This window comes from Cebidichthys violaceus, unplaced genomic scaffold (genome assembly GCF_023349555.1).
Source record: "Cebidichthys violaceus isolate CVI_PGR_0920_01 unplaced genomic scaffold, fCebVio1.0.p SCAF_6, whole genome shotgun sequence".
Classification (NCBI taxonomy): Eukaryota; Metazoa; Chordata; class Actinopteri; order Perciformes; family Stichaeidae; genus Cebidichthys; species Cebidichthys violaceus.
In genome coordinates this window covers 7282786-7424821 of record NW_027176816.1, presented here as the reverse complement: position 1 = coordinate 7424821, position 142036 = coordinate 7282786, and the positions used below count along the sequence as shown (strand labels likewise).

General features: G+C 40.9%; 11 protein-coding genes and 1 long non-coding RNA gene across 26 annotated transcripts in view; 7 read left to right on the top strand and 5 right to left on the bottom strand.

Annotated features, from left to right (window-relative positions):
• The window catches only part of gnai3 (guanine nucleotide binding protein (G protein), alpha inhibiting activity polypeptide 3), a 12400-nt gene extending 5226 nt beyond the window's left edge, over window positions 1–7174 (bottom strand). Inside the window, exons 1-4 of the mRNA XM_068732792.1 lie at window positions 6622–7174; window positions 1368–1410; window positions 727–868; window positions 471–628 (exon numbers count right to left, since the gene is read on the bottom strand). Coding sequence (XP_068588893.1) covers window positions 471–628; window positions 727–868; window positions 1368–1410; window positions 6622–6739 — 461 coding nt within the window. The 5' untranslated portion in view covers window positions 6740–7174. The remainder of the gene's footprint in view (window positions 1–470; window positions 629–726; window positions 869–1367; window positions 1411–6621) is intronic.
• Window positions 7175–7595: 421 nt separating this feature from the next.
• Window positions 7596–22661, top strand: LOC137889550 (uncharacterized). 2 transcript variants are annotated; one of them, XR_011105227.1, is made up of 5 exons: window positions 7596–7659; window positions 8738–8797; window positions 9671–9811; window positions 20196–20336; window positions 21538–22661. It is a non-coding gene; the product is annotated as an uncharacterized lncRNA (long non-coding RNA). The 2 variants fall into 2 exon arrangements; XR_011105228.1 differs by lacking the exon at window positions 20196–20336.
• On the bottom strand, window positions 9891–16188 carry gpr61 (G protein-coupled receptor 61). Its single transcript, XM_068733855.1, has 2 exons — window positions 15956–16188; window positions 9891–13849 (listed from the first exon to the last, which is right to left on the bottom strand). Exon 2 carries the CDS (start codon window positions 13599–13601, stop codon window positions 12183–12185), a length of 1419 nt encoding a protein of 472 aa, XP_068589956.1. The 5' UTR covers window positions 13602–13849; window positions 15956–16188; the 3' UTR covers window positions 9891–12182.
• A 10706-nt stretch (window positions 22662–33367) lies between the features above and the next one.
• amigo1 (adhesion molecule with Ig-like domain 1) lies at window positions 33368–40774 on the top strand. The gene is made up of 2 exons (XM_068733596.1): window positions 33368–33917; window positions 35205–40774. The coding sequence occupies exon 2, from the start codon at window positions 35309–35311 to the stop codon at window positions 36851–36853; it is 1545 nt and encodes a 514-aa protein (XP_068589697.1). The 5' UTR covers window positions 33368–33917; window positions 35205–35308; the 3' UTR covers window positions 36854–40774.
• A 1396-nt stretch (window positions 40775–42170) lies between these two features.
• On the bottom strand, window positions 42171–48597 carry atxn7l2b (ataxin 7-like 2b). Of its 3 annotated transcripts, none has more exons than XM_068733140.1 (10): window positions 48486–48597; window positions 47776–47847; window positions 47376–47691; window positions 46697–46944; window positions 46328–46410; window positions 45909–46111; window positions 44216–44396; window positions 43849–43970; window positions 42594–43205; window positions 42171–42401 (listed from the first exon to the last, which is right to left on the bottom strand). In XM_068733140.1, exons 1-10 carry the CDS (start codon window positions 48580–48582, stop codon window positions 42395–42397), a joined length of 1941 nt encoding a protein of 646 aa, XP_068589241.1. In that variant the 5' UTR covers window positions 48583–48597; the 3' UTR covers window positions 42171–42394. The 3 variants fall into 3 exon arrangements, with proteins under 3 accessions (XP_068589241.1, XP_068589239.1, XP_068589240.1); XM_068733138.1 differs by having other exon boundaries at window positions 44216–44393; window positions 48486–48582; XM_068733139.1 differs by lacking the exon at window positions 48486–48597 and adding an exon at window positions 48064–48197.
• Window positions 48598–49520: 923 nt separating this feature from the next.
• Window positions 49521–53415, bottom strand: sypl2b (synaptophysin-like 2b). Its single transcript, XM_068733357.1, has 6 exons — window positions 53241–53415; window positions 53032–53109; window positions 52217–52335; window positions 51857–52064; window positions 51185–51376; window positions 49521–51100 (listed from the first exon to the last, which is right to left on the bottom strand). The coding sequence occupies exons 1-6, from the start codon at window positions 53256–53258 to the stop codon at window positions 50978–50980; spliced, it is 738 nt and encodes a 245-aa protein (XP_068589458.1). The 5' UTR covers window positions 53259–53415; the 3' UTR covers window positions 49521–50977.
• Window positions 53416–58920: 5505 nt separating this feature from the next.
• On the top strand, window positions 58921–72241 carry sort1b (sortilin 1b). Its single transcript, XM_068733781.1, has 20 exons — window positions 58921–59512; window positions 61078–61137; window positions 61373–61446; window positions 61534–61630; window positions 61742–61903; window positions 62240–62313; window positions 63300–63349; window positions 63639–63766; window positions 64335–64479; window positions 64644–64799; window positions 65443–65549; window positions 65707–65809; window positions 65919–66090; window positions 66283–66473; window positions 66599–66788; window positions 67483–67599; window positions 68258–68366; window positions 68496–68608; window positions 68765–68894; window positions 69943–72241. Exons 1-20 carry the CDS (start codon window positions 59243–59245, stop codon window positions 69955–69957), a joined length of 2463 nt encoding a protein of 820 aa, XP_068589882.1. The 5' UTR covers window positions 58921–59242; the 3' UTR covers window positions 69958–72241.
• Window positions 72174–74313, bottom strand: ngrn (neugrin, neurite outgrowth associated). Its single transcript, XM_068733793.1, has 3 exons — window positions 73389–74313; window positions 73180–73290; window positions 72174–73094 (listed from the first exon to the last, which is right to left on the bottom strand). The coding sequence occupies exons 1-3, from the start codon at window positions 73604–73606 to the stop codon at window positions 72509–72511; spliced, it is 915 nt and encodes a 304-aa protein (XP_068589894.1). The 5' UTR covers window positions 73607–74313; the 3' UTR covers window positions 72174–72508.
• Window positions 74174–80726, top strand: nfyal (nuclear transcription factor Y, alpha, like). Of its 10 annotated transcripts, none has more exons than XM_068733784.1 (10): window positions 74174–74261; window positions 75033–75137; window positions 75328–75411; window positions 76368–76514; window positions 76711–76842; window positions 76940–77042; window positions 77159–77328; window positions 78003–78176; window positions 78474–78587; window positions 79718–80726. In XM_068733784.1, exons 2-10 carry the CDS (start codon window positions 75057–75059, stop codon window positions 79781–79783), a joined length of 1071 nt encoding a protein of 356 aa, XP_068589885.1. In that variant the 5' UTR covers window positions 74174–74261; window positions 75033–75056; the 3' UTR covers window positions 79784–80726. The 10 variants fall into 10 exon arrangements, with proteins under 10 accessions (XP_068589885.1, XP_068589888.1, XP_068589887.1 ...); XM_068733787.1 differs by having other exon boundaries at window positions 75328–75414; window positions 77159–77310; window positions 78477–78587; XM_068733786.1 differs by having other exon boundaries at window positions 75328–75414; window positions 77159–77310.
• Window positions 80727–81435: 709 nt separating this feature from the next.
• ahcyl1 (adenosylhomocysteinase-like 1) lies at window positions 81436–98889 on the top strand. 3 transcript variants are annotated; one of them, XM_068733059.1, is made up of 17 exons: window positions 81436–82140; window positions 89519–89633; window positions 90151–90294; window positions 91013–91113; window positions 91223–91325; window positions 91743–91837; window positions 91973–92079; window positions 93108–93224; window positions 93334–93397; window positions 93535–93623; window positions 93797–93867; window positions 94138–94232; window positions 96380–96478; window positions 96856–96924; window positions 97098–97176; window positions 97586–97706; window positions 97820–98889. In XM_068733059.1, the coding sequence occupies exons 1-17, from the start codon at window positions 81949–81951 to the stop codon at window positions 97824–97826; spliced, it is 1668 nt and encodes a 555-aa protein (XP_068589160.1). In that variant the 5' UTR covers window positions 81436–81948; the 3' UTR covers window positions 97827–98889. The 3 variants fall into 3 exon arrangements, with proteins under 3 accessions (XP_068589160.1, XP_068589161.1, XP_068589162.1); XM_068733061.1 differs by lacking the exon at window positions 81436–82140 and adding an exon at window positions 86622–86711; XM_068733060.1 differs by lacking the exon at window positions 97820–98889 and having other exon boundaries at window positions 97586–97710.
• Window positions 98890–99504: 615 nt separating this feature from the next.
• Window positions 99505–102862, top strand: hspa1b (heat shock protein family A (Hsp70) member 1B). The gene is made up of 2 exons (XM_068733225.1): window positions 99505–99613; window positions 100229–102862. Exon 2 carries the CDS (start codon window positions 100253–100255, stop codon window positions 102161–102163), a length of 1911 nt encoding a protein of 636 aa, XP_068589326.1. The 5' UTR covers window positions 99505–99613; window positions 100229–100252; the 3' UTR covers window positions 102164–102862.
• Window positions 102863–105819: 2957 nt separating this feature from the next.
• On the top strand, window positions 105820–130963 carry kcnc4 (potassium voltage-gated channel, Shaw-related subfamily, member 4). The gene is made up of 4 exons (XM_068733497.1): window positions 105820–107133; window positions 118199–119135; window positions 119902–120078; window positions 128922–130963. Exons 1-4 carry the CDS (start codon window positions 106525–106527, stop codon window positions 128987–128989), a joined length of 1791 nt encoding a protein of 596 aa, XP_068589598.1. The 5' UTR covers window positions 105820–106524; the 3' UTR covers window positions 128990–130963.
• The last annotated feature ends 11073 nt before the right edge of the window (window positions 130964–142036 follow it).

Here is a 142036-nt window from a genome sequence, read left to right as displayed (position 1 = left end):
GAACAAGACGCATCTTGCCCCCATTTTTGCTTCAGTAGAAATGTTACGAGCATGAAAACTACTCTGACTCAAACGTGTCCACCTTCTAGTGAAGAGGCAAACAAGATCACAAGACCTGTTTTTTGCCAGTATAATAGTAGGAAGATGGATGATGCAATTTCAAACTTCCCTATAAATCGTTGAAGCAGTTTCATTTCCATCTGGAATTTTCAGCAATTCTCAATAAGTTGAGTAATATCTAGAAAATGAAAATGAGCCAATCCTCACAACAGACAAGATGTTGATTTTTTTTCTGTCGATTGACTGACTGATTAATCAATAAATCGTTTGTTAAGCTATTTTTTAGCAGAATGTTTTCCTTGAATCCCCGTGAATTAATTTGTGAGTTGAGTCGTTTAATATGCTTGCAGTTGGCACTCGGTGAGTCAGTGTTGTGAATCTGTATATAGAGAAGTGAATAGAGTCCTCACTATGCAGCAGAGTCGTTGAGCTGGTACTCTCGTGATCGATCAAAGCACGCCTGAACTCCGGTATCGCTCCACAGCCTCTGAATCACGCCCGTCAGCTCTGCCGCCATCACCCCTTCCTCCGCCGAGCTTGCCAGGACAAACAGCTGGCGGGCATCGTCCTGGCAAGGAAGACAATATTTGCTGTCATTGTCATGAATGAGGATGTGGCATTTTTTTTAAAGTCATTTTTAACGCAGACTGGATTCAGTTAACTTACCGCTCGCGCAGCATCTCCAAAATCTATCTTTAACCGGCCCATCGCCCTGATGATGGCCATGATGGACTGGATGGTGTTGCTGTACACCACCACTTTGTACTGCTTGCACTCCTCTTCTGAGTAGCCATCTTCATGAATGATTCTGACACAGAAACAAATCCAAAGAGGTTTCGAGAGTCCAGATATATATTTGACGGTGTGAACAATGGCTTTAATAAATGTGGGACGAATGACAGATTTAAAAAAAAAATCTCATGCAACACTGTCATTAGTGCAGGAATTTGAGCTTCGGTGAGCATGCAGCGTGCCTAATGTGGGAACTGGGGGAGTCTATTCAGGACCTGCCAGGCTGCAGCGGGCCACTGTGGCCATTGTTTAACATGTTATTCAAAAGGTTGCTTCCTACACTGCCTACACCGAGTGAAATGATGGTCCCACTTTACAGTATTTCCACAAAGATGAGTCCCGTTTGTAACCACAGCTCTCCCCATGTTATTAAACTCTGACAACAAGGCTGCAGCTGAAAGGAGGAGTGAGAAACTGTCTCTCCTCAACGTAGTAGAATAGCGTCAACGTTTCTTACAGGACGAAGGAGTTTGCCATAATGTGATGTGCAGTGTTATCAGGAAGCTGTAACTTACTTCATCTGCTTTACTATTGTGCTTTTCCCAGATTCCCCAGCACCTGAAAAAGAGGCACAGTAGTTAGACGAGAGCAGCCAAAACACCACCACATAATACCTGACAGATTCAGACCCCTCTCACATGGACGTCGGATCAAACCAGCTTTTCATAAGGGTTGAACTTAATCTGATCTAATTTAATCATGCATCACACAGTGTGCAGTATGTTTGTCAAAACACCCGAGAAAAAGCAGCCTTGTGATGAATTTTAATGGCAGGGATTTAAGTGGGGCCTGAGGAAATGTACAGTATATGGTTGTGAGGTGTCACATGGAGGAATCAGATGCTCACTGCTCACCATAAAATGTATACACCACAGCCTGGAGTTTAAGAGGTGCAGAAACACAGCAAGGATGATGGGAAATAATGAGTAGTGTGAGGAGCTGGGGCGCCTCTTTGGGAAGTGAGAGCTTTCACAATATTGTCAATCTGTGAACCGATCACTGGCCCAGTTGATATCATTGTTCACACAAGGAACCTTTACAGTATTTCTACAACAATCGGCCAAGCAGGAAACAGTTAACATGCTTCTGGCTGAGCCAGTGTTTTTCCACTAGAGAGACAATCCCAGATATCATGCTGTTCTGGGCGTTAGAGAGCAGAGGGGCCATAAGAACACCACATATGATTAAAAGTCTGTTTGCAATCTAAAAAAAACATCATCACAACATGCAGTGTTGACAACCAGCACAGGATGTTTCTTTATTGATAAGAAAGATTCTTCTTTTTGTGATCCCCTTTAATTGAACGTCTTTAATGATGATAGACCTAATCAATCTGATTCCTAATCATGATGTTGGAAGCCACATAGTTCACACTATTCTAGTCCTTCTGTGAAGACGGCTACAATGTCTATTAGGAGTCACTACAACATCAACATTGATGAGATCTCTGTGTTTGTTGGAATCATACAGGAACCATTATTTTTATAACCAAAATTGCTCCCGTAGCTGTGCCTACGGTAGATAGATACTGAATTGTAAGTCGCTTTGGATAAAAGCATCTGCTAAATGACTGTAATGTAATGTAACCAATTAATCTGCATATTATTTCATGTGTGTTTCATAAAGCTCAAGATGACTTCTTTAAATTGTTTGGTCCAAAACCTCAAAAAAGGAAAAGCACTAAAGCCACCAGAAAGTGTCCGTACCAGCATGTAACCCTGTAAAATCCCAAAGTGTTGTTTTTACACTTTTGCTTTTGTATAAATTCAACAAAGCAGATATGAAGTGTTAATTAGTTGCTACTCGGCAGATTTTGTTACCTTTGCCAGGCTAGCTGTTTCCCCTTGTTTCTAGTGGCTATGCTAAGCTAAGCTTCTGGCTCCAGTATCATATTCACTGCTGCAGAATCATAGTTGGCCTCTGGGAAAATCTGTCAGCGTGATTCATTGGCTTCGCCACATATGTATAGCCCTCCAAACAGACGATGGTAAAAATACACAACCCAGTCAAGCTAAGATTTGAACCCAGGTGTCTGTGGAGGCGACCCGGTGCTTTGCCTCTGTGCCAGTCGTTGACTCACTCAAGAATCAGCTATTTTTCTTAAATGAAGTTTAATTAAAGAGGCATGACAACATGTGCGCACATGAAACATTAAACGTCAAACTCACGCAACCAGTGGGATATTATTTCCATAAACATCTGGGGTGAGTTTACACTGGTGGCAGAGCCACCTTTTGCTTTTTATAACCACAATAATTATCATCAACCGCAGGAAGAAGAAGTGTTCAGGCACTGGAATTTATAATATATGGATCCCTGCTTCTTTTTTAAAGCAGCCAGGGACAAGTCTGAATGTGTGACATTTTCAAAATAAGAATACATTGTCTTAATACTGTTGTTCCCCTAAAAGGTGGTAAGACACGTTCCCACTGCCAGTTAAGAATCCTGAGCAGATTCATTTTGTCAAGGAGGCTTACATGTTCTGAATATGTTCAGATGGCCGGCCAACAAGAATTAAATCCACAAATTCTTTGGTTAAGCTGTCACTGGCAAAGAGATTTACGCCCGCTCATACAGACTGGGAGAGGAGGACAGATTGTGTTGGTCCCTTTCCTCAGTTTTGTCAGTCACCAATTTTCTCATTCATGGCATTTTTTGGCTGATCATAAACCGTGGCTTCCTGGCAGTTCAAAAACCAACTTCACACAGACATTCACTGAGTTGTCTGGCCTCATTTAACAAGAATCTGAAATGTAGATTTCTTTTTTATGAATTACTTTTCATGGTCCAATGGGAGACCATTTTAATCGGAAGAGTGCGTTGGCTCTCCAGCTTTGTGGTTTGGTACAAAGAGCAGCAGCCGAACTCCTCTGTTTTTTTTCCTAATACTCTCTCGTTCCAGCACAGACAGGGAGTGGAGGGCACAGCCTGGAAAAATAGCTTCCCCCTCAACTCTGTGGTCAGAACTTAAATGTGTCCATACAACAAGATTTTATCCTGCATTGTAATGTTGAACCACCAAACGTATTGGCCTAAAGATAAATATGTTAAATAAGTTAGCTGCTGCTGGGATTCATCTGTATCCTCGACAAACCCATCCAACAACCACATCTATGTGACCTCAGGTTTTACTTCTGTTATTACGCTCGGGGTTCGACTACCTAAAATAGCTCTGCGCATCAAAAACAATGCAATCAGGCTTCAATCTATCAACAAAATAGTGGAAACACTTTGATAAAAATCATCTCACAGTTGTGGCTCTGAATTGGTAGGAAGCAGATTATTCAGCATGGTTTTGTTCCGCCATATCTTAGATCAAGGTGCAAGAAAAATCCCTGCAAACATTAATGGATAACTCTATTTCTTTGTGAGAATAATGCCACTATCAGGAACACAAACAATCAGGAAAAAGGCAAGAAAACATGCACCTATGCACACATAAATTCATCATGTCTGGAGATTTGCAAGGCATGAAAATTGTGTTGGTTTTGAACTGTCAAAGTTCACAAACTGTAATGAATGACACAAATCAGTTAAGTGGGATTTTTTTTTGGAGGACTAATTTCAAACCTTAATAAGATTTACAACATGGCACTTTCCTGATTTTCTGAATTTCCTGATCAATTAAATGCTGCAACTTGTTGAGATGCAGCACTCTGATTGCTTCATATGTAGTGTAGTTCATTTCTATGACTAATGTAAAAGCTGCATCTGTGCTCAGAATCATCCATTTAATCAAAAACTTGTCACTTTTACTTGGTCCATTTCTTCTGGTAACATGTTAACGTGAGATCAAGTCACAGGAAAAATTAAAACACCTAAGTGAGGACTCTATGTATTCTGGTTAGTCACCCATCTCTTATAACTACAGCATTTCAATAGCACAGAGTTTTCTTCATCATATCATTCTTTTGACATGAACTGTTCACTAGCTTTCACAACATTTCATGAGAAAAAAAGCAATGTCTCAACCAAAAGCTCAGAAGCGTTGCATCATAATTGCATCAGTACAATCAGCTCGTAGTGCACAGTTAGTGCAAAACATTGTGGATGCAACATGTAGCTGATGCTGTATGTTCAAACTATTTTATCCTTTTATTACTTCAGTGTAGTTTCATCTGATATGTGGGTAAGAAGTCACTATCTATATTTAGATTTTATAATAAACCATTCCCCTTAAGTGCTCAGAGATTGTTACTGTGTCTGAAAACAGAATGTGAGGACCCTGCAGAGAAATAAAAGGTTTTTTTCTGCCTTTTGACCCTGAAAGGCTTGTAGTGTTGAACTTGCAGAGAATTGTCACCAAACTTTGCAGTTCCCCTCAGCTCTTAAGAGTGTTTTTGTATATTTCAGCTCTGTTTTGGTTTTACCACCAACAAATTTACTGTTTAGGTTCACTTGTTCTCATTAGTGTCATTCTAGCTGCAGCAGGCCATTGTTTTCACTGAAAAACCCAGCAGTACACTTCCACTGGACAAAGTTAGCAACTATAGCTGAAGAACATATTGGAGCATTTTGCTGCTGGAGAGCCAGATAGCTCCCCGTGGAGAACAAAACAGAGCTATAAGAGAGTGAATATTGGACTTACATTCATCAGTTTGCCAGAAACATAATTCCAAATACAGGTTCTATTCTTTGTTGGTAACATTAGTTGTGTAAATACACACCGTTTAACAGTTGTGTGTGTCAGCATGCCAAAGTCTTTACATTATAACTTATAATAAGTGCTGTGGTGGCTTAAAAGGTGTAACAGAATAGTTGCCTGACACACAAAGATAACACCGCTGTCTCTCAAAAAGCAGTTCCTCCGATGGGGTGGGATGATGTGTACCGGAAATGTTTCGTCACATATACACAAAAAATGCTGCCCACACTGAGGTCAAAACCTGTGACGGGAGGTTGAGTGCTGCTGGACTGGGGGCATTTAATCCCTCTGGCACATCAGTGCAGTCCACACCCACAGTGTCAGTACCACCAAAGTTTGTGACGGCAGCAAATACCAGCAGGTAGTGCAGTTACAATAGTACCTGGTCAGTACAGGCAAGAATTGTTGCAGTGAGACGACCTGAAGTTAGCTGTAACAGTCCAGGGATTTAACTACTGGCAAACTATTTCTAAAGGCCGTTAAATTACTACAGATAGAGCTATATTGATCAATCCATTATGATCAATAGAACATTAATTTGCACTGATTTATATATCTCAGTTAATAATTTAAGTCATTTTTCTAGCAAAATGTCAAATCTTATCCAGTTCCAGCTTCTTTATTGTGAGGATTTGATCCTTCTCCTTTTCCTATATGATGGTAACTAAATGAATCACAGCATATTTAGACTGACCAGGTCCAATACAGATTCAAGCCTTTACTTCTCAAAACGTAGTGCGTATAGGTCTCACCAGGGTCAGCATGTCCATGCAGCTGTAACGTTTTGTTTGTACTCTAAAGTTAAACAGGCCTGCGTGAGTTACAACGTGCTTTGTGACAAGTGACAACACGTAGTCAACAAACAGCGTCCTCTGAGCACCTTTCAACAATTCATAGCCGATAGAAAAGCTCGGAGGCAGCACAGGACGTGTTCTTTCCCTTTTACCACTAACATCTGGATTAGTAAATTCTGTCAGAGGAGACATGATGCGCCACAGCTGCATTAAATCAACTTAAGGAGGAGTGTTTGAAGTCATAAACAAAACACTGCAGTGTAAAAAGAAAAAACAAAACATTCTGATTTCTGATAAACTGATTTCACGGATCAAATACGCAGTTCATACCGAGCAGAAGCAGTTTCACTTCTCTGGAGGACTTCTCCCTGTCGTCCCGCAGGTTTTTGTCAATCATTTTACTCCTCTCCACCGCGGCTTTGTCCTCGGCGCTAATCGTGCAGCCCATTTTAACACTCTCACACTACTTCTTTAGTGTCGGATTGTGTGGTTTCAGCAGCTCATGAGTTGAAGGGGACCGCCGTCAAAACGAGCCCTGTGCAGTTGAAGTTTCCCAGCCGAGAGAGAGAGAGAGAGAGAGAGAGAGAGAGAGAGAGGGGGGGGGGGGGGGGGGGGGGGGAAGGCGTTGGCACCGGAGGCTCGTCGGTCCGACTGAAGCCACAGTCTGATGCTGAGTTTACTCTGTTTCTGTCCACACTCTGTACTGTCTGTACAGGTGATCAACTGCAGGATTTTAAGCAAAAAAAACCTCCCCAAAGAGATTTAATAAAAAAAAAAAAATTCTATCCAAATCATCCGAAGTTTATAGCCTGCTCTCACAAGAACGTACACGCGGGAAAATAACTAATCAAAAATACTTTAAGTAAAAACTTGTATGAACAATCACGCGCAGGTCTACAGTCCACCGTGTTTAAAGAAAAACTAGCAATAACAATCACCAGATTTTTTTCCCCTCAAAGACTGTTGCTTCTGCGCAGTCGCGCGTTCATCCAGCTGATCCAGCTGCAAACCAAGAAAAGGGCACTGAAAAATGAAAATCGATGCGCCCCACGCGGCTGATGGGAAATGTAGTCGCTTTTAAATTGCCGGATACGTGGATTCTGCTTGTGTAGCCTAAATAATACTCAGAGTCGGACACAATTCGATATGGTCTCCACAAGCTTTCTTTAATACACTTTTCATGTAGTTTAAATCAGGCCAATAACACACGTGTGCAGGATTTTTCTGCAGTCTACACCGGTTTACAGTCAGAAGTGGAGCAGGAGTTTTGTGTGGTGTACGAGCGCCCCCAGTGGATTTACAGATGAACTGCAGGTGTAGACTTTACTGCTCAAACGGACTCAAACGATACACTTCTTCGGGCAAGAGGTCAGGTTCATTTTCGATATTTTGTTTTAATTTTAAACCTCTTTTGATCCTGGTCATCTTATTACAAACTAGACCTGCTGTTGGGTCCCGTAGCAACCTAGAGTCTATCGTCTTAATGCAAACATGCAGCTACGTGAGCTAGACATCAGTGGATTTCATGTTGTGTCCCACACTACTCTGAACTTACCTCGCAGTATTTCTGTCAGACCGTGAACTCGTCTGCAGGTTTAAAGGTTTGTAACACACATTTCATGTTGCTGTTGCAAGCGCCTTTCACAACAGGGGATTATATTGTTTTGTTCTTTCCACACTGGCCTTAATGTCATTGTATTTTCACTATATGCATGGTTTTTATCCTACACATCAATCATGTTTACATATTGTAGTCGTTGTACAGTTGATGCAGCTTACTGGTGGACCATGCAGCCATGAATCATACTGGAACCACTCCCTAATAAGGTGTCCTTTATACCGGTTTTATACATTGTAACTATCGGCTAACTATAGTGAATGAATCATTTACTAATGCTTCATCGATCATTTAAAATCCATATAATACGAACACATTTTGGACTAACAAAAATCCTATTCACTGACTGGACCAGATAACCACTTATCCTCTGGATTCAAATCTATTCATCAACAATTTATTTATTAAATTAATTACCAACATTTCTGAATACATTATCTAAAAATTGGATGGATTGAAAGCAACAGAAGTAATTTTTCACCATGTAATTACTTATAAAGCATTTCATGACATGATTTATGTATCATTATTAAAGCCGTTAGTTACAAAGTATAAACTCTTTTTTAGAAAGTGCTTTGTTTATACGGTAAATGTAAATCATTTATTGTTTGAGGTGTAGATTTAGAAATTTGAGTCCAAGAAAGTTACGAATGTTATTTAAAGGTTGCTATGCTACTAGTGACTGGCTCATTAATTCATACAGTCACTCACTTTACTGAGACCCACTAAACAGTAAATCTTTATTTATTACTTTATGTCTTTATGTGTAACAATAATCTCTGTCTTTGCTTCTGTCTCTTGTCTCCTCCTGACGAATGAATCCATCAGCGCTGTCATCAGCACCAGGTTACCAAGGCAACAGCTGATTTGAGAGGAGTCAGGATTTAAGTAAGTAAGAAATTCATGTGTTTGAGTTCATCTGGGATCCAGTGAGGGATCGTTCTCTCACAGACGGACAGCTTTTCTTGCTCTGGGAGCCTCAAACCCGTCTCAGATGATCGCAGCTCTCTGTTTAAGCGTTTAGTTGATCAGAAACACACCCGACTCATCCGCTGAATGACTCTGTGCTGCACCCGGTGGCCCCCCAGGGTGACATGATGGTGGCATCTGTCCTTGAGCCCTTTTACTGGGCGTGTTGTAGCCCTTTACAAAGGTCAGGCTGTTTGAACTATTTCTCTGCGCTGCGAGAGGCACCCTCCATGGCTCAACATGAAAGCCATGAGTCACTCTGTCCGATTGGGAGCAGCACAGGAGCGGGTATAAAGTGGGATAATCAGAAAATAGAGGAGGAGCCTGGATGCTGCTGAGAGGATGGTGGAATCTGGGATTTTTCTGGTGATAAACAACTGAAGCTATATATGCCAAAGCTGAACATTTATCATAACCTGGATATTAAATAAACTAAATATTTAGATTATCTTTGTGGCCAAAATTTGCACAATCCATATCTAAATAATCTTGCATTCCTTCCTATTTCTATTATTATCACTAGATTTAAGATTTATATTTGAAATTATTAGGGGATAATGGCTTTGATTCATCCATCAGTGCACTTAATGAAAAGAGTGAACGTCCCCAGTGTTTTTTGTTTGCATTAAGCATTTTAGTTGGAGTGTAATTACATTATGTGGGGCCTGAAGTTGTGCTCTAAGGTGGTCAGTGTTTTGGGGTGTTAATCATTGAGAATTACTGTGACGTCCATTACACCCCTGACAAGCTTCAGCATCCTCCAAAGTCTCTCCTCTTTCATCCTGTTCTTAGTTCTTCATTTCACCTCTGTGACGCTGCACCACCTGCCTGCAAGCACACACTCTCACACATGCAGCTAGAGGGCAGGAGAGAAAGAGATGATTGACGGGATTGATCATGTTATAGATGCTGCTATTGATCGGAAAATGTCTGGTAAGTAAATATGACAACACCCACAACACTCAAGTTAATGTTCTTGCTGTGTCTTTAATCATGTCAAGTGATAGGTATCTAATACACATCCTAACAAGAAAAACAAACTTTAATAATGAAGAATCCAAACAGCCAACTCAGGTACAAAAAAAGAGAGGAAAGGGAAAATTAAATAAAAAATGACATTTTTTACATTTTGACTGTATTGATGATTTACAATGAACATAACTGAAGCTGACAGGGTCCATGAATATTCCCGAAGCTGGGAATATTATCTGCCATTCACCTTCAGAACAGCTTACTTCTCCATCCGCATAATCAACAGATGGTGCAGAAATAGAGCTTAAAGCATTTAATCAGATTGGTCGGGGCAATTTTGCTGCTACGGTAACGGAAATCCAGCTGATTGAATGGTGGATTCATTCAACATAAGGGGCTTTGTAATGACCCCGGACTGTGTGAAATATCACAGAATGTATTACAACATGATGATCAATAATGCTCAATGAGGAAGATCTCAGATTATCTAAAGAGATTAAACTACCCTTGTTCCTGCACGCTGGTGGGTATTTTGTTGCATAAAATTGAATATTATTAATTCTTATACTAAAGTATTTTTTTTTTTAATTACCAACAAAAATAAAAAAATGCATATATACAGATCAGTAAGGATTATGGAAGGGATTGCTTCATGTGCTCACTGTTGTAGTTGATTAAATTTGGGCCTCACAATACTGCACCATCATTGTGACACAACATTTTGAAAACAAGATGACACGACGACCCCATTTGAAAAACAGTCAGCAACAAAGTCATATCACAAGAAAATTAAGAGCCCCATGTCTCCTACTTACAAAGGGGCCTTTTTTTATTCTGACTCCCAGCAAAATATGAGCCTTCCCTGTACGCCTTGTGTTGGGTGTCTTGTGATCATGCCAACACTCCAGTATGAGGCAGTCCAAAATAGATGAACACAGCAAGAAAGAGCAAGTATAAAAAGAGACAAAAAACATGTTTAGTAGGAGATTTGTGCCTTGTAATTTTCTTTGGAACATTTGTCACTGCTCGTGTGACTTGTGCAAACTGTTTGTATTCCACCTGAGATCAGAGAGAGTATCACCAGAGTCTTCCATTTGTTGCTTAATGAGGCCAAAGGCAAAGCTTGCCATGTGTAAGCATTGTCTCACCTGTGTGCCGCTGTGTAGCCACAACAATCCTGGTTGTTTAAAGCACAAACACAAGCACACCCATACTGCTCCCGTGTTTACCTGTAAACAGCACAGACATTACGGGTTGACGGGGACTGGTCACGATGTCCGAATCTGTCCACATTCAGCTTTGTGTCAACAAACTGACAGTTTGTGCTGTTAGCCGGTGTTTTTACAAAGCTTATTTAAATCCTTAACACCACAACTGGCATACAAATCAAACCAGTCACAATGTTTTTCTTTGAGTGGAAGGAGTGAAATCACGAGTATACCAATGTGAGATGATTTTGGTGAGGAGGTGATAATCACAAGACTGAGAGCAGATAAACATGATAATGATGCTCATGGAAAATGCTTAAAAATATGCTGGTGTGTCAGCCTGTTTATTATAAATACCATCAGCAGCACCAGCTGTGAAATGATCCATTTTAACACAATGAATATTTCAAGACGATTTAAAAAATGGCTCTGAATAATCACTCCTTTCTACTGGGAAAACAGCCACATGTTTGCATTAATTCCTTGGTGTCATGAGGAGAAAGTTGAATAAATAGAGAACCTGCTGAATCATTGAGTCAATTGGACTGATTGTCTAGGGGCTTCTTCAAGTCTTAAAACACAAAACACATTTTGTATAGTAGAAACCAAAACATTGGAAATACAGTATTTTTCATGTAATTGCAGTGATGTATTATGACTAATTTCATAATGAGGAATTAATGAAGAAATGCATATCAAAACTAACAGTTCACTGAGCATTTGTCTCAAAACTTTCTTTTAATGGCTCTTGTAGTTTTCCATAAACTGTGAAAACTGAGTTCCCCTTGAAGTTTTGCTTTCCCAGAGTTTCAGCACTTCTTTATGTCAACGTGATGTTTGTCACTTCACTGACCCATGATTAACAATGGTTTAGTGTCCATCTGCTAACACCACACAGAAAACAGCCCGACACTGTGTGGCTCTAAAAACATGTAACGCTCCATGGCTGTTGGGGATACGAGGGAGGTGATTTGTCTTTCTCTGAAAAGCTACACAACTTAATTCAAAGAAAACACCATGTTTTGCAGATAGTTAGTTAATTTAACACATTATAGAAAATATGAATGGAACTAAGTACATTTATTGGATTATAGATGGCAATATTAACGGTACATGAGAGGCAGCTACAGCTCTGGTACAGTTTTGCAGCAGTTCTCTGATACATGCAGGTCATTGTTCAGCTGTTGCCGCTGTATGAACTCTGAGGTTTCCTCAACGATCTGCCCTGGGATGTGGAAGTCAGCTGGCGTGTTCTGCTGAACAGCTGATTCCTGATGGCCTTCAGTCTCTGGCTCCTCTGGGCTGGCTCGGCTGTGAGAGTTGCAGGGCTCCAGATTGCATCCAGTGCCCTGAAGGAACTGCAAAAAGTTCTCCTCAATAGAGGCCTCATGGCTGGGCAGCTGCTCTCCTTCGCTGGGCCCAGCCCGCTTGAAGAGGCAAGCCAGGTGGCGGCCCAGCTGCTCGCGAATTTGCCGGTTCAGGCAGCCGTAGAAGAAAGGGTTGGAGGTGAAGCAGAAATAGCCAATCCATGTGACCACATCCTCCAGCTGGGCCAGCGAGGCGGGAGAGGTAGACCTCACAGCCGAGTAGAGATGGAAGGAGAAATATGGCAGCCAGCAGCAGAGGAACTGGCCTCCCACTGCCACCAGCACTACTGCAGCCTTCCCGCCGCTGAAGGTCCTCTGAGGGGTGGTGCGGGCACCAGTCCCACCGAGGCTTGCCGCCATGGTGGAGTGGCTGCTGTTGGACTCGGACCGTTGTCGCGGCGTATCCATCCAAGTGGGAAGGTGCCCATGCTGCATGGCTGCAACTCGCGCCACCTTGAACATGTTGCAGTAGACCACCAGAATGATCAGCATGGGGCACAGAAAATAGATTAACGTAAAGAAGACCATGAAAAGCAGCCGTGTGATCTTGCCTCCCGTCCAGTGGAGGGAGCAGTGTCTCTGACCGGGAATGAGAACTGAAGGAGTCCCCACAGCCTGGTTTGCCTGGAGCAGCCATCCCAGGAGAGGCAGCACTGACATGACGACGGCTTTAATCCAGATTCCCACCAGAACCATCACCACCACCCCCACCGTCATCTTCACCTCGTGACGCATGGGATGGACGATGTAGTAGTAGCGCTCCACGTTGATGGCACAGATGGTGAGGATGGCAGCACTCACTAGACACACACTCAAGCAGAGGTAGCTCCGACACAACGCCTCGTCCACCAGGATTCGGTCTGAGAGCATCCCGAGAGGCATCAACACCAGTGCTGCCAGCAGGTCCACCAGACACAGGTGAAATACGAAGGCAAACTTGCGCAGCTGCGGCGTTTTGGTGATGACAATCATCACGGCCAAGTTCCCCACAACTGCTAGCACATCAATGATGAGCATAGCGCACAGCGCCAATGTCTGGTTCAGATCGACCCCACCTCGGATGCTTGCGACCGACGAGGTCACGTTAGAGATATTCGGGTGCAATGAGGCTGAAGATATGGGGAGGTCGAAGAGAGAAGTGTTCCAGGAGGGGCTCGGTGTAACAGGACGCTCCATGAGAGGATGGGATAAGGAGGAGAGAGTCCGCTGAATTTCACGGGCCCATCACCCATCCTCCCCTGTCATAGGGTGTCACTGAGAAGCTCAGGCGGGGGTGTCTGTCATGGCAGTTGGAGCTGTGCAGGCCCGGAACCCCGAGAGACTTTAGCCTGGAGCTCTGCAGACAATCACAGGAATTTTCACTCAATTCCTTGCAACTTTTAGTGAAGCCGTCCTTCTCCAATGTGACCTTCAGATGGAAATATCTGAAACAAAAGAGAAAGTCCTGTTTAGAAGTATGCACAAGTGAAGGTTGTGAGTTAGTTTGCTCAACATGCTCATGATGCGTTTCAGTGTATTTCGTGAAATGTAAAACTAACTAATAAGATTGTCAAATACTAGTTTGAAAGTATAGGTCCAAAAGATGAAAAACAACGTTCTAAATTGGATATTTACAAGGATATTATATGACCAAATATTGATGAAATATAGGATAGCAGGTTGCAATCTGGAAATACGATAATTTGATTGATTTGTCATCCCAAAAAACACCTAAATCCTTCTTTGTTCAGACCAGAAATACATTATAGAAACGGTAAAAAACAAACCTAAAAACCATCAATCTAATCTACAGTCAATGCAAGAAATCCAATATTGGTCACGTATACTAAATTAAATGAAAATGGCTTTCAGTGTAGTCCTTTGTAAAACATTATTTATATTGCTGTGATCCTGTGAGTCTCACTGTGAAACCCACTTGTAGTCTGGGTCATAATTTACTTCATATTTGACATCTGCATCCTCAGATGTGTGTTTTCAGGGCAGCAGCCGGTGCCTCAGGGAGAAGCTAAAAGCGCAGAGTGGACCATATGTCCCCTTTAACAGAGTCAAGAAGCAAAATGGATGAGTGAATAAAATGCGAAACTCAGCATTACAGAGCTCCCTGCTGTCTGAAGTGATGGGAGGAGAAGATCGATAAACACTTCTCGTATCATTACAATCATGACGTGAAGAACATAACATTTTAAACTTCCTATGGTTGTCTCATTTATGGGAAAATACATTTTGAAAGACTGAATACTCTTCTGAATCAATCTTTTGTAGCTTTGTTAAATTATAATCTAAAAATCATGGAAATGGTGGCTGAGCCCCTTCAGCAGTGAGTGCAAGTGTTTTTTGTGGCCAGTGGAGTAGTCGAGAGGCCCTGCGCTGTGTTTACTGTCATAACCTCACCTGGAAACAACCCCACACACTGTAAAAGCCGTGGCACGAGTGCTAAGGCTTTGGTACATTTCCATATGCTGCACACCTGCATGTGCAAGTTTTCCATTTCACCAGTGTGACAGGCTTCATCCCTGCAAGGCGCCTGTTGTTATTCCTGCCCACGTACGCACATTTGAGCAAGACAGTCACCTGAAAGACGTAGGCGTACGTAGGTGGCCTTTGCTGATTAGGTCAAAGGGTTACAGTCACCTTCAGCCCAATAAACTAACCAATAAACAACATCTCAGCTGTGACGTAGCAGCAACTGAGGAGCAGCCCTCTTGAGATTCTTAGTTTAATCAGCATTGATTGTTTTACTGCTCTCTGGTGTCCGGGGGTCACTTAAGTGCTCTAAGGACCACCAAAATTAAAATTCTTGCTGCAAAGAACCTTATCACCACAAATGTTCCAGTCTCTTAAAGTGCCTTTTATTACACAAAAATCCCATTAAAAAGCATCTAAAATGGAGAAATGTGCCTGTCACCCGTTTTAAAGTTGTTGTTTTAAAGTTGATTTTATCAAGTCGAAACCACACAAAGAGAACTATTTAAAAATAAAAGGGTGAAAAAAAAGGGACTAAGTGGTTGTAATGCAGCACATCCTCCTATTAAATATAATCAAATCAATGAGATTAGTCAAATTTAGAGTCAAACTCTGAAGCTCCAAACAAAGTCACACAAAACTAGAATTTAAGGTTGCAGCAGAATCTCTCAAGCTGCCGACTGGAAACCATATGACCCAATAATATGCACATGACATGGTGTTTACTGCGAGGAGAAAACTAGCCTGTTGTTCAAGTGTCCCTTCCAGTACAAAGCACTTTCACTCCTCAGCAGCAACATGCAAGTGACAATCAGGAGTTTAAATGAACAAACGTGAAATCTCTTTCCAGAAATGTTGTCCTTTTACACACAAAGAGGATGTGATATGATGAAATAATAAAACACCGTCTCTAGTATTGCCCCCTGGAGTCAGATGTGACTCTTTCTTGCATCCTAACTTCCATACATTGAAACACACATACATGCACACACACACATCTCTCCTCACACCCTGCTAACAGGGCAGGTATGTGTGGAGATGTGTGTGAAGATACATTGGTGACATACCTCAGTCTGGAGAGGGCTGCTTCCTCCTGTGCAGGTTCAGTCTACTGAAGGAGTGCCGACCTGTTTCGCTTTCTCTCCTCCACACACACACAGCAAACCCACACTGACACACACCACACACACACACACACACACACACACACCACGTCACAGAGAGAGAGAGAGAGAGAGAGAGAGAGAGAGAGAGAGAGAGGCGCTCCTGTGTCTCCTCCTCACCTGGCCCCTTTCATCTCGTCATCACCTCCCACCCAACCAAGCTGACCGGCCCCCTCCCCATCCCTTCAAACACACGCCCCCCTCCCATCAGCTCTCTTCTAGCCAGGTCTTCGATTCAGGTGGGAGAGCACGAGCAGAACGGAGAGATGGTACCAAAAAAAAAAGAGGAGAGGGCTCTCTGTATTCCAGCCTGTGATGCAAAAGATTGGACATACACATACACACTTTCATACACACATGTGCTGTCTCCAGCACGCGCCCAGGGTAACTGCAGAGCCGTGCAGAGCAGACAGGCAGGCGGCGGGTGGGCAGGCTGGCAGCACCAAGCCTCCCTGCACTCCACTGGGTCTTAGTGCCTTACCGGCTTTGGGCTCTTCTTGGAGGGATGGCTTTGCTTTTCAACCTTTTCAACTAATCTCACCGCAGGTCACACCAGGTCCCACCAGGTCCCACCAGGTCCCAATAATATGAGCAGAAGTTGTTAACAATAAGGACAGAAAATCCCTGTTATACTCTGGATCAACATTTCCCTGATTCTCTGTCTCCGTATGCTCAGCTCGCCGAGCTCTCCCTCCATGCACAATCCAGCAAAAGCCCTCTCACGAGGCTGGATTATTGATTCACAGAGAGGAAAAGAATCCCAGTGGTTAATGTTAATGAGCTGAGATTAACATTTACAAAACCCCAGCACACACAACATACGTAGTACACTTTCTGAACTATGTACTGCCCTGAGGAACGACTTAGTTTTCTCACTGGACTGTGAGATGTAGGATTCAGGGGATTGAGCAATTCAGATGTTAAACTCAACAATATCTGGACTCTGCTATATACATTTTAAAAAAGAAATATAGACACATATTAGTATTCAGTTTGTTATAATTTAATCAGGTAGACTCATTGAGATCAAGAGAACAAACACACTTGACAGTCAGACAACCAGCACACAGGAAATAACAAATGTAATGTCAGACAACCAACAGAAAAGCCTAAAAACAATGACAAGAGAGCTGAAACAATTAGTCGATTAACTGATTGAATGATAGACTGAAACTTGATCAGAATCGTTAGAGTTTTTTAATCAAGTGAAAGTAGCAACATATTATTTTGCATTGAACATATTTGAGTTTTAGCCTGTTGATTGAATAAAACAAGAAGGAACGTGTCTTTGGTCTTAAAGAACTTGGTTTTTGGAAAGATAATTGATCTATGATAGAAATAAGTGTTGAAGTTGGAGCCTGTGATAGCAGTCATAAAAACATAACTGCAGACAGGTTGGCCCATTGTTGCTGCCTCTGGCTCATGTTCTCTGTAGTTTTCTCTGTGAATCATACTTTTAGTAATTGTGCCAAATGAGATGATTTAATAACAATGTGCTTTGGACACAAGAAGTAACCTTTTGATGTATGGAGGTGGCTGTTGTATCTGTCAACTCTACTGTATTTTACTGTATATCCCCTTTTGTTATCCAACCTCGAGTGTATGGGCTTTATTTTTAGGTTTTCTTGTCTCAATTGAAGCCATGAAAATTGCCATTTCCTCCCTCAGGATTTGCATGAATGGACTGTCCCACACAACATCAGTATGTGACATCTCTCTTTCATGCAGTGTATTTCCTGAGGGATTCATTCATCAGTGGAAAGCTGCACAAACGTTGATTTGTTTATTTGAGTCATATTGCTTTTCGTTACTGATAAATCAATTGGTAAATTGAACACAATTTCAGTTATTGATCCAAGTGCTGAGTTTCTGTTCAACAAAGGTTATCTGCCATGAACCTGCTGCTGTTTTTGGGTGGATCGTTTGAAGATCACACTTTGTGCTGCTGCTGAGATGCTGCGGTCGCTCATATGATCTGTAGGACAAATTAGATATCAATTTTCCACTAAAATGTGTTTTAGCATTGAACTGTGTTAAGGCGACTGAAGATAAATAAAACCCTAAGAGTGTTTATGTGTAAATGATCAGGGATGTGATGATACCACTGAGGCGTTTGAAGAAGGAAATTGAGTATAGAGGAGTCTTTGTTTGTGTTTGTTAATGTTCCACTCTTCAAGTTCTATGTATCCTGTGTTTGTGTGTGTTTGTGTGTGTGTGTGTGTGTGTGTGTGTGTGTGTGTGTGTGTGAGTGTGTGTGAGTGTGTGTGTGTGTGTCCTGTGACTGCGCTCGTGTCTGAGGTGTTGAATAATGACAAAAATAGCAGATACTTGCTCATGCCAGGAGCACCAATCAGGGGAGGGAAATACAATGGTTTCCATGGTAACCCCCCCCCCCCTCTTTCTCTTCCCCCCTCCAATCCAACAACAGCAGATACGAAAGAAAGAATAGTGTATCAACCTCACAGCACAAATACACACTCTGTCATACACACTGGATGCATTACCAGCCATTAGGAGGAGAGTTCTGTCTTTTGCCACCATGTTGGATCGCTAATTATTCTATGCCTCCTTTTTCCCTATTTAACTGAACACAGGTGGGCTGATTCATGCTCAATTACAGCTGCTGATCTAATATTGTTGTCCATTGTGATCTCAGATCTCATCAGTAGGGGGAGCTCTCACATTTAACAAGTAACTGCAACACCTGAAATCCCAGAAAATATTGCTTTTATAGGGCACGTCAACACTTAAGAAACTGACTAATGCTCACAGAGCAAGACTTTGAATAACATTTACTTATTTATATGGTTGCATCATCATCATCATGGCCATTGAATGTATGTTTCACACTAAAATGTTTGGCCTCATTCGAGCTCACACTGCAAACAAAAGCTGTGGAACAGTTCATCAGTTTTACAAACTCACTGTTCGTGCAAGAGGAGATCATGTTTGGGCTGATATCAAACCCCCAATGGATAACTTGAGCTATAAAAATAATTTTGCATTATTTCATTTGAATTGCTTCACTCAGGGCTTCATTTCCCCCATGACCTACATACCAGCAACTGAGAGTGCACATTATTTTAAAAGCAGTAGTGCTACCTATTTTGAATGTCTACATTATCTATTTGTATATGTATATATACATTGTACATCGTCCTCTGTGAAGACCAGTAGTTAATACATTTATAAAACATGCAGGAAGCCAGTATCTGACCAGAGTTAAATCATCTTTGTTCAAGTTTCATCCTCCCACGGTACCCAAGAGAACAACATCCACCTGGAGGGTCACGTCGGACCCTGATTACTAACACCCCATCATGCACCGCAGCAAATGAGGGAGGGCGCTCACACTTGCGTATCTGAGCTGAAAAAATCCTCAAAGCAACATTGTGTATCCTCACATATTTCAGCTAAACTGCTAATCACAAGTAATGCTAAAATGTAAACTGGAGCTGCAAGGAAAAAGCAGTGATCCAAAATAGATCTCAGGGTTTGTTTAGTCTGTTTAAATCTACAGAGATGGAGAGAAAGAGTGTCACCAAATGATGATCTACATGCTAGACTAACTCCTTTATTAGAGCATATAGATCTTAAAATATTTCATCCTGCCTGGTTTTAAACATAATTCTACATTATTAAGGAAACAACACCATTTCAGACACATTAAATACCCAATAACATTTTATTTAATGAAATACATATTTCACAGCAAAGATTTAAGTTTGATGAATACACTGCATGACTGAAATCTCACTTTAACCATTAGGATCATAGGAATATTTTGGGATAGCTTGCTGGGAGTCCTGGGACAGACAGAGAAAACACTAACCAGTGACGGTAACCGATTTGTGCCGTTAGATTTCCCACACTACTGCATTGGAGTCCAAACAGACACAATTAGCTCTCTCTGTTGGCTCCAGGTTGGCACTGTCGTCCTCTGCACACGCTGAGTCACTGATGAGTGTCGACGCTCCAGGCCGCTCTGTCTGTCTGGGGACGCATAAGAACACTGAACCTCAAAAAATGAGCCAAGACTGTTTTAAAAATTAAATAAAACTGAGGATGATATGGCATCTTGCAGGCATTTAAATTTCACCTGCTGATTACCATTTTCTTATCATCGTGTTTTTTTCTTTTTCAGCATGCTTCAGACTTGTGATTCAAGTAAACTTCATAACTTTATTACAGGCTGGAAAAATACAACGCACTGCCACAAGCCCACAGATGCTCAATGACTCTTTTCAGTGTCACACTTTTTATTGTGAGAACATCATGACTCATCGTGAGTTACTTTTTTTTATTCACTTACCAAATGTGACTAGTTTTGTGTCATTGGACGTATTCATTTGTTAGTTTCTGTTTATTGCAAAAATGTGTCTTTCCCGTGAAAATATATACTATAAGGCTTTTTTTTTTTTACATTTTGATAATTTGGCTCTATGAATAAGAACATTCAGTTGCATGTTTAGCATCAAGCTGGTGGTCGGTGAGGTGAGATGTCCTTGGTTGATTCACAAATGGCCTTCAGGGGCTTTTCTGCTTTACACTGCGGCAAGACATGATCTTCATCTGTCAGAAGGACACACACGTGGATTTTGTCTTCCTGCTAAGCTAAGCTAATTGTATCTATCAGCCTTCTCATCAAACTCGTAGCAAGAAAGGGAATAAGAGTATTTCTAAAATATTGAACAATTCCTTTATAGTCGCATCACACTCTCTCAGTCCTGAGCAGCACATTAACTTAAATTTATAATTGTTACTGTTAATTCTTCTCGCAGTAACAAAACCTCTGTGTTTACTTCTGTAAAAACCTCTCGTGAGAGCAACTCTCACATATGGCTCGAAATTCAAACAGCAAACTCAAAGGATGTCCCACAACCTGTAGTGTAATTTTCATAGAAACCAATCGGTGCAGTAAGACTGAGATTAATGGCTGTATCATCAAGTAGAACCAAGCCCGAGGCCTTCACACCCCCTCCCCTCTTAGAGTTACCCACCATACATCACAGGTCTCTTCTCCACTGATAATGACGGCTTTTTTGCATTTATATTCTGGACCCTCTTTCACTTCCTCACTCACATCAGGAACAGTGTGCATTTACTGTCAGTGAGCATCTGCACAGTTGAGGCCAGGTGTATCGTCACTTAGCCCACCTTTCAGTTTTTGCTTTATCCATTTTGACATTATGGGAATGGGTGTAATCTCTAACTTTTTATTTTTCATAAGAGGATTATGTTCGCTTTCTCTCTTCAGAGAAAATGTGTAGTTATATAACAAATGAGATCATTCTTTAAAAAAAAAGTCCCTTTATTTATAAGATTATTTTATCATGTGTACTGTAAACTGTTACACGTAAATCCAACATTATTTATCACTGTGATGGTCCAAAAAAATCCATTTCAGTTTGCCAACTCATGAAACAATTTTTTATGTGAATACAGAATACGTACAGACTCATAGTTGAACTTGTCTCTCCCCGCAGGTAAACATCAAGATGCAGAGATTGAGGAGTGACAAACATGGGGGTCTTAGCCTCAGAGTCTACAGGTGGATGCAGGGATGGAGGACTGATTATTATAACATTAGCAGTGAAACAAGAGTATGAGTCTACATCCATGCTGGCAGCTCTGTGAGGCTGTACTTGGGAACAGCGGTTCTTTGATCTGAACACTAATGTCTGATATTAGCATTTAGCTCAAATGTTTAGCAGGTAGCACATAATGTTTATGTTTGCCAACTTACTTTAGCATGTTAGCATGCTAACATTTGCTGATTAGCACAAAAAAGTGCTTTACAAAGAGAAGGCAAAAGGCAATCAAAGTGCAAATAGTGAAAAATGTAGATGTCATTAGTTTTGCTAGTATTTCTTTCTTTTTTTAACCAAAAACCAAAGTTTTAAACAAATAAAAAATGTGACCTGATGAATGCAGTAGATAAAAAGGGAGAGCATCACCAAAGTGAAAATCATCCTGAGGGGACCAAAGTCTGTTCAAGTTCATGTCTTTCCATCCAATAGTGGTTGAGATATTTCAACCTGGACCAATGAGGTGGACTGACCGACCAATTCCATCCCTAAAGCAACACTGCTAACAAAAAAGAGAAAAATTATGCAAAACGTTTTCATTACGCTTCCTTTCATACATCTGTGAGACAACAACAAAAAATACACTATTTCACTCTCAGTGTCACATTTTTACTTGTTTTGAAGAAAAGTAAACCGTGACTGATGAGGCTTAAAGGAATACTTCACCCTTGAGTTACTTACCCTGTTTTACCTTGAATTCTTGAAGAAAACGTTCCGCATTTAACAACAGTAAAACTATATCAAAACATCTGTTTACAAACTGTCACATAACGCATGCAGTATAATCCAAGTCTCATTTATCCAGTCGAATGCTCACTATCGGCCTATTTACCAAGCACATGCATTTTCAGGCAGACAGTCTTACGTTTTCATATGCAGAAGTGTTTTTTCTGTTGTTAAACGTGGCCCCCATTTACTTCAATTAATCAAGTCTTTTCTACATTTTTTGGATTCCTTGTTCACTGTGGAGGCATACGAGAAAAACTAAGATGGTGAAACATTCCTTTGATGATATGTTTAAATAAAATTTTATTTGGCAATATATTTTCATGTGAGGCAGTTAAATGACTTCAGTTTTATAATCACTTAAATGCCAAAGAGTGATGAGAGAACTAAAGAGTGATTGTGTGTTAATATCACACTGGCACAACCTATTCTCTCTGGTTTGACGGGTGAAGAAACAGCATTACTCACTCTAACTGTCCAAATACACATTAGGTGACAGAAATAGTCATGACATACATATTTATGAGAACATTACAAATGCCACAGGTCTGCAAAAGTGAAACATTGACGCAACAACTTGCCATGTCTTTATCACAGTTTGTGAGATTTTCACTCAGTGGTGCTGCTGATGTTGTTTTGTTTTTATTGTAGCTTTTTTACTCTCAGCCCTCATCTTTTCTCTCCACTGCCATCTTGCTTACGTCTTCTGTGCTCATTAGAGCCAGAGAGCTGAGTCCTGCAGGCGGGATGTTGTGAAATCCAGACAGATGCTGCACAGTTAATAATCCAAGCCAGCTGTCAGCCTTCATGAAGGGTGAGAAACTGGAAATCAGCCAACCAGCCTTCAGGCTTGTCCAGCACTCAGACAGAGTGGCTCAACAAACTAAAACACATTTTGACTCCTGCCACAGCAGCACATGCACAACTCTACATAGCCTACTGTTTTTCTTTTACCTGCCCACTGCAAAATATATACAAAAACCCAGAAAAAAGCTATCGCTCCACATTTTTTTATTGCAGCAATCATCATGCACAGCATCCACATCATGTTTGCAAGAGCTGCAGCAACAATCCACACGAGTCGTAGTCCTCAGTTGCTCTTTTATTCTACACAGTCCTGATTATGTTTTTGACACAAATGCTCCTCAGGAAAAAAAAAGTCTGCTCTCTTTTTGCCGCTTTTTTTTGTTTATTGCACATGATCAATTACATTATGTCTCCTCTGTCAAATGACTGTCCTTTGATATACAGTATGACAATATGTTTTTTATGTGGGATCTATTATTAATGCTGTAATATTTTAAAAACTAATAATTTATCTTCATCTAAATAAAAATGATATATAAATAGCTACTGTATTATACTCAATATTTTTTCAAAATAACGAGCCTTTCAAATGTGATTCAAGCTTAAGCACAAATCACAAAATAATAATACAATATTACAGTATTCAGGGACCCGAAAATAAACATTGTGCATGTGCAGATTTGTGTCTTCATTAAAAGGCAGATTAGAGAAAAGGACAAATCTTTTAAAATGCAGGATTTCTATTTTTGACATCATAAACCATTTTCCTTTCTGTGTTTACAGTCGAATCAGATGAAATAAGTGGAAATCCATTAACAATGTTACAAAGAGGATATTTGAGTGCTCAAGGGCACCATATCCTTTAAGAATCACTATGCTTTGTCTGTGTGTTTGTGTAAGAGGGAGAGTTTTATTGGTACTCACAGTACAAATAAAAGCTCACAGTTCGGTGGTAATGACACCAGAAACAGGATGGAATTGTTATAATGACCCTGCATTAAACCTCTATTTCCCAGAAACGGCCCTCACACCACAGAGAGCAGAGGGCTGTGATTAATAGAGGCAACAGCAAGAGAAGTAGAGCCTTTTAAATCCCTTCAAGCTCGCCACAGGGCTGTTCTGAAGATTATTACAGGCTGACACTGTCATGAAACAAATCTGTTTAATTTACAGTAGCATGCTCTCTCTCTCTCTCTCTCTCTCTCTCTCTCTCTCTCTCTCTCTCTCTCTCTGTCTCTGTCTCTCTCTCGTGATCCCAGAACAGCGGGCCTTTTCTCTTGATTGTAGTTTTGGTTGCAAGGACACCCCTGGACCCAGGATAGCCATTACCATGACACAGATGTCAGACACCAAATCTGATGTTACCAGGTTTCTAGTAGCAATGTAGCTTGTGAGTCAACCAATGCCTCTAAAGGCCAAAAGAAAAGAAGGTATTTAGAGAAGTGAAACTGGCAATAACACACTGTAAAAATATTCTGAAAAAAGTCCTGTATTCAAATAAGAGTTAAAACTGCTATAATCAATATTTTAAAACTAATTATGGATCTCATGACTACATGTAATGTGAAGGTGTCGCTCGTATGGGCAAACCCAAAGATGATTTGCAGGGTGTAATTCTTGTCTCATTTGTGGTCTGATAAACATTAAATCCATCAAATGCAGTGCCCCATGCCATATCTCTATTTTCCAAGCTACTGTATGTTTGTTGATGCTGCATCGAGGCTTTTGTCTATCGTGATCTCACAGAATTACATGAAATGACCACGACCTATTAACCTTTCAGTACCACGGAAACAATTAACATTAGGTTTGGGCAACTAAATTAACGTAAGGAAAAACATCACGAATGTATCCTCACAATACTCCACAACATTTTGGGACACAACCTTTGTCTCAAACACCGGTCTAGTGGCTGAAAGTCCTGTGGTTGTTTGACCCTCCCATCATAAATAGTATTTCCCACTATTCATACTCTGTCACTAGCTCTGACTGATGCAGATTCACATGCGTTTAACTTGTGTGTCCAACAAAAGGATCCTAATTGACTTCCATTAGCAATTGTTTCTATGGTACCAACATGTAATTTAAACGCATTACGTACCACTGCCACGTAATACACTGTTATGAGGTTGTGGTCATTTCATGTATTTTTTTTTAGATCACGATGCAGCGTCAACAAACATAACAGATACAGTAGCTTGGAAAATAGCAATATGGCAGGTATAGCAGGTTGTTTTTGTCATACCGAAGTGGTTGTGGCGTCTACTCTCAGCCCCTAACCCAGCGAGTGTGACTACTGACAGTGGCAAGCATGTGTGTGGCTAGTCTGTGGCAAGGGTCAGTTAAGTATCAGGACTGTGGCAAGCGAGCGGCACTCGTTCGGCACCCGTCAAGAAGTTGCCGAGCTGAGCGGGCGGAGCCACATTTCCTGAGAACACCCATTGTTGTTACAATAGGATTTTCTGCACACACAAAAATGACTTTGATTAAACTATATTACGAACTGTATTGCATCAAACAATCTACAGATTAATTGAAAACTTGATTCTTGCTGTGTACATGGATAAATGAATATTAAATCGCATGTAGTCAACTATTGTTGCTGACATACTCCCATCGGCCCACATTTATTTATTTATATTCATTTATTTTTCTTCTAATGTTACCCTGGTATGTGCTTGCATTTACTTCCGGACTACCTGTCTTGCTTTGCGTCACTCTTCAAAAGAAAAAACAAATAAACCATAAAACAGACTATCAAAATGTACACGGACCAGGGGGGCATACTCCTCTGACTACTGGTGGCACTCCTGTGACTAGTGGTGGCACTCCTCTGACTACTACTGTCACTCCTCTGACTACTGGTGGCACTCCTGTGACTAGTGGTGGTACTCCTCTGACTACTAGTGTCACTCCTCTGACTACTGGTGGCACTCCTGTGACTAGTGGTGGCACTCCTCTGACTACTGGTGGCACTCCTGTGACTAGTGGTGGCACTCCTCTGACTACTAGTGGCACTCCTCTGACTACTGGTGGCACTCTTGTGACAACTGTTGGCACTGGTAGCTCGTGGCATCTACTGACATCTACATATAAGAAGAGGAAGAGTGAATATATTTTCAGACGTGTATTTTTGGATTGGACTTTTTATGGGTTTTCATTTTAAAACGTTTTTATATATATACTAAATGATAATAAATCAGATGATTTATTTTCATTATTTTAGACGATTGTTGAAAATGACTAAAAGTAATTATTTGGAAAGAGTGTATTATGTTCCCTTTTGTTTCAAAACCAGAAAAATCATACTTAATTTCAAATTAATGAGAATCAAAAAAGTACAATGTGGTTACTCTAAGGATGTATACAGAGAACGGGTGGCTTAGGTGACTCGACTAAAATCCATACTATGATGATAAAACTGATTTATGGCAGCTGGCCCGCTCAGCTCGGCAGCTTTTTGACGGGTGCCTAACGAGTGCCGCTCCTTTGCCACAGTCCTGACACCTGACTGACGCTTGCCACAGACTAGCCACTGCGGGCACCACCACGAGGAGGATCTCGGCCTTGCTGCACTTTTTTGCATTTTTTATTAAAATTCTGCAGTGGGTGGACTTAGGCTCCATTCCATTTCACTGCTTCAGTCTCAGGATCCTGGTATTGTGCAACAATTCCAGCCTGTTGAAACTGAACTGCGCACCGCTGGGGGAGTGCTGCACTGCCACAGTGAGCTCTTTCATCCCTGATGCTCGTTCGCAGGCTGTTTCTCTGGACCTGCTGAGTGAGTGTCAGTGTCTTGGCTGGAAGATTGGCACATGTGAGAGCACCCAAGGGCGAAACTGAATAATAGATGCATCCTTCAGCACCAAAGTAACTCACTCATTCACTCCCTCATCATACAGTGTCATCAGCATCAGCAGTCATTATATAACAACTGCAAAGGCCAGTTTCCGCTTAACAGGGTCCGTCTGTCAGTCTGTCGGGTGCTGCTGCTGAATTGGCTTTTTGGGCCAACTTCCCACTAGTGCATCATGGGATTGGACAAACCACATGCCGGAAGGATAGAGTTATGAATGAGGTTATATTAGATATGGGAAAGTTTAAAACATAAAATCCTCTTACTCGCAATTGAGTCACTGCTGTGCATTCATGCCTGAGGGGCGTGTCTTATGCAATCAGGGCAGTCAGGTTTTGTTTTGGCTGGTGCAGTGAAGGCCAGAGTTCAAGGGCAATGAGAGGAAGTATCAGATAACAGTCAACCAGCTAATGATGGGAATCGAGAAGGTGGGCGCCTGAACATTTTGACAATGATGACTAAATTTAGAATTAGCAAAGAGCATCGACGTGTCTATTAATCGAGGAAGTACACAAGTGAGTTGTCTGGTAAGCGGACACACACACACACATACACACGGGGAATTGAGGAACCTCCTCAGAGCGTGCTCCATTATTCACAGCCCAGAGCTGAATAAATAAAGGCACACAGTAAACACCCCTGATCTAATGATGCAACAGGACACTTGTTTTATAAAAGCCAGAGGACATTGTGTCCAACACGTTCTTGCTCTGCCACCCTCCCTTCTTCTCCTATCGACCATCTCCCCTTTCAGCCCTGGGTCTCCTCTCCTGCTCCATCAAGGCCTCCACAACGCCTCCCTCTATCCTGCTCGTGATCCAGCCACTAGCTTAGTGGTTTGGAGGACATTTCTTCAGCATTTCATGCGAAGGTGTAGCCGATTAATGTTTTCAGGCTTCTTCATCTCTTATGGGTTATGACTTCAGAGCCACTTAGCCTCTCAATTACAGCCCCTTCCTGTATTGTATAGCACTCACCCCATTATAATGCATCTTCCATATTTAGCTCGCTGATATTTTGGAGAAAATTATCCGCCATTAAGTTTGATTTCCTTCACACACATTATGAAAAAGCATCTTGATTCCCTTCTGATACAGTACAGACAGTTCCTTGCATGCTTTCCTCTCAGGCTCATTACAGCACTCCACTCCAAAACACAGATTCAATTTTCTGCCTGCCCTGGAGCACAATCATTGCCGTTTGACTGGAGAGCTGTAGAGAAGACCTCTTTGCCCAGGCTTGATGTGCCACGAGTGGCCACAGGCACTGGCACCAGCACTGAGAAGGGAAAAGTGAGGGGGAAAATGAAAGTCAAATGCTCAATAAACAAGGACTGGAGGTCAGCGTTTTAACCTGCCCACTCTGGCTTGATGGACTCTTAGCAAAGACAACGAGAGGGACTCCGGGGCGTGCACAGTCTCAGTCATTGGGAGGGATGGGAAGTCCTCTTTGCCAGGTAATGGGCTCTGTGTTGACTGCTGCTGCGTCGCTTGCTACACCTCTCTGACACGCTCCCAAAATGGCTCCAGAGCAGGGAGTAATAAGAGACGAGTCTAAGAGCCTAGTTGTTAGAGACACTGAATGAACATTTTCAAATGAGGCGAAAACTCCGAAGAAATGTGTAAGGCTGAGTGTTAAATACAGGATGAACTCCAGGTGGAAACCAGCAGCACATACTGTACATACTTACATACATACAAGATCAAGAAGCCATTTTTTAATTCTTGTGTCTGACACACGGAGCTAAACATTTTCAAGGCAGTGAGTCACTGACTATTTAGAGTCTTTTCCTGCCTTCTCCTGGGGACCTCATCTTATTGGCCGAGTGCAGGGGGCACGGCTCTTATTGCAAAGACAGAGGATCAACGTTGTTTTCCCACATAGTTTAATTAGTAGAGAATCATCCGTTTCCTTTGGGAACAGCTAGGCATGCATCAACTCCTTTATCTTTCCCCAGAGGAACGGATTAACAGGTATTAGAGATACAGACTGGGCAATGCCTCGTCTTCCAATAACTCTCTCTCCATTCAGAATATCAACAGAGCTCAATTATATCCTCTGTTCTGTTCTTTCTCTACAGTACACCTGATTGCAGATTTAATATTTCCCCAGCTTTAAATATATCTGTAAGGGGTCCTTTCACATGAAAGAAGTAATTATGCCCAGTTATTACAGCAAAGCTTGTAACTGCATTAGTGACAGCTTTAATTAGTGAGTGAAAACAATGTGTGCCCTGCCTCTTGATTATACCCATTGTTCATGCTCACAGTGTAGGCTGACACCTGCAGTCCTTCATCCATGATTTAGAGTAGTGGTCTCCGCTGTCTAAAGTACGGCCTGTTGCTAAGCAATGGGAGAATAGGACGTGCCAAGATTACAAACAGCTTTGCTTTTATTGAAGCATGTGCCGTCCATGTGGGCTTTTTCTCTGAGATATGATTGTTGAGTGACCTTGTTTCATCCCTGCACTTCTGATCAAACATAAAACTGAAAGTGTTGCCATGGAAACCAAAAGCAGTTCAGCTGTAGGCTAAACAAAGATCACGGTTACCTTCTTCTTTCCTCTCGAGATCATTCCTGCATGTCTCAGATCTTCTTCTTTTTTAGCCAGAGGGAAGCTACTGACCCCTGATGAGCTAAACACTTCACTTATTTACCTGCGTCAGACACACTACAGTTTGACTGATTTATTTAGAACTTACACATGATTAACAATGTTTTTGGTGAAAGCTCTCCTAGTGTTTACCTGCATGATTAAACCAGATGCAAAAGAATTACAGAAAGTTAATACAATCAAGTGAGGAAATGAACGATAAATTAATCTGGCGGCAGTTTTTATGTGTAGCATCATTGTTAATTACTTAGTAAAGACCCACTGAACACAGTGTGAGGCAAAGTTCACCCGTATTCATTATCTTCAGCAGGATTAAGCTGAGTTAAGAGAGTTGGGGGGACGATTGAGATTCAACTCTTCTTTGTTTGGTGAGCAGGAGGGAGTCACACCAGGAGATCTGCACTCTACTGAGTGCTATGGGTCGCAAGTAATTAGCTCCACAAGGCATTGTTGGATTCTAGGTGATGTGATACTGACCATTACTGAAAAACATAATTTTCAGTCAGAAAATAAATACTTTTTGCAAATGAGGACAAACTTTGCCTGGAAACTTTGTCGTTATTTGCAAAAAAAAAACGTGGAGGATTGAGGCGATCATTGTTGTTTCTCAGATCCTTACTGTGTATGGCCTTTGTATCCAAGATTGCATTTGCAAACATAAACAAAGTGCTGCATGGCACAAAATTACTTACATTGTTTGAAAGTGTTTAAGGTTTGTTTTGTACACGTTTGCAAACAAGCAGGCTACCTGCTACCTTGCAAGCATTCACAGGTCGACCCCAACTAGCGAAAAGAGAGCAAAAACAGAGCTATTAGAAGAATGAATATTGACCTTATATTCGACAGGTGGCCGTAAATACGACTCCAAATAAATGATAATTTTGCTTTGTATCTGCCCGACTCCCCACCTCTACTGTTTGCTAACAAATTTATCATATCAACTTAAAAAGTGTTTATGTGCAAATACTGTTTTTATTGCATGTTTAAAAACATATGTTCACAAATGCACTGGGACAACAACAGCGATCATAACTGTGGGCAAAAATAAACCGTTCTCTGTTTCGTGCCATGTCGTGGACGCAGCTGCAGGTTTAATGTGCACGGCCAGCACGGAGTCTAGTTGCATCCAGTTGTGTAGGTGATGTTGCTGTCGGCTCAGAGACAAGAGTGTGTTTACCATGTCAGCAGGTGGAGCGCAGAAAGAGCCGGCTGTATGTAAACATCATTCCCATCAGTGTGATCAGGAGATTGTGCTAATAATCCTCTCAGGCCTAGAATGAGCCAAGAGCTTTCAGAATGCAAAATATCTCGTAACACCTCGTGTTATCATTTGTGAAATATGATCGGGCCATCTCAGATGCTAAAGTCACTTAACAATGTTGCCACCCCTTAATGATTAATGATGGAGCCACAGTCAGGGATTTCTGTCTGACTGACAGCTATGCAGAGAAAGACAGGTGTTCTGTCACATCTTTAAATATTTCAATATATGCTCATGAATTATGGAATAGAGAGTAAAATTGGTAGCAGATGTTTGTCCCTGTGCTCATGGAGAGGTACTGCGTTCTTTTTATTTTTGCAAAGATCTAGACATCGATCTGTGCTAGAAACCCCATCTGAGCAGGTACACAGAGATAAACAAGAGAAGGAAAGCCACCTCAGATTTGCCACGGAGCCAAAACAGTTAACGAAAGGCCGCAGACAGTTGCCAGGCAACACTATCCCTATCGCAGCAGGAAGTGGAGTCGAACATGAATCACTTCCAGCTACATCTCACAAGAGTCACAGTGCTATAGTGCTCCGGTCAGATAGGGGTTTCTCACTATGTTTAGTCGGCTCACACCTGTATTCCCTGGCATTTAACTGGAGGTCTATTGAGAAAGAATCAAGATGTCTCCAGCAAGTATATTGACATAATTTCTGAGAATTAATATCATATCAGTCCATTTTTGGCCCACTTCACTTTTCAAGTTATGTCAGAGTCCAACATATGAGAAAGGTAACCATCTGAACAGTGTTTGTTTTCAGAGGGAAACAAGTTCAAATCTGTTTCAAAGGATTTATCTTGCAGAGAATTTATTTGGCACTCAATTTCCTTAAAACAAATCATGCGGGAAGTCAGCCTGCATTTCAGTCTGCTTCAAATCTGTTTGTTTCACCTGTCAAAGCACATTGTTTCAAGGCAACTCCAGCTCCAATAGAGTTTCTGAAATGATATCCACTCTGCTATGCTTGTTTGTCTCACAAGGATGGGGTCCAGCCTTGCACCAAGCAATATCAGTCAGCATCTGACTGATATTGAGACAATTCCAGCAGGCCACAGTTCTCATTATAGGGTGCTCTATCCTGCTACATCTCTATCTACTTCATCAGAAGAGGGTCTCACACATTCATATGTCTTATAATGAGGTAATAATTCATATGACATTAGAATTACCCTGTGTCCCCTCTTGCTTTAATATTCATTTATTAAATAATTTCTGGTGGCATTTTGAGTAGGAGGCTACATTGGAGTAGCAGCTTATTGGCAATGCACTGGTTCTCACGGCTTTGCCTAAACCAGGCTCGCTGCAGCAGATCTGTGAATTGAGGAAAACCCGAAAAAATCTCAAAAGGCAGTATGTGGGCGGATTCACTTGAGTTAAAAAAAAAAAAAAGACAAGGTTTTCCCCGCTTAGTCGGCACTCATAAACAAACCCAATCAAATACATAAATAGAGTCTGCACACTGAGCGAGAACAGAACAGGGAATGTGTGAATATTATTGTTGGAAAGCTGGACAGCCCGATGGCTGCCTGCCTAATATCATAAATGAATGTTCTGATGTAAGTAGTAAAACCAGTATATGTTACCTGGGCTAATCAACAACTAAATAACCAAATAAATAGTACAATTAAATGAGTGTCTCTTCTGTTATAAAGGCCCTCAAAGACTCGTCCAGTCAAGTTGGCTGCTTTTTGTGTAAATTTCAATTACTATATACAGATATACGGAAATACAGAATGATTTAGCTGCAGCTGAATCACAAATTTATCAATCACATCTGACCACAATTCTACATGTATTACTCATTCTGAGTTCTGGGATAATTAACAAACCAAAGTCCAGTCTATGAAAGTCTATGTATGACAAAATAAAAATAATGGCAGTAGTCAGAACATGTAGTGATTGCTAACATAATTAGCTGTCAGATGGTAGTGTGAAGATGGACTGTGATGAGGAGAAAACAAATGTGTCACTGCTTAGCATGGCCACATTCAGCCACATGTTGGTGAAATCTATGTCTAATTTTATCTGATAGGTATACAAGAACATACAGCCACCTGGGTGTTTGTCTCACCTGGTCATGCCACGAATATATATGACAGATTAACAGAAATCGTTTTAGTTGCATCACTTTTCGCTGACAATGACACTGCAGTGAAGTCTTAATTAATATCAGACCAACAAGGAGAAGGTTAACAGGACGGTACTAAGAGGGGAAAGATGATTTAGTTCTCTTTAATTAGGTTGTTGTATTGAATCAATAACATCTGCTCCATGGCAGAGTTGATCAGCACAGACTTATAATGAGTGTGATGTGAGCATATATCACCCTAAAGCTATACAGCCATTATAATGGACAATGAATAACATGTTCATGGCCGGTTTGACTTTTCCATTTCGGCCCTCTCGTGGGTTTTCAGTAGTGCGTCCTCCACGGCGCGTCTTCGGTGCGGCCACTTTCCGTAAACAGCGCCTTCTGGGTTTGAGCGCACTACCTCGATAACACGTCAATTCCTGCAGCACTGCACGAAGACAGCAGCAGGCCTGCGAGGAGCCACGGGGAAGCTTGCCAGCTACAGACTGCTCATTCTTAATTATCTTCATGGCTGCTGATGAGACCAGACAGGAGCCGGATCTGCTCGAAATGCGCCAATTATCCGCAGAGGACGGGTGTGCGTTCGTGTGCGTGCAGGGCAACATGCTCAGTTGAGAGCAGAGACAGTTGCTTGTCGGTGGTTGTCAGCACTTAAAAGGACGGCGTTATATCTGCTCTTTACGTAATCCATTTTTTGCGTAATTTTGCACCGGGTATCGGATGCCGCGTGGACCAGGATTATTTTGGCGAGGATATCTCTAGGGCTCTCCCCGCCTCCCTTCATCCGTTGTTGTCCTCAACAGCAGACGCACAGACTCATTCAGACGGGGACTATTTGTCTGGAGCAATATCGTAATTGTAAACAGACGAGGAGCTGTTTTAATGAAATCCAACATCGCAGCATCCCGGTTGAAGGTAGGTGGCCTCTCTCGGTTTCCTTCTCCATCTCTCGTCTCACGTTTCCATGTTGTGCTCGTTTGTTTTCGAGCAGAATGGTGCAATGCAACGTTTGCACAGCTCTTCCACAAATGGATAAGGACATTTCAGAATGCGGCATAACGTAAATTTGCATGATTTCACATTTGTATGCATTTGTTCTTTATGTTTTAGTGTAGGCTATCACATTTTTTCAGCATCTTAGAGAGATAAATAGAGCGAGGGGGGGAGAGAGAGAGAGAGAGACAGAGAGGGGCAAATGTGAAAAGGAAGAAAAATCAATTCATGTCTTCTAGGAGTGTGAATGCACATGGGTTAGTGCGAGTACACTGGGTGTCTGCGTGTGTATTTGTTTTAAAGGAAGACGCGCATTGTGCAAAGCAGCAGGGTAAAGTTAGTATTGCACACAATACATGCGTGAGGAGCCTAGAGAGACCGAGGCTACTTAAGGTGTTTTACTGCATGTCCATGGGTGCATAGGTTGTAAGTAGACATGTATTCAAGTACTGCGCAGTATGCACAACACAGCTACTTAACTTAAGTATTTTCCTTTTGGGTGACTTGGCATTTACGAGGGAGATAATGCAGTCAGTCCATGCTGTGTATCCATTCAGGCTGGGCTGCACTCCTTTATTTGCAAAACAATGAATACTCTCATAAAATATGATGCATTTTTTTAAGCACTCAAAAACTATACAAAGCAGTTATACCAAGTGCCACAACATTAAAATACTGGTTTATTAAAGGGACCATTCTTCTCAATAAATACAAATACTTTAAACACTTAAAATAACAGCTAATGTTTGTTACGTTTTGTTTATTCATGACCTTCATACATGCTATATATTTAGTAGAATGATGCATTAGTTGATGCAAAACTATGCATTTATGTTTGTCTCAAGGCATCGTAATTGAACATAGGTATGTTTTATACTTAGTCAGTACTGAAGTAAACAAACATAACAGCATCTAAAGTCCCTGTATTAAAAGACTTGTACATGTGGGAGTGACAGCAAGTTCATGTGTTCACTGTTTACATATGTGTCACAGATTTCCATTGTGGTACTTTTGGGATTTGAATACCTCTGTGGCATAAATGTACATAAGTGTGTCTACATGTTTGCTTGTATTAAGCATGACATTCCCTTCTATCTATCTATCTATCTATCTATCTATCTATCTATCTATCTATCTATACAAAGTACAATCTGTATTTCTGTCTAATAATTACATCTGTTTATCATCTCTGTTTCTGCTTTTTTTCAGCCTTCAATTAGCAATGCCTGGGGAATTCTCCAGCTGCTCTTCCATGCTTTTCTCTGAGAATGGGATCATAGAAAACCTTTCTGGGATTTAGATCAACAGCCAGCATGTTGCAGCCTTCTACCAGAACAGGTAACAGCCTGCTGAAAACATTACCTCATTGGAGTAAGCGTCCGGGATGGGTCCTCTTCCTCACCCTCTGCATGGCTCTCCTCTGGCTTCCAGGGGCAGCGGCATCTACCCTAAACTGTCATAAGACATGCATCTGCGCCTCAAACATAGTGAGCTGCTCCAAGATGAATCTGACCACCATCCCAACAAGTCTGCCGCTCTACACTGCTGTGCTGGATCTCAGCTACAATGAGATAGAGCGTCTGCGATCTGAGTGGACCCCGATCAAGCTCCTGAAGCTGCATAACCTCCTCCTCAGCCATAACGGGCTCCACTTCCTGTCTTCAGAGGCGTTCCAACACGTGAAGCACCTGCGTTACTTGGACTTGTCCTCCAACAACTTGCAACTGCTGGATGAGTTCATCTTTGAGCCTTTGGTCAACCTGGAGGTCCTCTTGCTGTACAATAACCAAGTTTCCCAGATTGACCGCTCAGCCTTTCTCAGCACGATCAACCTTCAGAAGCTCTATCTAAGCCAGAACCAAATCTCCCGCTTCCCTGTGGAGCTGGTCAAGGAAAAGTCCCGCCTGGAGAAACTTAGTCTCCTGGATGTGTCCTCCAACAAGATCAAGATGTTACCCATTGATGAGCTCCAGGTGCTGCCTGCCTGGTTAAAAAACGGCCTCTACTTCCACAATAATCCTCTGCTGTGTCACTGTGATCTTTACACACTCCTTGCCCATTGGTACATTCGAAAGCTCAACTCTGCTGTGGACTTCAAAGACGACTACACCTGTATTCTGCCTGGCCCGCAAAAAAACCAAGTCGCCGTTTTTGATCTCAGTGGTGACATTATGAACTGCAGCACATTCAAGGAGGCAGGCGAAGAGGCTTTTTTGGACCAGAGGCTGATCCTTGGCTGTGACACCAAACGCAGGGGGATGTTAAAAACCTGGATGATGCCTGGTAATGTGGTAGTGACAGCTGGAAGCAACCAGACAGCCAAAGTCTTGAAAGATGGAAATCTGCAGATTAATCCGGTGAGGACTGAGGACTCCGGGACCTACACTTGCTTTGCCATGAGCGAGTCCTTCAATGAGACGATCTATGTGGTGCTGAAGGTTCACAACTTCACCATGCACGGGGGCAGCGAGACCCTGAACACAGCCTATACCACCTTGGTGGGCTGTCTGGCCAGTGTGGTGCTTGTGCTCATGTATCTCTACTTGACGCCATGTCGCTGCTGCTGCTGCCCCAATAAAGGTAAGGCTCGGGGTGATGACAGCATCCACTCATCCATGCTCAGCGTGACGCCGACTCACGAGGACCCGACGCTCAAGACCGAGCTGAACAGGCACGTGGCGTTCATAGACTCCAAGGACTTGCAGGGCCAGAACGGCAAGCTGAACCCCAATGGGGATGAGGATGATGATGATGATGATCTGGATGCAGAGGCTGGTTCTCTTATGAAGGGGAAGAGGAAGAAGTCAGTAGCAGAGTCCATCAGCTCCGTCTTCTCAGACACACCCATGGTGGTCTGAGAAAAGACCGGCAAAGACTGGACGTATATGGTACAACGAGAGCCATGTTTTAGTTGACGTAAACTGTGACTGTGACTTTGTTGCAGGAAACTGAGGAAGGAAGTTCATCTATAGCTGTCGGCAAGTGGAAATATGGATCTTAAAGGGAGTAAAAAAAAACAACTGTTTTGTTGCCCACACGGACAATAAGCAGGACTTTTCCAGCATTTTAATCTGTAGCACTTAATATTAATACTGTGAAGGAATGGCAGTGTACATGAACAATGGGAACTACTGAAATCTTATGAGAGTAAAACATAGACAATATTTTGTTGCTATCAGCACTCAGGAAGTGATCCATTAAACTGCTGAAGTGTGGGAAATACATATGATACAATTCACAGGTTGAAATTAGATTTGAAAAACGTTGTTTATATTTAAACCATGGCTGGCTCATAATTATATTTATTACACGGACTAGGATAGATTAATCTTACCTAAACATTAGAGCATAGATACACAGAAACAGAGACTTAGATAGACAGGCCGCCGTCACCAGGCCATGAATACATCTGTCGTTAACCTTGAGTCATCTGTAGAGAAACAGCAAGCCATAAACCCTCATTATATGAGGTCTCAGGCGGATCTGTAGGATAAAGAAAATGTGCACATTGAGAAAGCAGTAGCACAAACATTATATTAAGAGGCCATCGCAGGTCATTTCCACTCTACTACACTCAGATATAGTTCATCCGTCCGATCTTTATTTATAGTCATAGCGATATAGGAGAAATCGGTAATGGAAAAATAGGGATCAATTTACATAGAGGTATGGTATAAAATAGTTAACCAGTTCGAGGCAGATAATAGCTTATGAATGAACTATAAATGAAAATAATTGCCTCTTAATTATTGCACATCTACAGTATAACCCAAAAAGAAGCCTTACACAATTAAAAACATGGCACACAGCCAGCAGATACACATTAGACATTAGCAGGGAATTATTTTGTCTTGAATGATTATCAACATATTGTCTTAGTTCTGTATACAGACTGGTACCATGGTTCTTACAAGGACTAACAGACTTGAGGTGCCACTTGCTGAGGAGGAGCTTGACTTCGGCCAAGTTATAGCATTTGTTTCTCTCAGTCACACTAGCAGGAAGTTAAAGACCAAGCTAAAAGCTGCCAGCTTGAGTTTATTTTATTCATGCACCTTACACAGAACATAAACCTTGGTGTATTTATATGTCATAAATTATGTAGTAGATTTAAGTATTTTGCTCGGATGGACAATTTCAAGTGTCGCACTGTTTTGTCCTGTGGTAGTAGTTACGCTGCATTAGCAGGTAAACAGAGTCTGCCAAATAATAAAACCTACAGGGTTCCTCCAGAAGATTATGAGTAATGTTGATGAGGCTGTACATTATTTGACAGGACAGAGCTGATTTTAGAATCTGTAGCTACTGTCAGAAAACCTCTTGTAAAACTGAAGACTTCAGAAGATAAGTTGAATTATTTTCCTTGCGAAACACCACGTATGCTGTGCATATTTTCATTAACAAGGTTTAAAACAGGCATGGACAAGAAAGAGGGATTTTATTAAATGGTGCGGAGTTATTGTCGTAATACATCAAGGCTACCCCGGCGTAAATGCTAATTGCATCTATTGATGGGATGCAGCTTCCCTCTGCTTTCCATGTCTTTGTCTCTCTGAGGACCAGGGGATAGGTGTGTTATCATGAGTCACAGCAACACAAAGCCTTTCTCTCTGGCTCGCTGTACACTGACAGCCTCAATTCAGCCCAGATGTGTTTGCTTTTTTTGTGTACCTCATCATTACGGGGCTGACCTCATTTTAGTTCAAAAGCAATCACTCAACCAGGCAATGAATGTGATGCCCTTTAAGTAGTCTTTAATATGTTTATGAGGGAAACGCCTGGAGCTTTCATTCAACATTTGCTCTCCCACTGAGTCTTATGATTTCAAAGTATAATACAAGAACTTGGAAAGAATTTATTGCTCAATGCTTCTTAGTTTTCCACTTCACCACAACACTACATAGAAGAACAGATAGGTACGTAAAATCCCATACATCTAGAAATGAAATGTCAGTGTAGCTCTCAAATGCTAGGATGTACACTTTTCTGAGTGCAATAGGTTTTTACGCAAAATTTAGGTTATATTCACAGTTGCAGTGTGCAACGCAGCATCTTCTGTGTGTGGGTGAGAAGAGGAAGTCACACTTATCAGAGAGGTGGTGTGTGAATCATTCCACTCTCGCACACACATAGGAATACCAGGTGGAAAAATGTAAAGCCACATTTAGCACTACTGCTGACTGGCTGCACTTGGCAGAAAATCAATCCCGTTTTAGGGCTCCAGCCTTTAAGTGTTGCCCTCTAGAATTTTAATATATGTGCTGTTCCCTGTTGTCACATCATGGGATCAATCCAAAACCTTTCGGATTTCAAGCCCTGGTCCCTCAAGGCAGCATGAGAGGCTACTAAATGGCAGTTACAGAATCTAAACTCATACACAGATATAATGGCTGTTGCATTGCGCACATTGATCTGGAAGACTATCAAGTAATAGCATGTGCTTGCCCCGCAGTAAGTGTCAATAGAGTTAAATCGGCCCTGGCTAATGATTGGTCTTCTCCTCTGGGTTGTCACTCAAAATATAAGTTGCAGTTCTGTACAGAGAAAAACTAAGTGCTATACTGAAGGTCCCAGCATAGAGGAGAAGAGCGGCTTTGTTGTCTCCAAAGCAAATCTGCCTTCCTATATATATATATCTATATATATACAGTATATATATGTATTAAGACTCACTTTTCTGTGTTCAGTATTGATTAGTTGTGTACTGCTTTGTTCTACCAGTGTATTGACTGTATTCTTGTATAATCTGATGTCATTTTGCATTACGTCTGCCGCTGTGCTACTGTTAGTCGTTTCAACATTCAAGTCTTGACCATAAATGTTTATTTTTTAAGCGGGGTGGGGTTTAGTTTTTTATTGACATAGGATGTATTTTACACTTGACTCTGCTGAACAATAGGGTTAAATTGAAAATATTTATTGAACATGGATGAAAAACTGCACAGGAGGAGTGCCAGTTTTGAAATCATCGATACATCCTAATGGGCAGTGAGTATGTAGCCACCAGTTATTCTCAGTCAGTATCATAAAGCCATAAGGAATTCAAGGATAAAATGAAGGAGTGCTTCATTAGATTGGTGTCTATGTCAAGTGATGTATGGAGTTGTAGGCGAGTTCTCAAATGGATACCTTACAACCATTAAAGCAACAACTTTTCTGTCTATAATAAAAGTCAAAGAATATTTTTATAAAAGCCGGAGAGGAAAATCAAGAGACCTCACCGCCAATGAATTCCTGAAACACAATAGGTTCTGAATGGATTTGAAGACAGACAGTTAATACATCTTCTCAGGACTATGTCATTTTTAAGTTCTAATTTAATACGATGCACAAATGTTTTCACATTTGCAGCATAAAATAAAACAAAATCTTTGGTTTGAGATCTGTGCAGTTCACAGGCCTTTTGCTATTTGCAGTAATGGTACATTTACTGTTCCCTTAATGATTAGGGAAGGGAGTGGTCTCTGCCCGACATACATCTATCTCCATTCATCTGACTATGTAGTAGCAATTACGGAAACATCCTTGAGGTGGTGGGGCTAAAAGCTCTCTGCTTTAACAGTGTCCACAGGACAATAATGGAGCTTTTAACTGAATTAAAAGCACAGAGTGTATTGATCACTGCCTCAAAGATGAGCTGGTTGGTCACTGCCATAAAATCTGAAAGGTCTTGCGGCTAAAGTGGAATGGCTTTGCATGGTTCGCTTAAGAGCTTCTCTGACTGCAGGATAGGTGCAACCTAGTAGGCATTAAAGTTAAAGAAAATGTAATTTGACTTAATAAAAAAGATCAAGATTTTCACTTTGTGCCGACTCCGTTTTTACTGTTGTCTCTTACTATTTCCAGAAATCATCTGTGACATGTTACTGAATTTGTTTGTTTAAATCTTTGTGGCTGCTATTTCATGGAGTAGTTTAAGGTCAAACCTGTGACATTTTGCCAACGTTACTATGACTAATGTAGAGGTGCTAACACAGTAAATATAGCATAGCCATTGGGGGATACTTGAGACACACCACCAACTATTTCCCTGATTAGTAGCTGACTGTATGGCAAATCTGATATACATAGATGTGTATAAACTCCATGCAAAATATGAATGTTCATCTTGAAGTGATTAAATAATTTTACCTGTAATATAACAGAATGAGTAGGTTTATATAAAGTGTGTGCTTACATAACTTGCTGGAAAAGGCTAAAGGTTCATCATGCTGTTTGTTTTTCAGAAAAGCAACAGTGATGGCTTCACAACATCTAGTGGTAAACTTAGGTAGTGCACTACTGAATGTAAACACTGCATTTACTGGCCACATCTACACCATTTGACAAATTTAAACAAAATACTGCCCTGTTTTGTATAACTGTACTTTGAGTAGCAAATAAAAATTAGAATAACGTTAAAGTAAATGTTTTAAAAAATGTCCACATGAAACTACTTTTGATTTTTATTGACTTTCTAATCTATGTTTCAGTCCACACAACATCAGCGCTATACAAAATAATGTATAATATATATATGTGTGTGTGTGTGTGTATGTATATATATATATTTTATATATAATATATATTATATATATATAAAATATATATATATATATATATATATATATATATATATATATACATACACACACACACACACACACACACACACACACACACACACACTCATATATACACATAGACATATTATATATATATATATATATATATATATATATATATATATATATTATATATATATATAGCTGTCGTAATCCTTGTTGGAGTTACTTCACATTTATAAGTATGTTTTAGTTTCATAGTGTCTACCTGGTTAAACTGGAACAAAACAATGCTGTCTGCTCATCTACTCGACTGATTTTTCCAAATACCAGATAGCAGCATATGGTGTTAGAAAATCTCAAAATTATCAAAGCAGCACTTGGGACAATTAAGAGAAAAACCTTCAAATACACCTGTCAATTTTCATAATTTGAGTGAATGATGAACGAGTAAACTAAACTCACCAAAATTGCATTTTGACCATTTTAATACTCTATTGGTACAGAACCGCAGTATAAAACAGAAGACACGGAAAGATAAGGATCAAAGAATTTGTAATTGTTTTGCCATGATATCACTTTTCATTTTAGCAGCATGACGAGTAGATTGAGGTATTTTTACATTCTTACACAAGTAACAAACTGAGACATTTAGTCACGTAGAAAAATAGACTGTTTGCAAAAATACATACATACGGTAACATGCAGACAAATATTTATTCCTGATGTCTGTGCATAACAAAGTGAAGACCTAAACATTTGTGAACAGAAATGTACAGACACACACATACCATGCAGGCTGCAGCTGCAGCAGCAGACTTCTTCTCCAAGTGTGTTTTTTTAAGGCTGGCCTCTTTATTGGCTGTGAAGATAAGAGGTAAACAACAACTGTCACCTAAAAATGTATTGATTGTTGGTAAAACATACAATCAAGTTCAAGTCAAGAACATGTTCAGTGCCACTGCCATTCATGTCATTTTAGGGTTTAACGTCAAAAATCATTGATGGTTTGCGACCTGCAGTATTGCATGCCACAGCTAGCTGGTCTACTCACTCTTCAGGAGTTGGATCTTTTCTCCAGGCCCAAAGCATGCGCGTGCCCGTTATTCTTTCCATTCTCTCTCCTCTCTGGGAAGGGGAGGACAAGCGTTGACACTTGGTTCTGGGTAGTGAGGAGCTGAGGGGCTGAGACTCATTGCTGCCTTTGCGCTTTTGGGCAGGACCTCTGTGGTCGTAGCCCACCACCTTCTCCTGAATCCCTGGGGGCCTCCTACTGCTGCGGGGGGAGGGGTTGAGGGGAGGGAATGGCTTGTTTTTGTGTGATAAGGTGCCATTTACCATTCCTTGATTGGAGGGGACGTGTGGCTGGCTCTTTTCATTGAGGAGGGGATCCCTGATGTATTTGGAGGATTTGTCCTCACCGCTGTGAGCAGCTTTCTGTGCTGCACTTGCATCCTGCACAAGTCTCGCAGATGTGGTGGAAGATGGCGGTTTCACACCGTGAGAGTTGTGCTGACTGGTTTTGGTTTCCAGTGGTCCCAGTGAGGTAGACTCAAGGCTGAGGGAGATAGTGGATTTGGTGGGTCTGGCAGTCCTGACGGGTGATCCTACAGTTGGAGGTGTGACATTACAGGACCTTAGACCTGACGATACTTGAGGCATTTTCCTGCAAGTTAAAGGAAAAACATGGAGCAGATTACAATTCCTGTTTCTCATGTATATGAAAAACAAATTGTGTCTTGCTAAAGGTCAAATTAGAGCTCAGAAAACACATGATTCAATAAGCCATTCAGATTTCTTTTTTTTAATGTTTTAGGAGTCTTGGATGAATAGCCCACTTGTGCTAAAAGATCCAAATGAAAAACAAAACAGGATATTATCACTTACCCTAATGTGGTTCTGGTGGTTGAGCGGCAGTCTCATTTCGTTATGAGAATATCTAGAGGCTGATCCTCCCAAATGTAAGCTAACATCTCTGCGATTGAGTCTGCACAACAGCCAGCTAAAGTTCTGACATCTGGCTCCATTAATACACTTCAAGCGGGCAAATACAACTTAAGTTTCCGTTGATGACGTGAAAACATGTCAATCAATCCTTTTCATCCTCTTCAGATTTTATTATTTTAAGAGTATCAGATGAATGTCTTTCCTTTTTCGCATCAGATAATTCAATTCTATTTAAATGGGAATGCACTATTCTGTTTTTCCTACTGGATCCTGGCTAGGTGTCTCCCGACTCACTGAGCAGCTCTTTTCTTCACCGTGTCATGTTGAAATAGGTGACATCTCTATAGAGTAGTGATACTCACTTCCACAAGTGTGTGCTGACATGATGCTCCAACATGGCACTGAGGGCAAACCGCAGGTGGTGCCAACGCCGGTTGAAGGTGAAGATGCTGCAACCCAATGTTCGGCATCCAAAAGTGCATAGCTACAGAACAGAAACAGGCTTAAATCATACAGACACACTTATGTGTGTTAAACAGTGTTTAAGAATAATTCAGTCAAAAGCATTGAGACCCACCCTTTTCTTTTTAATTGAGAAAAGGAAACTAAATTAGCATAGTGCTTTTCACTCTCTAATTTCCGACATCCCAGCTGCTTAAACCAACTTTGTCCCTCTTAAAACAATCATACTAAACTACTTCTGCATTGTAATACTATTTCTGCACTCACCCCGAGAGGTTTGGGGTGCCAGGGCGTAGCAGGCAGGTCTAAGGCTTCCTCCTGCTCATTGTCTTCACTCTCCTCGCCTGGAAACAGGCTCTTGTTGATGGGAATTTGAGGCTGTGCCTCCACTTCCACAGCGCTGCCACCTTCCTCCTCTGGAATGCTTTCTGATGGGACTCTGGACCTGCTTTGAAGGCAAAAAATCTTACAACCAGCTGCATTGTGAAGGGAATTGATCGTATACTTCCTATGTGTAATGCTTGTTACTGGAGGAATCCACTAGAGGGCACACCAGAGGACTCGGCCCATATAGAATACGGTTATTATGACAAGCATATTTGCCAGTGTGTCAGTAATTGCAGACTTGGGCTGCGGTTGAAAAGTAAAAAAATTATCTCATAGCGGCAATTCCTAACCACTTTTCCTTGACCTCTATGTAAAACGTCATGGGGTCATGGGAAGATGTGAAGAATTCATGAGGAGTTAGGAAAAGACGGCCGTGGTGTTTAGAGAATCCGACTCAACGTTTACTAAGCTACGTAATTATGATGCAACGGCAGATGTCACTGACTCACTAAGACATGACACCATGAAATGTATTCCTCTGTGGCATGCAGGCTTTATAAAGAGCTTCTTTTGTGAGAGACTGCTTCACTCGTGATGTGTGAAGGAGAGAAACCGGAGCTCCTTCCTTCCTGCTGCTGTCACTTAACAATCACCACTGCTTCAGTAAAAACAATTAACTCATGTGCAATATCAATGAAACTGTTCAACATCAATATTTCCTTTGTGCAATAATGTAGATTCAACAGATTCAAGTTATATTTTGCTTTTTAACAGTTTAATAATCTGTCATAGGCCTAGCTTGTTGGTTTTTTACTGATGCTTCTTGTTATTGAGAATGAAAATGTGTTTATTGACAGTTTGCTATATTTACTGTTCATTTGATTTTGCATTATTTTTTTTAAAACTTATTTATTACATGTTCAAAGTAAATAGATATAAAATGAAACGTAAGGATTGTCACTGTCTGTTTATATTCATCAACATGAATCCCATTAGTTTATGACTGTATGAAAATAATTGTTAAACATGTGCAAGATAAGCATATTGTTTGTTTTCATGGACGGCTGAATGGTGAGTCACTTTAAATGATGCCACCACAAGGAATTGTGGGGCGGCATTATCTTCTTTCCTTTCTTAAAGGAAGGTCCAGTGTTTCCTTTGCTGAAGGAGCTAATAAAGGAAGCATTGAATCACCTTTCCTTAGCATCCTTAGAATTCGAACAGCTCTTATCATGGCTGCCACTTAGATACTTCCGGGTCATTTCACTCAGTTGGGAACCTTCCAAAGCAAAAAAGGACTATTCGACTATCCACCCTGGTTTATTCGCTTATTTTCAGAGTTTTTCTGATATTTTCCTGCCGACTGACCCCTGACCCTGTCACATCACCATACTGCCCCTACTGTTCATGTGTGTGCACAACCGACACTCCAAACAGACGCAGGATACGCAAAGCAACCATCCTGCACACAAGCTAGTATATCTCTGGCTTAAGTATGTAATTATGTTGTTTAGCTTTTATGTCATTGTGCCATTGTTTATCTCAACCAGCGATTTAGAGAAATACTTCATCTCCAGAAACAATTTGTTTGAGTTAAATTAAATGTATTTATATGAAAAAACACATTTCATACCTGACAATATGACAGTTGCTGTTAGAAGTTGTGATCTGCAGTATTATTTTCTCTTGTTGTTGATGATGTTGCTCTTTGTCTTTTGATTTGACAGGAAGCTGTTCCATATCTCGACCTGCAGAGGCTCTTTTCTGCTCCTCTGTCAATTGATCAAAGGTCTTAGTCCTTCCCAAAGCTTTCTGCTGCTGTTGGATAGAATCGGTCTGTGTAGAGAGAACAGCACAGAGGAGGAAATAAGAGGCTTTACATCCCATCCCGAACTTTGATAATCAGATAAAAAAAATATTCTATGTGCCTGTATCAAGTGACAAATGCAACCTCTATGACAAAAGACTGATATCTCTGTTAATAACAAACACCAATAAAGACACTGGTAACGATATTGGACAAAAGGCCATGACAAGACATCGAGAGTTTACATTGCATATAAGCTCCTGGCTGCACAGCTTCTTCCTCTCTGGTTCCAGAACCCCACACTGTTTGTTCAGGTCACATTCTTTCTCTATGGGAAAGAAAGCAAACACAGTAGTCAGTGAGCAACACAGACGGTCAACATGATCCACTGCTGGTGGAGATCACAGACCACCATATAGTCATATTTCAAAAACAAACTAAGAGGCAACTATTATGCACACAATCTAATTATACTAGCATGGAAATACTGCTGTGTACAACATATCATACCCAGGCTAATACGCTAAATGTTTACTGCTCCTTGACAGTTAAGAGACATTGTAGAAAGGCAGTCGACGAAGAAACAAGAGACGTTGTATAAACAGCAGACTTACTATTGATGTTTTTGTGAGTCCGGCTGTAGGTTCTCGTTCCCCGCAGAGGGCTATGAGACTCACTGGACTGCCCAGCTGTGGGCTTCTGCACTGAGGGTAACTCTGACAGAGAAGTGGAGGAGGAACAGTGGCCAGGGGGCAGGAGGGATCCTGAGTGCCATGGAGGGACCCTGGGGCGAAGCGTGGAGGAGGACGAGTGGTGTGGGAGGGGAGACTTCTCCTGAGGGAATTTCTCCACTGAACGAACACTGCAGAGGTAGTTAGAGAAGAAAAAAACTCAAAATTGACTTAAAGGGATTTATGCAATATATGCTTGACATTTAGATACAAAAATAGACTGAGTTCAGATCTAGGCAGGTTCCAAATGACATAAAAACTAAGACAGTTAAGTGGGAGCATATTACAAAGCCTTTTGTATGTTTAACGTAATACTTTGTTGACATGAGTTTGACATATTGAAGAGTTACTACATTCAATTCAACATGTTTTTTGAGAAATACAAATGTCTTGCTGCTGTTCCACCCACATCTGTCTTCTTACAGCTTTAGTTACATTCAACATAGCAGCAATTTAAAAAAAAAGGGATGTAACTGGGCCACATTTTTCAGTTAAGCATCTTCTAAATCAGAATTATTCACATTCCGCACGTGGCTATGAAACAAACAATCGTAAACAGTACCTCACGGCCTCCTGCTGAGCCTTGCTAGGCCTGTGCTGGTGTACCGGTGATGCTGCGGAGGAGGGAGCACTGGCTTCATGACATCTGTCATCTTTCTGCCTCGCTCTAGAGGAGGAATGATTCGCAAGAGGGCGTGCGGGGCGAAGTCGCTGCTGTGGAGCCAAAGAAGAAGACTGTCCACACGTCTTGGTGAGAGGACCATGCCGCCTCTCACAGTGCTTCTCAAAGGCTTGAGGCTTCACCAGCTGGCCACAGTGGCTGCACACCACCAGGTAGATCTCATCGTGTGCTGGGCAATGGCCAAATGTGTGCATATCTATGGAAGTGAATAGAAAAGATAAAGTGGTATCCATGACTTGAGGCACTACTGAATGCATTGAGTGTGAGCTTCATGTGTCACCTTCTTTCTTGAGGGTCATGGTCTCAGGGTGGTTTCTCACATGCTTGCTGCTGTCGTCAACATGAGACCCAGCTGCATGAAAGGCAAAAACAATCAGCATGGAAAATTGTGAGGGGACATTTCTGTAGCATCTTCCAAGAGGCAGGTTTCACCAACACATGGATAGCTTTGCTGAGTAAAACCCGGAACAGGTCGCTCAAATCACTTCCAGATTTAAGCGGGTTTTGAGCGGATATTACTCATAAATGTAAAAGTTATCCAGAGGAAATTCCCTTCTCGAACCCTCACCTATCAAACATCGACTGCCTGCAACTCCCCTGTTGTGTGGTCCAGTCGCAGCTGTGGGCTGCTCAGTTTTGCTATTAGCAAACTGGACCAATCCTCCTTAAGTAGTGTTCTTGTTTAGTGTGACAGTAGCTTACAGGCTAACGCTAACGGTAAGTGTACCTGTCCACAGGTAAGGTGTTCACGTTGTATTTATAGCGTTTTATCGCTACAACACCAAACGCATAAGATATTATTATTTTAATTAGTTTCTTTGTTTGTTGCCAGTTAACATTCCTAGCAAACTGACCCTGCACTAGGACCCAGCGGGTCTTTTGTTTGGGTCGCCCTTTATGCCGCTATGTGTATGTAACAACAGATAAATCACAGGACATGGGCACTGTGACGTGATGAAGACTAGGTCCGGGGCAGGGAGTGCGACTCACCGTCAAATGGTAAAATATTCACTCTTTCTACCCAACAACTCCAGTTTAATCCGACAAAATCGTCGAGATTAGGATTTCGCCGATCCAAAGCGGCCATTGCTGCTCTTGCGCGTTCGCGAGGTGATGGCGTCAGTTCGCGCGCATCGCAACCGCGTCACTAAAGCTCGCGACCGCGACTTTGAGGTCGCGTAAGTAAGGCCAAAATAACGTCCTTAATACATCTACATTCACAGCGACAGTCACCATATTTATTAAACTCTTTGTTTTATAACTAGCAGAATAAAGCTAGAATAAATGCATCACAACAACCACTAATACTTAAGACATTTCTGATTAAAGAAATAATGTGGATAGAGATTGTACACACAAGCAGAAAGAGGTAATTAGCACTTAACTAATAACACCGTGTACCCAATACCTGCATGCTGCTGTTTTCTCAGTTGAATGACATTATTTATATTTTAGATATAATTTTCAGGACTGCAATTAATGTTTATTTTCTCTATATATAAATACACACACACATATATATACATATATATATATATATATATATATACATATATATATATATAAATATATATATATATATAAATACATATATATATAAAAATATGTTCCGATTGATTGATTAGTCTATTGAATGTTATAAGATCAGTTTAAAAATACCCATCACAATTTCAATGTCAGGCATTCACATCTGATTCACTGACAGACTGATCACTTGACTGGACCGATGAGGGTCAGGAGGTTAATTTGAAGTCTTGTGTGTGTGTGAGAGGATGCTTATGGTATCAGCTGATGATGACGATACCTGATAGAAGTAGCTTGTCTGCCACCTAGTGAGTGTCAAACTGTATCGCATGCTGCCTGGCCTTTCATGTTGAATGCCTAATCAGCACAAATTAATAAAACTGTAATAAACAGGAAGTGTGTGAGAGGTGTAAGATCTTATTCACCTGTCTGATAAAAACATTATGTACAGTATGTGTGTGTGCTCCCACAAGTTACAACAATCAGACACGTAACAACAAGTCCAGTTCATCCTTTTAATGATGCACACCATTTCATGCACACTTCTTCCTGAAATGAACTCCAGTCTCCTCTATGTGACACTTATACAAACACAGTTGCGGATCAAGCTAGAAACTGTGAATCAAGCAAGGCTATATCAAAGCAGGAAATTATTATGATGGCAGCAATAGAGTAAACAGGCTCATCTTATTATCTTACAATAAGGTGGAAGCCAGGTAATAGCAAGAAAAACTGTTAATTAGTAACTGGTTAGCGATCAGTAAATTGTTAAAACACTAGCTAAGGCTATAGAATACATAGAACATTAGCTTTGAAACACTGTAGGACCTTGCTGGGGTATTTAAAAAAAACATTATAAACATCCAGGGAAAAGATAAAAAAGTCTGCGTAATAAATGTAATAGTAAATGTAAAAAAATCATAATGAGCAAAAATGCTGTTAGTCAAAAATAATTAATTAACGCAACATTACACAAAAAGATGCAATTAAAAATGCTTTCACCCATTAAAAATAATCTCATAATGGCAACTGGATTAATGTTCCAAAGAACAACCATAGCAATAACCATAGCCCCTATCTCTCCAATATTAAGACTGGAGAGGGAGGATGACTTGAAGAACAGATCATGCGAAAATTGTGTCTGTAATGTAAAAAAAAGTGGCTTCAATAGCGATTTAGAAATGGGGTACGGTTGTCTGTGCAAGACTTTTTTTAAGTACGTTTTAACATTGGGGTCTATGGAGGAGAAAGTTGGTTTTCCTCTCAAGTAAAGGCTTTTGAGCCAAATGTGTAAATCTGTGGGATTCCAAAGATTAGCTACGTTTCCATCCAAAAATTATGCATGTAGAGTGAAAATTGAGGAGTCAGTCGCAAAAGACAAATATTTTTTTCACAGGAATATCAAGCTCCTCTTCACTCTAGCGGTGACATCACGCACTCTAAGCTGCACAATACACACCCATTATAAATGCAGAAAAGGACTGAAAAACACATAAAAGCAAAAATGCTACTATTCAAAAAGTGTAAAAGATATCAAAATGATTATAACATACAATCATTGATCAGGGTTTTCTCAACATTTGAAAGTTTAAATGGTGTCTGTAGCTGAAAGTATGAGGAAGTAGAAGGATCTGAAAGTTGAACAAGTTTAAGAGGATTTAAAAATATTCTCCAGACATCCCATTCAAAAAATAGCTTGCAAAAAGCTTAATAATTCAAAAAGTTGAAAGATTAGAAATATTATGAGAAATAGCACCCCTCCCCTGAAAAAGCTGAACATTTTCATATTTGAACGGTTTCTGTAGCTGAAAAAATGTGGAAGTTATTAAGTGCCAAAATACGTATGGAAGAAATAGTTGAATAAAGATTCGAAGAACAATACTTGAAATGCTGAGTCAGCATTCCAACAATTAGTACCAAAATGACTCATTCAATTTTGTGATGAGGAAGCTGCACGGTTACGATGGCCCGACTCCCTCCTGCACATCTGCTGGAGAGTTGGCTGACTTGTGAAAAGGTGTTTCCTTGTAAATGAACCAGCAGTTGCCGCCCCACAGGATGAGGTTGAGAAAACCAAAAATCTGCCAAAGAATAAGGCATAAGTCAAATATCCCAGGCTGCTGTGCACATGATGTCTGAAAAAGATAAAGTTCCATACAACTTACCACAGAGGCATTTAGTCGGCCCATGTGAGGCACAGCACCTGCGGTGCACGTGTTGCCTTTAACCCCGCACACTGTAACATAAGTTATAATGTTTGCAGGACTGGTGGCCCACTTCACATCGGTCAAGCCTTTAGCCCAAGCAGAGGATGATGCCAACCACAAGAAGGCCAAGGCGGCAGTCACCAACAGGTCCTTAGAGAAGAAAAATTATCAGTTTAAAACCATTAAACCGACCACAGGGGTAGCTTCACTCAAGCAGCTTTCTTGGACGTAGACCACCTAGTGCAGTATGTCCCTTAGTTGCTTGGGAACCACAGCCCTTCCCTCTGTTTCATTTACACGACTCTGTTAAATGCTCTTTCTCTGAACTCCAGTTAGATTCCAGGATGAAGAGGACTTATTGAAATCCAGCAGCTGACGTCAGATACAAAATTGTACACACAAACCAATATATATACACATATTACCTGCAAAGATAAAACTACATTCATCTAGTTAGGTCAGTGGTTTCACTGCTGAATTTGCACAACAGCTCATAGGAAATGCATGCAAAACTCTCTTGCTTCAAATACAAGCTATTGTAAATCCCCTGTGTAATTTCATACACAGAGACTTGGCTAACCACAAACATTCACCAAAACGGCAAAATATGGAAAATTCAGACAACCATACCACAGCGGGGCCACGACTAGATTCTCTATATATGTGCTGGTAGCCCAAGTAGAGGACTAGAGTGGCAGTGGTGTAGAGAAAGGCCAACACTCCAATGCAGACGTAAAACTGTGCAGAGGATGTATGGTCTCCAATCAGGAAGTATGCAGTGGTAATGACAGTTTGGTTGATTTTGCAATCGGGAACATTATAGGGATGCTGCATCAACCTGTGTGAAACACAGATATGAATTGAAAATTATGAAAATCCTAAGAGTAAACACAAACACTTTTCAGTAAGCTGGTTCTTCACTGTAAAGGAGTGTGAGACTGTTTGCTCTCTCTCACACACACACACACACAAACACAGAGACACACACACCTGAATGGGTAGTTAAAGTCTGCCTTTATTTCTTGACTGGGCCTCTCATGGCACTGGACGTTGATGCTGGTGGTGCCGCTGTAACCTCCAGTCGTGGCAAAGGCAAATATGGAGAACACCTGCAGCCGCAGACACAAGATAAGAGGAGACACGTTGGCATGTTGAGCGCTGATCAAACTGTCTCTCTCTCACTCACGCACACACACACACACGCACACACACACACTTCCCTTTTCATTTTATGCAACACACTTTTGACAGGAAAGCGTCTTAATCACCGGATGCCATCACTGTGACTGGTGTTCACAGTTCACAGCAGAATGTCCGTACTTTAAAAAGCATCGCTAAAATTAGTAATGTCAGCAACGCACTGGGATCTTTTATCTGGAAAGTGAAAGCACACATACCAATACTCATCTGCTAGCAAAAGTCACATTTTGAATTAATTAGGCAAGAAATATTGTCAACCTTAAGAGTTAGTCACCACATGAAGTCTTTTCCTACCGTATACATCATTAGCTACAGGTGCTACATTGAACACATAGTTTGTGGTTTAGACATTTTGTTGAAGCTTAACGGTACTGCGTAACGTTATCTGGATACTGGATACACGGACGCCCCCTGAACTAGCGTTATTAGAAACGGTGTTAACAGCTCAAAGGATGAGTGTCACAGCCTCACCAGGCACGCAGTGGGTCACAAGACAAACAACATAATCAATCTGCATGGAATTTCAGCAACCAGGGATGGACAGCTCATGATGAAGACACCCCGCCATAGGCCGTAATGGTGCAAAAGATTTGGGATAAACTTACCCATTCTAGCAAGCGGATGAATGCCAACGGTTCTTTCAGAGGTCCAAAGTCAAGAGTGAACCGCGCAGACATCACTTTCTAATAAGAAACAAACATGCAATGTGAAGAAGAAGCTGTTACACTGCAGACACACACAAATAGGTGTGTTTGCGTAAAAAAAAAAAGTATGCGCCATTAAGCGTGTGCAAGCTTCCTGTCAGCGCTATTACCTGGGCGATAGATTCCATAGTGTGTCAGGAGATCAATAACCTTTTGGTATCGTTAATGTGTCTCCTTTCCTCCTCGATCTTTAGCAGCTCTCTCTTTCTCTCTCTTTCTCCCGAAGAGCTAAAGGCTTGTCAAAGTTTTCTCCAACTTCAGCGAATCGTTGTCGATAACACGTGATCACTGACGATCACGCGTCGACAGGGGCGCTGCTGGCACACGGTGGTCACACTGGTGAGGAAGTTGTGTTATAAATGTGGTTATTATTTTAGTAGATATTTACATGTGTGAGTCTTGTTAACCGTTCATGGCATGTAACGCCAAATAGTTTGCAAAACAATGTAAACCCAATTAAAAGTCGTGTATTGCAATTTGACCAATGTACAGAGAGGTATTAACAGAGCATGTAATACATCAGAATAAGAGGAAATGTGTAAGCAGTAGGACAATTGTGCAATGGTGCAGAGTGCAAGGGATGCAGGAATAAGGGAATTGATCTATAAGTGAATACATACTTATAATAAATACTTAATGTCATGTATCAAAGGTAAAGGTTCTCATAATGCAGAATGGCCCCTGTCAGTATAACTTAATGGATACATTCATTTCATTATTATCAGTGTTGGTATGTAACTAAGTAGGCTACAAATTTAAAGTAATTTGGAGTCATTTTATGTCATGCTACTTTATATTTCTACTCCACTACAAGGCAAATCATCTACTTTTGACTTCACTACATTTCTTTGACAACTTCTGCACTTTGCAGATTTGGATTATTAACACAAAATATACATTAAATTGTATAAGGATATTAATTAATTATGATACACTATTAAGCTACCCAACAGTATATAAAGTAATGTACATTTTCCTCATCTTAGCGACTGCTACATTTAAGTGAAGTACACATTTATGCATCAATAATTTTAACCCAGGAATATAACATATATTATTCTGAAATGGGCTATTCTGCAAAATGAGCCCTCTTGGTATTTTAAGTTGATGCTAATAGTTTTGTACTTTTAGGCCTAAGACTCTACATTTACTCACCATATATAACTTATTTGTAACTAATTAACTTATAAAATAAATTGGTTCTGAAATATTATCGAGGGGAACTTAGTTATTTTCGTTTATATTGTTTTCACATCGTCATAATTGAGTTTTGCTCTATCAAATTACCATAAACTGACACAGGGTCACTTCAGGAGTACTGGTTGGTCTCTGGGTATAATCAAACCATGTGTTGTCTTCAGTGTGAACTGTACAACAAGGTACATACACAATGCACAGATGGCAGGAGATGTTAGGGGCTCTATCGGGTCCCAGCAACAATCTTTTACCCTAGGGCCTCAGGTTAATCTGTCCTCCTCATATCATATAGTTTCCCAAGACATGATGATGGTTGTAGGAGCCAGGTATGGCCTGTGTCTTTTTGTATACCCTTTTTTGTCACTTCCGGTAATCGAGTCACGTGGTGTTGGGGATGGCCACAATGGGGTTATCAGCGGTTCAGTGATATTGGTCTGGTTGAATGAATGGAAGGAGAGGGAGTGAGAGAGGGAGCATTATTTTTTGTTGACCGCTTTATACACGCTATTTGTACACGCTACAAACAGTACTATTGTCATTGTTGGACTTATGACTGTATGCTATCCACAATCAAGTTGTTTGTTGTCCCCCAATAAACACTCAGCCACTGGATCGGCGTGAATCATTTACAAGCAGCGCGTCCGCAGGTTGGTTTCCCCTGCTTAGCCTCTCGGTGACTAAGTTGAAGTTGCTGATAGTCACCTACAATGGTAACAGCTGAAAAGAAACAAACTCTTCATGCATACTTCCAAAATGCTGAAGTGCAACCTTTCGATTCCAAATTGCAAACTGTCAGTTCTTGAAAATATTCGGGAGCTAAACTTTTTTTGTCTTAAGAAAAAAAATTGTGGTGAATATGTATATCATTGATGACAATCTAATTTTATAAAAACTATATATTGTATGTTTATAACCACCTTGAATTAGAGTTTGCAGGGTGTTCAAAATGCTCAGGAGTACATCGTAAATGCACTGTAATGGTAATTACTTTTCACTAGAAGTCGCCATTTCCACAGACACTACCTAAACATTACTAAAATAACCCTTTTTACAAAGCCATGTGTTTGCCATGACTCTCTTGAGTGTAGGCTGAACTCATTGACACACAGACCGTCCATGTAATTCCCTCCGTTTCGGTTAATTAAAAGAAATGCTTGGTAACAGGGAAAGGCACTTTGTTCCATCCTTCAGTTTTCCCACCGTCTCTCAATACACTGTGCAACCAAAAAGGAAAATCTGCAGGAAGACACCGCTCTCATCCTAACAGAGTACATCTCAAAGGCATAAGAGTGGCTTTGTTCTCCACCTTTTAATAGTTGACTGAGCGGCCATGGGGGAGGGGCTGCAACTCCATTGTACAGTCTTTTTGTGGAGGAATGCTTCTCCCCAGATCAGATTGTTTGGCTTTCTGAGTAAATCTGGGAATCAAGAAATACACAAGCAAGACTTGAACCATACAAAGAGTATTCTCGATGATCCAAGGCACATATGTGTGTAGTTAAGCTGTGGGTTCAACTTTAAGGTGTCAGGTTTTATTCAGGTTTTTGAAACTTGTTCAACAGCCTTTTATTTTCGGCTGTGAAGAGATGACACCCATTTGTTATGTGGACAGGCCTGCAGGCTTGTCGAACAGGTTATGCCACTAAAGGTCAAACATGAGGATAATCAAATAATCATCATGACTGTCGGAGCAGATCCTCCCACCTAACAGAGAGTTAGTTTCAGTAACCCCGCTGGTATGACTATAGGCAATAAAATCCCATCCTGTCCAACTGCAAGTATCCAGAAGAGATTACCTGGCACACTACAATGGAAACTTAAAACTGCATATTGTTATGTTAGAATTACAGTTTGTGGTCTGTATGAATCTGTTCAGTCTGGCCCATGGCAGCAATGGGTACAGGATATTTTTCCCCTGCATCATATGACCAGTCGTCATGGGTTTGTTATGACCCGCTGTCCCATCACATGCACCAATGTAATCAAGAACATATTTGGACTCACGCATAACCACAAGGTTGTCTGTTCAATTACCGGGTTCTACTGTCTGTATGTTGGAGTGTCCTTGCGTAAACATTGAACCCCAAGTTGCTCCCCAGACCCTTTACAGTAGCCCACTGATCCTAAATTCTTAAAATGGATTAAATGCAGAGGTTAAATATCATGTACAGTTGTGGTCAAAAGTTTACATACACTTATAAAGAACATAATGTCATGGCTCTCTTGAGTTTCCCCGTTATTTCTACAACTCTGATTTTTCTCTGATAGAGTGATTGGAACAGATACTTCTTTGTCACAAAAAACATTCATGAAGTTTGGTTCTTTCATGACTTTATTATGGGTTAACAGAAAAAGTGATCAAATCTGCTGGGTCAAAAATATACATACAGCAGTGCTAATATTTGGTTACATGTCCCTTGGCCATTTTCACTTCAATTAGGCGCTTTTGGTAGCCATCCACAAGCTTCTGGCAAGCTTCTCGTTGAATCTTTGACCACTCCTCTTGACAGAATTGGTGCAGTTCAGTTAAATTTGATGGCTTTCTGACATGGACTTGTTTCTTCAGCATTGTCCACATGTTCTCAATGGGATTTTAAGTCAGGACTTTGGGAAGGCCATTCTAAAACCCTAATTCTAGCCTGATTTAGCCATTCCATTACCACTTTTGATGTGTGTTTGGGGTCATTGTCCTGTCGGAACACCCAACTGCGCCCAAGACCCAACCTTCGGGCTGATGATTTTAGGTTATCTTGAAGAATTTGAAGGTAATCCTCCTTCTTCATTATCCCATTTACTCTCTGTAAAGCACCAGTTCCATTGGCAGCAAAACAGCCCCACAGCATAATATTACCACCACCGTGCTTGATGGTAGGCATGGTGTTCTTGGGGTTAAAGGCCTCACCTTTTCTCCTCCAAACATATTGCTGGGCATTGTGGCCAAACAGCTCAATTTTTGTTTCGTCTGACCACAGAACTTTCCTCCAGAAGGTCTTATCTTTGTCCACGTGATCAGCAGCAAACTTCAGTCGAGCCTTAAGGTGCCGCTTTTGGAGCAAGGGCTTCCTTCTTGCACGGCAGCCTCTCAGTCCATGGAGATGCAAAACACGCTTGACTGTGGACACTGACACCTGTGTTCCAGCAGCTTCTAATTCTTGGCAGATCTGCTTTTTGGTGGTTCTCGGTTGACTCTTCACCCTCCTGACCAATTTTCTCTCAGCAGCAGGTGATAGCTTGCGTTTTCTTCCTGATCGTGGCAGTGACAAAACAGTGCCATGCACTTTATACTTACAAACAATTGTTTGCACTGTTGCTCTTGGGACCTGCAGCTGCTTTGAAATGGCTCCAAGTGACTTTCCTGACTTGTTCAAGTCAATGATTCGCTTTTTCAGATCCATGCTGAGCTCCTTTGACTTTCCCATTGTAGCGTTTGTGGGCGTTTGTATCCAATGAGCCCTATTTAAATGGCCTCAGAGAAGTCACCAGTTGTAGTCACTCATAATCACTCACAAGAAGTTAAGAGGCCATGCTATGAAGCTCATTTCATTGACACAACTTTCTAAGTCACCAAAATTGCTAATTCATGTTGCTGTATGTATATTTTTGACCCAGCAGATTTTGTCACTTTTTCTGTTAACCCATAATAAAGTCATGAAAGAACCAAACTTCATGAATGTTTTTTGTGACAAAGAAGTATCTGTTCCAATCACTCTATCAGAGAAAAATCAGAGTTGTAGAAATAACTGGAAACTCAAGAGAGCCATGACATTATGTTCTTTACAAGTGTATGTAAACTTTTGACCACAACTGTATGTACTTGTATGTGACAAGTGAAACTGAAATAAAGTTTTAGAACAGGGACTTAAATGAATTACAGTATTCAAGAAAATGTGTTTGTGTTAATGTCAATTAATTACGTTTTTTTTCACTACAAAATATCTGCCATCAAAAATGCACCACTAATTATTAGTTACAACTAATTTTCTCCAGTTGTTTTTGGAATGCAGTCTCTTCTTCTCCTCGCAACATCACACCAGACCAAAATGTTTAATTCCTGACAAAGTGAACTGTGGCACAAGTGTGAAAAAATGCATTTAATTCATGGCACATATTACACATGTTATTGTTATATTTAGGTATTTTTGATATTTTCAAAAAACTATATGGCTGGTGGACACATTAAAATAATTTAACATGAGGGGGAACAAGTTTGTCATCTTCTTTGACTCTGAGAAAATTAATTGAGAAAACAATTCACATACAAAAACCAGACGTATGGCAAAAATGTACATGTGCAAATTCACATTTTATCTTTATTTTTTTTTTATTATTTTTTTCAAGTGACGTATTTGGCCTATTAATTTGATATTTTGGTCTTTAAATTAGATTGGATGGAATATTTTTGATAGTATTGCTCAACCTAGCTTGGCATGCTTTGACAGCTAATATGCAACGCCCCTATTTGGCACCGCCCTCTCAGAACTGCACCAATCAAAACAGCGGATAGGTGGACCAGAATAGAAGATCAGCCAATCACAGCGGCTCTTCTCTGCACAGGGCATTGCAGCCCACAGACACAATTTGCGTGATCGTTACAGTGTATCATGTTGGCTGAGGAGTTGCAGCGCGAATGATTGGTGTCAAATACTCCAGTTAATTTCGCAAAATTGCGATTTATTTCTGTTTTGATATTTTTTCCACTGCTGCGCGGGGAAATAATCGGAGCTTTGAGGGCGCTCCGTGTTGTCAAAGCCCGAAATAATCGCTGTCAGTAGGACTACTGTGTTGTTGAAGTCATCCGCGGCAGAGCTGTAGCGACCTTCAATTTGAAGGCAAGACCAGCATAAACAAAGACTGGTTTGTGGGTGTTTTTCCCGTCTTTGTTTTGTTTTATTTGCCAGTGACAACAGGAACGAGGATGGGACTTTTGCTGCGCTCTATCGTGCTGTTATCGCTTTCCACTCTCACAGCCGGTGTAGATTTTCAGCTGGGATCAAAACCCTCCGGACAGTCGTTTGTGAGGCGTTCAAACATTGGAGAGAAAGCTGGGAACATCATAAAGAGATATCTGCCTGCATGGCTGGCTGCATCACCAAACCACAAGATAAGACGAAGGAGCATTGAGCTGGGCGAAAACTGCAAAGCTCTTCAAGGATATGACACCAAGTTAGCAGACAACACCCACCCTGTAAGTTACCAACAGAGGTCCGGTTACTCTTCACACGTCTGACAATGAAATGAGCAGCCTAGACAAGACGATGCGCAGGTGCTAACCAGGTGCACTTATAGGCCTAATCAGCTATTCTGTGTGCGGAGACACCTGCCGACTGATGGGCTGTTTTCCATTCAACTGTCAGCAGTTAAGCCCGAGATACCAGTTAGATACAAGATACATTGCACTGTAGATTTATTTTTTTCCTGTTGTTGGCTACAACAAAAACACACAATTAAAGAATCAACATGACTGGCGGAGTCCAAGTCTTTACACCTCAAACAGCCATTAAAGATACTACCTTGGCTTTCTGTTGGCTACCAGTTGTGCCCTGCCATGTTTTTTTTTTCTTCTTTAACATTTGGTGCAGTGCAATACAGTGTAGTGAAACAGTAACGACGCCTATTTTCCTCATTCTTTAAGACCTTGCGCAGGCTCCACTGAGCTTTCAAGCTCCACCAGACTGGTTTTACCTCTCAAATGCTCCAGTAATGGCCATGACCTATATCTCATTCTTCTCAAGGAAGCAACTGTATTCTGTACTTGAGGATGCCACTTCTCTGTGCCTCACTGAGAGTGAATCTGTTTACAGGGAAATTGGCCCAGTGGGATCCATGTGACTGGCTGTGTGTTAGTTATTTTGTAATAAGCCTAATTAAAAGCTGTGTTTGTGTGGTAGTGAAAGCAGTTAGCATTGGCAAGCAGGAACTAAGTTAGGACACAGAGAGACTTCAGTATTGTGTTTGGACAGGACAGAAGGCTATATTTGGTATAGCACAGGAAGTAAAAGCACCCAAATTAATACACTTTATATAATATGTATCTAACGATGCAGTGCAGCTTATTTGCCTAGCTCTTCATTGCCATGTGATCAACTTTGCATTGCAGTCTCTGTATGGGAGGGCCTCGGTAATCTAAAGTCGACAGAATTCCTGGAGGCTCAGCTTCGTCATTCCCCTTGAGGTTTCTGTTGCAGGTCCCATCGGTACTGGAGCTGCTTACAGCATGAACTACTGAAAGAGACCTGCCCTAAACAGTTTGTGAATGTTCACATGGTTGGAGAATATTGGGCCACTGAATTGGTTTCAGGAATCAAGGATTTTAATCAGGCAGCTGCACTACTTGATAATGAAAATCAAGCTTAATTTACTTGATTTGCACACAAATAATGTCAGAGTAAAGTCTGATCCCAGGGTTTTTTGGTATTCAGTAGCTGTATTCAGAAGTCTTGTGCCTGCTGGGATTCTTTCGTGGTCTGATAAGTGGTGCTTCACTTTTTACACTTTGTCATCTACGCTTGACCACATGGTGAGGGGAAACATGGTGCCAGTCAAAGCAAAAATACAACCTGGAGACAAAATTCACTAATAGGTTTTGACTCCAGTTTATAATTGTGTGGTCAGTTTATCCCTTCTTGCAAACTAGACTCAAAATCCTCACTTAATTTAGTTTCATTCTCACAGCTATTTAGACATACTGCTCAATTGGTGCTATGCTTTTTACCCTGTTTGATTTTCAATGTGTTTTACATCTTTTCTCAGTTTTCCTTCAATGACCTGAGTGGGTCGGTGTCACTGGCCTGGGTTGGAGATGGCACAGGGGTGAGTGTTATATTCTAATCTAATTGCACCTAACATGTCTCTCATGCTGTGGTTCCTCTGTGACATGATGGGAACAAACTTGGCTGGACCATTCAGTGAACTGTATGGAAGTGACAGAGTAGTAAAGAACCTGGTAGATCACACAACGAGTTCCCTCACATCAGGTTCTCATCATGCACTTTAATAAATGATCCATGCTCCACTTCCCTCAAGCTGAACCTCCTTTTCTCGGCAGGTCATCCTGGCTTTGACGACTTTTCAGGTGCCCTTCTTCATGGTAAGGCTTGGGCAGTCTAAACTTTATCGAAGGTAAGTCTCACAACCTCACCTGTTGGAAAAACAACATAGTTTGTATTTGTTTTGCATCTAATTTGACTGGAACCATTTGTCTGCCAGTGAGAACTACGGGAAGTCATTCCAGGATGTGACCAGTCTCATCAACAACACCTTTATCAGATCAGAGTTTGGCATTGCAATCGGGAACTCTGGCAAAGTATGTCATGTCCTCATCAATAAATCTAAAATGTGTCTTCTGTGAAGAACCTTTAAGGTCTTATCATCTTGTATGGTTTCATCGGTCTGAATTTGGGGCTGTGGCTTCTAGGTGATCCTGACGGGAGATGTGTCCGGAAGTTATGGGTCTCGGATCTTTGTCTCCAATGACTTTGGAAAGAGTTTCACCCCCCGGGACCTGACCTTCATCCCCCTGACGCAGATTACTTACAACCCTGATAATTCCAATGTGCTGCTGGCCCTCAGCAAAAGCGTGAGTAGTGAATGTCAAGGAGCTATATTTTTTTTAAGAAAGTAACCAGTTTGGATGCAAGTTAGTCTATATAAAGCTCAGATTAGTAATTAGCAATAGTACATCTGTCATTAACTTAAGTGACCTTTTTCATGGCAGGTTGTAAAACCCTTAAGCAAACGCCATCATCTCACTCCCTCATAGCTAGAAGACCCCCGTTGGTCAATCATTTGTTTGCACAGAGTACATTTATTAACATGGCTATGTTTTGTATGGGCGTGTGAGCCATGTAAACAGTGGTGTTAGTTGAACCAGGAGTTCATAATTTAACAAATCTTTTTTTTCTTCTGTCCTCAGAATGAACTTTGGCTGTCCGAAGATTTTGGCAGCAACTGGAAAATGATCCACGACATGGTGTGTCTTGTGAAATGGTAAGAAACGACAAACTGATGATTATTATTTAGATTAGCATCTTTGTCAGGTGATCGATGAACAAACTGTGACTCAGGGAAATATTTGTGGTCAGGGAGATAAGGGAGGTGTGGAAGATCAGCATTCATATTTGTTTGACATGCAGAAAACATTTAAAAACAGGACATTGTATCCTCCTTTTCTTTCCCTACAACAACCTAATTATTAAAGGGAGTTGAAGATAGACTGGTGATGGATGTAACGTTTTTAAACCATGTTTTGACTCCTTCACAGTTATGCTAACTTGCTCTCCCTCATTGAGATTTGTAATAACCTTAAAGAACCTGAGGCCAACATGTTTGGAGTTTTTCTCACACAACTTTTATTGTTGCTCCACCTTAGCAAAATAGCCAGTACAACTGCATTGCAGAGCAATCAGTGAATGTTTGACTAACTCTGGTGTGGCCAAGCCCTCTCCGCATTCTTGTTGTTTTTAGAGGAACTTCCTGGTATGTATTACTTAGTAACCTTGACAGCTCTAGATATCTGTTTAGTCACATTTAAAGCTCCATTTTCAAGGTCTGAGTGAACTGTATGTACAAAATAGTCTTTATTACTATCCCAAAGACGTTGATCTGAAAAAGCTCCTTGAAAATGGGTCATTCTTAACTGGGGCAGACCACACTCAAAAGACAGTAAATATTTAGGAAGGGCATGACTTTATGCTGGTTGCATTTGATAAGCTATGTCATGTGATACTTACTTTCACAATGAAGCAAAACTTATTATGGGAATAGATAGAGAATACATAAAGAATCCAGTATGAGTGCTGATTTCCTCCATCCTGATTTGTTGTTTATTGAGATGAAAGCTCACCGAGAGCTGTTACAGCCTTATTAAAAAAGCAGTCTATATCTATAGTTTGCTTACATATCCTTGAGTATGTGGACTCAAATGTGCGTGTCTGTTTATCTGATATTTTTGGTACTTTCCACTCTGATTCTAGGGGAAGAAAAAATACCATCTTCTTTACAGCCAATCACAACGGATCCTGCAGTAAGTGGTCCCCTCTTTAAGTGCAACTTTTGTGTACATGTACTGAGGAGCAGCACATGAAATATAATGTATTTTAAACATTCTCAAGGCAGTTTCAAAGATAAGCGGCTACATGTTTTTATCAAAACCTCTGTTTATCATCGATTAACTGGATTTAGATTGGATTTTGCATAAAAATTGTAATGACAAATGCTTTCAAGATTTTCATATTCCTCTTAAATGTTATATGTAATTATTAGTTAAACTTATACATTTTAATAATTAAATTGTCTTCTATTTTTTTTTTCAGGTGATCGGGGAATGCTGGAACTGAAGAGGTCGACAGACTACGGTAAAAACATCAAGACTGTCGCCGGTAAGATCTACTCCTTCGGCCATGGTGGACGCTTCCTGTTTGCCTCTGTTATGACAGGCAAGGTCAGTCTAAAGTTGGTCCAAATCACCTGCAGATACAGAAACAGGCAAAATATTGTTTGTGTTTAGACATTTGTGTTTGTAAGAAAAAGCTTCAGTCTACTAAATTTGAAATAAAGTATGCTGTTGTGAGGTGAGCCATGTTCGCTGTACCTCCTAGATCATTTTTATGACAGGGCATTTCAAATTGGTATTCTTCCCATCGCCATGTTTGGTTTAAAAGAGAAGTCATTTGGTAAAATCACCCATGAGTAATTATAAGGAAGTATCGTATTTTAAGAGAATCAGATGGGGAAATGTTCATAGAAAACAACAACTCACCATATTAACTTCAATGGTCAGAGTCAGATGAATGTTTTGCTAAATGTGCGCTCCATGGTGAGCTCATGTGGATATTGTTACACTCAAAATACATAGCTCTCATGACACATATTGTGTACATGACCCTGTTTCTTTTCCTCTGCCTTTTAGCATGAGGTAATTACTCTCCAAACTGATTTAATTATTTCCTCTTTCTTTCTGCCCTGCTTTCTGTTTATTTTTTAAATCTTTCTTGCCTCTTTCTCTGCAGGGCACTCTGAGGATGATCCACGTGTCAGTGGACCAGGGTGAGACGTGGAACATGGCCCAGCTTCCACCTGTTGGTCACGAGCAGTTCTACTCCATCCTGGCAGCCAACAATGAAATGGTCTTCATGCATGTGGACGAGCCAGGAGGTAATGTTCAAAAGTTAATCATATGTCCTTATGGTCAGGTAGAGAACTTGCACCATATTAACTCCAATATTTCATTATTTCAAATGACCAGCTCTGAAACCCTGCATCTGAATTTCCTCAGCGGTATGTGTGAACTGACTTGTGTTTATTTTCTACTTTCACAGATACAGGATTCGGCACCATTTATGTATCAGATGACCGGGGCACTGTCTACTCCAAGTCATTGGAGCGCCACCTGTACACCGCCACGGGGGGCGATACAGACTTCACTAACGTCACCTCCCTGCGAGGAGTTTTCCTCACCAGTGTCCTAGCAGAAGGTAGCTCTATTCATGTGCCTGTGCTTTGATAAAGGAATAGCAAACATATGCCTGTACTCAATTTCCCCTCAGAAAAACATACACATATGACTTCTCCATTACATGCCAGAGGGAGGGCGTTAAGTAAATATTTCATTAGATGTTCAGTGTTAGATGTGCTGTCTATCTGATGCGGCTGGCTGACACTTCAGCAGAAATACCACATCACCAGTTAAATATTGACTCCATCACGTCTGCTGCTCACTGTATTTTCTGTTGAACAATCTCCTGTCTTTCACCTTGTATATAATAACATCAGCAGCAAATAGATGGCCAATAAAAGGCAAAAAAAATAACCTATTTTAATGAGAAATGGGTATTTTACATATTTTTCATAGGACTTTCCAGCTGGTAGCACTAGAGTGACAGAACAGACTGACAATGCCAAAGTAGCAGCAGATGCTTCATTTAGGGGGGCACATCCTAACGAATCACGCTGATTTACACTGAAGAAAACATACCTTTTAATATTATATTTCATTTCTGCCAATTGATCCTCCTAAATGCTACACATTAGCCCTTTTAAACTTTATTTGCACACATTGTGTTTGGATAGGGGTATCAGCTAAATGCTTAGTGTGATGTCCTTGTCTTCTTGTTCCAGATAACTCTGTGCAGTCTGTGGTGTCCTTTGATCAGGGAGGGGAATGGGTTCCCCTGAGGAAACCTGCCAACACCAAGTGTGACGCTACAGCCAAAGACCCAGACAAGGTAAAGAGAGGAAAAAAAGAATTTCATAGAAAGTTGTTCAGTCTTGATGGAAAATGTGTGCTTTGATTACTTTTTTATTATGTTATTTTTTTGACTTTCACAGTGTTTGTACTATAAACAGTCCGATACCAAATGCTTCTTGTGTTTGCGTCTATAGTGCAGTCTCCACATCCACGCAGCCTACAGTATTGCTACGGGCCTGAACGTCCCCATGCTGCCTCTGTCTGAACCAAACGCTGTGGGTCTCATTTTAGCTCATGGTAATTCTTCAGTTTTTTAGATGAAGTGGAAGTTATTGGAATAAATTAATTAATTAATTGGATAAACTAGACATTTTTGCCATATCACCATTTCTGTGTATCTCATCAGGGAGTGTTGGTGATTCGATCTCAGTGATGAAGCCTGATGTTTATGTGTCTGATGATGGGGGGTACACCTGGATTAAGGCCCTGGTTGGGCCCCATCACTACGCTATTCTGGACTCTGGAGGGCTGCTGGTTGCCGTGGAGCACAACCCCAGCCAACCTATCAACAGGATCAAGTGAGTTACAGTTAGAGGGAACAGATGAGTTTGTAACACATGGAGTCTTTGCTTTTATCTTTATGTGATTTACATATATTCAGATTTTAATTTAAATTGCAGCTATACAACTTCCTCTCATATGTTATTGCCTTACTTTTAAAGTTTATTTGGGTCATGCTAATGTTTGCACATTCGTTGATGTCCTGACAGATTTTCTACTGACGAAGGACAGTGCTGGGGTGTTTACAACTTCACCAAAGACCCCATCTACTTTACTGGGCTGGCATCAGAGCCAGGAGCTCGCTCCATGAATGTCAGTGTCTGGGGCTACAGAGACGCCCTTCTCAGCCAGTACTGGATCTCCACCACAATTGACTTCAGGGAGCTTCTCACCAGAGACTGTGAGTGACATGAGAATGTGTTTGATACAACAAACTGACTTTAACACACTTATGTAAATTTAAAGATCATTTGTCAGTTGTTTGAGGTTATATGTAAACAGAGTCCAAAATATTGATGGTCATAGGTGTGGACAAGGATTATGTGCAGTGGTTGGCCCACTCAGATGACATCAGTGACCCCAACGATGGTTGCATGCTGGGCTACAAAGAGAAGTTCCTGCGTCTCAGGAAAGACTCTGTTTGCTGGAACGGACGAGATTACCAGATCAACACCCAGCCAACCCTGTGTCCGTGCACCCTGGATGACTTCCTGTGGTAAGACTTGAGCTGTGTCCCACATCCACACCTTATACCAATTCTGTACAGTATATTACACATACCAATAGGTATAGTTTATTTTTGCAGTTAGTATACCAAATGAATTGACAGACTTAATAATAACAGGAAGTGATGCAATCAATTAATCGTGCAATGTCAGTTGTCCATCACACTGCAGTTTTGACATGTTGCCGCAAGTTAAACTTCATAAATAGGAAGCAAAATATCTTTCTTCATTTAATAATTCTAGCTGTTTGACCAGAATACACATTTTTTTTAAATGGTTCCACTGTGAGCAGCTCCATTGCCTTTGTACATTGCATTATGGGAGAAAGTTTCTGTTTAGCATGCATTCTGTCTAGTATACTTCACTTTTACCTCAACATCCTGTTGAGATAGAAGTGCTGCTAACGGGCTGTAATTGCTTTTATTGGAAGTCAAATTACTGGTGTAAAGGTCTACTTAAGGAAAGTTAAAAGGTTGCTCATTCAAATGTGATTAACTTCCTTATCTGACACTGACACAGCTCATACGGAATGGATGTACTTTGAAACATAAACTACAGTAACTTGAGGATTGGTAATTGGTATTGAATAGCAGTGTAAAAGTATCCTGGAGTAAAAATGAATTGTGACTTGGGATATTAATTCCACTCTTGCTTACCATCCTGGCATTTTCCGACTCATTGCAGTGACTTTGGATACTACCGTCAGGAGAACAGCTCGGAGTGTGTGGAGCAGCCGGACCTGAAAGGCAAAGTGCTTGAGTTCTGTCTGCAAGGCAAAGAGGAGCAACTGCAGACCAGTGGGTCAGTGACTCTCTTTAATCATCAATGCCACATGATTCGCTACAACTTGTCTGTAATTGTCTAATCTGCTCAATCTTTTTCCTTAGTTATTGTGTAGTGTATTGCCAAGAGTCTTATCAAAGCAGTGATTTTCAATATAAAGATAATATTAAAACAGATACTGTGTAAATCTTATTTTGTACAAGGCCATCACCACTGCCACATTTCATAGTAGAGACAGTGACAGAGGATTGTTCTCAGTGATGAGGAAGTAGTTGTCATGCAGAGATCAGTCAGAGGAAGCAGATGAGGGTGAGAGTGGTGAGTCTCATGTTTTCAGTGAGGAAGAATAAATGCTGACTGTAAAAGCAAAGGACATTCTTGGTGAATCATGTTTGCTTCACTGCACACAGACTAACTAATAGAAATTGAATAATTTTTGCACAAAATGTTATAAAAATAAAATTGAACCATTATGTGCCGCAGGAAGGGTAGGCTGTTGCATTAATACAGCTTAATTTGTATAATTGTGATAAAAATAAATTAACAATTAGTAATAACAATAAACAGTTTTAGACTGATTTGTATTTGAAAGAGCCCAAACTCTAAAAATCCATCAGTTACAGTTGCAAACCTCCAACTAACTTTCATAACCTCTTGATGTGTCTTTGGTCCATAGCTATAGGAAAATCCCTGGAGATAAATGTGAGGGAGGAAAGAGTCCAGAGCGTAAAGAGATCGACCTCAGCAAGAGGTGTGTGAGTGACCTGGTGGCCCCCGAACTTCTGGTCAGTACTCCTGCCCACTTCTGAAAAAAAGACATGAATATAGATTCATTCATGCTGTGTGTTTGCCTACAGTATGTTCCTGCACTACCACTTTAACCCACTGTTGTTGTTCTGCTGTTGTTTTTACAGATAGACAGTCACTCCTCCAAGTCTGTAGCCATTGTGATAACAGTCATCATCGTCATGCTGCTGAGCATTGCAGCAGGAGTCGTCTTCGTCAAGAAATATGTCTGTGGTGGCAGGTCCGTGTTTCTTTCCACACATGTGTATAGTTTAGTACTAAACCAAAACCTGTCCAGGATAGCAAAGTGTATTTTTGTAATTGAGTAATTGAGCCAGCTCTTTCCTTTTACTGATGATTTTAAGTGACCTGATAATATTTTGAATGTGCCCTACAGGTTCTTGGTTCACAGGTACTCGGTGCTGCAGCAGCATGTCGAGGACAATGCTGTTGATGGGATTGACGACCCGCTGGAGACCAACCACACTCAAAATGGCAAGATAGAGTTTCACGACGACTCGGATGAGGTACAGTGGATACCGTTTCCTCCCTCATACACGGGCTAAGATAGAAAGATGGTTACCAGGTTTTTCCTCTAAGACTGGGCCATTGTTTTGCAATGGAACCGACGGCATATGTCTGTATCTTTAAAGCTTGCTACTTGCTTGATGTCATGTAGAAATGCAGATACCTTAAGTAGTTACATAGAAAGACATAGAAAACAACCAAACCAGACCAAAAATAAACTGCAACACAGCTTAATGCTGAAGATAAATTACTTTAATCAATGTTGTCAAGAACACCAGAGAATAATTGCTACTGTTAAATCAACCCCAACTGTGGTTTTGTTTGGGTTTATTGATGTAGGAAGAAAACCTGTGCATGTCATGAGCCTCGTTTTCACTTTATTAAACATTAATAATGGTGATGAAGCCATGATGGCCCACTGTGCACTCCTCCACCTGCTGTGACAGCTGAACTTGTCTTATATAAGTAGTGGAGGTATAGAAGGAAACAGAGCAACATAATAGTCCACAATGATGATGAGATAATAGAGCTTGTTCATTCTTGCAATCTGCCCAAACTCGTTAGTGCTCTCTGGTGGACAAACTCTGTAATGACACAGTTTCTAAATGACCTCAAACTTTGGCATTTCTGAACTGCAATTTTTATTGTCAGCCGACATTTACGCCAATACCAAAATACCTGTGATCAGCTATCATTAGCCGATACATCGTCTGGGACAATTGGTCACATTCAAGACTGTTGGAAAAGGGACAATCATGCTTTGCACTCCACATTTCTGTCTACCTACTGCTTGACACATCATTTTCTTAGAGGTGAAGCTTAAATACAACAGTAATCGGTCCAAGAGTAAGTCAGAGTTTTAAAGCATAAAGCATGGTTTTTAAGTTGTTGCTACAAAGCCACTACATTAACGTAAATATCCCTACAACCAGGCTACCTGAGTAACTCAGTGAGGTACATGTGTAAACATTACCATAATGGTTTCTTGTTTGCTCACCTGTGTTGGTTCTGGCTTCATTGGTATGCTATTTTCTTGTCTTTACACAGGACCTGCTCGAATAGCAGGCACAACCTGTCATGCAACTGAGCAACAGGTTTCCAGTTCTCCCCGAGGCCGGCCGCTGCTCCTGTCACTCTTTTGTCTCCAGCTACTTCTTCCTTTCACCTTCTAATATGAACTTAGGCCTCAGCTACCAGACGAAGAGTCTGCGTCACTCTGCTGTCATCTATGAAGTATAATGAATGTACGGAGGCTTCTTGGGACTAATGCCACAGTTAAGGAGGGAGGTGTTGTAGTGTTTGTGCTTCAGTTATTGATTCTGTTTGACTCTCCAAGTTATTTATTTTAGGGAACAAAGAATTTGTGCAGTAATTTGAACTGCTGACAGAGCCAGAGTAATGGGTTCTGAAGCAAAGCTAGTTGTATAAATCCACCACCATTGCATTATGGGTCCTGCCTCTCCCATCACCTGGGAGCGCTCCTGGAAATACTTCTCACTTCTGTTGGAGATCTGTGTTCTTTTTCTCATGCAATTGTACATAAACCTGTTTTTCTTTGCCATTTTTTTACGTGGTATGAATTTGGTAGGTGTAAAAAAAGGTTGCTGTTGGTTAATAACTCTCCCAAAACCATTTGAGTCTTAATCCCTACTTTTTAACAAAGTAGTTGTTTGTCAAAAAGTGTACCTCATACGGCCCAGACTATGTAAATGTAAAGGTTTTCAGCTTCTTCCTCTCTGGGCACTGATTTGTGAAATCCCCTATTGTAGTCTGTATTTGGAATGCAAGCCAGCGTACATTTACTCCATGGCATTTAGACCCACGGTTGAAGTAATAAGACATATGTGGAAATGTCCCTTTGCATTAGTTTTGATAGCAATAACAATGTTTAGATTCAGAAAATTGTCCGTGCAAGTTAAATAATTCTCATGGCACGTTTGGTGAATGGAGATGTCATTGTGTGAAACACATTACACATCAATGTATAGGGGGGCAAAGTGTGTCTGTTTCAAGACAGGATTTGTTCAAAAATGTATGTCTGCAGTTCTAACTGCCCAAAGCACAAGGTCCTTTGTATGCTTAGAGTTTGTAGTTTAACATTTTTCCTAAATGTGACCTAATGATCAACGTGACAAGACTGTAATAATCACTGTAGTCATATACAAGTCGTGTTTATAATCATTTCAGCAGTTTTTGTACTAACAAACTTTTGAACTTGTGTAACAAAGTGTGGTTCGAAAATGTTCAGAAATGACAGAAAAATTATAGTTTGATAGTAAATATCTGCAGATATTTTTTACATCAGATTTAGATAACTGAATACATCAATATGATTTGGCGACAGAAGCATAGAAGCAATAAGAAAAGAAAAGTCAATCGTGTAAATGTTGTATAGCATAATTAAAAGTGTAGTAGCCTTTTAGAGGTAACAGACATGGTTGTTGGGACTGTTTTTAATTGGTATTTGCATCTGAGGTGGAGCAAATTGACAAAAAACAGAGTTGTTAAAAAAAATCATTTAAAATTGAACTGCTGTTTTTTCTTCTTTTTAATCATCCTGATACTGCTGTCATTTTAAAGCTAAACTGGATTGGTCAATGCCTCTCAACAGATCTGTCTTGTCTATCATGCAAAGTCTTCGTTATTTTTCTTTCTTTAAAACATTTGTTGCACAATTATTTGTCTGTCTTTTGTTAAATACGTTGCTTTCATGCAGGTTTTATTTATTTGTGACTTGCAGATTCAGAGTGCAGTAAATTGGATGTGGTTATACAAGTGCCTGTTGTGAGGATATGATGCGAGGCCCTCCCGATGTGTGGCCAGCATCCCTTTACTATTATTTATATCAACTAATGTGTAACCAGTTCCATCCAGTATGTCAGTGACACCCTGAAGTTGCACTTGTTGCCTAAATTGAATCCTTGAGCAGTGATGTACATGTGTGTTTCATACGAGCTCTCATTAGTCTGCATGTTAACTCTCACTCTTTAAATCCACAGAGCTTTGTAAAGGAAAACAGCCCACAATAACCTGGTTATTCTCTCTTTCATGTCTTGGTATGATACATAATTCTGATTGAAATTTGGACGAGATTAGTGGATACAGGGTTATTATGTAGCTGCTATACACTGGGAGACACTTGGCAAGTTATTGTATAATGGTTTATTGCATTAAGTGAAAGTATCACATTTTTCTTACTGTTTAAAACTGCTGTATAAATTAATAAAGTCATTGTGATGGTTCTGTAAATATACAAGGTTACATCTTTGTATCTGCTTTGTTTCTCTCTTCTGTATATTTGAGGCAATTTTCTTTGAGTTTGCCAATAAATTCATAAGTTCCTCTATTTTTGTCACCTGACTCATTTTACAGCAACATAAAAAATATATTGTTTACAATAGGGATCCATTACCAAAAAATGTACTGGTTGTCGAATGAAATATTCTTAAAGTACACTGTAGTTTCATCACAGATGAAAAAATGCATTGAAAATTGTTTTATTTTGCCTGTTTAGTAATAATTTGTTTAGAAGGTCACTGAGCAGATAAATAATTGTCATAATGCCAACCTGAACATCACACATGGTTAGTCAACAGTTCAACACAGGAAGTCCTCAGATTCTATACAGAAAGTTGCCCTCTCCATCAAAGAATTCGTTGCCAACTTGCACCACAGGGTAAGGCTTTTCCATTTCCATAAACTCTTCAAGTTCTTTGTCTGTCAGCAGCTGTCCATCCCAGCTCTCCTCGTCCTCTTTGTCGTCCTTTGAAGGATTTGTGTTGGACGTGCTGTCCTCTTCTTCCGATCTCGTCACAGCGACGTCTTTACTACCAGCTGTGAACTGGGTGGCCTGAAGAGTAGCAGGGGCGGGAATCTTTGCCAGGGATCCTGTACCCTCACCTCGAAGCATCACAGTCTGCTCAGCCACAGGCACCACTGCACGATCTCTACTTCCAGGTGGGAGGGCAGCTGATGTGTGGTGTCCAGGCAGCTTCAGCCTAATCTGCCCTATCCCAGCACCTGAAGGCAGCGCCGGCTGCCCGAGACCAGACATTACTTTGGCATCCTGCTTTAATTTTCTATCCAGAGCGGGGATGTGATTGCTCCTGAGGACTCTCAGGATGACATCAGGGGTGACAGAGTAGCCCTCAGCCAGACGCTCTACTGTCCACTCATCTGGTTGCTCTTGCTTCAGATATCTACAAATTGAGTAAATTGTTAAGCCTCATTCATACAATTACCTTGAAGACAAAAAGCTATGTCTTGGGTGAGTTGGCACCTCACCTGATCTGCTCAATGGCATCCCAGGTTAGCTTCCTCTGTGGAGCTCCTGGTGGAGTCATCTGCCTTCTCAGTATATGATACTTTAAAGTCCTCTGCCCCTTTCTCTCCTCACTGAAAACCATGGGACAGGTAGTTTAAAATAACAAGGCAGCACACACAAAGCACTCCACATTAACTTATTTTTATACTAGAATAATGGTGGATCTTACTCAACCAAGGCCTGTAGCTTGTCTTCTACATCCTCCAGTTCATCATTAACAGACATGTCATCGCCGTGAGCTCTGTCTCTGTGCACATGGCTCGGTCCCATCCTTGCCCTGCTGGCTCCTCTGCTCGCAGATCGACAGCTGTTAATAGAAACTGATGGAGTCGCGCACAGAGCGCCAAGCCTTGAGAGGAGTGAGAGGACCTGCAGAGGTCGGGCCATGTTCCCACTGTGTTCTCCTTTCCCACTTTTGAGCCAATAGCCTGAACTAGTTGTGCCCAAAGAGGCGACTCAAACAGTTAGACACAAGTTCACTGACATTGACGCACTTCTAATAGTCAAAGTCTTCAAACCGCATAACGTCCCCTGCTTGTTTGTGCTGAATAGAGTAACTGTCCATGCAGTTATTACAGAGAAGTACCCTTCACCAAAGCTAGATACCTCAGAAACTCGTGGACGTACTTCCGCAAACATTCCTCTCACAACACAAGGACGGTGCGGTACTGCCAACTACTGGAATGGAGGTGCAGTTATTAGCTGGCCCTGAACTAAACGAAGAGGTTCTCTTGTAGAAAAACGAATCGCAACACCATCCATTACACGATTTAGCAGGTACGTGTGCCATTTAAATTCCAAACTATACGATGAGGAAATAATACAATACAAGGGGAGATGTCAAAGAAAACAGAAAATATCAAAATGGCAACATCTGCCGGTCGCCCCGGGCCCTGCACCCGTGTTCATGTGTCACGCAGCTGCGCACCTCCTCCCAGGCGCCGTTGTCTCATTTGCGCCATTTTGTCCGCTCACTTTGTTGATTGGGCTTTAGCGAGCTGTACTAGAGCCAATCAGAGGGAAACCGGACAGCGAAGAGACGGTAAGGGAGACCCGATTGAAGGCATTGGTAGTTGTCAGCACGGATTGGTTTGGCGTGAACCAACCAAATTACTAACCCAGCTAAATGCAAAAAAAAAATCGAATGGCAGTTTGATTTTGATCGCTGCGTCCCTGGGCCGGTTGGGCTGCAAATAACTTGTTGTTTTCAATGTTGGCTCCTGGATACATGATCTCTGGTGGTCGACCAGCCTTAAGCTAACGTTAGCTCAAATATAGACCGTCAGACAAAGGGATGGGTGATAACGCCTATGTCCTCCCATCAGTAAACGTTGCCTAGCACATTGTCACCAGCTAACGTTATAGTAACAAACCAACCTAAAGACGGACGTTAGCTATTAAACTGTTAACTAGCCTCCCGTCTGTGCTTTCTAACGTTTACCACGCGTTGTATGTAGCTAACTGACGCTAGCCTTATTAGCTCCAACGGAAATATCCTGTAAGCAAAACACCCAGTTAAAGCAACCCAGTGTGTGGTTCTTATATCACCGCCACATTACGGACATAACATTTGATATATTGATGGCACACGTTAGTTAGCGTGATGAGTTGAAATGGAAAAAGGCCGTACTTAAATACCGTTAATGCCAAACGTTATCAAACAACGAGTTGGCTGCAGAAACGTTAGAGATCGGTTGAAAATACCTTTTTTTCTGGACGATCGAGAAGGTTGTATGTTACATTTAAAATGCATTGCTAAGAATTATACATCTAATGTCAGCTAATACTGTACGTGTCTTTCTTTTGTTTCTAGAGACGGTTGTGACAATAACAAGCTATGGAGCAGTACACCACTGCCACCACTACTACTGGGGAGCAGATAGTTGTGCAGACCTCCAATGGACAGATCCAACAGCAGGTGAGCACAGGATTTACTGTCATTAATGTTGATTTGATGAGGAAGTCTGTCTTACCACCAACAATTTAACACTCTGCTATGAGATCACAGGTAACTGGTACCCATAATTAGTGTTCCAGTGGATTCAGATCCAGTCTTTTCCCCCTGTTAATGACTTGTCTGAGACTGTATTATCCTGCATTACCTTTAGACACAGGGCACAGTGACTGCTGTGCAGCTGCAAACAGAGGCGCCAGTGGTGACGGCCTCAGGCCAGCAGGTGCAGACACTCCAGGTAGTGGTGTCACCGCCGCCGCCCTGCGTCAAGAGTCATGACAGTGTTACGGCTTACGGGATTGCATGCCATACAACCAGGGCTGTTTTTCATGACCTGTCTTATGTGCTGTTTGGTTCATCCTCCCTCCCCGGCATGTCTGACAGCTGCCTGAACTGCATGTTCCTCAGCACAGTGTGTTTTTGCGTGTTAGCCTCGGGTTCCCGCTTGTGCTCTCATGACTACTGTTTGTCTGAGTTGTGTTTGTCTCTTGCAAGTTGAGCAAGTTAGACGTTCTTCCCAATGAGAACGGAAGTTACGTGTGAAACATGAGTCAAATGGATGTGTTTTGTTGTTAGCTGAAGAACCAGTACTGAACAGCAAGGATCCATTTTCATTATTGGCTGTCACCTCTCATCATCTAGCTATGTTTTTCTATTGTCTAGTTGCAAAATGGCAGTGGATTGCTTCCCTCTGGCATTTTTCCCCATGGTACAACTGCTGCCACGGACTTTCAGTTGTCCATTGTGGTCTCTCGCTTAATTGATGGATGCCAATTGCATTTGTACTTATCAAGTCGCATAGTGAATGCAAATTAATTTGATGGAAACATCTTTCCTAATCATGTACATTTTAAGTAAATCAACTTAATGTAACCTGTTGGTTCAGTAGCGGTATTCCAGTAAATACAAAACCATTGAATAAAGAGGTTTTGTATTTTGCAATTGTATCTTAATCTTAATGACAACAAAATCGTATAGAATATACTGTACATAAGTTAGTTTGGATTTACTATGGAACCAGACCGTTTCATGTTTGTATCCCAAAACAGAAATGACAGCAAATCATCATATTTCATCCATGATGTGGTATCCTGGATGTTCCTGATTTAACATTGTATGATTTCACACATATGAGATATTGAGGTAACAAACACGGGCAGTGGTGTTATAACAACTTTCTGTATCTCTCTGTAGGTCCAGGGACAGCCTCTGATGGTCCAGGTGAGCGGTGGGCAGCTCATCACATCATCAGGGCAACCCATAATGGTGCAGGCCATGTCGGGGGGTCAGGGTCAAACCATAATGCAGGTCCCTGTATCTGGAGCTCAGGGATTACAGCAGGTAAGAGATGACGCTCAGTTACCAGATTAAGTTCTGTATTCAGATTGAACCACATTATCTTGTTAAAGGATATGTGTTCTCTGTGTAATACTATTGGCAGATGTGAAAGGTGGGTGTAATATTTTAGTATGAGAAGCACATTGTGATTGGGTTAGGATGTTCCTGAATCTATGGGTGCTACTTTGTCCATGTGTAGATCCAGCTGGTGCAGCCAGGTCAGATCCAGCTGCAGGGCGGACAGACTCTCCAGTTGCAGGGCCAGCAGGGTCAGCCCCAGCAGATCATCATCCAGCAGCCCCAGACAGCCATCACCGCTGGGCAGAACCAGGTGTTACACTCGGACCAGTTGAACGGCAAATCCATTTAATCAAATGATTATTACCATGATTATTGAGTGTCTTCTCTTCTTACTTGTGGTCCCACAGGGACAGCAGATCAGTGTCCAGGGCCAACAGGTGGCACAGACGGCTGACGGACAGACAATTGTCTACCAGCCGGTCAATGCAGATGGCACCGTCTTGCAGCAGGGTAAACTCAGATTTCTCCTACATTTTCTGTTTGCCTTCTGCTTTGTAGACTTTATAAAGAAGAGCACTGCTGAGTTGTCATTTTGCATAACAACTGTGATCATAATCTGTTTCCAGGAATGATCACAATTCCAGCTTCCAGCTTGGCAGGTGCCCAGATTGTACAGGCAGGGGGTGCCAACACCAACACTACTAATAGTGGCCAAGGCACTGTGACCGTCACCCTGCCCGTCTCTGGTAACATGGTCAATGCAGGTGGAATGGTCATGGTAAGACCCTGTGCAGAGGTATCCAGCATCTTATTACCTTTTTTTTTTATCTAGACTCACACAGTGTGGTGGAGGTCCTTTTTTAAGAGCATCAAAGTTTTTCCAGTTTTTCGATTTATTTATTTTTGGGCCAATCATAACTTCCTTTCTCTACCCATTGTGAAAATGTAGAAATGTGGTGTAGTAATGTATTTATATTGTTTTTGTAGAATCATATTGTGTTGATATGATTAATAAATTATTTAGTGACACATAATTATGTTTTCTAAAGTGGTATATTTGATGGAAAAGCTGTCAAAATAACATTATTTGATTTTTTTTTCGTTGAATGCAGTGAATATTACTGTTTATTTAACACCCGTTGTCGTCCCACATAGGTATTTTCACTCTTCTTAGGACTGTATGGGCGTTTACAGACTATGGTTGATTGACATCTCCCTCACCTCTACTGCACTTGTTAGGGCAGGACAACGTTTTTTTCAGGGCACCTTTTGAGTTCTTTACTCATGCAATCCCCAGCATAACTTCACCCAGTATCAGCCTGTAGAGAAGTCTATTCAGCCAGAATGACTGAAAACACCTGTATTTGCACAGTAACTACTTGTTTATGTCCGCGTGCTGCTATACACGTGTGCTTTCCATGCCAGAGGCTTTAAACACGGTGTCCCTGTTTGTGTCTCTCCCACTATCAGATGGTGCCTGGAGGTGGTGCAGTTCCCACAATGCAGCGTATCCCCCTGCCAGGGGCTGAGATGCTCGAGGAGGAACCTCTGTACGTCAACGCCAAACAGTACCACCGCATCTTGAAGCGAAGACAGGCTCGTGCCAAGCTCGAGGCTGAGGGCAAGATCCCCAAGGAAAGGAGGGTAAGACACATTGGTTTACAACACACACGCACACAGGCACATTGAAGCTTCTTCTTCCTCACTACCTGCTGAATGCAAGTGCACGTTTTGTCTATGTACCATTTCATACTGGGCTCATTCTGTATATCATCTTGGGCTGTGATGGTGTATGTCTAGTGGTATTTAGCCATGTAATCTCAGAGAAGGACGAGAGGCAAGTGCGAAAATGTGTTTTTCAACCAGCACTGGTACAGAGGTGGTGCAAAGTATTCACAGTGTTAAAATACTAATGCTCCTGTACAACCACTTACTCCTTAGCAGAAATACCTTCACGAGTCTCGCCACCGTCACGCTATGCAGCGCAAGCGAGGAGATGGAGGACGTTTCTTTTCACCTAAAGACAAGGAGGAAATGGCTTTGGCCCTGGCACAGGTGAGAATTTTTGTGCAGAAAAACATCACCTCCATCATATACCAGGGGTCGGCAACCTTTACTATCCAAAGAGCCATTTTGCCCTATTTTCCACCAAATAAATTTTGTCTGGAGCCGCAAAAGCTGTTTGATATTACAGCTTTTAACGTTTTATATATAGTTATATTATATATACAAAAACTATAGTTTGTTGTATTTATGAAAATATAGGACAAGAATAAAGACAATTCTTGACATTTTATTGCTATTTTACCTGTTGTATCAAACTCTTATGAAGAGGAGAGTTTTCTGCAGCAGTTGAGAAATCGCTCTTTTTTGCTCATATCCAGCTTGATACTTTTCAGCAAATGCGGTGTGTTTGTTCTGGAAGAGTCTTTCTGATTTGTTTGCACATATCAAGCATACAGGTAAGCCAGCATTGTTGGCAGTGAAAGCAAATTAATGCGTCCATGCAGAATTAAATTCTCTATTTTCCTCCGTGACTTTTCTTTTTTTGGATTTATCCATAAATTTCTTGACTAGCAGCTGTTGTCCAGTTAAAGTCTGCATTTCTGTGGAGGAAGCAGCTGTTATTGGAGTGATTAGTGAGCGGCGTGTCCAGTTATCAGACCTACGGAGCAGCCGTCTGAAGTCACGGTTAGCGGCTTTAAGCAACCAATCTACTTCCTGTTTACACCGGCCCCACCCGCATACCCAGTGTATGTGAATAGTCACGTGATATTCGTTTTCAGACATTTTTGTCTGGACGGAGATCATCTCGAAAACGATGCTGAAACGCTGTGTGGACGGAGATCGTTTTTCTTTGTTGAAACTCCGCTTTAAAACGAAAATGTATTAGTGTGTATGTAGACTCAGGGAGCCGCAACAGAGGGGCTGAAGAGCCGCATGCGGATGTGGCTCCAGAGCTGCGGGTTGCCGGCCCCTGTCATATACTGACTCAAGCTAATAAAATAAATATATTATACATCGTCAACTAAGCACTTACAACTTACTTTGAAGGATTTTTGAAAATGTGTATGGAATTAGGTGTTACTTTTTTTCTGAATAGGAGATATCTCATTTTGTAAAGATCTCCTCATAATGTATTATGGTGACCTCATTGATCATTTCTCCTCCCCCTCCTCCTCCAGCAACAGCAGGAGGTAGCCCAGGCAGCAGCAGACGAGACCGTGGCTCAGATGATCCGAGTCTCATAGCACTGTCGCCAACATCATCTCTTCTGTCTGTGAACTCTGCCTGAGGTTCTTCATCCCATCTCACCTGATCTGCCGCACCATCTGCTCTCACTTTTACTCCCTCCTGCCACGCCGTCTTACACCAAATGACAGCACCGCCGCTGGGTTTCTTCTGTTATCGCTCCAGTCTGACACCAGTCTTCCAGGGAGCTGACCATGTGGCTGCTAAGACTGTTGACGGTTCTGGTCTTCTTCTCTGAAACGGAGGATGCTTCCACCCTCAGCTTATCTGGTCGAGTGTTAACGACCAGCTTTTAGGATTTGTTTAGACAATTATGATGCATGAAGATATAGGTAACCAGGGCAAGTCACTCAGAGCAAACAACAGCTGATGTCACACCCTGGTCTGTAAAAAGAGATTTTGTCACCAGTGGATGCTTTAAATATTTTTTGTAAATGGTACATTTCTTTTCAGAGACACTTGTTAAGCATTGGTGTCTTGTATCTATTATGTGATGCCCTTAAGACATTTTTACTTTTTATTTTTTCAGCCCATGTACTGTGGGGGATGGACTCTGCATCATAAGTCTAACCTGCGTCCACAGAGCAAAAACTGAAATGTGATACTAATGAAGATAATGTACAGACATTCTTCTCTTCCCCACTGTGTAACGGATGTACTTACTAATTTGCCCCATTTTGTGGATGCATTTTATACAGTTTCGTGGTTAGACATAGTGTTTGTAGGAAAACAGTGACTTGGTGTTTAATCACATTACACATTCTATCCATGTAGTTACCTCTTTATTAGTCAGTCCACCTACGTGTTTCGTTATTTCATTGTAGATAATAGATTTTTTTTTTTACCTATCGGATGCAGCAATGCAAAGTTTTTGGGTTTTTTTTATAATGGAAAAAAGGTTGGACATTCTTGAAACCTGTCAATTAAATTTTATTAAGTGACTCAAGGCTGTTTGTGGTAACTTCTTCACTCCCATTTTTGGTTAGTTTAGTTGGTCATTTTTTAAATCATTCATTCAAGATGTCCTATGAGTCTTCTATCAATACTTTATGGTAGCTGTAGTTGTTGTATACTTTATATGCTTTTGGGTAGTTTAATCCATACAAATGTAGCATATTTTCTAAATGCATCATGTAGTTTGTATATAAAATATGAATCTGCAAAGTATTAAATAACTAGTCAAAAAATCTAGTAAGAATTACATTATTTAACTTTAAAATAAAATGTGATAGAAGTATGAAGTTGCATAAAATTAAAATGGCAAAGTACAAGAACTTCAAAATCTTTATAAAGTAAAGTATTCATCCGTTTTACATTATTCTATCCAAGTAAATGACCCTGAGCAAATTATAATTAAGACTAATTCAATTATAAAACTTTCAACAAATTAGTTCAACGTAACAAAAAAAACCGGAACGTAATTAATTAATTTAAATGGATGTGTTTTCGATATGGGACTAACATGGCACGGTCTTCTCCCTTTTTTACACCTCTTAAATCAAAGGGTCAAACACTGTCCGGAGCAGGCTCGGCCAATCAGACGCCGTAGATTACAGACGAAGGCGAATCACAGTGAAGGGGGCGGGGAATGTACTCAGCCTCCTATGACGCTGAAGGGCCATTGAGATACTGCTTCTATTGAAACAGAACATCTGGGTTAGACTTGCTTCGACTCTCAAGTAGTGACCCGGTAGTAACGAGTGATTATAACCAAAACCATTGCTACTCTTAATGTGAGAAAAACAGCCTCAGCCGTTTGCTTCTCCGTGTTCCTCTGCACCGGCTCTGACTGGATGAACACCGCCCACACACCGCCTAACGTTACACCGCCTAACGTTACTCGTTCAGGTGACAGCCTCGACTAACCGCCCCCTCCACTCGGAGATGTTGCCGTCTGCGGATGACAGCATACCAGAGGACCGAAACAAGTGCCTGCACCGCTCTTTAGAAAGTAGTGAAGATAGAGAACAGGGTAATCTCTCTTAAAGTAGGCTACTTATTGCTCTGCGCTGGGTTCTAGTGGAAGAGCTTCTGCCACGGTTCGGTCATTTTAAGCCACGAAGCTTAACGAAGAGAGACAACGGATCAAGCTAACGCTAACGGTAGTCTGGTCTAAAGTCGGTTTCTTTCTTCAGTAACGGAATCAACATCTCTCCTGGATGCGATGACTGACTCGGTTGTGGACAGCAAGGCGGAGGTGAAACAAGCCACGAAATATGTCAAAGAGACCGAAAACGTTGCGGAGAAATATTCAGCGATGACTGTCAGCAAGAACAGCAGTGATGTGAACATGAACGTGGGGGAAATGCCTTCCGCAGCGTTCACCGCAGTGCCCACTCTGAAATCCGTCAAGAAGGTAAGGAGCGTGATGCTCGCCATCACTCACTGAGCAGAGAGACGGTGCGTACTGTAAGTCACCGGTGTACTGCAGAGAAGTACTAGTGTACCGGGCCAGTACATGTACTGTAAGTCAGCGTTGTACTGCAGAGAAGTACTAGTGTACCGGGCCAGTACATGTACTGTAAGTCAGCGTTGTACTGCAGATAAGTACTAGTGTATCGGGCCAGTACATGTACTGTAAGTCACCGGTGTACTGCAGAGAAGTACTAGTGTACCGGGCCAGTACATGTACTGTAAGTCAGCGTTGTACTGCAGAGAAGTACTAGTGTATCGGGCCAGTACATGTACTGTAAGTCAGCGTTGTACTGCAGAGAAGTACTAGTGTACCGGGCCAGTGAATGTACTGTGTGTATTTATCATGTATTCATACGCCACTGGAGAGACACCACGACAGCAGGGCGGTTAATATAGCTCTGATGCAGTGTTACATGTGGTGCTGCAGTCTCACACAAGACAAGCTGCGAAATGGGAAAATAATATTTACCATTTATATTATTCACATCCGACTTTAGGATCTGAGAAGTTAGGCCACAAAGAAAAGCGTTCACGTGGTATTTATCTAATCATTACTTATAGTTTGTTATTACTGAGGTTACGGCATATGATGTCTTTCTTTAAGATTGGATTATTGTTAAAAACCTGCCTTCATTCAGCCTTCCTGTTTATGTAAAGTCACAATGTCTACATCATGTCAACATCCTGTAGGCAGGAAACAACTGAAAGCCAAGTTGAGCTCTTAAACCTCTGATTTAAGGCCTCTGAAAAGTGAAGTAATACATGGCCTAACATACCTGAGCTTAGACAGGGGGGTCCGCACGCTACATATGAGGTGTTAAATGAAGAATTTCAATCGGCCATGAATTGCCATCACAAAGCTTTGAATTTGTTGAAGGTGTAGGGTCAGGGACATTTCATTTGTAAAAATGAATGATGTCTATATTTAGCAAATTCATCCCTGTGTTCGTGATATAAATCTTGAATTTGTTCAGGAGTGTGTGTGTGTGTGTGTGTGTGTGTGTGTGTGTGTGTGTGTGTGTGTGTGTGTGTGGCACTACGATAATTAGAGATATTAACAGCATGACAGAGATGTATTAGCAGCACAAGGCCCTGTGAGAAAATGCCTTGAATGTTTTGGCTGTTACAGAGCGGCACAGAACAATCATGAGAATTAAAGAGTCCCCCGAGGTGGCTGCTCATTACAGATCCACCACCGTGTGTGACAGCTGGCAACAGGCAGCACATTAACACGGAGCATCTCAATTGAGGAGCTTTTTTATGTCCCTCAAGGTGACCGTTAACTCGTGACACCTGTCCTTCTTACTCACAGACTTTGTTTGTGTTTGAAATAACTGATGCGACATTATGCCATGTGTCGATATCCAAAATTTTAATTCATTATAACAAAATGTATTGCTATGTTTACTATCACTACAATCTTGATACCAGCCTCACAATGTCAGTATCAGTTGGGTTCTACATGATGCATTATATAATTACATGGTGCGTGTGACTGACACACAACTGCTGTTCTGGGACCTCAGGCTTTAAACTTCATGTCAATTTCAAATCTCACATGCAGGAGTGGTCGCCACACCTCTTGATGCTGTGTGCTTTATGTTGATCACGATTCCTTTGCCTCATTACACACTTTGGGATGTTTGTGATGTCTTTGTGCTTCTGTATTGTTGCCTTAAAATCTGTATTCAAATGGTGATCCTCAGACCTCTGTTAAGCACATCGCCGATTGGTGTTCAGATCAACACGTTGACTCGCTGGCCTTATTAAATTGCAATAGTTGGTGTTTGAATTATTTGTGTATAAATCAGTCACAAGCATTGTAGAGTTATGAAATGTGGTAAAGATAAATCTTAGTAGTGACAATGATATGTACCCATCACAGGAAAACTGCAGAGGCAGAGGAAGTTTACTAATCACAAGCAGACAGTCCTATTTAAGTAAAATGCTGAGTAACAAACAATGTGTCCTGCAAACTAGCTTTTCTCCAACAATAGTTATCTGGTATGGTCCCTGTTAAATAAACGAACCAACAAATAAACGCAGCCTTAAAGATCACGTTAGATTTGAGTGAAACATTATCAACAAAAACTACAAAATTCACCGCTTCACCAAACTGCCTTTTATTGGTGGGGTAATATTCTTATAATGTAATCTAAGAGGTACCATTAATTGTTACAAGTCAGCAGTGTTCTAAAAGATACATCTTGTGTTGCTGCATTTGTGATTTGATTGCTTCAAAGTTGAAGTAGGCCGATGTCCAAGAGGGGGGACAAAATAATCAGCATAATAAACGTATCTATATTCCCAGCAGCGGGGCTTACAGACTTCAGAATATTAGCTCAGACCCCCCGTCTGACGAGGCAATAACGCGTGGACTGCGAGTCGCCTCGGGGAGCCCGATTGAAAACATATTGGATGGTAGGAATGTGCACTCCGCTTATGAAAACAAAGCAGTGTGTTATGAATAAATGTGAGAGCCTGGTGTCAAACGGAGCCACCTGTTTGCATGGAAACAATGAATATATAAAACAAATACCAAAAGTGATTGGAAAAAAAAGATAAAACTAATTAAAATCCTGTAAAATATACATGAAAAAGAAGCGTTGGATGTCTGATGAAGTTAGGAGGTCTTGTCACATAATCTGCTGAGAGGGGCCGCGAACGAAAACAGTCAATGTTACATAATAAAATGAGAGTGTGTGTGTGTGTGTGTGTGTGTGTGTGTGTGTGTGTGTGTGTGGGTGAGTCAAAGAACACCACTACTCTGCCTCCTCTCTCTCTCTCTCTCAGTCCATCCAGCAGTTACACAATACGCCCCCCTGGGAACTGGACTTACTCACTGTGAATCTGTTCATGCATCATCATCATTTTTATCTGATCCCTGTGGGCTGTTTTACATAGATAAAAAAAAATAAAAGATTGTACCTCATTTTCGCTATCTCATCTTGTTAGTCTGCCAACATTATGGCAGAGTTTTGTGAAGGTCTAATAAAGATTTCCTTTTCCCCCGGCAGCTTTAAATAAAGGTTTGGAAATGTACAGTACATCTATCTAGTTATATGATAAAAAAAAGAAAACTAACAGTTTCTTTCTAGTGTTTATTGAAACTCAGCCTGCTTCAGTCCACACAAGTATAGTACTGTGTGATACACTGAGGGAAAAGTCACCATAAGATGAGAAATATAACACATCCATACTGACTTGTTTCATCATTTCCCGGCCATGTTTGCCTTTTGGTATTTAAAAAGGATCCCTCTTCTTCAACTACAATATTTGTATCAGCATTCTTTCTTTTTTTCTCATTTTACATTTTTAGGAACAACATGATATTGATATTGTAGATGGTATGGTTGCATTTCCTAGGGTCTGTTCATGAGATATGGCTGTGGGTTATCTGTTATACATATCTGTAATAAGTATAAGTTATGGTTTCTGCTCAAGGTCACACAGTTCTGATGGAAGGATTAGCATTGTGTGTTTTTTTCACAACACTGTGTAATCCATAATGCATGCGCTGATCTTAACAGGCGCCTTCGCAGAACAAATGAAGAGCTACGTCTGTCTGAGGAACTTCACACCACTGCTTTACTGTCTATACACTGTTTGTCCTCAGTTAAATCTTAGATAAATACTTCAAGCCTCCACACTGTAGTCAGTACACAAAGATGTGTGTGGATTAGACTGCATGTCTTCTCTGTTATATGGCGCTGTAGAGCACTAGTGGTGTCTGGCTAAGTAGTTAATGTCACCTTATGCCAGGCCCATATTGAACCCTTTACACTGCCGACTGACAGTCACACCACAGCTTAAGTCTGTGACCTGGCCTGCTATCTAACAGAGAATGGGTATTTTTAGCCGCAGGATGGGACTGGATGGGCCGCTTATTGATGCAGCTGAAGGCTAATGGAAACAGGGTTTAATTCCCCCTGTCAATCCCCTTTCATTTAGCAGTCCAAATCAGGAGTACAGCCTGAAAGTAAAAGCTGCAGCAGATGTGTTTTCTTTTCTTTCTGTGTGTGTATGTCATTTTTTTTGTGTTCCTGTTTCTTGTTTTTGTCCGTGTACAAATCAGAATCTTCCGACATTTGCTCTCTCAGCACTTAAAAAGCGTAAATCATAAAGTACAACATACTGACTTTAGCAGCTGGTTGTCAAGGGCAGAACCAGAGAGTGAAAGAGAGAGAGAGAGAGAGAGAGAGAGAGAGAGAGAGAGAGAGAGAGAGAGAGAGAGAGAGAGAGGCTCAGTGAGAATCAACCTCCCTTTTCTCTCTAGGCCTCTCTCTCTCTCTCTCTCTGTCTCTCTTTCTCTCTCTCTCCAGGTTGGCCATTAGAAATCACGATAATAGGTGGGAACCTCCCTCTGGCTCTGCCTGGGAGTGTTCTGGGATAATAGCATCAGGGACACCTAGTCCCATCACACAGAGGACACACAGGCACAGCAAAGCAGGCTAGAAAACTGGAGAGTGACCGGCAGCCATGGCACACAAACATGGGCACAGGAGAGAAAGGGTGAGTCGCTACCAATGCATCACCGGGAACTCATCCAGCACACTTCTTAAAGATATACTGCAGATCCCCCATACAGATGTGCCACATTTACTTTTGTCATGTCATAAGATTTCTTCTTTTTTGCAGTTATGTAAAATTATTATTTTATCTTATGCAACGATGCAGACCACACAGAAGTGTTTCTCTTTTAATTGCAACCCAGTTATTCAGCTGAAATTCAGAAAGAAGTACAATCTTCTCCTCAAAAGGCCGAGGTTATTCCTAGAGCTCATGTCTGGGATGCTTTACTGTGTAAGAGTACCAAAAACAGAATGCTGTCTTAAGTAACACTTCATTAATCAGATTAACCTCTTGTTTTCTCTAATGCTTTAACCACAAGAGAAGGAGTCTCTGATTTTGATGTCTATGAATGGGGGGGTTGGAGTGGGTGAAAACGATACAGATATTTAAGAGTCTGTGCAAAAACTGATGCAAAGCAAATATAAAATAACTATTTTACAAGTGTTTGAGGCAGAGCACACTGTCAATTGTAAAAACAGAGACGTGCAGAGATCTCAGTTCAAGCTGTCTCACAAGCTTCTTAAGTTTCGTTGTACTGACGCAGTAGATGTTGAAGGTATCATTGCTCAGAGGTGAGATATACACACTCAGTAAATAAAGTTACTACTGTTTTAGCCATTAATGCTACAGTTACTTTCATTTTGAACGAATGGCAGTCGCAATCATTACATTTTCATGTTTTAGGTGAAAACGTACCCATTTTGTCTCATATAAGGCAGAAGTAGTGTGGTGTGTTAAGCTATTTTCCTTAGAGATCACAAATGTTGTTGGTGCTGGTCTTATGAACTCATGAACATATGAAATTTAATCCGCTTCAGCTTCTGCTCACGTTTGTGTGGTGACTACTGAGTCATGCATACTAGCTGTGAGCTTCCACTCCTCTCAGTGTTATGTTTGACAGAGAAAAGCATTTCTTCACATTTAGCATTGCCTAAATGTCATAATCACTAACACTAAGCTTCAACAAAGGTCACGGTTGTGATGGTCACATGGGCACATCTTACTCAAATGTTACCTAACTCACTGTTGTTAGTCTGGCATTTATCCTCTGTGTGTTGTGTCAACTCTGCTGGCCGGACGTTAGTTTGAAATCCAAACACATTCTATGGACATTTAAAATACGAGAACAAGGAAATCGCACAGCATTGACACAATGAACGATAATTGAATGGATTTATCACAGAGATGAACAAAGCTGTGAAGAAATGTAAATATAGACAGTTGACTATAACCTTTAATCTCTAATACTACCATTAAAGAAAAATAATTGTTCTGTCAATGTCAATGATCAGGGATTAGAAAGTGTAAGCAACAAGAAGGTCTTTGAATGGGTTTCAGGGGCTTTGAACACCCTCCATCCATTAAAGCACATGTAAATCATCAATATAGAAACATAAATATTATGACAACAACAAGACATTATCACGCAAAAGCCATGACGACGAAAAAAAGAATGACAACAGAAAGAAAGTCAAGAAAAGAATGCGTGAATGTGCGTGTTAACAGTCCACCCCTCTTCATTTCATGACATTATCCGATGTTGTGACATTATACAGTGTTGTCAGGCTTTTAGCAACGTCACGGTAACATTGGTGAAACGTTTTATTCATGCAAGATAAAGCTGCTCAACATGCAGTAGTGGATCTGTTGCCGGCAGCGGTCAAAAAAGAATTGCATCCGTGTTTACCAGATGTGATATTAAGATTGGATCAGTTCAATTAAAGTCAAATCTAAAACTAAAGGACATTGATGAGGTTCAGACCTGAAACCCACCTGCAGACTTCCTATTTCAGTAAAATGCAGAGTAGGTCGTCTACCTATACAGGCCTATTTATTTACAGTGCCAGGTGTAAGCAAAGTAGAAGCTACAGCCCACCTGGGCTTCTACGTGTGTGAAAAGAAAGTGTTTCTGCATGTAGTTTGGGATTGTTTCTGACTTCTCTACATTTGTAATTATTGTCAGGATCAATGTAGTTGGTTAACTATGTCTATAGTTCTGTTGGACTGTAACTCCTTTCTGTCCTACGTGACCCAGTTTGCTAAAGGGCGTGAGGGTCTCCCTACTGTTTCTAATGTTGACAACCGACTGTTGTCGTCTGCTAGTGCAGCCAGACTGTTACAGTTTCAGGGTGTTCACAGAGGCACTGGTTCTTATTGAGCAGCTGAATGATAAGACTTTTTAAAATTGCATCAACGTCTGTGGTTTGGTAGAGTAACCCCAAAGACTGGACAGTAGAGACTTTAAGTCTGTTTAAGGCCAGTCAAGAAACTAGCCACACTAGCCGTGTGCTGATCCACTCTATGTGTTTCCAGGTCTTTGATCTCGGGCCCTTTGAAGGGTCGGGTTGACATGATGAACCACACCAACAACTGAAGTCTGTGTTTTTGAACAAAGCATAAATCACAGAGCAGGAGGGCAGCATCTAAAAATAGGCAACAGCTCCCTTCTTCCTGATCCACCTGTGATTTACTGTAACAGACTCAGTATTACCTTTCAAAGGATCGTTTTTGAGGCTAAATCAGCAAAAATGAGTCCAGATATAAACTAGTGTGAACAATTAACCTAAAGCATATAGCTGAGTGTGTTCAGGTGTGATGATGATGGTACTTTTTTTTGCTCCTCGTTCTTCCTTGCTCCCATTATTTTTATTTTTGACACTTAATCAGGGCACACATACAGAATAAAAGTCCTAATGGTTGCCTTTTTATGTTTACGTTGTGCACCATTTTGTTCTGGTTCTCTCCAGATCCAGTTTGCGAACACTGAGGACAAACAAGAGTTCAGCAAGTACCCCACCAAAGCTGGTCGGCGCTCCCTCTCTCGGTCCATCTCGCAGTCCTCCACAGACAGCTACAGCTCAGGTGCTGCACACCTGAAAGTTTCATTTCTATTTCCACCTCCATGAGACGTTAAATTAGCTGCTGTGTTTTTACAGGCCGACTGTGATTGTAAATGATTGCTGTTGATATTGAAGATTATTGCAAATGTTTACAGTTTGTGTTGTACATTTGATTGAACTGATTATATGTGTCTATTTTTAAGTCCTTAAATCATCTTTTGGAATGAAGTATGTACACCCATACACAAATGCTGCATAAGAGCACATATACACAAATAGTCTGATAAAGTCTTGGTCACAATTATCTAAAAAAACACAGTTAAGAGATCTGTATCAAGATTGCCTTTTATATTATGTGGTTGTTTGAAATATTGCTATTGGTCATTGCCATATATGTACATATATGTATATATACACATAGACAGGAACGGCATGTAAAACCTCCACCCTAAACACAATGGATTTTAAGTATATATTTCATAATTGTCTTTTGTATGATTTTCCACAATAAGTGACCTGTGGTGTTCTCCATCTCACAGCTGCGTCTTACACCGACAGCTCCGATGATGAAACCTCCCCCCGGGACAAAACCCAGGTCAACAGCCATGGCAGCAGTGACTTCTGTGTGAAGAACATCAAGCAGGCCGAATTTGGCCGCCGTGAAATAGAAATTGCAGAGCAAGGTATAGCTGTTCCCATCTTTACATTTTTAGCTGAGAATCTCTGTAGTGTTTCTTACGGAGTCCCTTTAGCTCATGTACCTGCTGTACCAATCTTAAAAGTTGGTTTCACAGTTTTTTTTTATTTTATTTGACACAGTTGGATTAGAGACTTGCTATCATTACCATTTATACAAGGAGAGCTTTGTGCTACCTGTTATGACTCCCAGAAATGTATCACATGACCTTCTGTTTTGCTGTGTAGACACTATTTGATAACAGTCCCCTCCTCCTGATTTCAGAATAGTTTATGACCCAAGGCTGAGGCAGTCAATATTATTCTTGAAACATGATCGGCGCTCTTTCTCTCAGTTCTATTCATCACTTCTTGCTTATTTTCTTCTCCTACTTCTTCCCCCATCTCTTCTGTTTTGTTTTTTTGTATACTCCAAGGCTGCCAGTCTGTCTCTCTGGTTGCTTACGTTGCCCGTGTGAGTGATGTGTAGGCGTGCCTGCTGGACGAGTGTTCTATAGGCTTAAAGCCAGGGTGGCAACAGCTGTTGATGACATTATTGTTAAATCAGTCTCCATTTTCTAGCCATTTATGGCACATCCACATCGTAGAAAGGGCTTATTTTTGTATTCAACATTTCCCATCATTCTTTTCTCTCCCCAAAAAACAATACTGACCTTTACGTCCTTTCAGCTTCCACTAACTTATGCTCAATCTGTTCCTCCGCAGACATGTCAGCCCTGATTTCCTTGAGGAAGAGAGCCCAGGGGGAGAAGCCATTGGCTGGGGCGAAGATAGTCGGCTGTACCCATATCACTGCTCAGACCGCAGTACGTCCTCTCGTTCTGTTCGCTGCAGATCATTGGGATTGTTTTGTTATTCTCTCCTTTGTCTCTGCTACCGGTTCATGTAGCTGTATATGTTGTCGTTCCCTCTTAGGTCCTGATCGAGACCCTGGTAGCCCTCGGGGCCCAGTGTCGCTGGACCGCCTGCAACATCTACTCTACTCAGAATGAAGTGGCTGCTGCTCTCGCTGAAACAGGTAAGGGCCTCTCTTTATTACGTCTGAAAACGTTGTCTCGCAACTTGATTTGCAGCTAAATCTTATCAAAGAGTCAGCTCATCAAGGGCAAGAAGAACACATCACCATTATCAATTATTATTAAGTAGAGTCATGGTTTGTAGATTAACAAATATAACATATATATTTCTTACTATTAAAACACGATGGCTATGGCTGGGTCTACACATTAACTATAATGGCTGTCTACAATGCTTTAAAAAATGTTGTTGCATTTACTTTTGATTTTTTTGTGAACTATCTTGTGTTATAGTAAATTATGGATCCTGTGCTTGTGTAATATTCCCCTGATGGACCTGTTGCTCATGCAGCTGGCCGGTCCCCCTCTCCTCCGCTGTCTCTCTTGGCTATTAGGTGTGTCTGTTTTGTTTCCTGCAGGGGTACCTGTGTTTGCATGGAAGGGTGAGTCAGAGGACGACTTCTGGTGGTGCATCGATCGCTGTGTCAACACGGAGGGCTGGCAGGCTAATATGGTATCAACCTGGCAATCCCATGATGAATTCAACACTCATGACTGTTTTCTGGTCTATCTCTGGGTTCTACCGTGCTATCATAGACTGTGTGGTGGTTATCATTCATGCCGTTAACCCTGCTGTGTTTTTGCTTAGATCTTGGATGATGGTGGAGACTTGACCCACTGGGTGTACAAGAAGTATCCCAGTGTCTTTAAGAAGGTCCGGGGCATCGTGGAGGAGAGTGTGACTGGAGTGCACAGGTGGGATGGGGTTTAGATTTAATGAGTTTGGGGGTTTTAAACGAAAGAAGGAAATATTTTTGCACGTTCTGTGTCTGACATTTGAGACTCAGGGACTCTATTTGATGAGCAAAGTGTGGAAGGTGGCCAAAGCTATAATTGTCAGAATAATAGAATTGATCTTTTAGCCACCGATAAGTTATGGCACAGCTTATGACAGCTCATAATGGACTATAAATCATAGAGACTGTGGCAATATTTTTTGAGTTATTATTATTGATCAAACCCCATGAGTTATTTTATGGTCATTTAGTGTCCCATTAACACTGAAATAAAAACTCAACTAAAGAAGGTTGACAAAACAATGTAAACACATCATCAATAAGGATTTGATATTTAGAGTAACTGTTTACCATTGCAAACAAAGGTGGCTCATGTTAGGTGCCATTTAGTAGTATTTTTCCAACCTCTTTCATAACGTATATATCCAAATTACTGTTTGACCATGTGACTGCTGTCTCTCTGCTGTCAATGCAGTTTGTGTTTTCAACACCGTTGCACTCGCTATTCAATATCATTTAGCCTGGTTGGAGTTCTGATTATTGTTATATTATTGGATATATATTATCGTATATTTTGGCTACTTTTATAGCTAATAAAAACCTAATAAGTTTGTAAACGATTAAAGTTTAAGCTGCTTCTTTTCCACAAGGTCTTTACACTATTTTGTCCTTTATATGGAGCTGAGCAGGAAGCTTCCTGATGAATGACACATACCGCGTCAGCACAAACAGTATCAAAAGCAGTTATATAAGTCATAGTAGTATAAATACATACTGACACTGTAGATTGAGAAGGTCACTGGCCTGATTTGACTTCAGCCTATTTGAGAAACTGCAGGTCACAGCAGCTGTGCATGTACGACCATCAATGGAATCAATTATCCAGAAGCCCCGGAGAGCGTACGGTCCCATTCGGCTCAGTTTGAGTGTGGATATGTGCACGCGTGTTGTGTGTGCCTGAACATGTTTCCTCCTGTGTCCTCTCAGATTGTACCAGTTGTCTAAGGCTGGCAAGCTGTGTGTTCCTGCCATGAATGTGAACGACTCCGTCACCAAGCAGAAATTTGACAACCTTTACTGCTGCCGTGAATCTATCCTGGATGGGTGAGGAGAATGAAATCATCCGGAAAGCTTGCCATCATTTGCAAACTTTTGTTTTCTCAGTTTCAGTCGTGCATATGGATAAAAGTGTGTGTCATCTTGTCTCTGCCAGTTTGAAGAGGACCACAGATATAATGTTTGGAGGCAAACAAGTTGTTGTTTGTGGTTATGGAGAGGTGAATCATTCTTTGATTTCAGATTAAAAAAATTCTCACTTTTGATGGAACGACTGAATTTTCACTGGTGCAGCAGACCTTTTAACATGGATTGTAGATTTCTGTTTACAACGATTGCCCTGTCCTGTGGTGCGTAGGTGGGGAAAGGCTGCTGCACTGCTCTAAAGGCCCTTGGAGCCATTGTGTGCATCACAGAGATCGACCCCATCTGTGCCTTGCAGGCGTGGTGAGTCACTAACATTAGCACTGCTCCATGTTGTGCTCCACTGTCTCTATGTTGTGCATCACATTAGCTGTGATTCCAAAAAGACAATTTGTTACCATCATGTGTTTTAAGTTGTGTTCACTGTGTTTGTGCTACTTAAACTAATGATAATATCTCTATGTGTATCCACACAGCATGGACGGCTTCCGAGTGGTCAAGCTGAGTGAGGTCATCCGGCAGATGGACGTGGTGATAACTTGCACTGGTACTGTGCCCCATGCAGGGACATCCATTACTTCTGCTTTGAAAATCACAAAAGTGTTTCCATTTAAATATCCCGGTTTAGGTCTCTGGGTCAAAGACAGACTTTACATCTGAATACTAAAATGCTTTTTGAGTCTGTAATCACAATCACAATTTAGATATAGCTGTAAATCCATTTTTATAACAGAAACTGGTGCAATCACGACTCACTCTCACTAGCGCTCTCACAGCGACTCTGTTTACAAATCACGTTGTGATTTTTTTTTTCTAGGTAACAAGAATGTCGTCACTAGAGAACAGCTTGACCGAATGAAGAATGGCTGCATCGTCTGCAACATGGGACACTCCAACACTGAGATTGATGTGGTAATGTGTCTTTATAATTGTATGAGTGTTTTGTAAAGATGCAGACCAGTGGGAGTTTCAAGGCAACACAATTAAAATATGTTGCACAACTTCTCTCCAGTACATTCTGTGTAATTCTCCTTACCAAGCGCTTTTGGCTTTCTTGCTCTCATCAGGGTGGCGTCTGAGGCTGTTTCTGGCTTCCTACACAGTATTGATCAGTCATGTGATCTATAGATAAATTATTATCATCTTTTTCAAAATACCATATTCACACTTATGTTAAAATATCTTCCATCTCTTAATATTTTGTTATGTCAGTCTGTGGCTGATCTTAACACATTTAACTCTTATGTACATCTCAAAACAAATCCTGTTCTTAGAAACCAAATATAATTCATTAACTCAGGTTTTAAGTGCCAAATTAGGAGATCCAGAATGAGACACTTCTCTAAATCTTCACCTGTCTTTGATAAACATACCTTTTTAATTCCTATATATTTTAGACTGGATGATTAATTGTCATGAATTGTGCTGCTAATGGATGTATCTTTTTTATTGTTTATTTTACTTCTATGTTCCGCTCTGCTTTGTTTGAATTCTTGAACATGATAACAAATAGATGACACCCTTTGTGTTGCATTCAATTCTCCAACCTTTGTTCTTCTACCTGTATTATACAGTGCTGTGAAAAAGTATTTGCCCCCTTCCTGGTTTCTTATTTTTTTGCATATTTGTTACACTTAAATGTTTCAGATCATCAAACAAAGTTTAATATTAGACAAAGATAACCTGAGTAAATACAAAATGCAGTTTTTAAATGATGATTTAATTAATTAAGGGAGAAAAGCTATCCAAACCGACTTGGCCCTATGTGAAAAAGTAATTGCCCACTAAACCTAATAACTGGTTTTGCCACCCTTGGCGGCAACAATTGCAATCAAGCGTTTGCGATAACTGGCAATGAGTCTTTCATGTCGCTGTGGAAGAATTTTGGCCCACTCTTCTTTGCAGAATTGTTTTAATTCAACCACATTGGATGGTTTTCGATCAGAAACGGCTTGTTTAAGGTCATGCTACAGCATCTCAATCAGATTTAAGTCCAGACTTTGACTAGGCCACTCCAAAACCTTCATTTTGCTTTTCTTGAGCCATTCAGAGGTGGACTTGCTGGTGTGTTTCGGATCATTGTCCTTCTGCATAACCAAAGTGCGCTTGAGTTTGAGGTCACGAACTGATGGCTCGACATTCTCCTTTAGGATGTTCTGGTAGAGAGCAGAATTCATGGTTCCATAAATTATGGAAAGTTGTCCAGGTCCTGAAGCTGCAAAGCAGCCCCAGACCATCACACTACCACCACCATGTGTGACTGTTGGTATGATGTTGTTTTTATGAAATGCTGTGTCAGTTTTACGCCAGATGTAACGGGACGCACACCTTCCAAAAAGTTCAACTTTTGTCTCGTCAGTCCACAGAATATTTGCCCAAAAGTCTTGGGGATCATCAAGATGTTTTTTGGCAAATGTGAGACGAGCCTTTGTGTTCTTTTCGCCTTGGAACTCTCCCATGGATGCTATTTGTGCCCAGTCTCTTTCTTATTGTTGAATCATGAACACTGATCTTAACTGAGGCGAGTGAGGCCTGCAGTTCTTTAGATGTTGTTCTGGGGTCTTTCCAGACTGATACATGTCAATTACTTTGTTTCTCATCTGTTCTTGAATTTCTTTACATCGCGGCATGATGTGTTGCTTTTGAGATCTTTTAGCCTACTTCACTTTGTCAGACAGGTTCTATGTGATTTCTTGATTCAACAGGTCTGGCAGTAATCAGGCCTGGGTGTGGCTAGTGAAATCGAACTCAGCTTCCCAAAAAATCACAGTTCATTCATGATTTATCAAGGGGGGGGGCAATTACTTTTTCACATATGGCCAAGTAGGTTTGGATAGCTTTTCTCCCTTAATAAAAGAAATTATTATTTGAAAACTGCATATTGTATTTACTCGGATTATCTTTGTCTATTATTCAAATTTGTTTGATGATCTGAAACATTTAAGTGTGACAAATATGCAAAAAAATAAGAAACCAGGAAGGGGGCAAATACTTTTTCACAGCACTGTATTTCTATGTGTCATACAGTTGTAGGACTGACCTGTCTTTTATGTACTCAGGCGAGTCTGCGCAGCCCTGAGCTGACCTGGGAGAGGGTGCGCTCTCAGGTTGACCACATCATCTGGCCCGATGGAAAGAGGGTTGTTCTGCTTGCAGAGGTAATGTCCCTCTACAGTGCTATGTCTGTACTAAACGGTGTCTCTTAAAATCTTAAGATTGGTTTTGTCATACCTCTTTTAAACCCACACTCTTGTCTTATAAACTAACAGAAACATATATATTGTGAAATATGTTGTTTTTTAAATATTGATATGCAGAATCTCTTGATAACTGTTGGTCATCTAGCATGCAGTTTATAATCCTGATCATTTTAACCTAGAGTAACATTTAATTATAAAAAGGCCTGCTAGTGTCTCACTGTAAGTCAGCCAACAGCTCCTGTGTGCTCTGTGTTCATACAGCAGCTGCATACTTATATCCCTTATTGTGACAATTTCTACGGTGCAGTTCATGTATGTACTTTGTTATTTCTCAGGGTCGCCTCTTAAACCTGAGCTGCTCCACAGTGCCTACGTTTGTGTTGTCCATCACTGCTACAACTCAGGTTAGTAGTTTGGCCCCTCTCTGTGGAGCCCTTCACTGATCCTTTAGGGGTCTCACTATGGAGCTAAATGCTCCATATCTCACCACGTCCCCCTGCTGTTCGGTAGTGACATGTAGTTTCCTGAAACTCTTTGTGAGTCTTAACAACCACTGTGTGCTCTGTGTTGTCTGTAGGCCCTGGCCCTGATTGAGTTGTTCAATGCTCCAGAGGGGCGTTACAAACAGGATGTGTATCTCCTGCCCAAGAAGATGGGTAAGAAAGAAATCTGCTTTGTTTTATATTTTTGATTTATAGATTTAGAATAAAAATGTAGATATATGTCAGTGGCTCATTGTTGCCATCTTGTGACTTGACCTAAAAATTACACAATCCAGTTGGCTAAAAATGACGTACACAAGAACAAATATCGTTCCAGGCAGTTTTGATTTGGTGGTGACCGTGGCTAAGTGGAGAGCAGGGCCGCCTTTCAATCAAAGGGTTGACGGTTTGATCCTCGGCTCCTGCTCTACTAGTCTCATGTCAATGTGTCCTTGAGCGAGACACTTGCTAGCTGCGTCTACGGTGTATAGATAGATACTGAATTGTAGGTCGCTTTGGATAAAAGTGTCTGCTAAATGACTGTAATGTAATGTAATGATTCCAATCTGTCTCTTTCCTCCAGATGAGTATGTGGCCAGTCTGCACCTACCAAACTTTGATGCCCACCTGACAGAGCTCTCTGACGAGCAGGCCAAGTACATGGGTCTCAACAAGAATGGCCCCTTCAAACCTAATTATTACAGGTAGATTTCTCCATATACCGTATATCTTTCTCTGCTGTTGGTTGTCTTGCATCTCATCCGTTTTTATGATGTGTTCACATGTGTGCAATAACACTTGTGTATTTTGTTCACAGGTATTAATGACGGTGTCTGATGGTGTGATCCTAAACACACAATTGTCCTGGGATAAACAGAGATATCTATTTTATTTTGTAAATTGCTACAAAATGGAGGAATTATTTTAAGTATGCTGAATGTAAGTTATTAATAGCACTTCGGACATAGTGTTAAATATGAAGAATAAGATGTGTAGGAAACATACAATGTATAACCAACTAACATTTTACATGTCTTGTCACGTGTTTAAAAGAAAAGCCTGCTTGCATGCTTTCATGTGTATGTGCTTATTTAGTTGCTAATGCTTCTGTTGCTAGATCACAAAGTTGTTGATTTGTTTGTTTACCCTATTTATGCACAGTGCCAAATGATGGCTGTAAGAATGGAACAGATACCATGTATGTTTTGTCTGTCGATGACATTAAGATCTTATTAGTACATTCCATGAGCCAGGGTTTGGGCTGAGCCATAACAAACTCTGTATTACAGTGTCCATTATTTTAGAAATGTTTGTATTACATTTGTTAAATAATCTCATTGAATGGTATCTGCATACATGTCCTAAAAGGTATCATCCAGTCACACTTTTTTATTACAAGTACAGTGATTAAATATAACACTTGTTGTTTATTATAAAAATCTAATAGTCTGTGAAATTTTGAGTGCATTTTGAACTCCTGACTCTTGGTGTTGGCATTCAACACTAAAACGATTTTAAAACACCCAAAGCTTCACCTGAATAAGTTCAAACCAAAGGGAAGTTTTATGTGCTAACAGATGAAGATGTTCTGTCATGTTAAAGATAACAAGCTGTATGAATTCCTAAAAAGGAAGAACTGAAAAAGTTGAGGAGTAAAAGATTTTCAAACTACTATAATTGTTTTTATTTAATACCAAGTTTCCATTCACTCCTGAAATTCCAGCAGAGATCTGTCTCTCTGAGATGCAGCGAGGTCGGTTATAAAGTGTTCTGACTGGATAATACCTTTAACAGCATGGTATGAATGTGCCTTTTAAATAATTTACAACACGTAATAAATATCAGCACTGACCTTAATTAAATGAACATTCCTCTTTTGTAAAACCACATCTATTAGTGGTGCGTTTAATGTCTTCCTTCCACTGCTTCTGGTATTAAAAATAACTCTGATGTATGTGTTGAGAAAAAATATTAGACTTTTATGTTTGCCATATGATTGTCACTGTCTTAATTTGATCCAATAGGGTCACCTAAAGTAAAATGTAATGTCACAAGTGTATACAATGTATGTACAATAATGCATTAAATCAGCAATAAAACAACTTCTTTTAACAGAGAAAAGTAACTTAAAACATGTCAAAATGTTTTCAAACCAAGAAAACTGAACAGAAATGCCTCTTTAGATCAGTGGTTGGGTAGTTACAGTGCATGTTTACATTTTGGGGGAGATAAAGCTTGTATTCATGGCTGCTAACACTTCCACACACACCCCTCAATGTGCGTTACTACATTCTCTACATTGTGTTCCCTTGCCGTCAGCCCTGCTGGCCGAGTGTCAAACTGCTGTCCCATTCTAGAATATTCACCGTCTCTCTCGCACCACGCCAGCTGCATTAGTTTCTAATAATAACAGTCGAGTCACTGAGCCCGAAGGAGAGAGGGGGTGGAGGGATCTGGGAGCTTCTAGAAACCTGGTTACAACTATAAAAGCAAAGGGCCTGAGTCAATCCAGGCATTAGTTTAAGAAGAACCACACAGAGGCAAAAAGCTGCCACGAGGAGACTCTGAGATCCTTCAACATCTTTGAACAACAGAGAGCTCATTGCTGAAAGTAAGTAGCAATTGATTTTCCCATTTTGGTTAAATTCATTTGAATGGAAACATCAGTGCAGACTTGCTGTTATCACATATCTGTGATGGTGTCATCAGGCATTATTTTAATCCACCTGTTCCTTTAAAAATAACACTCAAACTCACCATTACTAATGCATCAATTCTGCTTTATTGTATGTCTTTATTAATGATGGTATGAAGTTAATTTCACAGTAGATTAGAGAAACAGTTGAATTTGAGTATGTATTTATAATAAAGGTGTTAGAATTATTTCAAGTGTGTGATTTGGGAAATTTAAAAAAAATCTAATGTTATTGTATGATTAATCAAATGGAAAAGGGTAATATGAGAATTTGATATATTACAGTAAATAACTAATTCAATAGGTTAATATTTAAATATATTTGATACATTTATGTTACATTTATGTTTTCATAGAGCAATTTATTAGATGATAATGAGAATGTTTATCAGTCAATGTTTCCTTAGTTTTAACTGCAAATTTAACATTTGTCTCTGATTACACTGACTGACTAATATTCGGTTGCAGTAATCAGTGCTTTCATGTGTAGCACTACAAAATTAAAAATGTAATGTTTTCTCATTTATCTAGGATTTATCTAAAGCAACAAGCAAAATGTCTTCAGCTAAGGGAGTATCTATTGGCATCGATCTGGGCACCACCTATTCTTGTGTCGGGGTTTTCCAGCATGGCAAAGTGGAGATCATCGCTAACGACCAGGGAAACAGGACCACTTCCAGCTATGTGGCCTTTACAGACACCGAGAGGCTCATTGGAGATGCTGCCAAAAACCAGGTCGCTATGAACCCCACAAACACAATCTTTGACGCCAAACGACTCATCGGAAGAAAGTTTAACGACGCCGTCGTCCAGTCTGACATGAAACTCTGGCCTTTCAAGGTGATCAGCGATAACGGAAAGCCCAAAGTCCAGGTGGAGTACAAAGGGGAGACCAAGGCCTTCTACCCAGAGGAAATCTCCTCCATGGTCCTGGCTAAAATGAAGGAGATCGCTGAGGCCTACCTGGGACAGAGCGTGTCAAATGCAGTCATCACCGTTCCAGCTTATTTCAATGACTCTCAGAGGCAAGCCACCAAAGACGCCGGGGTGATCTCAGGTCTGAACGTTCTCAGGATCATCAACGAGCCCACAGCAGCAGCCATCGCCTACGGCTTGGATAAAGGTAAACGAGGAGAGCGCAATGTGCTCATCTTTGATCTCGGTGGAGGGACCTTCGACGTGTCCATCCTGACCATTGATGACGGGATCTTTGAGGTGAAAGCCACCGCAGGAGACACACACCTTGGTGGGGAGGACTTTGACAACCGGATGGTCAACCATTTTGTAGAGGAATTCAAAAGAAAACATAAGAAGGACATCAGTCACAACAAGAGAGCAGTGAGGAGACTGCGTACAGCTTGTGAGAGAGCGAAGAGGACCCTGTCCTCCAGCACTCAGGCCAGCATTGAGATCGACTCTCTGTTTGAAGGCATCGACTTCTACACCTCCATCACCAGAGCACGCTTTGAGGAGCTCAACTTGGAGCTCTTCAGGGGAACACTGGAGCCAGTTGAGAAGTCCCTGCAAGATGCCAAGTTGGATAAATCAAAGATCCATGAAATCGTCCTGGTTGGTGGCTCCACAAGAATTCCCAAAATACAGAAGCTCTTGCAGGACTTCTTTAATGGCAGAGAACTGAACAAGAGCATCAACCCAGATGAAGCTGTGGCGTACGGCGCAGCCGTCCAGGCTGCTATCCTCATGGGTGACACCTCAGAGAATGTCCAAGACCTGCTGCTGCTGGACGTGGCTCCCCTGTCTCTGGGCATTGAGACCGCGGGTGGAGTTATGACGCCTCTAATCAAACGAAACACCACCATCCCCTCCAAGCAGACCCAGATCTTCTCCACATATTCGGACAATCAGCCAGGAGTGCTGATTCAGGTGTTTGAGGGTGAGAGAGCCATGACCAAGGACAACAACCTCTTGGGCAAGTTTGAGCTCACAGGTATCCCTCCTGCTCCCCGAGGAGTACCACAGGTGGAGGTCACATTCGACATTGATGCCAACGGCATCCTGAATGTGTCCGCCGTTGACAAAAGCACCGGCAAAGAAAACAAAATCACCATCACCAATGACAAGGGGCGCCTCAGCAAAGAGGAGATAGAGCGGATGGTACAGGACTCTGAAAAGTACAAGGCTGAGGACGATGTGCAGATGGAGAAGATTGCAGCAAAGAACTCACTTGAGTCGTACGCCTACCACATGAAGAGCAGTGTCGAGGATGAGAACATGAAGGGGAAAATTAGCGAAGAGGATAAAAAGATGGTCGTTGACAAGTGCAACCAGGCAATCTCCTGGCTGGAGAACAACCAGCTGGCAGAGAAAGACGAGTATGAGCATCAGCAGAAGGAACTAGAGAAGGTGTGCAAGCCGGTTGTGACCAAGTTGTACCAGGGAGCAGCACCGCCAGGAAGCCAGGCAGGAGGAAGCTCCAAGGGCCCCACTATTGAGGAAGTGGACTAAAGCCACAGAAATCAACATTTTGTTTACAGAAACACTGTTACTGTATCACTGTTATTTGGTCGCAAAAATGATGTGATGTCACTGTTTATTTTCTTGACATAATAAAAAAACTTAAAATGATATAACTGTCTTTAATTTGTTCTTGTAATGCACAATTTACAGATGTTTTTTGCACATGTTGACCTATAAAGGCTTACTCCAATCCCAAGTGTTTTATTCATCTTCACTTCTCACAAGGAGATTTGGTACTTTTAAAACTCACTCTGCAGACTGGTTTTGGCTGATGGTTGCAATAACATTTTCTGAGCTTGGAAAGTTTGCTTTCAGATATTTTGCTCCAGCCTTTATTAATAATTTACAACAGGTTTTGATTAAGGGAATGTTTTTGGAGAATATACTTAAATGGAACTTTCCCCATTTCTACCCATTCCTTTGATCTTCCCTTTTTATGTGTTGGAATATGATTGATAGTTTTCAAATGTGTGTATTACACAAGACACACAATACAATTAAAAGTAGCAAACTGTTTTTGAAACACAACATTTTGTGTCGTCTTCCTTAGAATTTAACTGGGTAAAATGTAATGGTACATTTACTCAAGTACTGGGCTTAAGTACAATTTTGAGGTAGGCCTATTTTACCTTTACGTATTCACTTGTATGCTACTTTTTACTCCTACCATTCCACATTCATTTGACTGCTCTACTGTCAAGCTGTTACTTTGCAAATAAAAGGCTCTGCACACCCACACAGGTGTTTTAAATAATCTGGTTGATTAGACCTCAGGTATGTATTGGGTGGAGTTATGTATGGAGTTATGTATGGAGTTAAGTGATGCCACAAACCCAACAGAGGGAGGGAAATGTCAATAAAGAGTTTGTAAGGTCCCGAGAAGAGGAAACATAAGTGAAAACACCTGTGTTTGTGTAGAGGAGGTTTTATATATGTGGTTGCAAATCAATAGCTAATGTGTAAGATAGCTCTGCCAGGAAACACTCTGCAATTTGTTATTTTACTTTTGGTAGGTAAAACATATGTATTTATGTTCTTTGCGAAAGCGCTCCATCGACTCAGCATTGCATTGCTATTATAACAATGTCGAACTCACAATGCAAAATTAACGTATTCCGCCCATTCTAATTCATCCAATACCTGCCGTCTACATTACCCGTGGTACTAAATACATTTTTTGCCCTTCTAGTAATATGTTAAGTGCATTAGGCTACTTTAACTTTAACTCGGTCTCGCTGTTGTGTTGTTCACTGAAGGATCCACTAGGTGGCAGTGTTAGCTCGTGTCAGCGACATCATGAGCTTTCTTTAACACACTGGAGGCCTCAAAGCCTATGGCGCTAAATCCAGTCAAAAGTTTTGATCATTTGAAAAAATTATTTGAACCTGAAAGTTCAAGTTATGGTCTTGAACATTGAAAAATACAGCAATGTATTCAAAATAAAAATAAGTGAATGAAAAGTTTTCTTGGGTTGAATATAATTTTTATTCAGTTCTGAATTTTTTTTGAATACATTTATTTTTTTCATTTTTCACTTTCATATATATTTTGATATTTGAGGTCTTGTATTTTTCAGTTTCAGATTTTTTTTTTTTCGGTTTCAAATCTTTTTTTCACTTTCAGATCGTTTTTTTCAGTTCAGACTTTTGACCCTGATCTAGCGTGGGGGCGTGGCTTCAACTGAGAGGGGCGTGTCATCATGAGTGACAGCATCACAAAGAAGGCTAAGGACCTTCCTCAACAATGTTGCCTTCAGGTAACGTGGGCACCACGAGAATTATGATTGAACACTTTCTATACACGATATTCAGTGGGGAAAAACTGTGAGCGTCAGCTATCCTGAAGGAAACTTCGGAGGGAACCAGCTACTGGTTCGATTAGTCTTTCGCCCCTATACCCTGGTCGGACGACCGATTTGCACGTCAGGACCGCTATGAGCTTCCACCAGAGTTTCCTCTGGCTTCGTCCTGCCCAGGCATAGTTCACCATCTTTCGGGTCCTATCGCACAAACTCACGCTCCACCTCCCCGACGGTCCGGGCGAGACGGGCCGGTGGTGCGACCCGACCCCACGGGGCCGGGATCCCACCTCACCCGGCACGCTGGCCCTCACTTTCATTGCGCAACGGTGTTTGTAGTTGTTTCACCCTGTGACTCGCGCGTGCGCTAGACTCCTTGGTCCATGTTTCATGACGGGTCGGGTGGGTTGCCGACATCGCCACAGACCCCTGACGTCTTTTACTTGCGCCGATCCCCGCCCTGGCGACGCGGTTGGGGCGGACTGTCCTCAGTGCGACAGTCGCATAAGAGATGTGGTTTATAGATCTCCAGCAATATGTTTGTGAATGTGTGACGAATCTGGCGACAGAGGCAGGCAACAGCTGCTGCGCATGGAAGGGAAAATCGGTCGTCCGACCTGGGTATAGGGACGAAAGACCAATCGAACCAGTAGCTGGTTCCCTCCGACGTTTCCTTCAGGATAGCTGACGCTCACAGTTTTTCCCCACTGAATATCGTGTATAGAAAGTGTTCAATCATAATTCTCGTGGTGCCCACGTTACCTGAAGGCAACGTTGTGGAGGAAGGTCCTCAGCCTTCTTTGTGATGCTGTCACTCATGATGACACGCCTCTCTCAGTTGAAGCCACGCCCCCACGCTAGATCAGGGTCAAAAGTCTGAACTGAAAAAAACGATCTGAAAGTGAAAAAAAGATTTGAATCTGAAAATATAAAATCTGAAACTGAAAAATACAAGACCTCAAATATCAAAATATATTCAATTCCAGAACTGAATCAAAATTATATTCAACCCAAACAAACTTTTCGTTCACTTATTTTTATTTTTAATACATTGCTGTATTTTTCAATGTTCAAGACCATAACTTGAACTTTCAGGTTCAAATTATTTTTTCAAATGATCAAAACTTTTGACCTGGATTTGGATCACACTTTAGTTGCTCAATAATAACAACAACAATAACTATAATAATATTGAGCTACTCCTGGAAATAGCAGTGAAATCACACCTGTATCTTTCAGTTGAACTGCAGCTGAAAGTCTAGGTTTACCTTAATCCTAATATAAAGAGTGGTGAAATTGTCTAATTTAAGAGGATAATCTGTGTAGCTGTCATGCAGTGAAACATCCGCATATGTTCAGTATGGTATAAGCCTATTGAGTCTATATAGTGGTAGCCTACTAGTCCTTATTCAGTCAGGTTGTGCAAGCTAACAATAAGCCCCTTTTTCACATGCTGGAGTGGACGCATCACTAACACCTGTACAACAATCCATGCAATAGTAAAAAGCTGCACTGCAATACACAACAATTCCCATATTGTGCACAGTTTGTACTTTTTGCCAATGGTCTTCTATAGCATATCAAATCGTACACTTTTAAGACATGTACACCGAAATAGGAAAAATATTACAGTCTACAAAAAGAGGTTAATTGAGGGTTGATCATGTATCTCTCTCTTTCTCTCGCTCTCTCTCTCTCTCACACACACACACACACACACACACACACACACACACACACACACACACACCTCATCAGCCCATCCTCTCGGTCTGATTAGAGGGAGTGGTTCAATGATGCGCCAACCTTCGCCAGCAGCCAAAGAGTTAAACTGGCGAGCCTGTTGTTGAACGCACCATCCATCCAACCGGGCTGTGTCGTTAAGGGAAGATCGGCTACTTGTGAAGAAAAGCAACAGATCCCCAGCTGGAGAACAACCTCACATCTGGCACACGAGCCGAGCTGGAAGAACTGGTGGAATATCTCAGCGCGTGACTAAATACGTGACTGGATCATTTGTCAGACTTCCGCATCTTGTGTGGAGAAGAGAAAAGTTGTCAGGGACAGATATGGATTTTGGCGTTGCAGAATTTGGATATGATTTGTCTTAAGAAAAGGTGAGGAGTGACACATTACTTCAGACTGCGTGGTGCATCCGATAGGCACGTACTGTAGCCTACGGTGCGTAATTGGTCAGTTATTCTGTTGCCACAATCTTGTTTTCCACGAGCGGGAAATAAGTTTAACCTCTGGAAGAATTAATTGAAGTCACATTGTGTAATATACTCGACGAAAACATTGAAAAACAAATCCAGTGATCCTGACCACTAGACGGAGTTTTGTAACAGGTGGTTTTCGTTGTGCGTCTCGGCCGCTGTTTGGATTATTAGGCTGTTGTTTTTTGGATATGCTAAATGAGATGCACGGGTCAGTCAGTATAAGGACTGGGGTGTGAAATGAGGACGCACTTTGCGTTCATTTTCAGATTTTTGTACGAGGGGACAATCGCTTTTAACGGAGGGGCGTGCAGCCAGGAGGTCCCTGCTTCTCGATGATCAGCTCGGTGTGTGTTTCGTCTTACCGCGGGCGCAAGTCGGGCAACAAACCTCCGTCCAAAACATGTCTGAAGGAGGAGATGTGCAGAGGGGAAGACTCGGACAAAATTATCATAAACGTGGGTGGAACTCGACATGAAACCTACAAGAGCACCCTCAGGACCTTGCCGGGGACACGGCTGGCATGGTTGGCGGACCCGGACCCACAGGTCAGCTCCGACTCGGACGCTGCGCCCCCGAGCGCCGAGCTCTTCTTCGACAGACACCCGGGCATCTTCGCCTACGTGCTGAACTACTACCGAACCGGCAAGCTGCACTGCCCAGCCGACGTCTGCGGTCCGCTCTTTGAGGAGGAGCTGGCGTACTGGGGGATTGACGAGACCGACGTGGAGCCGTGCTGCTGGATGACCTACCGGCAGCACCGGGACGCGGAGGAGGCCCTGGAGACGTTTGAACCGCCGGACCCGGAGGCCGAGGATGACCGAGATATGCCGAGGCGGTTCGGCATCGAGGACTGTCCCGACAGGTCGAGGAGCTGCTGCGAAGTTTGGCAGCCGAAGGTCTGGGCTTTGTTTGAAGACCCGTACTCGTCCAGAGCAGCCAGGGTGAGTCTACCAGGTGTTTTATCCTCTAAACGATTTAATGGGCACATCTCAGTGCGAGACCATGAAACCGGCAAGTGATGTTTCCATTTAGGGAAAATAGACGCACGTGTTGTCCTAATCAACAGGTGTCCCAATAATTATTTTAAAGTTCGCTGTATTAACTATCTGTTGTATTTACACTTTTCATGTCAACGTTGTTTACCATCGACCCCTTACAATTAAGATTTCTCCACACCAGTTGTTTTAGTCCAACTTATAGTTTGTTGTCTGCAGGGTCAGCAGCTCAATTCAATTTCAATTAACTTTATCTCTCCATCCTGTAAAATCAAGACAGGACGCAATAAAAAGCAGCACTCTGTATAGTCTGTCTATAGTGCACTTGTTTCCCTTTAGTGGCCTGAATGTTACTGCTTGGGTATTTAGTTGTAAAATCTTCCAACCTAATAACTCAACTTGATTGAGTGAGTATAGAAAACGTATTAATAGCTATAATTATTTGAACCTGACAACGTCAATATCCATGTGACTGTGACTTTTAATTCTAAGTAAACCTTATTCAAACCTTTTTGGTGTTAGAAAAAAGTCTGGGAAGTTTTCGGCAGTAGGAGTTGAAGCTTGATGTGGTTCTTTGTAGGGTAACGTTTTTTTTAGGACACTTCTGTTTTCTGGCCATATTCATATCATCACATCTGTTTCATTGACTGTTTCCAGGAACAGACGTAGCTTCGCCAACGCATCAACTAGGGATTGAATCTCAAACATCTGTTCGGATGTTTTGACTTGCTCATGTTTTAATTTGAATCAACAGTCCAACAGAAAATTCAAACACCAAACATATTGCTGCGTTTGTGCTAATTCGTTTGAGTTGGTTAAAAAGCAGATAGTAAAAACACAAATGATTGAGTGCATTATTGACGAAGGAAAAGTGATAAAACAAAGGGAACAAAATGCAAACTTATACTATAATGACCAAACTGTTTTCATTTTGTTCTTTTCTGATATATTAAGATTAAAATACAAAAGCACTATATGGCAAAAAGTCATACACCCCGGTCTACATACTTTTGTGTTCGTCCGGACAAGGGCAGGCATGAATTGTAAAACATGTTTGACCTATTGGTTGTGTAAGAACTGTCCTGCTGAACTCAACCCCATCCAACAGCTTTGGAGTGACCTGGAGCACCGACTGTGAGTGAGGCTGTATACTACCCAGAATCCGTGGTGGACCTCAGTGATGCACCTGTTGTTGAGTGGGAGCAAATCCCTGTATACTGGTTCCAAAATATTGTGGAAATCCTTACCACAACAGTGGAGACTGGTAAAGCAGCATATTACGCACAGGATTTTGGAATGAGATGTACAATCGTATACTTTATGGGTGAATTTTTCAGGTGAGCTAAATTGTTGGCCTTATTTTCTCATTGTTGGGGTCCCACAGAACACACTGCTGTATGTGTAAAAGTAATAATAATTGCAAAATCAATCAATTTGCTTTCCTTAATCTGTTTCTATTTGTTCTACTCTTTGAAAAAAACTAATTCACAGACAGAAATCTACAGTTTCTAACTCCCTGGACCTCCTATAAAACAACAACAGATTCCAAATAAATGTACAGTATTCTGGGGTTTAAGAGGAGTAATGCTGTGTTTATAAAGTACTAACAACACGAGTCACAGAAAAGGAGCATATGAACACCCAATAGATTTGACCATGTTCTTGGTCCATGCCTTCTGAAACATGTAATCTGTTCAAAAATATGTTAATGATCAACAAAAATGATGAAACAACATGACATATCAGGCTGATAAAACAATGTAAAGGCTGTTTTTTGAGCTGTTAAAAAGGGCTATGGACCTCCAGGACTCCAAACAGAACATTCAAGTTGATGTATCTTTCAGCTTCTTATGTCACTCCACCCATTTGTTGTTAATAGTTAGAAGCCATGACAAATGTATTTATTCAGCTCCCAGTTAAAGTTGATAGTTATTTATTTCAAAAATGTGGCACGCGACCAGCACTCTCTCCCGACAACTAAATGTTGCTTTCACTCATGTGAATAGCAGTTTTTTGTTTTTACTTAAATATATGTTATGAAATAGTACCAGAATGTTGAAAATAGAGAAAATGCTGTTTCATGACAAAAATGCAGTGCTGCTGAAGTGTTCCCACACATCCTGTTCAAGGGTTCCACTCAAAGCTTCTCTAAACACAAGTGTTTGAAAGGCTGCAGGAGTATATCCATGTACAGTAAATCATGCTTTATATTAAACAGAATAATACACATATAATCATCCATTTATCACAACATTAAGAATCTAATCTACAATGTTGAGAGAAACCCCACTGCCTTATTTTTAGTGTCGTTTTGCTCATTTGTGAATACTGTTATTCAAAGATTGTCGTCATGTCACACCTTAGGTGTTTGACATGTATTTATGATTTTAAGACGTACACTCCCCCAAAGATCAATCTGTTTCTAATTTTGTCACGGTGCACGAGATACACTTCTGTTTGGTTTATCGATAAGCTAAATGTTTCTATGTTGTAAATTGAAATAATTTTGCTCTAATTTCTTCCAGAAGGAATAACAGCCATTTCTAAGTGTTTGAAAGTATCCTCTGCCTAATGGCGTAGCAACAAAAGCAGCAGAGCGCTTAATGAAGTAAACATGAAGTATCGAGTGTCACTAGCAGGAGTTGTCAGGCAAAGGGCCAGGAGCTTTCATCGGTCAAAAAAGAAAAATGCTTTTAGTCCAGAGAGAGAGAGGCTGATGCTCACTCTAGTTTCTGTTTGCCTGTTTATGGAGTTGAATAGTCTATTCAGATGCTCCCGCAGTGTTGCAAAAGTTCTTATTGAATGCCAGTCACAATACAAATAGTGTTTATTTTAGCTTCCCGTCCAGGTGGCATTTGCAGGCTGTCACTGTAGAACAGCCGACATCTCTGAGTCACAGCTGCCATCTGAAGATGACCGCGCTCCGCCTGCCACTTCATCACGTCTGTCTCTCACCACTGAATATTTGTAAATGAATCAATCAGGGTTGTCACTGTAGATGTGAATCTGGAACTATGTAAAAAGAACGAGTGAGGGCGGATCCATATTGACCCGCTCATAATGTTCTTTGTCCATTTCCTCTCCAGCTGATCCATGTACGTATGTGTGCATTCTGAGAGGAGTGCATTTTGAGGGACTCACGTTACCTTTATGGCCTTTTCATTTCAAAGAGCCTCTGAGCTCAGCTTAGGTAATGTGATTCTTGAAAACCGGAGGAAAGTTAATCATTTCAGCCACATCCTCACTATCAACCATGACTGGAGGTGCAGCTCTGGGAAAGTCTGCACATAAAGACTGTTCTGATGATGGCACTACTCAAAAATCAAAGACGTGAGAGGACCATATACAGCATGTACTAGAGCAGTAATGGTCGTAAGATTTAAAGTGCTGACTCTCGGCTTTAATTTGAGGTTGTTTACTTTCACATCAGATGAACTGTGTAAGAATTGTAGTTCTCGTTAGACATGCTAGGCACCATGATCATCATCATCATGGTGATCCCACGACTTTTTCTCTCGTGCCACCAAGATGATGACATTTGCGGTTTCGAGTGAAATGTCTCAACAATGAATTGCCAACACGTGCTAACACGGCAAACTAAGATGGTGGCAATGACAAGTAAACATTACACCTGCTTAACATCAGCATGTCGGCACACTCACGTTTGCATTTAGTGCCACAGAGCCACGAGCCTGGTTGTAAACACTACACAGTCCTTCAATTTTAGTGGACAGAAAGTTTAAATAACCTTAACATTAAGTTAACATAATTCATATTTGGTTGTAAATCTTTTAATCGACTGGTTGAAGTTTATGACTCAAAGACATCAGCATATTTGTATCTTCCCTGTCTGCATATTTAGGATCAGGATACATTTTGGGGGTGAAAGTTTTAAAATGGATACAATTTTTTTTACACTGTTTACCGAATAAAGATGTGAACACTCTCAAATATCTTTTAAGCTGAAAGTGAGAACATCAAGCTCGTAGTCATTTATTTTACATTTAAACCAAATTACTGGAGAATAGATCCAAAACACTAATATTGTAATAGTATAGAAATAAACATGTTATTTCAGTTTAAACACCTGAGCGCTCCATGACACTGAAAGTGTACCAGGCTTTTTTAATCTCAGAGTAGTTGCATGTGACAATTATACTTGACATTAACATTAAACTCAGACCAGATAACTTTGTTAAATCTTCCCATATGCAATATTTCCTAAATTCCACAGCGCTGCTGTCTGTAATTAATCACCACTGTGGTAATGGGCTGCAAGTTGTTATCAGTGGTGAGCAATTAAAACTGCCTTTCCCACAGAAAGGAGCAACGTATTCTATCCCACATAGAGAAATAAATCAATTTGTCTTTGTTGTGAGACCAAAGGATTAACTGATGTGGGATTGTTGAGGTCTGATGCATATTATCTGGAGTCTACATTTCCAATAACCAATCAATTTGGCAATAGAAAATGCAGTTGTGTTTTTATGTGTTCCAATTTTACACTTACCTTTCTAATTGAATGACATTTACATTCAGATTCAGTAACTGGATAAAATAGCTTGGCATGAATTTAGATTTTTCATTTTTTATTGTCAAATTAAATGTTTATAAGATTAAAGTTGCAATATACAATGTTCAGAGCATGAGTATAGCAGCAACCAAGAATTTGCGATGTAAAGATATAGTGAAGTGATGTCTACCTAAGCAGAGAAGGAAGTCGCTCTCCTTCTGTGTGTGTTGTAATCAGAGTTTGTTGAGAGCTGTTGAGCGGCAAAAGAACTGCTCTCAATCTTGTATTTAGCAACTTTAGTTATGTATCGATTAGTTGTAGTAAACAGATTTGAATAATGATGTATGAGCCACCATTTTACCCTTAAATATTAATATTGGGTGGAAAGTCCAACCGTAATAAGAAATTAATATTGCCTTTTCACTTTTTGTCTTCAGTGAATCACATCAATGTATTCACTTTTCTGTCATCAAATCCTCATTAAAACCTCATTTGTGTTTCTTGCTGAATATGAACCCCATTCTAACACATCCCATTTCATCTCTGTGTGACACTCAGTTGATAAATAATAAAGAGCCTTCTGGGCTCGACTTTCACAGCACTGACACCTTTCTCTGCTGCTCTGTGATTGGAACACAGGATTTGATTTTTAACACATCATCAAAGCAGCACAGCCTTGGTAGACAGAGACTCTTAACACACTGAAGGAGGGATGTAATCCTGTGAAATTATGCTATCTGTTTATTCTGCTCAATTCTAATCAGTTTGCTGAAAATGGATACATATGACTGAAAATGGTATCTTACATCAACCAAACCAAAGATTTTCCCTAAAAAAAAAAAGTCCTTCAGTTAAAAAGCCATAGTATTTGTCCTTGATTACACAAATATCTGATGCTGAGCATTCCCAAAATATACAAATAACAGCTTATTCAACAGTGTAGAAGATTGGCCAGATTAAATATTGTTTTATCAGCTTCAAACCTCAGAAAGATTGTAGACGGGGTATTTTATTATTGTGCGTTTGAGAAGGAGCGACATGTCAAATAAGAGAGAAGTCAGTATTTTTACTGGTTAAAATGCTGGTGTTTTCAGGCTTTTTCTCACAGAACTTTATTACAGTAAATCTCATGTGAGTCTTCACCAAGATAGCGGATGCTCAGTTGTTATGGAGATGGTTCAGTTGTTGTCTAAAGTATGGAATTAAAGTTGCACCCTCACAGATGGTAGTAACCCATGTCTATGATCAAAAATGGTCTCTGACGTTGGATGTGGATCTTTCTCCAGTCGTCCATTGACTCCTGGTCAATGACCTTTGCCCTGTATTCAGTCTTTGGTTTTGGGTTCAGAGACAGCTGATGTTGTCTCTTGTCCAGGGTCCTCTCTGTTTTCTTGATCTGATGTCAAGAAGGACTGGTCTTCCTCTCAGGGGGAGTCCTGTGTTGAGAGCGTACTAGCAGAGGTCTTAAGGTGTTAATAGAATATTATGTTCTATTAAAGCCACACAAGAGACACTCAATAGCGTGTTTCAGTTTTTTTCCCCCGGTGATGTGGTGTCCGTCCATGGTCGAAGGATTCTCAGCATCAACTTCTTGTACCTGTTGGCCTGGAGTTACCCCATCTCTCTATCCTCCTCCTGAGATGTTCAGCTCTGTGTAGGAAGGTCTTCACCACTGATCTTTTATGTTGTAGGTGGTGGTTTTGGGATTTTCCATGTAGCTGCTCCAGGTTATTGATTGATGATGAAGGCTGATTAAAGCTGAAAATTACTTAAAGCCCTTCAATGTCAGCAAGTCAAAACTTAGAATTGAGTTCTACCTCCTCCAATATTGTTTCTTGTTTTATGTCGCAATTTAGATCATCCCTACCGCTTCTGGTTCCATGAAATATAAACATGTGACAGTGAATAACTTCTCCACAGATATCCTGGAGAAGCCCAGCTGACAGTAGTGCACATTTATTGTCCTCCACCTTCAGGTGGACTGATCCTGAATCAGTGTGACATTAATTCTAAGAAAACATCAGAAGTGGCTGCTCTCATGGGCTTTGCAGCTGCTGACTGTTCAGAAGACTTGTTGTTGTGGTTCATGCGTGTGAGTGTTAGTAACAGAGCGTGACGCTGAACAGCTGGAGGTGATGGCCGTGATGGGACTCCCCAGCTGCTGCACCCTGACGCACAGCCTGCTGCCTGTCCTATGTCCCTCCCTCCCGCTCTGGTCTTCCCATCTGGGACCGGGCGGCTGTCCCCTCGGGGGGGGGGGGATATCAGCTCTCTTTGCACACCGACACCTGATGACCTTGGCTCAATGTCTTTTTGCCACCAGTGATTGGCATTACGTATACTCAGAGGCTATAATGTACTCTACTCCTGTGGGCACAGTGCTCGTATATCATCTGTAACAAGAAGAAGTAAAAGTTGTCATTTATAGTGATGAACTCACAAATAATTTCATAAACTCTAACGTTTTCGTGAGCTCTTTGGAACTTTATAGTGTCTTTTAACGCATTGTTCAGCTGTCTGGCCCACATCTGTACAGTTTTCGTCTCACCGCTCTCATAACGTTGTTTTCAGTTAAAATGTTCTAAAAAAAACCACTACACCACCTGCTCAGCACCAAACAGCAGTCAAACACAGCTGAAAACTAGCTGGTAAATATAGTGAAACGTTTAGGAGTGAATATTGGACTTACACACAGAGACAAACACAGTTCGAAATTCATGCTTTATTTTACGCTGTGTCTTCTGGGTGTGTAAATAGAAATCTGTTAACAAATAACCAATGTTACATAGACAAGCACTATATGTACTGTATATAACTCAGGATGATTGTAAAAGCTACATTTACATTCCCAGGAAATTAAAAACAAAAAGCTGCATGTTAGCATTCATCATTACATCAGCAGGCTCAGCAGACCAACATGGAAACACTCTGGTGGCAAAGAGACATTATCACTCACACACTGTGGCTGTTTAACGTTTCCACCATTCAGCTGTAAACACGATATTGTGGTCTCACTTTGTGTCAGACCTTAAATTAACCATACAGATGCATTTAAATGCTGAAAGATTTATTGAACAACACAAACACTTGCAGACATGGACACTAAATGGCAAATAAATAAGAATACAAACAGCCAGAGGGACAAATGCTTCACTACAAATCCCAAAATACTTTCAGAAAAAGAAGTGGCACCTACCTACGCAAACATTTGTGAGGTCAAGCCGTTGGGTGTTATTGTGAAGACTGTCAATAATGTTAATAAGCCTTTTATGAGCAGAGCAAATTTGTGTGTGTCAGGAACTCCAGTCCCTTCCCTGCAGAGGTGCCCCTGGCTGGAAATATACAGCTCTGTTTAGTTCTTGGATAAACCATCTGGCATTTGAATAAACTGAACACTGTTGAGGCCTGTTGGGCTCATCACAAGCAACAGGACTCACTTTTTATTTTTGGTGGCTGCTGATTTATTGTCACACCGAAGGAGCCTTTTTTTCGTGTTTTTGTCAAAGCCAGAAAAGTGTGAAAATGTGTTTGGCTGCAAGATGTTTATTTATATCCATTAAAAATAATTGTCACTTGATGAGACAAATACAGAAATTGATAAAACAGCTGAACAGTTTTTAGAAATAACACAATGGACACATTTATTGAGGCTTTTGTTTTTCCAACAAACACAACCCCCTGTGTTTGCAAGTGTGAACGTGTCCAGGGACTGAGTATTCCAGAGAGGACTGATGAGAAGCTTGGGTAATTTCTTTTATTCATTGACTTAGCAAATTGTCTTGCTGAGGTGCTTTAACAGAGGCTGCCCACCTTGATTATCTGGTGCTGACTGTATATCTGGCTCTTTTGTCTAGATAGTTTTCCGATATGAAAGGACACAGTTAAAAAACATATTGTGCATCTGTGTGCGTGTGTGTTAGACAAACTGTGAGTGCACGTAAATTAATACTTTAATTGATTTTCCAAGTATATCTGCTCGTGCAATTTTGACTCACACTACTTGAGTAGTATTTCATTTTTCTGCTACTTTATAATTTTACACCACTAAAGCCCAGGAGGTAACTTTCACTTGTAATGGAGTATTTTTCGTTGCAGTATTCCTATTTTTATTTAAGTATCTGAGTATTTCTTCCACCACTAACTAATGTTGATTGAAAGAGACTAACAGAGGAGAAAATACTTTGTTTACTGGTTTTAAACTGGTAGAGAAGAGTAGCAAAATCCCTCTACATGGTTACAATCCTCAACTTCAGCGACTGTGATGTGCTGAATAATCCAGCCGTGTGTTTCTGTTTGCTTGTTGTGATATTTCCTGTGACTGGTTGGCCTGGTGATGCTCAGGTAAACCTGTATCTATGCGACAGGGGGAACTCTGAGCTCCTCCTGGGGCTCAGAGTCGGGGCTTCACGGCCTTCCCTCTTGTCTTGCAGCGCAGTCCTCATCATCTTAAGAGGATCAGAGCTCTGCAGGGACAAAGTTGAAGAAGGTGGTCATGGTAGAAAGCTGCACAATAGAGATATGATCAGATGCGTACCATACTGTGTGTGGTATTGCTGTTTTGAACATGAGCTGCTATTTTTTTAAACTCCATAAGCTGTCCCATTTTAATTGATTTTATTTATTCCACAGTGAGTTAGTATGTCCATTGGACATCACATGGTTTATTTGTTTTTTCTAATCGCAGACCCAAACACTACAAAGCAGGTTGATATGTGAGAGGCCCCTGGAGGAAAAAGGTAGCTGAGTGCATGCCAGGTACACGTACATATTTATCCAGCTGAAACATTAGAAAGGTTGGAGAGGCATTGCAATTTGTCAAGGCTTTAGTAAACAATAAAGACGGATCAGGTATGAGTTAGCACACAATATGAACACAAACATAGACAGGCATGGCCATTGTGCCGGATCAGGAGGAGGCCATGCAGCCACATTGTTCAATTTACTTTCCATCAGTTCTAAAAGCAGTTTGACCCGCTCGCCATTTTGTTTGGATTTGTACTTTTAAGAGAGATCTTTTGTGTTTTTATTGTGTAATTGTCAGAGGGAACACTGATAGCAGTGTTTCACTCGGTGAAATATTTCTGATAAACCTGTCAACAGGACAGGTGACTCTTTCATGACTCAGCCAATTGTCTAGAGTCTCTTTTCTCAAGTCGTTCTCTGTCGGCAGACTCTGCTCATCCCTTCACTTCCTTTTCCTCCACTAGTGCTTAGAGACGACATGAGCTGTTACTAGATGAACCAAAAACCTCCTTTTTTTGGAACAAAATCAAACCTCAAGACTATTTTCTGTGTGAATCACAATTCACACAATAAGTCAGCGTTGGCACCATGTGAGCTCCTCAGTATGATTCAGGCTCTGTGTTCATGGCAGTAATTGGTTTGAAATTGGTCCGTTTTGTCAAAAGAAAATTGTCCTGGCTCCCAAGTCCTTTAAAACAGAAAAAAAGATATTCTCTCACTAATCTTAAAGCTAGAGTGGCAGTGGACAACCACAAGCAGTATAGTTGCAGTATATAGCAGTATAGTATAGCAGTATAGTTGCTATAAAAATGACAGTATCATTGCCTTTTATGGTCTTAATTATCAATGACACTCTTTTGTTTTGTTTTCATAGAAACAAATTTGTAGTGCATTTTTGTATCTTTGCATTCATTGTGAACAGTATGAATAGTAACTTTGGTGAAGACCTGATTTCTTATTTAGCGCCATCATTATGTCAATGTTTTATTTGTCCAGCACTTTGCAAATACCTTCCAAACTAATGACAGTCCTGTCATGCTCAGCTGTGCTTACTGTGTAGTGCTAACTAGCAAATGTTAGCAGCTAACAAGCTGAAATGGTGAACATTGTAAACGCTGTCTGCTAAACATCAGTATGCTAGCGTGCTGACGTTAGCATTTAGCTCAATACACTGCAGTGCAGCCTCACAGATGTTAGGCAGATTAAGGTTTTTCTTTCCCATTTGGGGAAGACTGGTATCTGCTGGTATTTATCATGGTTGGTGGGTAAAGGTCTTCCATAGTAGTCTGGGTAGCCCTCCACCTCTGTGTAATTTAAATATGGTATATTTGTATTTTATTACATTGAGGATAGTTAGAGATATCAGGGCTCAATTTATTCACTTCATATGAAGCTATTTTTCATAGTCATTCTTTTAAGTGAAAAACAAATGATTCATCACAATTAACATGAATCCTAACTTTGATATTGTCAATGCGTGTGTCTTCTCATAATGTTTTTGTTCTTGATGTCAGTGTTAATATCAGTGTTTAGTCTTTGCTTACTGTCAATCATCTCAAACTCACTGCCTACGCCAGAAAATAATCCCTCAAAACATTTCACATCAATGTCTTTTTTGTCAGTGATACTGTAAAGTTTGATAAAAAGAAGTCTTATAATATAATTACACAAGGCATGGATAGAAAAAGCCATGCCTATTAATTAGTTGGAGGGCATGAAATTGTATTAATTATTTGTTTTATTTGTCTTTTCTAGGGAGTGGCGTTTGCCTCTCTCTTCTTCATCCTGGTGTCCATCACCACCTTCTGCATGGAGACCCATGAAGCCTTCAATGAACTGCAGAACCGGACGGAGCTGGTGGTGGTGGGCAACGTCACACAGAAAGTGAAGAGGCTGGAGATGGTTACCAAGCCCATCCTCACCGTGGTGGAGGGCATCTGTGTGGTCTGGTTTACATTTGAGTTCCTGGTGCGTATCATCTGCTGCCCTCGCAAGTTGGTCTTCATCAAGAACACGCTCAACATCATTGACTTTGTGGCCATTCTGCCGTTCTACCTTGAGATGGGCCTGAAGGGTCTGTCGTCCAAAGCTGCCAACAACGTGCTGGGCTTCCTCCGTGTGGTGCGGTTTGTTCGGATCCTCCGGATCTTTAAGCTGACGCGGCACTTCGTAGGACTCCGCGTGCTGGGCCACACGCTGAGGGCCAGTGTCAATGAGTTCCTCCTTCTCATCATCTTCTTGGCACTGGGTGTGCTCATCTTCGCCACCATGATATACTACGCTGAGCGCATCGGAGCCAACCCCAACGACCCCACAGACTTCAACCACACACACTTCAAGAACATCCCTATCAGTTTCTGGTGGGCGGTGGTCACGATGACGACGCTGGGCTATGGAGACATGTTCCCACAGACGTGGCTGGGCATGATGGTGGGGGCACTGTGCGCGCTGGCCGGGGTGTTGACCATCGCCATGCCGGTCCCCGTCATCGTCAATAACTTTGGGATGTACTACTCGCTGGCTATGGCCAAACAGAAGCTGCCGAAAAAGAAGAAGAAGCACAACCCGAACCCAGACGCTCCGACTGACTCGGCCTCGTTTGGGAAATCGGAAACAAACTCACACAGAGACAGCACTCAGAGCGACACGTGTCCGCTGGCTGCTGAGGAGAGCGTCAACAGGAACCGCTCAGGTCAGGTTGCAATGCAATGTTACAGGGTTCATCCACCCAAATTATTGAAAAATGCCATAAAACACAAAGAACATTATATTTGTGGTGCTCACATCATTGATTGCCTTTTAATTTAAACAGTAATGTATATAAAAGTTAGATCCATATACATCACTGAACATTAGATACTTTCTACCATGTAAATATTCTCTTTTCAAATTGTTATCCATGTTTTCTTTGGATTATCCAGAGGATTGGGGGCATTGTTGCTGGAGAGAAATGTAGGAAATGTTTTTGATTTAGTATTTATAATTTATATTTCTGTGTTGTTAACAACACAAACAAAATTACATTCATTTTCATTCATTAAAAAATTGGGGTAAATAAAACCAAAAAGTATCAGCATGACTAAATACCACTAGAAGTAAGTTAGAAAATATTTTCTTTGTAATTTGGATGAAGTGATCCTTTTAAGCTGATGTTACTGTTTATTGAATTTATTCATCAGGTTTTTCATTTAGAAGATTATTTTGTTTGTGATGATAAATATTTGAGAGGTCTCCAACTAATTGTGTTATAGCAGTCTAACAGTTGAAATGTGCTTATTCATATAGACGGTAAGACACCACGATCAAATTACTCCTCATAACATCTCAGACAAATTGAATTTCATCACAGAAAAATACAGATTTTATGCAATATACCTCTGCCTTTGTCTGGGCACTCGGGGCAGTCTCAGTAAAAGCTTTGGCATTTACGTCTCTGTGTGTTTTTGTCTTCCTGTCAGACTCCAAACAGAACGGGGATGCAAATGTGGCCCTTTCAGAGGAGGAAGGCTGCAGCCTGACCCAGCCGCTGTCGCCCAGTGAAAAGTGGTCCCTGCGGTGCTCTCGAGGGCGAGACAAGACTAAGAAGGAGGCCACCTGCTTCCTCCTAACCCCTGGAGACCCCAACGTCCATACTGGTAAGTTACATGCATATCAGTGCACACCTGGATATACACATTTACTGTCTGTACGGTTGCACACTGTGCATTTTATCTGGTTTTAATTTACTTCTCTGAGAAAATTCAAATTTGGTTCTATTGGTATGTCGTCAGGTCAGTTGTGTTTCCTCCACTGGTGCTCTCTGGTAATTCAAGAACATTGTGTTAGTTAGGTTACAGGTACTTAAGGGGAGATATTACATTTTTGGGAAATCTGCTTTTTTTGTGAAGTTATATTAGAAGATTGATACCATTCTCACGTCTGTTCTCCAAACTGCTAACCTGGCTCTGTCCAAAGGTATAAATATAAATCTGCCTACCAGCTCCTCTAAAGTTCACTAATTACAAGTTGTCTATGCAATATTCAAAGCATTATTATAGCAGCAAATAACCATTTGATATGTGAAGATAAAGTGGAGTGATGTCTATCGTAGCAGAGAATGAAGTCACTCTCCATCTGTGTGTGTTGTAATCCGAGCTTCTGCTTGCTTTATTGACATAGCCAAGCCGGCTGCGCAAGCTTTTTGTGCATGTGAGCGTGCCCCACTGGTTAGCTCATGGCCACCGCTCCGCACTGCTCTCATACGGCTGTTACAGATGATAATGACGTCCCAAGAGACCTGAAGGGGAATCAGAAGGTGGGTGCTACGCTTCCACCTTCTGATTCCCCTTCAGGTAAACACTGTTAGCTGGTAGCACCATTAGCTGTGTGCTACGGGTTCAGCCTTTGCCATATTGAGAGCCGTGTGGAGGCAATAGATGTGGTCTGAAGTTCAAATTTTGCACCTTTTGATATAACATGTTATATCTTATTTGTTTGATTATTACAAATATCGAAGTGCAAAAATTACACATTTGTAGTTTTTACACTTTGGAACCAAACAACCTGCTGTGTCTAAATTTAAGAAAAGCCCTATATACTAGCCCTATATACTATAGCATATGCTTTAAGGTTTATGTACAAGTATCTGTAATGCAATTTTGATTAAATCAAATCAGTCATCTTGTAAACATTTAGATTGCATTTATACACCTTTGACCTCCAACTCTGTTACTTATATAACACCAATATTCTTTAATTTTGACTAGTAGAGGAGCTGTCTGAAACTGGTAACGTGTACAAAAAAAGGTGAAGCTCCCTTAAGTGTCTCAATTGACATCCACTGTCAGCCTGCCATCTCTCTCTGCTTGAATGGCTGCCGGATCTCACATCTGAGCTTCCCAAAGTACCCAAAAGCCCCTTGTGAGAAGAGGCTCTATATTTGGCAGTCATAGATTCATTCCTGACATCCTGAGCACACATCCCACCCAGTCAACATCCTGACTCGTCCGCAATTAGCACAACGACACTGAAGGTGTTTTCCTGCAAAAATGCACTTTACCGCGATGCATTTTTCTACCAAAGGTCATTAGCACATCACTGTGGAGGAAAAACAACACATAAATGGGGCACTTACTGTAGCTTGGCTCTCATCCCCCTTTTTTGACAACCCATTACAAGGAAATAGTATTTGAACATGTTTGTTGAAAGCCTCGTCAATCACTGAATGTGTTGAGTGTTATAGATTGGTGTCGATTAATGGTATGTTGTCACATGCACATGAAAAAAAAAATAACACCTGTTGTATCAGATTTCTAATAAATAAGAAGGGATGTCCATCGACATGTTATGATGCTCAGGGGAGGAAATCATTAGTCAATATAAAATCCCCAGCCTCACAGTCACAGTAGCAAAGACACAAACACAGAGAAACACAGAGAAACACAAATCATCACCAGCCTGCTTTCACGCTGACTTCTCTAATATTACCCTGAAGTATCTGGTCAGCTCATGAAATTGCCAAGCGAGCTTTCTTCTGATCACAGAGACAAAAACGATTGGAAGCTAAGCAAAGCCAGAACACCTCAAAACTAATCTTTGAGAGAGAGAGGGGAGGGGGTAATTCAATCCTGAGCCCTGTGTCTGGTGAGTATGTGGATAATGACATCCCAGTCTATTACAGGAAAATATCGCACATACACAACACATTTTAGTGCATATTATCTGCAAAAGGGCTCAAGTAGAGGTTCACTGTTTCCTAACAGTATTTAAACTGTTGCGTCAGAGTTTGAAATCAAAAACTCTTTGTTTCTGTCCAACATGCAAAAAGCTGCCTTTTGTGATTGCAGCCATTTTGAGCTGGTTGGATGGAGATGGATTATGACACAGTGGCTCTGCTCTTCAGAGCTATGCCCATACGGGATGGTGTTAGCTTAATTCCAGAGTTACAGGATACAAGGTATGGATCATATTTCACCAGAGCAATATGGCAGGAAGCAGAGAGAAGGACAGATGGATGCAGCAGGTCTGAAGATGCTCAGATGGTTATCAGTGACAGGAAATGGTCTCTCGCCTTGCAGAGGGAACAAAATGCTGGTGAATTTGAAGTGATTACGGCCATCACAGGGAATCATGCGGCATTGTTGCAACAATCGGCGTCACAATTTATATTATACATGCAAACACTGTCCTGTTGGGAAGTGCATTGCCTCAGCGACGTGACAACCACCAGCTTGTTTCTTTGTGATGAGTGCATAATGGTGTGGCAAACCGTTCAAGTGCTGCTAAAAGGAAGCAGCAGGTGGATATTCAGACAAGCAGAGAAAAGGCTCCTGAGCTCTGATGGGCCTCCATATTCCCGAGTGACTGGATGATTGCTCCTCCTAAGTTTCCATTAACAACATGGGTGGTCATAGCAAAAGCCTCCTGCTGGCCTCTAAAGTTCAGATCTGTAGGATTTCTCTGTCTGTGGAGTGAATGTAAAGTAATACTCCTTAAACAGGACACTTTAAACAGCAATTTTGATCTTCAATTAATCATTGTTGGAATGCTGATTCAGCATTCCAAGTATTGTTCTTCAAATCTTTATTCAGTGTGGCTTTGTGGCACAAGGCAGTAATACTGCCTGTGCCAAAGCACACTGACTGTAATCCTGCGGGCTTATTGTTGGAATGCTGATTCAGCATTCCAAGTATTGTTCTTCAAATCTTTATTCAACTATTTCTTCCGTACGTATTTTGGCACTTAATAACTTCCACATTTCTTAAGCTACAGAAACCATTCAACTATATAAATGTTCAGCTTTTTCAGGAGAGGGGTGATATTTCTCATAATTTTTCTAATCTTTCAACTTTTTGAATTATTAAGCTTTTTGCAACTTATTTTTTGAATGGGATGTCTATGGAGAATATTTTTAAATCCTCTTAAACTTGTTCAACTTTCAGATCCTTCTACTTCCTCATACTTTCAGCTACAGACACCATTTAAACTTTCAAATGTTGAGAAAACCCTGACCAATGATTGTATGTTATAATCATTTTGATATCTTTTACACTTTTTGAATAGTAGCATTTTTGCTTTCATGTGTTTTTCAGTCCTTTTCTGCTTTTATAATGGGTGTGTATTGCGCAGCTTAGAGTGCGTGATGTCATCGCTAGAGTGAAGAGAAGCCTGAGATTCCTGTGAAAAAAATATTTGTCTTTTGCGACTGACTCCTCAATTTTCACTCTACATGCATAATTTTTGGATGGAAACGTAGCTAATCTTGTCCTTGTCGTAGACATATGACTTTGGAATCCCACAGGTTTACACATTTGGCTCAAGAGCCTTTACTTGAGAGGAAAACCAACTTTCTCCTCCATAGACCCCAATGTTAAAACGTACTTCAAAAAAGTCTTGCACAGACAAACGTACCCCATTTCTAAATCGCCATTGAAGCCACTTTTTTTTACACTACAGATCCAATATTCGCATGATCTGTTCTTCAAGTCATCCTTGCACTTCAGTTTTAATATCGGAGCAATAGGGGCTATGGTTATGGGGGTTTTGTGGTTTTGTTTGACAGGTGTTTTCCAGTTTTTTTCTCATGAAAAGGCGGCAGGCTCACAGGTGTTCGTGCTTGAGCTAATTACTAATGTTTATAAACACACAGACTCACAGACTCTCCAACTGCTGCGTCGTCACCATGGGAACCAATGACACACACACACACACACACACACACACACACACACACACACACACTTTCTCTCTTTCTCTGTCTGTCTGTCTGTCTCTCTCTATACACTCAGTACGTATAACTGTCTGTCTGCCTCACTCACTCAGTACATATAACTGTCTGTCTGCCTGTCTCACTCACTCACTCCATATAACTGTCTGTCTGCCTGTCTCTCTCTCCCACACAGTCAGTCCATCTGACTGTCTGTCTGCCTGTCTCTCTCTCCCACTCACTCAGTACATATAACTGTCTGTCTGCCTGTCTCACTCACTCACTCAGTTCATATAACTGTCTGTCTGCCTGTCTCACTCACTCACTCAGTTCATATAACTGTCTGTCTGCCTGTCTCACTCACTCACTCAGTTCATATAACTGTCTGTTTACCTGCCTCACTCACTCAGTTCATATAACTGTCTGTCTGCCTGTCTCTTTCTCCCAAACACTCAGTCCATCTGACTGTCTGTCTGCCTGTCTCTCTCTCCAAATCACTCAGTCAATGTAACTGTCTGTCTGCCTGTCTCTCTCTCCCACTCACTCAGTACATATAACTGTCTGTCTGCTTTTCTCACTCAATCCAGATGACTGTCTGTCCACCTGTCTCACTCACTCACTCAGTACATATAACTGTCTGCCTGTCTCACTCACTCAGTTCATATAACTGTCTGTCTGCTTGTCTCTCTCGCTCCCACACACTCAGTCCATCTAACTGTCTGTCTGCCTGTCTCTCTCTCCCACTCACTCAGTACATATAACTGTCTGTCTGCTCTTCTCACTCAATCCAGATGGCTGTCTGTCCTCCTGTCTCCCTCACTCACTCAGTACATATAACTGTCTGTCTGCCTGTCTCACTCACTCACTCAGTACAAATAACTGTCTGTCTGCCTGTCTCACTCACTCAGTACAAATAACTGTCTGTCTGCCTTTCTCACTCTCTCACACTCATTCATTCAGTCTCTCTATCTCTGTCTTCCTGTCATTCTGTGTTTCTCTCTCTGTCTTTCTTTCTGTCTCTCCCTCTCTCCCTTTGGCTCTCTCTCTGCTACCACTACTGCTGCTATTCATGCTACTACCAGTACCAATACTACTACAGCTATTAGTATGATTGCTACTAGTACTAATACTACTGCTATCACTTCAAATACTGCCATTACTATTACTACTTCTTCTACTACTACTACTGTTATATTAAATACTACGACCACTAGTACAGCTATTACTACGACTACTGATACTACTACTTATACTGCTTCTTCTAATTACTAATACTTCTACTACTAATAATACTTCTACTACAACTACAACTTCTACTACTACAAATATCACTACTGCTGACATTTTTTAAGCCACAGAAGCTGTTTGAATATAAAAATATTCAGCTTTTTCAGGAGAGGGGTGATATTTTTCATATTTGTAATCTTTAAACTTTTTGAATTATTAAGCTTTTTGCAATTTGTTTTGAATGGGATATCTATGGAGAAAATCTTCAAATCCTGTTAAACTTCTTCAACTTTCAAAGCCTTCTTCTTTCTCATATTTTCAGCTACTGACACCATAGTTAGACGTGTCAACTAGAAGGGTTTTCAGCAGTGCAGTTTAAATGCTTTCGGGCTTCAACATTTCTCATTTCTGTATTTTCAGCAATGTTTTTGCAATTATTTCAGCTTTCAGCATTCCAACGCATTTTCAGCAGGAAATGCATTTTCTAGTTATTGTTGGAATGCTGATTCAGCATTCCAAGTATTGTTCTTCGAATCTTTATTCAACTATTTCTTCGTACGTATTTTGGCACTTAATAACTTCCACATTTCTTAAGCTACAGAAACCATTCAACTATATAAATGTTCAGCTTTTTCAGGAGAGGGGTGCTATTTCTCATAATTTTTCTAATCTTTCAACTTTTTGAATTATTAAGCTTTTTGCAACTTATTTTTTGAATGGGATGTCTATGGAGAATAATTTTAAATCCTCTTAAACTTGTTCAACTTTCAGATCCTTCTACTTCCTCATACTTTCAGCTACAGACACCATTTAAACTTTCAAATGTTGAGAAAACCCTGACCAATGATTGTATGTTATAATCATTTTGATATCTTTTACACTTTTTGAATAGTAGCATTTTTGCTTTCATGTGTTTTTCAGTCCTTTTCTGCTTTTATAATGGGTGTGTATTGCGCAGCTTAGAGTGCGTGATGTCACCGCTAGAGTGAAGAGGGGCTTGAGATTCCTGTGAAAAAAATATTTGTCTTTTGCGACTGACTCCTCAATTTTCACTCTACATGCATAATTTTTGGATGGAAACGTAGCTAATCTTGTCCTTGTCGTAGACATATGACTGTGGAATCCCACATGTTTACACATTTGGCTCAAAAGCCTTTACTTGAGGAAAACCAACTTTCTCCTCCATAGACCCCAATGTAAAAACGTACTTCAAAAAAGTCTTGCACAGACAACCGTACCCCATTTCTATATCGCCATTGAAGCCACTTTTTTTTACACTACAGATCCAATATTCGCATGATCTGTTCTTCAAGTCATCCTTGCACTTCAGTCTTAATATCGGAGCAATAGGGGCTATGGTTATGGGAGTTTTGTGGTTTTGTTTGACAGGTGTTTTCCAGTTTTTTCTCATGAAAAGGCGGCAGGCTCACAGGTGTTTGTGCTTGAGCTAATTACCAATGTTTATAAACACACAGGCTCACAGACTCTCCAACTGCTGCATTGTCACCATGGGAACCAATGACACACGCACGCACGCGCACGCACACACTCTCTCTCTTTCTCTGTCTGTCTGTCTCTCTCTACACACTCAGTACATATAACTGTCTGTCTGCCTGTCTCACTCACTCACTCACTCCATATAACTGTCTGTCTGCCTGTCTCTCTCTCCAAATCACTCAGTCAATGTAACTGTCTGCCTGTCTCTCTCTCCCACTCAGTCAGTCCATCTGACTGTCTGTCTTCCTGTCTCTCTCTCCCACTCACTCAGTACATATAACTGTCTGTCTGCTCTTCTCACTCAATCCAGATGACTGTCCGTCCACCTGTCTCACTCACTCACTCACTCAGTACATATAACTGTCTGTCTGCTCTTCTCATTCAATCCAGATGACTGTCTGTCATCCTGTCTCCCTCACTCACAGTACATATAACTGTCTGTCCGCCTGTCTCACTCACTCACTCACTCAGTACATATAACTGTCTTTCTGCCTGTCTCACTCACTCACTCACTCACTCACTCACTCACTCACTCACTCACTCAGTTCATATAACTGTCTGTCTGCCTGTCTCTCTCTCCCACACACTCAGTCCATCTAACTGTCTGTCTGTCTCTCCCACACACTCAGTCCATCTAACTGTCTGTCTGCCTGTCTTTCTCTCCCACACACTCAGTCCATCTAACTGTCGGTCTGCCTGTCTCTCTCTCCCACTCACTCAGTACATATAACTGTCTGTCTGCTCTTCTCACTCAATCCAGATGACTGTCTGTCCTCCTGTCTCCCTCACTCACTCAGTACATATAACTGTCTGTCTGCCAGTCTCACTCACTCACTCAGTACAAATAACTGTCTGTCTGCCTTTCTCACTCTCTCACACTCATTCATTCAGTCTCTCTATCTCTGTCTTCCTGTCATTCTGTGTTTCTCTCTCTGTCTTTCTTTCTGTCTCTCCCTCTCTCCCTCTGGCTCTCTCTCTGCTACCACTACTGCTGTTATTCATGCTACTACCAGTACCAATACTACTACAGCTATTAGTACGATTGCTACTAGAACTAATACTACTGCTATCACTTCAAATACTGCCATTACTATTACTACTTCTTCTACTACTACTACTGTTATATTAAATACTATGACCACTACTACAGCTATTACTACGACTACTGATACTACTACTTATACTGCTTCTTCTAATTACTAATACTTCTACTAATAATAATACTTCTACTACAACTACAACTTCTACTACTACAAATATCACTACTGCTGACATTTTGTAAGCCACAGAAGCTGTTTGAACATAAAAATATTCAGCTTTTTCAGGAGAGGGGTGATATTTTTCATATTTGTAATCTTTAAACTTTTTGAATTATTAAGCTTTTTGCAATTTGTTTTGAATGGGATATCTATGGAGAAAATCTTCAAATCCTGTTCAACTTCTTCAACTTTCAAAGCCTTCTTCTTTCTCATACTTTCAGCTACAGACACCATAGTTAGACATTTCAACTAGAAGGGTTTTCAGCAGTGCAGCTTAAATGCTTTCGAGCTTCAACATTTTTCAGATCGGTAGTCTCTCATTTCTGTATTTTCAGCAATGTTTTTGCAATTCATTTCAGCTTTCAGCTTTCAGCATTCCAACGCATTTTCAGCAGGAAATGCATTTTCTAGTTTTTTTTGTCATTTATCAAGCAGAAATGCAAAACATTTACAGGTTTCTGCTTTTTAAATTTTAGGATTTTTCACAATTGTAAATTGAATTTCTTTGGGTTTTGAACTGTTGGTCATATAAAATGGGCTTTTTGAAGATGTCCTCTTGGACTCCGGAAACCTGTTGTGGGCATTTTTCACTATTTCATGACATTTTATAGATAAAAAAATTAAATAAAGGATTGACTAATAATGAGAATATTTATTAGTTCACAGTGACAGGTTACCAGCATGAACAGGGTCAGCTTTTATTCGGCAGAGATATTTCATTATACTACGACAAAATTATGCTCCAGGTCGCTTTTCTTGGTCTTTCATGCTCAAATCCCAATTCAGTGTGTTTCATTGTGTTTCTTAACAGAGACCTGTAAAGACATCCTCGCTGCCACTGGAAACTACGCTCAGCCGGAGGTCACCACGCTGACCTGATGCTGATTGGCTACGAAAAGGAGAAAGAGCATGAGCTCTCGGTGGAGTACATGCTGTGTGGAGCTCCTTTTTTGTCCTGGATGAACTACGGAATGGATTCTCTTTATTCAAGACACAATTTCTTTTTTTATTGATTTTTTTTGTCTCTGTCATACATCCAAAAACCCTGTAGTAGAAAACCAGTTGCATCGGAGATTTACCAGATGTACACTCATTTGCATGTTACAGAGCATTTTGCATGTGTCGCATGATCTACCATTATACAATGTGGTGGCTACCATTTAATATGTTTATCATTTAGTGGGTGTGTCTCAAAGGCCCTGAAAAGACATTTTCTTTAGCTTCTTGTTGGGTCCTACATGAACACACAAGTTTCTGCCATCGTTGGAATAGTTTTGATTATTTAACATCACAGACTTCTGTCTTTTTTTTTTCTCGTTGCTTTTCTTACAAGTTTGAAGTGGGCGGGGCTCAATTGTAAAAATATGATGTCATGTATGTCAGTGCACCAATCAGGATTTAGCAACATTTGAATTGGACGACAGTTGGTGGGTTGTTTGGTCACTATCAATCAAATCTGACCAAATCTTACCCACACAGTGCTGGTGAAGCAGATTAATAGAGTTTTCAGTCGTAAACTTTTCATAAATATTATAAACTTAAGTTAAAATTATTGGTCATCTTTGACTATTGCTTATTTAGTCATGAATAGTCAATGTTGTAGAGGAAGACTTTTCATGGGTTTTAATCTACAGTGAGTCTCATTTGCTAATGAGATTTGTTAGCGTAATTTTCTTTATTTTTCACCTTTTGGAGTAGTGCAGTATGTACAGAAGTGTCAGTTTTTTAACTATAAACAACATAAAACTTAATCGTCATCGGATTAATGTCTTTCGTCTATAAATGTTAACTGTCTAGTAAGAACACCCAAACACTTGTGAATATGGGTTTGTGCAGCAAAACTGTTACTGTGAACTAGGATTAGATGAGAATTTGAAATCATTGTTCGATCCTCAACCAAACAGAACCAGAATTCTTCGTTGGTCATCCGGTCTCTGCCTTCTGTCGTGCCACTACTGTTTAACACTGACCACAGGGACACAGCTTGTCCCCAGAGTGGTATGAATGCTGCTCAGGCAACACATTGTTTGTAAATCCTTGTACAATAAGAGTTTAACAAAAGAAAAAGAAAAAATGGAGCAGTATTGTTTGTCTGTTATATTAGCTGTATACAATTAAGGCATCACTGCTGGTTGAGTCAGGACCAAATGTAGATTCTATTAGATTACATGGTAGATTTTTAGTACTATCATTAGTAAAAAAAATATATAAAATACATACAGTGCAATGCCATCAGTTCCATGTGTGGCTCATGTTGAGTAATGGAGCTTAAATATGTGCAGTAATATAATTTGTACCTTAACACTTCTGGTTGTGTCGGATCTGTAGAAACCCTGTTACATGTTTCAGCAGAGGGAGAAGCAGCAGGAGTGTGGTTTCTTTCACTTGTGACTTATAATATATTCCTCATGGTCTACCATAGTGGCCTTATGTTTAATAAACAAAGGGAAAGTTAATTTCATCTTCATTAGATTCCAGCTCCGTCTCTATGACCCAGAGGTCTGAAATTATGTATAAGCACAGTTGTACGTATGTAGCACAGTCAAATATTCTGGATCATTCCTTCAACTCTTTTCTCTTCTTTATACGTCATGTTTATGCACCATGAAATAGACGTTGGCCAATAAGGAAGCATTATTATTTTGATAAATAACCTGTTTCACCTCATTTCCTGTTTTCCCTGTTGTAAACTCGAATGTGATTGAGAAGCACACTCTGTTTCATATCTCCCCTTTATGGATTGTATAGGTGTGATGGAATTTAACCCAGTCCAACTGCCAGATGTGTGCGTGTGACGTTGTATCATGTAGGCATGTATTTCTATGCAGAAATAGAAATAAAATCCACCCCCAACCACCCTGGTGTTGAAGATAAGATCTTGTCGTTTCTGTACATTTGTATTTTCATTCACAGCTTGCGTTATGGAATCTGCCTTTTTTCCCCCATTACCTGCACAGTGTGGGGGTGAATATCTCTCTGCTGCTGCTGTGTCACCTACTGTACGGCTATTTATAGTGGTGGCACCAGTGTAGTCTGGTGGCTTGGTGGCTTGTCTGGTGTAACAGCAGTCACAGCCTCCTGCTCTCCTGCGCCTCCATGATTATGTACCAAAGGTGTAGATGGCATACAGAGCACATCACCATGGAGATTTGGGATGACAGGCAACACTAATTACTGCTCGGCTGCCTCCGTCTCCCCCTCCTTCTGTCTTTCACAGGCAAAAAAACACCTCTTTCTCTCTCTCTCTCTCTCTCTCTCTCTCTCTCTCTCTCTCTCTCTCTCTCTCTCTCTCTCTCTCTCATGCACACACATACATGCTCAGCGTGATCATCATGACTGTTGTTACCCATGAGGAACGTTTTGATGTTCAGGGATGTATTGTGCAGTGCTCTGTGGCGATGAAGGGAGGGGGGGCCAAGATGTCACGAGTGAGACTAAGCCATCAAGGCTGTATTAATATGAATGCAGACACCATGTCTCCATACAAAAGCAGACTCAGTCTTTTAACAAAGCGAAATGTGGACTGAGATACTAATCGGTCAGATAGAAGCAGGGCGAGGACAAGAAGATGCTCTTACTCTGTCTCAAACTCACTATTTTGCTGCACTGATATTAAGTGATGTTAACTTGAGTAAGGATGTAAACATGTTAAGAGAAATATTCAGTTCATCTGCACAAATTGGCAGTCATTGGAGTCACGACATCTCAAGACCTGCATCTGCTTGAAGTTTATATGTTGTGAAACATTGAACATTTGTGGATTTTTCTTGAGGGCTTTATTTCATAAGCAAGATTCATTCAATCACATACCAATTTTCTCAGTCACCTCTAGAGGTGGCAGTTTTGGATTTATTTCTCTGCGTTGAAATATCTGCTTCCACCATAACACAATAAAGGAAAAAGGAAATTAAAGTGCTCACATTCCAGGTAAGGGTCCACATTACTCAAAACAATCCACCAGACAGATTTCATGCAGACTATACTTAAGTAGAACGTTTTCTTTTTAATGTGATTTTGCTTTTTTACATGGCTGCTGTACTGAATGGTGGAGGTTGCCATTGTACTGGTGCATGAGTGTTTTGCTTTCCTCTGCATGATTTGTGCATGCAAAGCAATTTGTGTCCTTTGCATTCTGACGTTGCTTTTATGTATTTATTTTTATATCTTATTGTTTTATGTTGATTTTTCTGAACCTGTCACTTTATTGGTTACAGAACTAAAGGCCTGCAGTTGAACATTATCCGACTGACTAGCACCGGCACATTTACTGAAATGTTGATTAATGTCCATTACCTTATAAATAAAGTAATTAAAAGTTATTTGTCAAATTCCATTCCATGCTATTGCTTTGGGCTAGAGAAAGAGATGGATATTTTAAAACGCACAAATAAAACCAAAAAGTTAGATGGCTAGATATCACCAAAGGTAAGTGTGAGAAAACATGTTTTGCACCAACCCTTTAATCCACTGAACATTTGAGTGACATTTCCTGTGCATAATGAATTTAAATCAGATTTTATTCTAGTGTTTCCATCAAGTCTACATCAGCATCCCTAATCCCCCACAACTGAGGACACCTCACCACTTCAGCAGACACACTGTCGATAACATACGACACTATTGGTCTTCAGAGGGAAATACAACACTTTAAAATTGTATACCTCTGTGCTCAGAGGTGATGATTGACCAGATGGATCCTTTGATTTGTTTGAATGCCGTATTTTGATGACTATCAACACAAAGCAGCCTGCCATGCCAGTACCTGATACTTTTCCACACTTGAATAACTCCATTAGTGAAGCAGCATCTCCCGCTCAGGAGAGAAGATTGACAGATTTGCGAGGCTGCGACTCATGAGACAAGGTGAGTTTGTGGAGAAGAGGAAGTCAGAGCTGGAAGTCGAGAGAGAGAGAGAGAGAGAGAGAGAGAGAAAGAGAGAGAGAGAGAGAGAGAGAATCTGTCATCTGTGATAACCCCTTTTCATTTTCCCCCTCATTCCTTGTTTTATTTTTTTCCTCCTCAGTTGAAGGTTGTCATGACAATGTTGAACACAGTTTCCATGGAGAAAGGCTGAGCCCGAGCCATTTCACCAGCTCATTGATTGGTGCGACACTGTGGGAAAGGGACCTTGTCTTGTCGTCTTATATTGTCTGGTTGAATAACAAAATTTCACTAATTTATCGCTTTATGAGGATGAAATTTAGAGGGTAGTCCATAACGGGCAATGTGGAATTTCCACTATACAGAAGAGATAAAGAGCTTCTGTGTAATATATCAATTTTGTATCATTGTTGAATTGTTGTGGCCTGCAAATCATGTGCAAAGTGAGATTGAACTTACTTAATTGAAAAAAAGACTGTCCATGTTGCTTGCAACATATCCTTGTTTTTTATTATGAATGAGAAGATATTTTCAAACAGGGATAAGACTTTGGCTTTTATTCTCATTTTATGAAGCAGGACTCAGCGACTTTAAAAATCACAATCCAGCCACGGTAAAGCCACGCAGATGACATGTCAAACATGTCCGAATCCTGAGCAATGATGACCCTGTTTTACAGTATTAAAAGGCTTTTGTAAGTCCAGATCCATCAGTCTCTTAGGGGCAGGTGACACAATGTGATTGCTATGTAGATGGAGGTTTGGGGCTTAAATCTGACTGGGTGAGAATTGTGAGTCAGATGATTATACAGAGAAAACTAAGAAAAACTGTAAAATTATCTTTCAATATTTTTTTTTAAAATCCATCACAGTTAAAACCTTCGATGTTCAACTTTGACCTGACGTGCATGTAAACATTGTCATCATAACCATTTGAAATGATGGTAAAAAAAAATCATAAGCAATAAATCATAAGTATTCTTTAAACAATAACCAAAATGTTGTCGGGGTACCAAATATCAAAATTTTCCACAGCTGCCGTTCTGCCCGAGTGCCTCATGATCATGATCTACCTAAGGTGAATAGCCCACTGACCATAACAACAAAACCCCAAATAATAAGTGAAACCAATCTGTGAGCGTGGATGGAGACGCAATGATCTGTGAAGAGCAGGAGAATTGTTTCTCAGTCAACTGTCCTAAAGGGAGTTTCCTCTAGCCACAGAAGCATTACGTGTTCAGCACAGGGCCAGTCTCTTGTGGCCCACTAATGGACAACACTCCCGGCTCTCCTGTGCCCAAGTGTGTGTGTGTGTGTGTGTGTGTGTGTGTATGTGTGTGTGTCAGCATTGACCCTTCACATAACGATCACAGCACCAACATCACACACTTTAATCAGAAACTATCTTTAATCCTGGCTGGTTGGTTTTTCTAGTCTGGTTAAGAGTCAATTCATCTTTAGCTGAAGGTGGATGTAATGTGAGATGATTGGCACTAAAAAGTACTGGTGAAGTTTACTTTATGTAGCTCCAAGAGGAGGCCAAGAGGAGCAGTCATCAGGACATATGGGAAACCGCTGAGTCAGTCACAAACAGCTTGTGACTAAAAGATCACAAGAAAGGTTTGATCAGTAATGTATTATAGCTGCTGAATATGATTCCAACTAGACATGTTTTCACGTGTTGTTTTTTTGCTTTTAGGACTGAATATAAATGCCAGGCTATTTTCTTTTTCCATCAGACTCACATGTTTTGCATCCACATCTTAATAAGTAAATGAGGTGCAGCTTAGAAGCCAATGGAAAGACCAGGCAGCAGAGTCGCTTCATCATAAGCTCAATTGGCCTTGACTGAGGGAGGAAAATATGAGAAGTTAAGATATAAGATATAAGGTGTAAATTAATGAGCGTTAAAGGTGCTGGTAGGTGGATGGGGTAAGGCTAGCTGTTTCCCCCTGTTTTCAGTCAAAGCTAACTGGCTGCTAGCTGTATATTTACCGCACAGACAAGGAGAGTGGTATTGATTGGCTTTTATAAATAACTCTTGGCCAGAAAGCAAATAAACATATTTTACCAAAATGTTTCTTTAACAAGTCATTTAGTTTAATAAGCTTTCATATTTTGTATTTCCCCCCAAAAAATCTGTAAATGCTGTAAAACCAATTCAGAATTATGACAATTCTTGGTATATTTTGAAATGGTAAAAAATAAACCAAAATGAATAATAACATTATAAAATAATTTTGAATTGGAAACAACTGAACATTTCTTCCTGATATTTACACATATTATGTCAGAATATACTTTAGATTTTAACATTCAATATCAGATGAACTATACATTTTGTGTTGCGTATTTATGAAATGACAATCTATATATAAAATAAGAATAACATACATTGGTATTTCACATAACAGAAACGTATGAGCTAAATAAAAATCTTACCCATGTGCAATCCATCTTTTACCTCCAAGTGTCCTAATTGTTGAACGTTGTGTTCCTGCTCTGGAAGTCACAACATTCAACCTTCACCAAGTGACCCAGCTGATTGGATTCGTGCCAGCTGACGAAAAAAATCTGCTGCTTCTGAGAAGCCGACCCCTCTTACGCAGATATCTCCCAGTGGATTGTGTATGTAAACAGTTCGACAATAATGGGGTGCTTTTCCAAGAAACGTTTATGTATCCTGAACAAACTTACAAACAATATCATAAGTCAGAGTGACAAGTAACTCGCTGACTGATAATGTTTGGGTGACATTTCGACTGTGGCTGCATATCTTTGTTTTGAATCTGGAGTCCACTAAACAGCAGGAAAGTTTAGGAAATGTTCAGTGTTTTCTGGACGGCCTCTCTTGAAACTCTTTACTACCATTTAGTCAATTCATGTTACTGGTGGATGACATTCCTCTCAGATGGGAGGGATGTCTTGTGTAAGAGCTTGGCCATTATGTCTGAAGACAGGCGGGAAATAACACAGCCATTAGCAGCCTATGTGCATTTGCACTCAGAAATACTGGGTCCATTTAGATACGCATACAGTCACTTCCCAACCCTTTGAGAGGGAATAATTAAAAACGTGGGTAAGTGGAAATATGATTATTCATCGCTCCTTTGGCTTCCCTCAAAAACACTTTGTCACTTGCTGTAAAGGCCTCTGTTAAAACATAACAGACTCTTGATTCTCTTTACAGTAACACTACATCACAAACCTTTGACCATACAGGATGTCATTACTTATGCATAATAAAGTCTTTACCTTTGAGGAGTTAGAGAGTAAGAATATGCACTCTTTCTCAGCAGCGGTCTAATCAGTGCATACTGCTTTTCAGCTGTCATTTCAGAGCTGCACTGAAAAAAGAATGATTGAATGGGTGCAATCATCCCTCTTGACTGGGCCAGCACACACTAAATGGCTAATGCATTAGTAATGCAGCCTCCCCCAGGTAGGTGTGGCATCATTTAGGCGCCACCGTTATTCATCAAGGAAATATTGTGCTACCATCAACTCATCAGTACAAATGTAAGTCTGTTAGCGGATGCTCGCAGCTCAGTGAGGTTGTACTCAGGCATAGCAGTGCTTTGAACTTAGTGCTTACAGCATGCCAACGATGCTCACAATGACTGCACTAATGACAATGCTAACATGCTGATGTTTAGCAGGTATAATGTTGGAATGCCAAGATTAACTAATTAGCACTAAACTTAAAACACAGCTGAGGCCGATGGGAATGACATTCGTTTTTCAGGTATATAGTCATAAGTCAAAATTTGGACCTAATGATGAAAAGTCAGAGAGTCACCAAAGTTATTACAAGTTATCCTCTGGATATTTGTTCCAAATTTCATGGCGATCAATTCAGTAGTTGTTGTCACATTTTACTCAAAGCCACAAATGTCAACCTCATGGTGGCGCTAAAGGAAAAATTAAGGGATTTCCAAATATAAATAGGATACTTCTTTTGGGAAACATAGTAGGACTGGATCACTAGGGCACTTACAAGATATGGCACATTGAATTTCCCTCCATTTCCAAGACTCTCTGGAGGCACTTGCTTTGAAGACCTCATCACCAGGAAACCTGATGAGAGTGAGTGCGATGGTACCACAGGCTACAACAAACAGGTCTTCCGGGTAATACGGTATTTTCTTCTTGTTTTTGTGGTAAAACCCTTTAAATGGTTATGGTTTATGTAGTGTAACAGTAGCAAATGAAGAGAGGATAGAGTCATAAAGTCAGCAAAAACCCCAGCAATATCTATGTGTGCTAACATTAGCCACCATAAGCTCTGAACAATAGTACACAGCAGAAATGGGCATGCCTTGCATACCTTTGCAGCTTGAATAACTATTAGCTGTGTAGAAAAATAAAAACAACTCCTTAACACAGCTATCACTTCTCTTGGTAATGCTGCTAATTTAACCTGAAAACAAATAAACTTAAACAAGACATGCAAGTTTACCTACAAAACCATGTCTCTACATCAGTCATCACCATCTGGGTTATTTATTCATTGATGGTTATTTCCCTTCCTTCATTCACACCAACCTGCCTGGTGTGAGCAGAAGTGTTTGCGAGGCAGCTTCAACAGATGGATTTGGCGTAGACCTGAAACCATAGCAACCAATGAGGATCTCTTCAGAAGCAACTTCAATCAATGCAGTAATAAATTCAACAAATCAGCCCCCTCAACCATCTGAAGACTCACAAAAGGGAAACCACCCCACACCCCTCACACTGTGGGACAATAGTCTTCCAGCTGTGGTGATCCGTCACAGAAATGGTAAAACATCAATTATCTATGGATGGTTCATGTTTTACATATAAAGTCATCATTCAGCTGTGTGTATATCAGTGTTTTACAGCACAACCACAATCCCATTTCATGCAGTAAAATTATATTTCTCACATATTTGAAGAGGTGCTCTCCAGAAAACCAGAGGTAAAGATCACTCAAGAGGGAAATACAGCATGTCTGCCTTTGAAATTGGTGTGGGCCACCAATGTCACACCATGTGTTAGTGTGTTGTATTTTCAGTTGAGGAAGATCAATATCACAACATGGATTTACAAGATTCCCGCCAAGCGCTGCTGGAGAAAAATCTAAAACAATTAACTGATACCAAATATTTCCAGAGAACCCTCCGTCTGCTGCCAGATCTTATCCCAGGAAGCCATGTCGATATTTCCATCTGCTCATCGGTCTGTCTTTAATCTTGATGAGTATGTTTTGTTATTGGACAAACCTTTTTCACTTTGTCTCTTACCAGCAACAGTTTCTTACATCAGATGTTGTAATGTTTTGCTGTAAAACAGGTAAAATAACACACCACAAACTTGTGCCTTACAGCCAAAACATTGCTGAAATCTCAGTTTCCAATAAAATGGTGAATATGTCGGCTAAATTTTCGGGGGTAAAATGATGCAGAAGTTATTTCCATTTGATGTAAGGAATTAGGAAACATGGGAGTCTCGGATTTGAATATTTCACTCAGTGTAAACATCATAGCTTCAATAAAGAGATTCAGCGAGGAGCCGCAAGGCTCTGTTCCCCAGCTAAATAAACATTTGCCACAAAAAAGGGTTTAATATTTAATTTTTACACCATGTAGAGCTTTTCTGAACCTGTTACCACTGTTAACTGTACATCTGTGTCATGTGGAAAGCTAAGATTCTTGTGATTCGATTTATCCAAACCATTTCAAGATACAATCACATCAGCAGGGACAATCAATGCCTGTCAGACCACCAACCAACAAACAAACATTTACAAAATCGAGGCAACCCACCAATGAAGCTTCATAAAAGTCCACCCATCCATATTATTCCGCCAAAAATGATCTTGTTACATTGCCAAAGGTCCAGACAATCCAATCCAGTAAAATATTTAGTCCAAAACACATTATTACGTCCATAAATACCCACGGACTGCTGTTGCATCATTTCAAATTAGCCGGCAGATATGTCTAACTATCGATCTATTTTCCAACGTAACTTCAGTTTCCATGTAAACATTGACGGTCTGTCGGTCTCAAAATGGCGTCTGCACTCTGACCTTTCGATTGACCCCTCATTTGACCCAATAAGAGCTTCCATGTCTTGTCTACAGCCTACGATAGCCAACGAGAGTCCTCGTTGAAAGAAAGTGCCTGTAGTGGGGCAGATAGTAGAATAATTGTGCAAATTATGATACAAGCATGAAATTTGGTGCAGTTGTTCTCCAGAAGTATCTGGTCAAATCTGCCCGAAGTTTGTATTTCCCCGATTTGAATGATCTTGGTGACTATTCCTATGTTTTTAAGTACTCTGGAGCTAAATATGCTACTTGTTTAGCCTTCTGACTGCAAATTTTCTAAATTTTGCACAATTTTGATGATTTAAAGAAAAAAAACTTCTAAGTTATTGATATTTGTAGCAGTAACCACTGATGCATGGGGTGTATGAGTGTGGTGGTAGAAGTAGTACCTTTGTTTCAGCAGTCAGCCACCACCCTTGGATAGACTACTGGCACTGGTCTTCATCACTGGCCCAACTGTCATCTAGGGCTCCAAGAATTGCCAATGTACCGAAATGGCAATGGCCACACCCTGGTAAACCGCGTTGGCTCACGGGCTAAACTAGATGAAGGTAGCACACAGAAGGCCTGTGTGTGATGGAGGACATCTCCTCATTATGGAAGTGATCAAAGAGATATACTAAAAGTATAAAGACAACTTACAAATCCTCTAATCAACACTTCCAGTTTGTCATCAAGCAGCCAAGTATTTCTTAGCAGAGTGATTGTTGGGCACTACCAAGGCACCTTGGTGACATCACTGCTGTAAAACTCAGTATGGAGTTTGGTGTCAGCTAGGTTGGAATTTCATACCAGCTTCTATTACAACTTAGTATTCCAAATGCTACCTAACGAACCCCTAGATCAGTTAGGCAGCTGCACCTGAATTGACAGGATGTGCCAGCGTGGAACAGCCGAGCCAAGGATAACAGGGGTTATAGTTATCTGGATGGTGTACAGATCGCACAGGACTTATGACAGCAGATGAACGATCAGACTAAGTGTAGGGCAAATGCATGAACTTAGTTGTATCCCATACAGGAAAGTGCCCACTATACATTACAAGGTGGTAAAAGGATCAACCCTCGACCCTGAATGTCAGACTTGCCATGGATGCAATCTCTACTAGTAAGTCACAAACCACCAACTGGAACAAGTGTTGCCTATGTCAGCAGGACAGGAAGGAAGACTTTAAGTCCCGCCAGGCCAATCCTACCAAAAGAGGAGATGGTGGCTATGTGAATTTGGGAAGGAATATTCCCCAATTTATCTCACTCAATGCACTGCGCATCAAATTTGACCCTACAAGACTTGATAATGGTTGTGGCATAGAGGACTCTTTGAGACAAAACAGAGCACAATATCATGAGAGCTGCAGGCTGTTGTTCAACAACACAAAGTTAGACAGAGCCAAGAAAAGATCCACTCCAGCATCAAGTAGTGATGATGGTGCGAGAAGCAAGATTCCACGGAAGGTTCAAGAGACATGTCCACAAACGCTTGAGTGTTTTCTATGTGAGCACAAAGGAGGTGAGTTAAGAGAAGCAATGATAATGAAAGTCAATGAAAAGATAAATTAATGTGCAAGAACACTCAGTGATGGAAAAGTTCTTGCCAAATTTAGCAGTGGAGATGTCATAGCACAATAACTAAAGTATCACTCTGCTTGTTTGGTGGCTCTGTATAACAGAGTGAGACTATATGAAGGCTAAAGAGCAAGAAAGAGCACAGGAGCTTGGTGTTGAATTGCCAGATGTTCATGCTACTCAACTGAAAGACCAGCTGCTTTTGCATATCCCTCAGCTGCAAGCTCATCATAAAGGACGAGACATCCTGCTGGCTTTTGAGAAAGATGTTGGCTCCATCCTTGCGCAAGCATCCAAGTATGGTGACACAATTCATCTGGCAAAAGCTGCTGCAATGATCAGACAGGACATGCTTCATCCCAAGTCCAATTTCAGCAGCACATTTCATAATGTAGATGGAACAAGCTGTGCCACCATCTCATCCAGTTTGTATGCGTGATAGAACATGGTGCAGCCATCAAGTCCCAACTCAAATATGGAGCATCAAAGTCAGACCTTGCTATATTGCAGCTCCTGCAGTTCAACTGCTTTTCAAAGTATAAAGAAGAAGCAGAAGTGCACAGGCATTCCAAGGACCATGAGACATCTTTTGCCGTTAGCATGTCTGTGTTTGCAAAAACCAGAAAGAGGATGCTCATTGACATGCTTTTTGAAAATGGCCTGAGTATCTCATATGACAGAGTCTTAGAAATCTCAGCTCAGTTAGGAGAAGCAGTTGTTGCATAGTATGTTGAAGATGGAGTTGTCTGTCCACCAGTCTTGAGAGATAACTTATTCACAACTACAGCAGTGGACAACATCGACCACAATCCATTTCCAACACCCAAGCACTGAAAATGCTGGTGAAGAACGTGAAGTGCCCAAAGTGAAGTCAGATGTGAAGGTGAAGAAAGTTCCGGAGTTACCAGAAGCATTCACCAATGTCCTTCCAACTTACTTTACAAAGAATCCCAACCCTCCTCCAGTAGCATACAATTTCCTCCCAGCACCAGAGTCAATCCAGTCACACTTGAAAGAAGAATTTGCCTGGTTGGAAGATGTTTACCTCACTGAAGATGTGGATAATGCTGCCTGCATAACATGGTCAGCCCATCATGCAATGCAGAACAGGAGCCATCCATTTGAAGTAAGCATTTCAGCACTGATGCCACTAATGCGAGACCAGGCTCACTCAGTTGCAACCATCAAGCATGTCCTGGGGAAGGTTTGTAATACAGTGGCTTTCCTTAACCCAGGGCAGACACCTGTTGTTACTGCTGATCAACCGTTGCATGCTCTGGCTAAGTTGGACAAGTTGGTAATCATGTTTGGTGGACTTCACATTGAGATCACTGGGTTTACCGGGGTGTGGCCATTGCTGCTACGGTACATTGGCAATTCTTGGAGCCATAGATGAGAGTTGGGCCAG

Excerpts from the sequence above, each read along its gene's own strand:
- gpr61 (XM_068733855.1), bottom strand. The coding sequence starts at position 13,601 with ATGGAGCGTCCTGTTACACCGAGCCCCTCCTGGAACACTTCTCTCTTC.
- amigo1 (XM_068733596.1), top strand. The coding sequence starts at position 35,309 with ATGTTGCAGCCTTCTACCAGAACAGGTAACAGCCTGCTGAAAACATTA.
- atxn7l2b (XM_068733140.1), bottom strand. The coding sequence starts at position 48,582 with ATGGCCGCTTTGGATCGGCGAAATCCTAATCTCGACGATTTTGTCGGA. Across the intron at positions 47,692-47,775 it reads CATGACCCTCAAGAAAGAAG|ATATGCACACATTTGGCCAT; the intron begins GTGACACATGAA and ends TCACTTCCATAG. Across the intron at positions 43,206-43,848 it reads GTCAGCACACACTTGTGGAA|GAAAATGCCTCAAGTATCGT; the intron begins GTGAGTATCACT and ends TTTAACTTGCAG.
- sypl2b (XM_068733357.1), bottom strand. Across the intron at positions 52,065-52,216 it reads GACTTTAACTACCCATTCAG|GTTGATGCAGCATCCCTATA; the intron begins GTGTGTGTGTCT and ends TGTTTCACACAG. Across the intron at positions 51,377-51,856 it reads CTAGTCGTGGCCCCGCTGTG|GACCTGTTGGTGACTGCCGC; the intron begins GTATGGTTGTCT and ends TTCTTCTCTAAG.
- sort1b (XM_068733781.1), top strand. The coding sequence starts at position 59,243 with ATGGGACTTTTGCTGCGCTCTATCGTGCTGTTATCGCTTTCCACTCTC. Across the intron at positions 64,800-65,442 it reads CACCAGTGTCCTAGCAGAAG|ATAACTCTGTGCAGTCTGTG; the intron begins GTAGCTCTATTC and ends TTCTTGTTCCAG. Across the intron at positions 65,810-65,918 it reads GGGTCTCATTTTAGCTCATG|GGAGTGTTGGTGATTCGATC; the intron begins GTAATTCTTCAG and ends GTATCTCATCAG.
- ngrn (XM_068733793.1), bottom strand. The coding sequence starts at position 73,606 with ATGGCCCGACCTCTGCAGGTCCTCTCACTCCTCTCAAGGCTTGGCGCT. Across the intron at positions 73,291-73,388 it reads AAGCTACAGGCCTTGGTTGA|TGAGGAGAGAAAGGGGCAGA; the intron begins GTAAGATCCACC and ends CATGGTTTTCAG. Across the intron at positions 73,095-73,179 it reads GATGCCATTGAGCAGATCAG|ATATCTGAAGCAAGAGCAAC; the intron begins GTGAGGTGCCAA and ends CTCAATTTGTAG.
- nfyal (XM_068733782.1), top strand. The coding sequence starts at position 75,057 with ATGGAGCAGTACACCACTGCCACCACTACTACTGGGGAGCAGATAGTT. Across the intron at positions 76,515-76,710 it reads GAGCTCAGGGATTACAGCAG|ATCCAGCTGGTGCAGCCAGG; the intron begins GTAAGAGATGAC and ends GTCCATGTGTAG. Across the intron at positions 77,043-77,158 it reads TGGCACCGTCTTGCAGCAGG|GAATGATCACAATTCCAGCT; the intron begins GTAAACTCAGAT and ends ATCTGTTTCCAG.
- ahcyl1 (XM_068733059.1), top strand. The coding sequence starts at position 81,949 with ATGACTGACTCGGTTGTGGACAGCAAGGCGGAGGTGAAACAAGCCACG. Across the intron at positions 82,141-89,518 it reads CTCTGAAATCCGTCAAGAAG|ATCCAGTTTGCGAACACTGA; the intron begins GTAAGGAGCGTG and ends GGTTCTCTCCAG. Across the intron at positions 91,114-91,222 it reads ATATCACTGCTCAGACCGCA|GTCCTGATCGAGACCCTGGT; the intron begins GTACGTCCTCTC and ends GTTCCCTCTTAG.
- hspa1b (XM_068733225.1), top strand. The coding sequence starts at position 100,253 with ATGTCTTCAGCTAAGGGAGTATCTATTGGCATCGATCTGGGCACCACC.
- kcnc4 (XM_068733497.1), top strand. The coding sequence starts at position 106,525 with ATGATCAGCTCGGTGTGTGTTTCGTCTTACCGCGGGCGCAAGTCGGGC. Across the intron at positions 119,136-119,901 it reads CGTCAACAGGAACCGCTCAG|ACTCCAAACAGAACGGGGAT; the intron begins GTCAGGTTGCAA and ends TCTTCCTGTCAG. Across the intron at positions 120,079-128,921 it reads AGACCCCAACGTCCATACTG|AGACCTGTAAAGACATCCTC; the intron begins GTAAGTTACATG and ends GTTTCTTAACAG.